This window comes from Mus musculus, chromosome 2 (assembly GCF_000001635.26).
Source record: "Mus musculus strain C57BL/6J chromosome 2, GRCm38.p6 C57BL/6J".
NCBI classification, from domain to species: domain Eukaryota; kingdom Metazoa; phylum Chordata; class Mammalia; order Rodentia; family Muridae; genus Mus; species Mus musculus.
Window position 1 is genome coordinate 79707028 of NC_000068.7, and position 144179 is coordinate 79851206.

At 39.1% G+C, this 144179-nt stretch overlaps 2 protein-coding genes across 11 annotated transcripts in view; one reads left to right on the top strand and one right to left on the bottom strand.

Annotated features, from left to right (window-relative positions):
- The first annotated feature begins 752 nt into the window (after positions 1 to 752).
- Positions 753 to 111519, top strand: Ppp1r1c (protein phosphatase 1, regulatory inhibitor subunit 1C). 5 transcript variants are annotated; one of them, NR_110979.1, is made up of 5 exons: positions 753 to 1227; positions 2877 to 2932; positions 49427 to 49461; positions 52584 to 52644; positions 108348 to 111519. NR_110979.1 is itself a non-coding variant. In NM_001290743.1 (5 exons), exons 1-5 carry the CDS (start codon positions 1147 to 1149, stop codon positions 108383 to 108385), a joined length of 276 nt encoding a protein of 91 aa, NP_001277672.1. In that variant the 5' UTR covers positions 753 to 1146; the 3' UTR covers positions 108386 to 111519. The 5 variants fall into 4 exon arrangements, 3 of the variants coding, with proteins under 3 accessions (NP_001277672.1, NP_766008.2, NP_001277673.1); NM_001290743.1 differs by having other exon boundaries at positions 2872 to 2932; NM_172420.4 differs by lacking the exon at positions 108348 to 111519 and adding an exon at positions 101275 to 103713 and having other exon boundaries at positions 2872 to 2932.
- A 15906-nt stretch (positions 111520 to 127425) lies between these two features.
- Positions 127426 to 144179, bottom strand: part of Pde1a (phosphodiesterase 1A, calmodulin-dependent) — a 362070-nt gene continuing 345316 nt past the window's right edge. For all 6 annotated transcript variants that reach the window (XM_006498919.3, NM_001355140.1, NM_001355141.1 and 3 more), the window contains 2 exons: positions 131858 to 131974; positions 127426 to 129897 (listed from right to left, as the gene is read on the bottom strand). In XM_006498919.3, coding sequence (XP_006498982.1) covers positions 131901 to 131974 — 74 coding nt within the window. In that variant the 3' untranslated portion in view covers positions 127426 to 129897; positions 131858 to 131900. The remainder of the gene's footprint in view (positions 129898 to 131857; positions 131975 to 144179) is intronic.

Genomic DNA, 144179 nt, shown 5'->3' on the forward strand with positions numbered 1-144179 from the left:
TACTGAAAGCTCGAGCCAGAGCCTCAAGCTTCTGTGACCACATCCACGTGACTGATCCTCTGTCTGGAGATGAACCTTCTTAGGCTTTTCCTCAAATCTTCATTGCCTTTTTGCATAAACCCCATAATCGACACCAAGCCAGAGTGTCAGGCATCACTGCCTTCCCACTCATGTTTTCCACTCATTTCTGGATTCTCCCAAGTTAGAGGATGTAACTGGCTCGATCAGGAACTAAAATAAAGGCCATTGAAACAGCAGTGACTTCCAAGCTCTTTGCTAAATTTAGCTGCTCAATACTTTCCACTCAAATGAAAACCATGAGCTACAATTAGAATGTTAGAACAGAATAGGAGCTCAAAGGTCATCTAATCTTACTCCCCCATTTCTCCGTTGAAAGTGCGAGGACCCAGACAGATGCTGTGATTTGCTGGAGGCCAAAGAGCTTATTAACAGTGGAACTTGAACTGAGATCTCCTCAGCCCTGGGGAAGAACTAAACTATCCAGATCTTGAAGCACAAATATAGCTGATATTATTAGTTGTGGCTTACTGTCAATAGCATTCATCGATGAGGTGGTGGTTGAGCGTGTAACAGCAAAGGTGTCTCTGACTTGTAAGTTACTACAAAGAAATGACATGATTCTATATCCAGCCCCTGCCCCCCACCTCTAAAAACTTCCTGCTTTATGTTCATCAATAATGAATGAGCCATCCCTGTAATGCTCAGAGAGAGCTTACACTGCACTTTCGAGCAGCCGGTTAGTAATGTACAGTAGATAGAGCCTTTCTTTTAAATCCCAGGGCAGCAGGTCCTTCAGGGCTAGCATTGCAATTTCAATTAGCTCCTGAGTGAAAGCTTGGCATGTGTATTAGCAAGCAGGGACACAATTAGCTTATTCCTCCTTTCCGTGTTGTGTTGAGAGGATCCAAAAGATTGGTGGTGGATCGGGCAAGCCAGGCATCACTGGATTTTTAAGAAGGGAGTTGCTCAGACCTCGACATCTTCACTTGCTCACGCTGGAATTACAGAGATTTATTACAAAGCACTGTGTGGCTTGGTGAAGGGTGCCTCTGGAGACACTCCGGATAGCATTTGAGCTTTGTCTGTTTGAGTGCTTCACCGCTCTGTCTTGGTCTCATCATTAGCATGGAGCCCAATAGCCCCAAAAAGATACAATTTGCTGTGCCTTTATTCCAGAGTCAGATTGCCCCAGAGGCAGCAGAGCAGGTAAGGTGGAGAGGGTGGGGAGCTATTCCTGGGTACAGCAAGGGCATGCATTCCTACTAGATGAAAGGTGCTTTACTAAGTACTTTCTACATTTGCCTAAATTTCTGACTTTTACAATGGATGAGAAAGGAGTTTGCTTTTGCACTCGTGTTTGGGGTGAACTGGGGAACAATTGGCTAAAATGTTTAGCAGCACTTAATTTTATAGAAAATTAGATCAATGTATCAGACATTCTGGTCTGGTGCTGGCTTTTGCTTCCTAAAGTAACAGTTTCAACATTTAGAGAATCTTTGTAAACTTTACCAAAAATTAGCAATCTTTTATTTTTTTTATTTACAAAACTAAAAGAAATGTGAAAATTAAAGTACTTAATCCCAGACTAATTTAGTATTATAGGTGTCTGTTTTTAATGTGGTTTTATTGTGTATCCCATACCATATTGTTATGTACTTTGCCCATTATATATGGGACATTGGATATAAAACATACTATTTTAGTTTTTCTTAGATCATTCTTTTATATCTGATATTGGCTTCTAACTGTTCATACTTACTTAGACTCTGGTGCAGTGGGCCCACTTAAAAGGGTTCTGTGGCACAAAAATCAAATAAAATCAAATGTGGTGTACTTCAGGAATAAGCAAAGAAAGCTTATATATAACTAATATAACTATTAATTGCTTAAAACCCAGAAGATCCCCGAATCCTCTTCCAAATAGTTCATACAAGGTTTTAAAGTATTGACTCCGTCAGTCTTCCTTTACAGGATGCTTCCACTGTGGGTCCACCCAGATTCAGGCCAGATAAATATAACCTTGACAGTGTCTATTTACTGAACTGAACATTGTTTTCATCTTGAACATCATTCATACACTTTATTCTTTATTGTATTGATGAATACACTGAGAATTTAATTTAACAAATACATGGAATAAATAAATTTAGGCTATCAGAAGCAAGAAGAGTCTAATCATAATATTTTTCTGTAACTCCTATCAAAAGGGAGTGAATCCATCAAATTGTAGTTTAAACCTAGTGTGTATAGTTTTTCTTCTACACTTTTGAGTAACTCTCTTTTAAATTGCTCTTTGTAATCACTGCCTGAAGGAATTAAAATATACATCCTTACAACATCTGTAATTTTTGTTGATCTGCCAATTTGGTTTAAACATTAAATTAGAAAGTAAAAAGTTAACCATACTAATTGAAATCCAGAAGCTGACACTGCCAATTAAACTACAACCCACGGTAGAAATTTGAGGCTTCAAATTTTGCCTTGTTTAGGGAGAGCAAGAGACCCTGATATCATTGCCAATGTCGTGAGGTTTTGCCACAGACATTTAAGGAGGTTAGCCATCTTTGTATTTTACAGTATATTAATTTCAGTTGCATTTTTATTATACACAACTATTTTTTTCCTTTGGAAGTGTAGCTTTGTGCTCAAAGGAAGTGTTAGTAATGTCTAGCAGTTCTGATAGCTTCCTGTGCTCTAAAATATATAGTGAACATATCCTGTGTTCCTTCTAGAGGTTTGCTCATAGATATTAGGGAAAGAAGAGGGTGGGCAGCTTTGCAAGCTGTAGAGCCAATTAGGGGCAGTGTCTGATTCTCACACTGACATTAGCTGGGCCTTTGCTGTTCACAGATCAGGAAAAGAAGACCTACACCAGCATCCCTTGTGATTCTCAATGAACATAATTCCCCAGGTAAAGAGGCATGATGTCTTTCCTATTGATGAGATGGAGCGGGGCTGTCTAAAGAGGTCCAAAGAGTATGGCATTGATGATAAGTTCCAGATTACGGTTTCAGTTAGCTAAAGGGATAATAAACAAAATCATGAATATATAGTATAAGAATTGCCTCCACCAACAGCCTTCCTTTTCTTCTAGACCAGTGGTTCTCAACCTTTCTAATGCAGCCACATTTTAGTAGAGCTCCTCATGTTGTGGTGACCCCAACCATAAAATTATTTTCATTGCTTTTTCACAACTGGAATTTTGCTTCTCTTATGAATCATAATGTAAATATCTATGTCTTATGATGGTCTTAGGCAACCCCTGTGATCTTGTTTTCTGATCAAAAGGGTGGAGACCCACAGATTGAAAACCATTGTTCTAGAATGACACACTGCTAAGCACATAGTGTGCAATGCTTTATCAGCATTGGTTTCCATGTGTTTCTATGGAATCTTGTTCAGGCCTTATTGATAAAGTTAGTAAAAGTTGCTTAATTAGGTTTTGAGGTTCAAGTTTCAGCCCTGGAGATGATCATGTAATTGCAGAATGTGATTTTATTTATGGTATGGGAAGGGCGACATGCCAGCATTGGCTGCAGCCTTGCTCCTGATGTCATCTCTGAATAATGCAATTGAAAAGGAACCAGATCAATTTTCAGTGCTGCCCATTTGAGAGCCATTCTGAACAGTTGCATCCATTTGTCGAGGTTTTAGTTTCCATTTCCTGTAAAAAGTAAAACTGTATTATTAGTCTCGATAAAGAGCTATGGTCTGTAATAGACAAACATTGTTTACTTACTGAGTGGAGTGATTTTCATCTTACATTTAATGGCAGCCCTGGAAATATAAGTCAACCAGAAGAGGTCATTAAATTTGTAACAACAAATCTCAAGGTTTTTTTTTGTTGTTGTCCATGTGTGTGTGTGTGTGTGTGTGTGTGTGTGTGTGTGTGTGTGTGTGCGTGTGTGTGCACGTGCTCGCGTGCGCATGCATACACATGTATATCTATAAACAAAAGAGGATGAAAAGAGTTTGAATAATGGAAAGATAATATGTCTATTTATAAGTTGTGAATGAGCTATTCTAGGAACGTCAGGAAAAAATAGTCTTGGCCTTTCTGGAATTTTCTTAGTAAGAGAAACAGACAAAAAGAAAGAAAAATTCTCATGCAGAAAAATTCAAGCTCAATGGAGACAAATAAGCTATCTCTGTTGAGAACAAAGCATTGTAATTCAATCCTTAACCTTTAAAGTGCACAGTATCTTAAAATCATATGCTGCCTCCATAAGTACTAACTTATATGGAGCTGAGTCAGAGGTACAAATGATATTTACATGTTTATAGATTACAAATAAGTTTAAGTTTGCAAATACAATATGTGTTTTTAATATATAAATGAGTTCATAGCAATTTTCAATTCATACCTTGCTCATAATAGAAAATGTTTCCATAGCACCCTGGTATTTGCCTTCTGATAGAATACCGAGTGGCTTGACTCATAGGTACCCTTCAAACCATTAGAGATTAACTATTATTAACGTTATTCAAGTGTTGCCATGATCTAAACATAGTAAGGCCATGCCTCTGGTCTTATTGTTCTCATTTGAAACTGCACATGGTAATTGATATGTCTTGAATGCTTAATATGGGCCATTTTACACAAAAGGAAAATGTGAGAGAGGTGAAGTGGCTTTTGTGATGTTATTCCAAAGACAAACTCTCAGGCAGTTCTGACACTGGAGCCCATGTTTTCCCTATAGCCTGACAATATCCTTGAACATTGGTTATCCATGGCACAAAATAGATTCTCAGTTCTTACAAGCAGGCAAACCCAGAGTTTGGGGAAATTTCTCTGAGCTCCTTGAGGAACTATTGATATCCTGGGGAAATAGTTAGTGCTGACCTAGGAAGATTGCTCTTAGGAGGCTTTCCAGCAACTAACTCCCTATCTCTCTTGTTAACCTTGCCCCTCTCTTTGGTTGTGCCACTGGAGAGAAATTATCTGTGAGCGGCATCTTACACAAAGCTGTGTCATCTTGGAGATATTATCTATCTTTATCTTCATCCTTCTTTATTGAAAGATGGCTGTGTATAGTACTGGCATTCGTGTGCATGTGAACCATGTTTAGAACGAGAGATACATTCTGCAGCAAAGCCCTAGAACTAAGACTTTTCCCAGGAAAAATGATGGAACTCAGTATCTGGATTTACCAAGAAACAAAAAAAAAAAAACAAAAAACAAAAAAAAAAAACAAAAAAAAGAAAAAAACAAAAAAAAAGCTTGAAATCAGATTTCCTCAGCCCAATGAATAATGAAAGGACTATAAACTCAATATAAACTTGACTACTGGTTATTAGTCATATAATCCTGGGTAAGGGACACCACCAAGCTTTATTGTGTATCAGACAGATACAATAATGCCCATTCATTTCTATTTAACAGGCTATCTTAATGACCCAATGATTTAACATACATATATTTTAAAACGGCAAAACAAATATTGGGGAATCATTATTCTAGCTTCTAGAATTCAGCCTTTGCATGCCATACGTAAGATTCATTACAAGCCCCAAAAGAGCTTTATGTTCACATCTGCCCTGAGAATTTCTGCCTTATGCAACAATTCTGAGTTACAAACCTGTAACTGAAAGGCACTCCCTACGAGCCCCTACCTTTGCAAAGGGGCAGCCTCTGCTTCCCTCAAAAGCAAGGGACTTAAACAGACAGGGGATGGTGCAGCTTTAAATACTGGGGAGAAAAATCTGAACAATTCTTTTTAATTCACCGAATCAGTCCAGAAATAGTTGGGGATTCATAGAATTATATGTAAAACTAATACTGTTTAAGATACAAATTCCTGCAAATGTTTCTTTATGGTCAATAAGTAAAGCAAAGACAGCTACATTTTTCTTGGTGGTGCACGCCTTTAATCCCAGCACTTGGGAAGATAAAGCAGGCAGATACCTGAGTTCGAAGCCAGCCTGGGCTACAGAGTGAGTTCCAGGACATCCAGTGCTATACAGAGAGACCCTGTCTTGAAAAACCAAAAAAAAATTTTTTTTTCTTTATAGATAGTTAATCAATGAATAGTTTTATGTGGGTGTGGTAGCACATGCCTATAATCCTAGCACGTAGGAGGCTGAGTTACTTTTGCCCCAAGTTCTATCTGTCATGAATTACCTAAGATATACCTGGCCAGCCTGAGTTACAGTGTTTAGAGTGTGAAATGTTGCCTTTAAGACTAGAACAAAACCTTTTTCAGTGTGATATTAGTGAGTTGCAACCATGACTAAATAAAAAACAAAGTTGCTCTTATTATTTACTACTGTAGGCATTAGCACCTAGTGAGTCATGGAGGAGTATTTAAGAGAATAGCCTAGTTTTAGATTTAACGCATATGCATTTCTCATACTGTTGTACTTCAGAATGGAGCAGTTGAACAGGATGTTAGTACACTTGTTAGCATGTTAGTACACTTGTTTCATTTTTCACTAGTTTGACTCTGAAGATAGTCACACAGAGAAGGCAGACACCTGATTGGTCTGTTCCCATGGCAATACACTATGCCCTCAGTTCTTTCCTAACAAATAAGCTAGAATTCCCCCCAGTCCTATGAAACAGGCACATGACTAGTAAGTCTATAGAATCTTCTGACACAGATCAGCAAATCATCTTAACTCAAAATTGCAGAAATACTAAAGGCCAATAGCAATGCTGTGACTCCACTGTAGACAGGAAAGAATCTAAGTACTTGCTTTCCAAAAATAACTCCAAACAGTCAGATGACAGTAACAAAATACCAGGAGCATACGATCTGGGACTCAGCTGTCATCAAAGACAAATGTCACCTTTTCTCTATGTCTTCTCAGACCAGTAACTTGAGCAACTTTTGAAGAAACTGCTTCTCCTTCTGTATTTTCAGTTCCTCTTCTGACCGAGCTTATCAGTTGCTATGAAATTCTATCTTAGAGTGCTGCTATCTGTTCTTACAGGAAATGCAGTTAGCTTTTGCTCTTCTGTAATCTGTAGTCAACTGGTGTGGTCCTTATAGCAGTATCTGGATTCCCGAATAACTCATCTTAATGCAGCAATAAATGACAGAAATGCCTTTTGTAATTTATTCCACCTCACATGTGGATTTTCTCTAACGTTGTTTGTCTTTAAGCAGACATAAGACTACATATTTGGCAATGGGTATGTTACGGTTTCAATGTTAAATGTCCCCAAAAGGCCCAACATACTCAAATCTTGACCATTAGCCTTTGGCGCTGCTGAGATACAATGGAAACATTTAGAAATAGAAACTTCCTGGATGGAAACACGATAAATTGGGTAATGTCCAATTATCAGGCGTAAGTCTACTATGATGTCTTACCCTACCACAGGCCCCAAAGAAGGCTAGGCAATTGCTTTAAAGCCATGGGGGAAAATGAGTGTCTTCTCATGGCAACAAAGAACTGATTAATACACAGAATTAGAACTCCAGAGTTAGGAAAAGAAAACATTTAGAAAATATTGCTCGTCTAATCTCACATTGTTACACAAGGACACAAATCACCTCAGTGGCCTGAGAATGGTTTTGCATTTTGCACCTCAGGCAGAAAAAAATATACATAATTACATTTGATTTTCAGTTTCAAATCTAATTCATTTCAGAGGTTAAAAAAAATAGTTTCTTATGCCAAATTGGGGAAAGATGTTCTCTGGCAATAAATCTTCACTTATTCTCTCCAATAAAAGTTGTTTTTCACCTATTATAAAACAATCCCTTACTGTTACTTTCATCAGCCATCCATTTCCAGAACTGTTAAGCATTTTAGGGAACTCTTTGCAAATTCTCCCCAATCTCTCTGCATTTAGAGCCCAGAGCTCGACACAGTCTTCCAGTAAAAAGCCAGCCCAGGCTTTGTGAATATTAAAGTTTGCGGCATCCTTCCTCTCCCACTTACTGTTAAGCAGGGGCTGTATGGTTACAATTATATTTAATGGGCCTGAGGTCTATTAAACATGATTGAACTATAAGAGGTCTGAAGCGAAGTGAAGATTTACGTAAGTCCCAAAGACTTTAAAAGCTTATTATACATCGAAAACCGTGACTGGAAATACAGTGGAAAGTGATGTGGAAGGGGATTTATTGAATTTACTTCCAAGCCAATTTAGGGGAAAGTTGGCTTTCTCTTTCTTGACTTTTTTACCCCTAAATTATCTTAGAAATAGGAATTAAAAGGAAAGGATATTTATCATGTACCTTGGGGTCCTAGAATCACTCAATGTGAAACTTATGAGCTACAGTAGTAGATTGTGCCAACTCCTTACAGTCTTGATACTAAGTCCGGCAGTCTGAAAGAACCGGGATTCCCATCAATTGGGAATATGTGACTCTGCACAGTGAAAGGAAAGCTGGTGGCATTCTGTATACCCTAGAGGGTGACTTGTAAACAAGACACACATTTTATAACGTTGAAACTCAGCCACCTAATGATATTTTGCAAAGCCCCATGTTTAGAATCTTAGCTAGAACATGTGCTGTCACTCAAACATAAAGGAGCCCCAGAAATTTTGGGTGATTTCTCAGAAGTCCCCTTGTTCAGAACAAATGGGAAGCTTCATAGCATCATCAAGTGAAAGTGGAGATGTGTTTGCTTTGTTAAGAGAGTCACACAAATGAACATTTTAATGGCAATCTTGCTGTTTTTCAAGATGAACGATGGTGTAGTCAAAAGACCACACCATAAATGGAAGCTATGGAGACAGTGAGGATTTTTCTAGGAATTTTACTATCTGAGTAAAATATCATACGGGACTTGGAGATGACAGTGATGTGCAAGAGCCTCCCATCAACTGTGACTAAATAAAAGTCATGCTGGTCCATAGTATACAGGAGAGCTTTCTTTCTAAATTTTCCTATCTCCTTCAGCAATGAGATTTTTATTCTGATCCAGACTCCATGGATTTTTCATAAGTTATTTTGCCTGATTATTATTCACTACAGTGAAAAGCTCAAATCCAATGTTTGAAGTCCACTCAACAGTTATCTGATACTAATTTCTAAGGAATGTCAGAGAAGTCTGTGTTCTCATTCCCTCAGCATTTATTTCTATTCATGTCAAGCCATGTGGAAAGCCTTAACGACAAATGATGTCAGCTGCTTCTAAGGACCATCCACCCTGCAACTGACTGACTTACTTTTTCATAATTATTCAGCCTGTATAACCAAATTATACAGTCAAATGGAATGGTTGCGTCAGAGGCATATTTTAACTCTTAGTTATAGCAATGTGTGTTATAATGTAAGCATTCAAATAAAGTAATATAATATTCAATTTAAAAATAATAAAATGAAAGGGTGAATAATGACATTTTTTACTTTGTCAGAATGATGTTTCTTACTGATTTTTATAATTGGCGAAATATAATAGAATGACCATTGGCTAGACTAGTATCTCTCTCTCTCTGTCTCTGTCTCTGTCTCTCTCTCTCTCTCTCTCTCTCTTTCTCTCTCTCTTTTGGTGTCTGTTTTCAAGTTGCTTCAAGTTGATGGTCAAATCCACCAAAGTATAGAACTAGTGGACCTGTGACAGCAGCAGGGTCTGGGGTGGAGGAGGGGTTGGGATCTCACCGAGCTGGATACTTTACTAAGAGTGCTTACTTTCAAATGTCTCTCTCTCTCTCTCTCTCTCTCTCTCTGTGTGTGTGTGTGTGTGTGTGTGTGTGTGTGTGTGTGTGTGTGCAGGGGTCATTACTCACAAACCAGCTTCCAAGGCATGGGATTTTCCATGTAAATCCACACAGGACTTTTAAAGAGTCCTACCAAGAACCTCCACACACAACTTAACAGGAGAAATTACCAGGGGCTAAGAAGCAAGTATTTTATTTTATTTTTTTATTTTATTTTATATTGTTTTATTTTATTTTATGTTGAGATTTGAGCTGCAGTTTGCTTTGAGAACATAAGATCATTCAAGTCTTTTAAATTAGACAAACCTACAAAGGAAGTTAAAGCAAAACCAGATTTTAGATATAATCATGCTTTCATAAGTCAATCTGAATATCATCTCACATTTTAAGTTGTTGTTGTTGTTGTTGTTGTTGTTGTTGTTGTTGTTGTTACTTCTGAGACACAAATATTCTACAAATACCTTGAGTTCTTGGGAAAGAATTCTTCAAGGGCTCAGAAGGTGACCATGGAAAGTCAGAGGTAGAAGGAAAATCCTGTCCCAAACCATGTGTTCAAGCTGGGAAGACTTCACTGTTAAATTTCAGTTGATGCTTTGTTTCTTCAGACCTTCCCTAACATTCTGGGGATCCCAGCACATTGTGAAATGCTACATCTATATCTACAAGTCTTCTCTGTATCATTTATTAGTTAGAATAAGTTGATACATGGGCAATGGGGGTTGAATAATGCTATTTATAAAATAAAATTGCCAAAGTCTGCATCATTAATGGGCAAAATATTGATAGTCCAATTTTAATATAATAACAATACAGACTTAGCAACATACTAAAAAGAACTACCCTGTGAGATAGAACAGGACATTTGCACTTTTTATTTCCTGTGCTCTCTGGTAGCAATTTTTTATCACTATGAGAAATAATTTTCAGGATCTTAATCTTCAAATATAAATATACATTGCTGAGCTTGTATATGGAAGGGATGGTATATATAAACTGGCTATGCAAAAAGAAAGAATTAAGTCAGTTATAATAAAACCCAGTTTTAAAAACACTACTCTCAGTCATACAGGTGGTTTTGTCTGTCATCTCTACCATATATTTTGAGTGATGGTCTCAAAAGTTGAAGCTCGCCAATTTACTATAGGAGCTACTGAGCACTAGAGATGTGCCTGCCTGTCTCCTATCTCCAAGAATTGTGGTTTTATGTGGGTGCTGGGGTTACAAACTCAGGCTACCAAATATTTACTCTTGGCTGAATCCCCTGTACCTCCATACAAACCCAAGTACAGGTTTGCATGCTCCTGAAACCCCAGCATTGTGAGCCTTGGAGACAGAAGGATCCATAGAGCTTGCTGGCTGACAGTCAAAATCCAAGGTCACATTCACAAATACTGAGATAAGAGGACTCTGTCCCCAAACCAAGGTCAATAATGGTCTGTGTCACAAGGAAACAAATCAGAGCAAGCATGGCTGGGTAGGCCATCTGACATCTTCTTTTTGGCCTATGCACAACATGTACAGGTACTACACTGGATAATCATGCACCACACACACACACACACACACACACACACACACACACACACACACACACAAAGATAGAGAAAAATGTAAAAAGTATATTTAAAATGTTATATTCATTGCATATTTTACTATTTTAGGATTATGTATCTCACTTAGGTGGTTTTCACATTCCCATTTTCCTGATTGGTTAACATAAGAATTATAACTATATATAGAAAGCTTAGGCCTCTGAAAGTGAACTTCCTATATCTATCTATCTACCTATCTACCTATCTATCTATCTATCTATCTATCTATCTATCTATCTATCTATCTATCTTCCTATCTATCTATAATTGGTACATGGTCCTTCTATCAGCTCAGGCTGGCTTCAAACTTGCAAGCCTTCTGTCTCAGACTCTCAAATACTGCTATTGCAATACTATATTACCAAAGCTGACTGCACTGTCTGTCTTTGGAAGCACCTCAGTTCTCATACCAGCAGGACTATAAGTTATTGGTTCTCAACCTATGGGTCATGACCCCTCTGGAGGGTTGAAAGACTCTTTCAGAGAACTTGCTTGAGACCATTGGAAAACACAAATATTTGCATTACAATTCATAATGATAGCGAAATTACACTTACGAAGCAGCAATAAAAACAATCTTCTGGTTGTGGATCACCACAACATGAGGAGCTGGATTAAAATGTGCAGCATTAGGGAGGTTGACAACCACTGTTGCAATGATATCCCTATTCTTGTAACTATGAGGACAACCTTAAAATGATTTGGTTGGTCTCTCCTAATTCTTTCAGTGAATTTTTAACCAACTCTCATCCACAGGTACAACCTCACCTTCTGTTTTTGTTGGTTTTGATCCTGCTTATCAACAACATTCATGGTTCTTAAGTATCTAAGATCACACACTGACACAGTCATTTCCAAACTGGTTGTCTGTGACATTAACTGTGAGATGTGGCATGCTGAGACACATTCTAAACGTAGAACCAGCAAGTATAGATTTGTATCGCGATGTGAATCCTTAGTCTTTTAATTCAACTTCCTTGAAGCACATAGAGTGGTAGCCCTGCCTCTGGCTTTGTTACTGGAATTAATAAGAAACTTCAAAGTAATGCTACAGATCTCAGGTGTGTTCCTTCTTCTCTGCTATGGTTTTGTGAGGCTCTGGAAGGCATAATTAAATAATAGGTGATTGACTGTGGCAACTTAACTTTCATAATTCAGCTGTCAAAGCTCTAATTTATCTTCCATCATGTACCCGTACTAGCTTTTAATTAGCTATGATAAGGCACACAGGAGGAGCTTCTCCTGAAAAGATGACATATTCCATTACCTCCTGCATGCTGTTTTTGTTCTGTCTTTCAAATGAGCCAGTCATTTCTTCCCTAGTCTATAGAACCTTTATTACATAAATTGTTAACAATTATACTAAAGCTGAGACTTGATTTAAAAACAAAAACAGAAACAAAACAGAGGAGGAAAAATAATTCTGTTCAATTATGCTTAATATTGCTGCTTCATTATTTTTCCTCTATTAAGGATGTTGGCAGAATGTAAGAATTATATTCATTTTCCATGTATCAATTCCTACTCAAAATACAGTTCGGCATGTACAGAGACCTCAGATCCAGTAGGGGCAGGCTGGGGAAGGATGTGCTTCATAAGCACAGTAGGGGCTCTCCATCCTCTCACCGTTATCGATTCAGCGCATTACCCACTTGCCCTTGGTGATTAAAGGTTTTCAAGAGCTAATGCCAGAGACCCACTTACCATCTCATTTCAGCAGAAGAAGAACTGCAGGAATGATTGAGCTAAAGTGGTTCATCTTAAATTCTACCACAGGTAATTTCACTTGGTAGTTATCCCAGAGTTCCTGTCTCACTCAGCCAATAAAGGACACTGGAGCCTAGAAATGGCTGAAAATACTTTCAGTCTAGGTCTGCAGTCGCAGCCACTGATTCAAAGCAAATGCCAGCTGTACGCTTTATGTAGACACTTAAGGAATAAGGAACAAGTTAAGAATATATTTTGAAGTCTATTTAGGGCATAAAGGACGAAAGTGCCTCTAAGGTATCAGCAAGGTCATTTAAAAAGAAAAATTCCTAAGTTCAAAGGAGAGTTTAAAGGGCCTCATAGTGGTGCATATTCCTGCTGGTTTTACAGTTTGCCTTAAAGCTTATTGTCTTACCACATATCTCCTCAACAACTCAGAGCAATCTGTCTACACTGGATAGAGGGACAATCATACGGTGAGCTATTGAAGGTCTAATATCAGGAAAGTTAGTGCAATTGAAGTGTAAACAGAAGTGTCTATTCAAGTCATTGCCTTCCCATAGCACCCTCCTTCCATAAACATGCAACATCAAAATGCTGAGGCTTTGTATTTGCTATCCTTTTAGAGTAACTACAAGTAAACTTCTCATTGTACCCTGGCTACATGGGATTCACACAGTGTTTGAAGACTGTACTTATTTATTTCACTGGAAGTTTATTTTGAAGTCAGAGTTTTGTGTTTCTTCTTTGTGAATTTTAAGAAAAAGACCTCTTAAAAGTTAAGAGTGGGGAAATTATTATGTAGTAAGAACTCCATAATCAGATGAAAAGAAAACATAATTTTATTATCTCTAGCTACTGTTCATCTGTTCGATATCTACATATCAAGATATGTTTAAAAAATTATCTTGTCTTAAAACATAGTAAATAGGAAGGCTACAATTTGCCTTTGGATTTTAGTTGACACAGAACAGTAATGACTTGTGCGTATATTGAAAGTCATCCTTTTGACTCATCTACTATTATTTTTACCTTAAGGCTCAGAACAAACCCATTTCTCTAGGAAGGTATATGGATCATACCAACTAGAAACTTTTATAGCTATGTGAATAATATGCTGTTAGACTGGTTAACACGTTCCAATTGACATCTAATTTTTTAATTTAAGTTTTTTGAGAACGTCATTCTTTTTTGTCTGACCATTCTTTTGTGACGGTCAGAAGGAATGGATCATAGAATCAGCCATTAATGTAGGTGGGGAAAAGCAAGTAATTTTAGGAGTTTTTGGGTATATTTCAGGCTTTGGTTGTGCCCTCTCTTGTTCTAAAGCTATAGAATCAAGGTTAGAGGCCCAGAAAGAGGCAAACGCCTAGGAAGATCCTTACCATTGAGGGAGGATAGGAGTCATTAAACCGTATTTGGTTATTGTATAAGGGTTATACCTGCCTTCACTTTTCAAAGTTTCTACAGTGGTGATGTTATAATTGTTAGACTCCCTGCATTTCATATTCATGGGTATCAGTTAAATGGGTCTTGGATGTACATCACACAGAACAATGTTCACATAGTTATTCCATCAAGATGAATGTTAGTGGTAGAGGACCTGTGTGGGGCTTCGTGGCTTTGGTGTGAAGATGCCTTGGGATAAACATTACAGGTGAGGAAACTAGTAGTTTCAAACGCAAGCAGGTTTACGTCATGGGGATTTGGAGATGTCTTGAGTTTTAGTGACAATCAGAAACCAGAATTATATTAGTAATCAAATTAATTTCTCTTGCTGTATTTAAATTATTCACATCAGATCTCAAAGTATTGTCAAGGGATGTTGGAAAATGAATATATAATACACTTTTTAACAAGAATATAGGAGTTAAAGGGCCCAGTGCCCCAATGCCATCAGATAGTAAACAGCCACTATCCTACTGAATAATTATAAACTTTCACTATCCTACTGAATAATTATAAACTTCTTTGTCTTTCTTTTGTCCTTTTCTTTTCTTCTTCTTTTTTTTTTCCTTTTGTTTGGTTTTTCGAGACAGGGTTTCTATGTGTAGTCCTGGCTGTCCTGGAACTCACTTTGTAGACCAGGCTGGCCTCAAACTCAGAAATCTGCCTGCCTCTGCCTCCCAAGTGCTGGGATTAAAGGCGTGCGCCACCACGCCCGGCTTTCCTTTTCTATCTTAACTACCTTGTGTCTGGACAAACGTGAACTGGGTTTTTTTTTTTTTAATTTCTTTGAATTCCAAAATAAACATTTAATCCAGTAATTCTTCTAAAACCATTCCTGCCCTCCTACATAATCTTGATTGCAACTTGGAAGCTAATACTGAAAATCAAACATGTCTATTTCATACCCAAAGCATTTACCATTGCATAACTTTGGCAAGTATTCCATTTGATTGGCTTGCTCGTAAGCCTCTTCTGTAAATAGATCTTAATGACTTTGAGAGAAATTATCTTAGAACGAATCTTGTACTGGGTCTTTCTGGTTCACCCTTTAATACAAGGAAAATAGAAACAACTAATTCTGGCCCCTAGGGATTGTTGGCAAGCATACACATATAGATAGTTTCCTCTAAAAGCTTCCCAGCTGTTGTGCCATCTTCTGAATGAGTCTGATAAGATTGTGTCTCATATATTCCTGATAGGTAGGCAATTATTAACATGCCTATCAATGTGGGCATACTGCTCTTATCTGGCATAGTAAATGACCTCAATGCAGGCATCTGGTCCAGTTCCTTGATTCTAAATTAGTTTGATACTTCTTCCTGTAATTCTTTTCCCATACAGAGTACAACCTGCTTTCAATCAAGAAAATTGTTTCAGGTTTAATTTTTTTTTCTGTGTGGCAACAAGAGTCTGGGATTTCTTTACTGTCTTTAGAATTATAGGTCCCCATTTTGCATCATAAAAAAATCTGAAAAACTTAAGTTTTGAATTCTTTTTTAAAAACCTACTTCCTTAGATAAATTATTTTAATCTGTGGCACAAAGTAACCTGGGGAACATACAATATGATTGCCTACAACAAACCTGTTCTCTAAGGAGCTGAAAATAAGACAATTACAAAATAAAAAACTATTTTCTAAACCTACACATGCATGTACACACACACACACGTAGAAATGAAAAAGTGTGCATAGTTGTGTCATTGGTAGAACTAATGATTTCCTGGACGAGAAAATAGGAAGTGACAATAAGAAAGAAAACTGAGTTAATGTCATATAAACTCTGAGTGCTTGGGAAGGAATGGGTGGGATGGTAGAGTCAGAAGGAACACAATACTTTGCATATTGAGAATAAGAGTTCTCATTCTAACTTCATATTAAATTATTTATAGCATTCCTGGAACTAATGCCTCAATAATGGAGTCACAGGTATTAAAGGTATTAAAACCCAATTTTCTAGATCCTCTTAAGAGTAAGCTCAACATACTTGTTTTTAAAATGGTGTATTTGCCTAATAATTATGACTTGGATAATGTTGGCTTTATATCTATTAGAGGCTCCATGTAATTGCCTGAAACAATTAGAGCTCTTAATCATTAAGGGAACTATATAATCGAGCATATATTATTAGCCAAGCAAGCAAGCTTAGCTACTCCCATGTGCTGAGGTGCTGAGTCACTAATGTGTTGTTGACTTTCTGGGGTCTGGGGTACTTGCTGTCTTGCCTTGCACCACAGATGCCTGAAAGCTCTGTGGAATGGTTGAGTCTGATTGCCTGACCTCAGTTCAATATAGATGCTCTTTTGCAATGCCCAATGCGATCAATTAGTCTTAGTCTTTTTTTTTTTTTGATGAGTTTTACATCGTTTTAATTGTTTGTGTCTTTACTATTAGTGTGTTTGCCCATGATAAGTGTGTGGGGATGAGCATACCTCAGCATACACGTGGAGGTCAGAGGAGATCTTGTGGAGTCAGTAATCTGCATCCACTGTTTGGAAGACTGACCTCTGGCTGCCAGGCTTGGATAACAAGCACCTTTCCTTCCTCCTGTCCCAGTGCTCTCATAGCAAGTGAACTTGAAATGCCTGAATGTACTCCAAGTATCTAATGTGCGTTCTGGAGGGTTGACGATTTCTAAGTCAGAATTAGGAAGCTGCTGCATTTTATACTAATGACATTTGTCATACTCATTTATTATTAGCAACTGTTCATCTCACGACTTCAACAAACCCAGTTTGAGGAAGACATTATTTTGGCTCGTGTTTTGGAAATACAGCCTGGGAAAGCACTGCAACACCTTATCTGCAGTCAGGCAGCAGAAAGCAGGCAATGCTGCTTCCTAGCCAGCTTTTGTTTTTATTTTTATTAGATACTTTCTTTATTTACATTTCAAATGTTATTTCCATTCCTGGTTTCCCCTCTGAGAACCCGCTTTCCCCTACCTCGTACCCCTGCTCATCCACCCACCCACTCCTGCTTCCTGGCCCTCCCATTGCCCTATACTACGTCATAGAACCTTCACAGGACCAAGGGCCTCTCCTCCCCTTAATGACCAACCTAGCCAGCTTTAGAGCTTATACCTTTTATGTAGCATGGGACCTCAGGTCAAACAAGGGTTGGATCTTCCCACCTCAGTTTGCCTAATCTTGATAATTCATCATTGATGTCACCAAAGGTTAACCTCTGCTCATTCACAGAAATGCCAGGGGCCTAAAATCTAGTTTCTATATCTCATGAAATTCACAATCAGTATCAACCTTCGCATCTTATAAATATGTGCTTTTTGTATCATTTGTGTTAGTGACACCATTTTCAGTATTCAAGAATGCCAAGACTCTCCTATTCATTATGTCATAATCTTGTTCTTAGCATATTCTATTTTAATCTTAAAAAATCTAAATATTTAGCAGTAGAGTATAGCACATTTGTAAAACTTAGCCTTTAGAATGGAAAGGATCAGGTTTGATGGCCACTGACCAATTCTGTCACATTAGGCAAGTTTTTCAACCTTTCTCTAGCTTCAGTTGGCTTCCAGATAAGCTATAATTCAGGATATCTATTTCATAGGGTAGTTTTGAACAGGAAAGTAATGAATGAAATGTTTGACAATATGGCCTTGCTGTAGTAGATCTAGTAGTAATAGTAGCAAATACAGTATTAATATTTTTGACATTTTTGAAACAAACAAAAAAATGTTCTTTCTTTTTCTCAGCGATAAACTCCACCAGGCCAGTCACTGTCCTTGGTTATGTTTGATGGGAATTTTATGAATTGAAGGACAAAGTGTCCTCAAAGGGAATTTGGATTAACACCTGTCATTGCTTATGATTTTACTAAACTAAATCTTACAATGTCTCAAGTAAGGCTTTTATAATAAGCGATCAAAGATATATACTTTGATCTCCATTATAACCTGGAAAACCTCCTTAAAATGTTGCATTTAATTTCTTAGACCAAAATGATTTAATAGAAGATACTGCTTTAAAGTCGACCAGATCTACAATAATTGTACAGTGGCAGTGGATTTTTTTTCAATACACAGAACCAAAATAGAAGCCTGCATGACAACGTACCTCAGCAATCTCAGCACTCAGGAGGTTGAGGCAGGAGAATAGTGAGTTTAAGACCAGTGTGGACTACATATAATATGCTATCTTAAAAACAAAACAAACTGAAACAAACAAACAAACAAACAAAGACAACAGCAAAAAAGAAACTTCTATGCTAAAGCTAGTCAGTACATAAGGGCTCTGCATTGTTTCTCAGACTAACAGGTAACATGTTAATTATGAAGGTGATTACAATTGGGAACAAAATCACATGCCACAATAACAACTGAAAACATTTCCTCGTGGCTTTCAGACATCATTTCTGGATGAACCTGAGTTTTGTAATCAACAGCCTTGGGTTTTCAGTCACTTTCTCTCACAATGCAGATGTGTTGAAACATATGTGAAGTTCTGTGTCATTATGAGTGACATACAGAGGTGTGGAAACCCCACCCTCAAAACTCCACCCTACACATAAGCCATTATAGGAATATTTGACATACTACATGGACCAAGAAGCTTAGCATCTTGAGCCAAGATCAAAGTGGAAAGCAGGAGCATTATGGAGTCAGCAATTGAGGGACTTAACATGGCTCCTTTTGGTTTCTAACAACTTTGAGAATGGTACTGTGTTGCTCTTCAAAACAAGTATTGAGATAGGTAGTTCTATGATTAGGTTATTAATTTTCTCATGTTTCTCATAAAGACTGTTTTACCTTTGTTACTTAGTTGTTAAAAGACAACAAGGCATCACTAAAACAACAATAAACTGACTACTGAAAGTCTGGAAATTTGGATTTTATTTTCAAGTCTGCCATAAGCCAGCTATATAAAATATTTTATCACCTTTGGTAGGTACAATTTATTTAAAATATAGTTTGTTTCTTTTTTTTTTTTTACCTGAAGCCAGTGTAGATACTGTTTTTATTTGAATAGTAAGAAAGTTTGGAAGGAGTAATGATATCGGCACATTCATCATCATTATCTGGCAATGCGGTTTCTATTTTTCTTTTCCCTTCTACATAAAAACCAGTTGAGCTGTCATTCTTATGAAGACAATTACATACACATTTGAAAGGGAGACTGACTGGTAGTCTTTCACAGTAGAAAGTTGCCTGCATTACAGCTTCAGTAAGCCACAGACATCATTTGGTCAGACAATGCATCTCCTTTGTCCGTGTTTCTGACAACTCTAGGGATTTAGGTTCCTGGCTTTGGGCTTCAAAGTCATCTGTCCTCATCCAATCAGTAACTACTTACAAGTGGCTAGACATCTGTTTAAATTCTGTGTCACTGTTATAGGCAAGAAACTAAAGAATTAAGTTTGTGGGATTAATAGCCAAATTCCCAGCTTCAGGACTAATGTTTTAATATAACTTTCATCCATTATCCAAAGGTTATGATTCTTTGACATCACAAATACCTGAAGCAGATAGTGTACCCATCCTTAAGGTACATAAGCCATCTTTGAAGTCTTTGCCAAATTCCTGAGAAGCAAACAGGGTTTATAGCTTCCACTAAAGGCAGGCATTCTAACTGGGTCAACCACATCTCTTGCAGTTATTTGTTTGTATATTTTTTTAGTGTTGGTTTAACAACAAATCTATAAACTGATAAGAAAAAATCCATTGGAAACAGGTACATGAATATCTGTTTATATGAATGTGTGTGTGTTCATGAATATATTAATTAGCACTAATGAGTGTACCCTGAAGCTAATTCTGTGGCCCACTGGAAGTTTGCACTTTAATCATCTAACCATTGTTCAATCCTCATGGTAGGAGGAAAGGACCAACTCCTGCAAACTGTCCTCTAAACACATCTGTGCTTTGGCATGCTCATGTATGTTCACACACATGCATATGTGTGTGCGTGCACATGAACACACATAAACGAATGATGTAATAAAATTAAAAATAAACTTGAAATGTATACTGAATTTCCTTTGCTATTGTTTTAATTGGTAAAACAAAGAGCTGACAGGATGGAGCTCACATACACACACACACACACACACACACACACACACACACACACACAGAGTCTCATTCCTTTTTGCACCTGTTCCTCAGAGGGCATAGCACTGCCTTGTACTTTACAATGCTAACATTTCAAAGTATCCAGGATTTAATTGAAAGTACATTTTTACTCTCTCATCATTCAATCAGTTAATGAATAGTGAGTGCTGTACTCCAGGACGCAGTAAGAGACAAAATAAGCAAAGCCTTCGCTTCCTTGGGATATGTGGTATGACAGGAATAAGTAAGAAGAGGTCTATATCAGAAGGGTTTTCTCTCTGTTGAGAAAGTTATATGAGTTTGTCTTCTGTCAATAATAGAGAAGTAAATTAAAATGTGTAGCCCATGCCATCTTCTGCAAAGCAAATCCATTCACATCCATGCATTTAATAGGCACTTGCTACAGAACTCATTATTTTCATAGACATGATCACACTACCAGCCTTTTGTCTGACCTATCGAAGATGCAGAATACCAGTTACAGATTTCTTGAAAGCAGTCAACAAAAAGCAGGAAACAACTATTATTTGTTTTGTACTGCAAAATATTGGGCTATTTGTGTGGCTAAATGGTCATTCTACTAGCTTAATGTCACTAGAGAGCATATATTTATAATTCTAGATGTAGTTTAAGTGTTTGATACCATGTACATTTAGACTAATCAATTGTAGCCATTTACATAAATTTCCTTAGTATTTTATGTTCTTAAATATTTAAACACAATAGGAGACAAAAGGATGCAAACTTGACCCTATTTTATATAGCTCTTGGCTGTAATGGCCTATCTAAACTAAGAAATAACAAAATTATTGACAATATAATTTGTGAGTCTAGTTCTCGGGCTAAAAGAAAGTAGATCTCTAGGGGCTAAAGAATAAGCATATGGACTTATTTAAGGAAACAAGCAGGAAATTGAGAATAGGAGACGTATGAACAGTAGACATATGAAACAATATAGGTACTTACAGTAAGACAGAACATGATTTGTTGCTTACTAGCAATGCTCATAGCCAGTGCTTAAGAGCTCAGAGCCATGAGGATGTTTAAAATTGGTGATGTGCAAAAGGTAGAACTTTATTCCAGCCTTAGCATATGGAAAATCTAGAAGCTAGAACACTGTAAGTTTAGATTGTGTAGGTTGATCACTCCACAGCAGAAGGTTAACACACAGATCAATGAGGCTTCAAGGACATGGGAGGGACCAAGGTAAGTCATTATGATTTGCCCTAAAGAGTAGACATGGGAGGCATCAGCAGAGCTCAAGAACAGTGTGATCAAATGAAGCTCAGTTTTGTAGCATAGTATTTAGGGGGAGAAATAGGGTAAAGATAAGGCCTAAGAAAAATGAAACTACTCAGAAATGAATACTACACATCTAGAGTTGGCATGGTAGAACAATGGACTATAAGTATTATTAACCTGTGCCAGCCATAGAGGCTCACACCTTTTATTCAGCACTTAGGAGTCAGAAGCAGGCAGATCTGTCAGTTTAGGGTGAGCCTGGTTTACAGAGTGAGTCCCAGGACAGCCTGGGCTATTCAGAGAAATCATGTTTCCATCCTCTCCCCCAATAGAATTAGCCTGTGAGACAATAAGCAACTCAAGCTGCAGGTTCCTCTGATTGCTCGAGTCATTGCTTGGATGGATTTGAGCTGAGGACGATGGGGAAGAGGGACACAGATACAAGTGGGTATGATTGAGGAATTTAGACACCTGGTGAAGGGAAAGAATTTTGTAATGAGAAACGTGCTAGTCCTATATATAAATAGAATATTTTAGAGCTGCCTGATGCATTAAACAACTGCACATGGTGTATGCATTGCTGAGATATTATTATGATGATATACTGGGACAAAAGTGCTTATACACAAAAACTCAACTTTAAATAAACAAAAAAGGATAGAGTTTTTAAAATTTGATTTGTCTGTTTTTTTTTGTTTTTTTGTTTTTTTTTTTTTTGAGGCACTGTTCAAGGGTGTAGCTCAGGTTGAATTCAAAATCACAGCCCTCATATCTCTGCCTTACAGGTGGTAGGATTGCAGATTCAAACCACTACAATAGACACTCTTCAAAAAAGTAAAATTTAGAGCCAGGTGTGGTGGTGCACGCCTTTAATCCCAACCCTCAAGATGCAGAGGCAGGCGGATTTCTGAGTTCGAGGCCAGCCTGGTCCACAAAGTGAGTTCCAGGACAGTCAGGGCTATACAGAGAAACCCTGTCTTGGAAAAAAAAAGTAAAATTTGGTATCATTATAGATGCATCCGGAGGTTTCTTTAATCATGCTAGCATCATTTGCAAGGATTCCTATAGTCTTTCCATGTAGTAGTCATTCCTCAGTAGGATGAACACTCTCTGTGAATGGTTGCCTATCCTCAAATATTTCTGGGATCCATTGGATAGAGTATCATGGACCACTTTCTGTTATTCGTACTGCTCCATTGAGTACTGCTCCATAGCCTTACCATTCCATGTACATACATGTGGGCATCAGAGTATACATTTTGATTCCCATATTATCATTGCATAGAATTAAAAGAACAAGGATGATCTTCAGTACGATACATTTGCGGATCTGAGTCTCCAGATGGTCCCCAGGTACTATGCAATTTGACCAAAAATGACTCTTCTCGGTTTAATGCTTTAGAGAAGCCTCAGAATATTCACTGGCAAAGTTATTGATAATATAAGTTATTGATAGTGTAAGTATTGATTGTATAAAAGTAAACATCTAAGTTTTTGGTTGCAGTGTCCTGATGCCTCATGAGAAAGAGTTCAAGTATATTAAGTAATTGGCACACGATATCTAGTGATAGAAAAAAAAAACCAGGCGTAAATCTGGGACTTAAACTTGGATCCACCCACTCACAAGTCCCGTGTTCTTCAGCCAGGAATTTTATAAATGCCACCCAGTTTTTATTAACATACCATTGAAATAAGATTGCATAGGTTTATCAAACCAACAAAACAAATGGGAATCGGGGGAATGAAGCCAAATTTACTGGTTCATTTGGCGATCCTCATTAAAGCAGTGGTTTACGAATCCATTTCTGTGACAGCGGCTGGAGGACATCAGAGATTCTAAAGATGTGAGCTTTCAGGATGCACTTCCCTGAAAACACAAGCAACTAAAACGAGCTTAAACAAGTCAGCTATTTGATAATTAATACTGAAACCTCCTTAGAAATATAATTTCAAGATTAGAGCATAAGATTATAGATAATGTAAGGACAAATTTTCATGCCCAGCATGACAGAGGCATATTTAAAGTACATTATTTCAATGTTTGATTTGGTAAATTGTTTAAAACATTAATACATATTTATAGTGTGACTCTTGGCAGGGAGGTAAACAGAGGATATGTTCTCATTCTCTTATCATTATTGCATAGAATCAGAAGGGAGACGACTCTTAAATAGGAGGAAGTCATTGGATATAATTTCTACAGAAAGTAATTTCTATTAATTTCTATTAGGAAGTAGTGGAGAAATAAAATATGATAAAGACCAGGCAACCCAGACCCCTTTTTTACCTCTTTCTCTGGTGACCACAGGAAGGTTGTTTTTGACCATAATATATCTAAAAGCAATGATGAATGTTTTGAAAAACATCAAGACTAAGGTATAAAATGTTTGTAGTCCCATGAGGCTGCCCTCTCTGAAAACTGCTCTCCACGTGTTCCTGATGCCACAGAAGACACAGCTCTTTACATCCAGCCTCTCTTTTGGTCCCCAAGTCATTTTGCTCTTTCCATTACAAGTTCCTTATCTATACCAATTCTGATACTTCCCCCATGTGCGCCCTTCCTCTGTCTTCCTTTCTTCTTTTCTCATCTTATGACAAGAAACCTTGTGTCCCAACCTTCGCCACCCACTCCCATATGCTACTTGTTTTCATTCTGACCATTTTTGACTCAGTTTGACAAAGGTTGGTCTGACCTTGTTTGTAGATCCTCATTAGTCACTGCAGCCACTTCAATTTGGCCTTCACTAATCTCTAAGGTCACATTATCCAGAGGTACTTGTCCTTGGCCTGCCCTCCTCTGTGTTGTTCACTTGGCCCCTGACAGTTGCCATCTGTTCACTACTTGGTAGTCTGTCTACCTCTGTCATAGAGTATTATCTTCCATTTTTGGTAACTTCTCTCCCTCAGTACTGTTCCCTGATGGCTCTGTTCCTCCTCCCTTAGCCAATGGTGTTTTCTCGGGGTCCAGATTCATTTATTCCATTCACTGTCAGTGTTGTAATTCACACTAGCTACCTCTTTATAGTTGACCATCTATCTGTATTCTGCATCCCTTTACAAAATTAAAAATGATCTCATAATATAATACAAACATCCATGTTTTTATATATTAGACTTACTGTAATTACTTCAGTTATGGATGTGTTTTGCAAACTCTACTACTGAAGCTTATAACTGTGTCATGTCTGTGAACTAAACTCAGGCTTTGACATCTTATGCCTGTCTTAATTTAGTTTGAATTTTCATGCAGGCCACTCCTTTGTACATTATCATATCTATGCCTTTCAGTGGTGCTGTGACATAGGTAGTATACAAATATTTTTAATTTTTACTGAAAAGAAACATGTATTAGTAGAGACCGAATTAAATGCCTTGATGATAGATACCAGAGTGGTAGAGTTTTGGGAGCAATGCTATTACCTTTCTATTCACCATTCTAGAATGTAAATATGTTGCTTTATAATTGCTAGTGAAGATGCAATTGTTGTAGTGGATCAGCAGATTTATAAAATAAGCTTGCTCACTACTTGTCTGTGTCTCACCTTTAAAATATCTCCACCTACCGAGAAACAAATACTTTATGGAACACATTTTTTTATTTAGAGTTTTCTAAGTGGAAATTTGTAATTTAATTGTTTTTAAAACTTCTAAAATGTTTGGGGGGGGGATTTCCTAGTACCACAACTTGAATTCTGTCCAAAAATTTATAAATAAAAGATAATTTTGAAATTAAAAATTTTAAATCAGCCTTTTGAATACATTTATAACATAACCATAATGGAACTATATTTTTATTTTGACAATTTTATGGCAGTGGCAGTACATATTTTGTTCTAATAAAATCAGTATAGTCTCTTAATTTTCTAATTTGTAAAAGTCCAAGTGTCTGTCAGAAATGGCTCAGTGGGAAGCAACAATAGTCCTATAAAGACAAAACAATCAAAATTTTAAAATTGCTTTATAGCAGCTTTGTAGCAGTTAAAGGTATATAGTTTATATTAGAACAAATGTTTTTATGAAGAAACATGACTTGAGGTTATGTCAGGTGTTTTAATTTAGTGTGAATTATATTGTCATATTCAAAGTCTGAAATGGAAAAAGATAAGGTGGTGTGGAATGCATCAACTATAATTCAGGTAGACTCCAGATATGCTGCTCTTCCAGATGTGGTAGTAATGCTCTTTCATGCAGGAGGTGAAGGCATAAGATTTTATAAGGTTTCTACCAAGGGAGGGTAGGAACCTATTGATACAGCCAGAGTCATCAAATTTTGTTCATTGGTTAGGACTGAGGTTGGGGGTTAGGGACTGGGGTTAGGGTTAGGGTTCTCTTGCGATTTTAGAAACTGTAATTAAAAAGATGTTATTTCTCTTTTTTACTCCTCCCAGTAAGCAAGACCAGAGAGATGGAATCTAATAAAGGGAAGGATTTGGGGTAGAGAGAGACCATTAGTAATTTTGGAAGGCCTCACGGGACCAGTTACCCACTCCCACTCAAAACAGAGTGGCCATTATTAGCAGAGTATGACCACTTCAGCCATGAGGATGAATTCCTCAATTCTGTCAGCATGTCCTAGGAGTCTGGGAATTCTCTCTGTCAGAAATAGCAGGCAGAGAAGAAATTATAGCTAACATTCTCAAGTTAAAGAAGACTTAGCCTGAAAGACAAAGCCTGACAGAGCTTGTTAATGAGAAACTTACAGGTGGGTGGTGTTTCTTATATTTTTGGTTGTGAGCCTAACCTTTAACGACTGAGCCATTTCGCCAGCCCTGTGTTTCTTACCCTCTTGTTTGAAACTGGTTTCTTAAGCAATGTTGAACATAACTAGTTAATTGATGCTCTTATTTATATTAAACAAATAACTTAATTAAAGAACTCTTCTCCACAGGCTGCAGAAAACAAATTAAGGAACATATTTTAGTTAAGGCTGTCTTTACACTTAAGCCAATTTACATTTTCAATTAGACTGAGAAGGTATTGGTAGAGCACAGGCTAGCGCCTATGTGAGGTTGGAGGTGGGTGTTATCAGAGGTACAGACAGGAAAGTTCACAATATGGTAAAATAAATTATCCATGCTCAGTTGTTACGGACTTTTTAAAACCAGTGAAACCACTGAGAATATTACATTATAAAAAGTAGCAGCATGGCTGGGCAATGGTGGCGCACGCCTTTAATCCCAGCACTTGGGAGGCAGAGGCAGGTGGATTTCTGAGTTTGAGGCCAGCCTGGCCTACAGAGTGAGTTCCAGGACAGCCAGAGCTATACAGAGAAACCCTGTCTTGAAAAACCAAAAACAAAAACAACAACAACAACACAAAATAACCCCCAAAACAAAAAACAAGCAAGCAAGCAAACAAACAAACAAACGTAGCAGCACAAAAACAATGACTAAAGGTATCCATGTCATGAACTTTGAAAAGTCACACAGAAGAAAATAGGTGATTTTCTTCCAAATCAGATCAGTTCCTCATCCCAATGCCACTTCTACACTGCTAAGGAATACAACACAGTCCTGTAAGCTTTAATTTAAAACACACTCACTGTGAAGAGAATTTCATTAAGAGCAAGTCAATAGATACCCTGAAGGAGAAATGAAATCTTGGAAAGACTGAGTTGTCATTACTGTAACATAGTCTCAGACAAAACTGAGAGACCATTAGAGATCTTCCCAAGCAGGCCCTGGACTCAGTAGGAAGAGCACGTGCATTTTCCTTATGGATAAAATATGCTTCAACATGAGGCATGAGCCTAGTGTAGGGAGTTGATAGTACACTGAAATTCCAGAGGAAAGACCAATTCAAGTTTTGTTTTTTGTTTTTGTTTTTGTTTTTCTCATTCTTCCACTAAATACGTTTGGGTTATGCAGAAGTGGAAAAAAAAACCAAAAAACAAAAAACAACCTGATCTTTTATTGTAACTGGGCAAGAAGATAAATAACTGAGCATGACATGGATATAAAACCCATAGCTTATTCTCTTAAAATATTATATATTTATTATATTAAAATAGAAAAGTCCCATGCCAACTTTGTGCACATGTTACCGAGAAATAAGAATTACAGTGCAGCCTTGCTGAAGACAAATGATGAAGCTGACATGGGAAAAATGTGGTGCATGGAATAGGAGAAACGTACTTTCCAATGTTTAAGGACACAAATACTTAGAACCATGGCATCACAGTCACGTAGATGCATGTGAGATGGGAAGAGCAGTGGGGAAAGACCACAGACAGAATGACAGCACTACAGAACCGAGAGTCTCATTTCCTGCAAAATGAAACAACCCAGGTAAGCTAGAAGTAGAGATGCTGACATAAGAGAAGACTTCAGGAGGATTGGCGCAAATATAAAGGTATAAGACTAAAAAAAACAAAAGTAACTCTACAGGATTACTGACTGACCTGACCCTATTCTCATCAAAAGAGGCAGAGGAGGAAGAGGAGGAGAAAGAGGAGGAGAAAGAGAAGGAAGAGGATGAAGAGGAGAAGGAGGAGAAAGGAAGAAGAGAAGGAAGAGGAGGAAGAGGAGGAGAAAAAGGAGGAGTAGTGGGAAACAAAAGAAAAGAACAAGAAAATAAAAAAAGTTTAAAATCATAAACACAAATATAATAGTGAGAGAAAGGACATGGAATTAGTATAGTATCTAATGATCTAGAAAATGTACATAAAATTATTGTAATTAATTATATTAATTATAGCATTGTAATTACTTAAATTATTATTGCAGGTGTAATAATAACATAAAATGTGTTAGAGTGTTTAACATATTATTTCAATTCAATAATAATTCTCCAGATGCACTACAAAAGCAAGATTCTCCTCACAACAGATAAACTGTAGTAGATCATAAGGGTGATAGATTCATGGAGTTTGTGGTCTGATATTTTATCAATGTTCTTTCCACATATCAAAATACAAGTACCCTTAAGCATGATAGGATTCAGAAGGGAGTTTTTGTGAGGCTTCCTAGAAATTGATGATGAAACCCAGGTAATTTAATTAAAATAGAAGGAAAGTATGAGCAAACCATGATACAAAGATGTTTCATGATCATCTGTTCATTCTTACAACTACATGCCATAAAATAATGTCAATACAGAAATACAGGAACTAAAAATAAGCAAATGCATAAACAAAAAAAAATCAGAATGTGCAGATGTTTGAAAGCAATGTTCTCTGCTAATTTTTATTAGGATCTTAAGTTAATCTTTAAAACACTGTTACCTCTGCTGAAGAAATATTTGAACTTTACCAACTTCTAAAATTTTCCTCATTATTTTTCACCCAGTAAATGAAAAAAACAGAGTATATTTTAATATTTGAAATATTTTAAGTGGTATAAATAACTATTCTGTGGAAAGCAACCAGGACTAGAGCTCTGGTGTGTGAGGTGGCAGATGTCTGAGTGAAGCCCTGATTTAATCCCTAGAACTTTCTATAACAACAATAACATATTCCTCTTTTCTTATATATACATTTATGCAAAGAGGAACACTCAGGTTAGTTTTTACCAGTGGACATCCACACTCTTTCTTTGTTGCAACTGGGAGCTTGTTTATTTTTAACAATCTTAGATTATTCATCTGTGGAATAAAGTCTTTAAGTTGCTCAAGATTCAGATCATAAATATTCACAAGTGAAAATAAATTTAAATCAGATAATATTTACACAGCTTTAGTTATACTCAGAAGGATTCATATGGCTTGAGATTTGAACATGGTTTCAAATATAATTTTAACTAATCCATCAGAACTTTAGTGAAGAAATCCAAAGATTAGTAACACTTACTTAGAAATAATTCTTTTTCTTGTCAAATAATCATATTTTCAGCTTATTGCAACATGAATTCAGTTCCTTCACACACACATACACACACACACACACACACACACACACACACACACACACACACACTGTCCTACAATCAAGATCTGGCGACATGATTTTAGGAGCAACCATGACTAGATTTACCATTTAATTAAATATACAACTTTAATTCTGCTTAAAAAATATTGAATTAAGGAGGCTGTACAACAAGAATCCTGTCGTGCCTTATTTTGTTCATGTTGCATACCATGGCCTACCACAGACTTGGGGAACTGGTGATAACAGTTGACAATTTTTCTTTCCTTACCTGAGGAACTCCTTTGGCTATCAGTTTAAAATGTGAGAGATTCCCCCCTCCCCATTTTCCAAGGACCAGTCTCAGCTTGGAGAGGGGTTCTGAGAGAAGTGATGTCTGGGAGCAGCAAGAACTAAGGACTTGCAGTCAAATCGGGCAGCCTATGCTCTGCTCCACACAGCTTTTCAGCCTGCTATCTCTCTGCTCATCTCTTGCAGATCATAAGCCCACTCTTACTTTACAGATCAATCCAGCCATTTACTCCAGGTTTCCTTTTGATTCTCCTGAATCAGCATCCCACAACCACCAAGCCCCTGAATTCTTAGTTTTGACATTGCAAAATAATTCAAAGATTTGCTTGCCTCTGTGAAATACAGACAATAAGCTAGCTAGGTGGGACCCTGTCCTGAAATTACCATTTCTATCACACCTGGACCTAGTTTCGAGGCTGACCCCGAACTCAAGAATCTGCCTGCATTTGTATCTGTCTGTCTTTACATCTTTCTGAGAAGCTGGTTCATAGTGTAGCTGGCTCATAGTGTAGCTGCCTCTGTTTCTTTAGAACTGCGAAGCTCCTTATAGATTCATATTGCACCTGTATATTGTGCATAGTTGAGAAATTATATATCTCTCAAAAGTCATGATTTTAGAGTCCTTTCCCACAACCTTAAGGGCTGTACTGAAGGTCCCAGCATTTACAAGTTTCCTAAGACAACAGGCATACCTTTGCTGTGTGCTGTCTGTGATTATCATGGACACATTAATGTTAACAGGGAGGACATTCTTTGAAGGAGAAACATAACATATGTATATTATTATACAAACAAACCTTAGCCCACTGCAACCATCAACACTTATGGAGGCCCATGTCCTGACCCTATCCCAGCTGCAGGAACCATGTTATATCCCTTCTAAGACCATGCCAGACCAAAAACCCATTGGCTGAAGGCACATTGCTGATAGCATTTAAATCTTTGGTTTCAATAATGTCACCCTGATAGTAGATAAATATGAATCTTATTCTAAATTGTTCATAGTTCAGCCAAAATGGCAGGGATGCATATCTTTCATCTGAACAAGTCATACCTCAGGAGACAATGGCTTTGAAGTGGAAATTTCTGAATATCTCAGGTGATACAGGCTCATATGGTGAGTCTGCCTCACGTGATGTTTTGTTGAGGCAAGACTCATGAGAGGACACATGATGTTTGGAGAACATATAAATATTACTCAATGGTAAATGATGGTGCATTGCATAGCTAGCTCAGCAACACGTTGTTGGTCTCAAGTCTTAGTCTTTGCTGATCTCATCATTAAGAAAGGCTGCTCCTGGTCAGTCCTGCTGACTCGTTTGGCAAAGGCCTGGTGGTTTCTGCTGGATTGTGCCACACTGCAGCTGATTCGTGTTTGGTATCCTGACACTACTAAACTGGACTGCTAGTATCCTGACAAACAGAGATTAGAATTGCCCCCAAGGATTACTTTTAAACAGGTCCACATCCCCTTGTCCTATTTACCATCTTTTCTTCCCTACCTTTAGACAGTAGGCTAGAAGGGGGGTTGAAGTGTTTGTTAACCCTTATTAAAAGTAGGTTTTTTTAAAAAAATCTAAGCCTACATGGCTTATCACAGCTAAACATCAACAAGTACATTTGTATCATGATCTCGTCTTTGGCTCTTTCCAGCCACTGCTCAAATGTCAATCTCCCAGGGTTCCGCGTAATCACTCTACTTGTTGGGGACAAAAAGACCTTGTACACACAGATAAGCACCAGAGAAGCCAGGAGAGTTAAACACACAGCTCATCTTTTTAGTGGAATAAGGTATGCAGCTGCTCTTTCAGGAATGCCAGGAATGATGGAGTTTTACAACCAGTGATCATTTGCTGTCTAATGAGATATGTTCTGTAGTTTCTCCCAGGATTTACTTATTTCATACCCTGCCTGCTATAAAGCTTGCACGGGAATCAGTGTCTCTACTGATTCTTTTCACAAGTAGCATACCCTCTTTATAGGTAAAGTTATTTCCTGTTATTTTATGCTTCCATTGCTAGAGAAAAATTTAAAATTCCGTGAATAGACAGATCTTTGTCTGTTTTGTTCACCAGTACATCTCAATGGCCTACAAGACTTTATGGCACAATAAGATCCCTACCAAAATGCCTTTGTAAAAGTTAAATAAGTTCATGACTGCTATACTCCATGTCTCTACTTCCTGCAGAGCAGTATGTAGTTAATCTGAATACTGGTTGGGCTCAGAACTTGGATGCCAGCCATGGCTTCTGACTCAAGGGCTTCCTCACCAATTACTCTTAACAGTTGTGCAAAGTGGTGTTCTCTGTGAAAGTGCTGATAATAACAAAGCCAATTATGAGGGTTAGTGTGGCTTGAGAGGATGAATAAAGTACTCATTAAGTGCTGATGTTCTGTCCTTGTTAGCAAGGTTCTGCAGACCGTTTAATTTAAAGCCAAATCTTCACTTGAAATGTCCAGGCATCATATAATCTTCGGCTCTCCAGAAGCAACCTTCTTCAGGATTCAGTCACAAATTCATCACTACCATTTCTTCTTGGGCTACTGCACTTTGACTTTACGTCCAGTTAATATTTTTCTTTTCTCTTTTGTCCTGTCTGTCTGTCTGTCTGTCTGTCTGTCTGTCTGTCTGTCTATCTATCTATCTATCTATCTATCTCTATCTATCAGACTAGCTTGGAAATATCTATGATGCCCAGTCTGTCTTTGGATTCATAAACAGCCTCCTGGATTATAAATGTGAGCTACTGTGCCCAAATGTATTTCACATGCTTTCTAAAATTAATATTCAAGACTGTAGGTCTAGGGTTCATTTTCAGCCCCTGATGCCTCTGTTGTAGTTGACACTTTTGGCTAGGTCACCATTCTTGTACTTCTTGCCTTTCTTGACTTTTGTTTTACCTTTCTTCTCCATGACAGATTTTGCTATGGTAATTTTCCTACCCCATCAGCCTTGTTTTTTGTAGGGCTGGCATCTTAGACTCTTCATTGTTGTTGCTGGTTTTTGTTTTATTTTGAAAAAGGGCCTCTCTCTGTAGTCCTGGCTGTCCTGGAACTCACTATATAGACCAAGCTGGCCCCAAACTCACAGAGATCCACCTGCCTTTGCCTCCCAAGTACTGTGACTAAAGACATGTGCCACTACACCTAGCTTAATCATATGCTCTTAATTCCCTCTCCTTCATTGTGTAGAATTGTCAATCATATATTGATAGCTTCCAAAATAATACCTTGAATTAAAGATATTATCTGATCTTTAAATATGTGTGTTAAAAGTCATCTGGATATTGGCCTGAATTTGAGACATACCCAATTTAACATGAATAACAGCAAATTTATTTTATTTTGCCTCCTCAAGCCTGTTCCTGGTCATGTGGTCTTTAATACCTCACCCAATCCCAATTACTGCTAATTTTACCTTATACACATTTCTCAAATGCAATCTACATAATCTTCACCTCATTGCTCCATTGCTTCTTAACTCAGGTCTCTCTCTCTCTCTCTCTCTCTGTCTCTCTCTCTGTATATATATATATATATATATATATATATATATATATATATATATATTATATATATGTATATATATATACATATTCTACAATTTTATAATAATCATATCTTAATTGTAGTGCCAACCTTTATTCCATTCTACCCTTTCTTTCTACAAAATAATAAAATAATATTTCTAAAGTTCACATCTGATTATATCAATTTGCTACTTATGTCCCTTCAAAATTTACACCCACAGTACAGCAAGAGGTCTGTAAACCATTTCTATGACCCCTTCATAACATAACTGAATTTGTCTCCACATATTTTCTATACCTGGGCACAGCAATCTATTTTGTATGTGTGCCCTGTTCTTCATGCTGTTCTTTCTTCCGGCGAGGAATTTTGACTTTTCAGGGATGCAGTCCTTTCATCTTTGTCTCTTCAGGCTTTCATTTAGGGAAACTTTTGTGACTACAGACTAGGGTAGATATTTTTTGTATGCCTTTGAACCTGTGAACATCCCACAGCACATTTGTTCTCTAATTTATCTATTCAATGAAACATTTTTAAGCATGTGTCTAACAAGGAAACTTTCATCTTAGAGCAGATTTTACAGGATGATACTAGCAGAGTATGGTGGTTTGAATGACAATGACCCTATTGGCTCATATATTTGAATGCTTAGTCCACAGTCCGTAGAACTCTTTGGGAAGGATTAGGAGGTGTGGCCCTGATGAGGGAGGTGTGTCAGTGGGGTTAGGTGTGAGGTTTAAAAATGTCTAGTCATTCCCAGCTACTCTGGCTCTCTCTTTCTCTGCCTCATGATTGTTGTTTCAACTTGTCAGCTCTCAGCTACTGCTCCAGTGCCATGCTTGTTCACCTGCTGCCAGGCTCCCTGCCATGATAATCAGAGACCCTACTACCCTATGGAACCATGAACAGCAATCAAATGCTTTCTTTCTTTTTTTTTCTTTTTTTTTAATTAGATATTTTCTTTATTTACATTTCAAATGCTATCCCGAAAGTTTCATATCCCCTGCCCATCACCTACCTATCCACTCCCACATCTTGGCCCTGGCATTCCCCTGTACTGGGGCATATAAAGTTTGCAAGACCTAGTGGCCTCTCTTCCCAATGATGGCTGACTAGGCCATCTTCGGCTACATTTGCAGCTAGAGACACAAGCTCTGGGGGTACTGGTTAGTTCATATTGTTGTTCCACCTATAGGGTTGCAGACCCCTTTAGCTCCTTAGGTACTTTCTCTAGCTCCTCCATTGGGGGCCCTGTGTTCCATCCAATAGATAACTGTGAGCATCCACTTCTTAGCAGGCACTGGCATAGCCTCACAAGAGACAGCTATATCAGAGTCCTATCAGCAAAATCTTACTGGCATATGCAATAGTGTCTGTGTTTGGTGACTGATTATGGGATGGATCCCCAGGTGGAGTAGTCTCTGGATGGCCCATCCTTTCATCTTAGCTCCAAATGCTTTCTTTTATAAGTTGCCTTATTTGTGACATTTTGGCACAGCAATAGAAAAGTAACTATGATGCAGACGATGAAAAAAACTAACTTATTGTAATTACAATAAATTCTGCAAAGGGTTCACAGTTGCCATTAGAGTATATAACAAGACAGATGTAACCTAGTCTAGAGACCAAAGAGGCCTTATAATTAAATTAACATATAAAGAAGAAAGCAAGGAAGAGAGGAGATTTACACCGAGATGAATCTCAAGGTAGGAAACAGGATGTTGCTTTTGAGGAACTGAAAAACAGCCTTTGAGGGTAGAAAGCAGAAGTGGATCAGACAGTGTTTATCACATCGACTTGACATCATATACTGATAGACTACACTTCTGAGGACAGTGCTGCTCTGGTCTTCAAATGGAGAATTTAAGAAAGTCACACACATTACAATGACAACAAATGTTCAGGATTCAAGTATATCCAGGCACCCAGAAGCAAAGCATAGTATTTTCAAAGTATTCAAAACAGGAAAAGTGTAATTCCCCCACAATTGATAGTTTGTTAATAAAGGAAATGAGATGTTTTTTTTTTGGTTCTATCCTTTCTGATTTGGCCTTAAGTTCCTATTACCAAGACCAGTAGAGTTTGGTACCCAGTCTTGTTTGTGTGGGAAGGGATGGAAGGATTGAGAGAGTATACTATCTACCATGTCCACAACAGTCTGATAGGAATCTGAATTCACTCACCTTTATTCCTTCCCATCTGGCTGGCTTTATAGAGTTTATTATATAAATGAATGCATGCTTGATGACAAGATGGTGATTTCTCTACAAAGTTAGGTCTTACATTTAAGTGCCTAAGTAAAAATTCTTTTTCTCATTTCCACAACCCTAAGTCACTGTTCAACTTAGTTTTCATAGAATAAATATCTAGTTAGTCATACAAGTGCCTTAATATTAAAAAAAATTGCTGTGAGGAATTATGAATATTTTTTTCTGTAAAAACTTTACTTCCTGGCATTCTTACTGCCAATTCTAAATCCCCTAGGGGGAAGAAAGCTTAGTTTGTTTCCAAGCCCAGAATGGTTTCACTGTAGGAATCCATAATATGTTCACTCGTTTTATTATGCCTTTGATCCATTTTCCCAATTTGGGGGTGAGGAAGCAATCACACACAAAGACTGTGATTTTAAAATGGAAAATAATTTTGAATTATAATACATTCTGCAGCTCACAAGTTGTTAACCACACAAGTGAGCAGTAGGACTCCACTGTAAGCATCTTAATATTTTATTCTCCTTTCAATATTTTTCTCCAGATTTGTTAAAATTTGAACTTATTTGTTATTCTCTCATACTTTACCCTCCAACTGCAGTTTCCCCTCCTTCCTTTCTTCCCAGTCCTTCTCCTCTACCTCCCCTCTCCCTGAGATTCACTTCTCTTCTGATTTTCTTCAACAAAGAACAGGCCTCCCAGGGATATCAACCAAACATGGCATAAACAAATTACAATAAGACTAGGCACAAACCTCTTCTTAAGGTTTGATGAGGCAACCCAGGAGGAGGAAAGGGACACAAGAGCAGGCAAAAGAGTCAGAGACAGCTCCTTATCCCACTGTTAGGAGTCCCACAAGAGCACCAAGACACACAACCATAGCATAGATGCAGAGGACCTAGGTCCAATCCATACAGATTCCCTGATTGTTGCTTCAATCTCTGTGAGCCCCTATGAGCCACGCTTATTTGATTCAGTGGACCATGTTGTCCTGGTGTTCTTGACCCCTCTGGTTCCCATATTCCTTCTCCTCTTCCATGAAGTTCTCCAACCTCCACCTAATGTTTGACTCTGGGTCTCTGCATCTGCTCCTATCAGTTGCTGGATGAAGTCTCTCTGATGGCTATTAAGTTAGGTTCTGGTCTACAAGTATAGCAAAATCATTTTGTTGACTTTAGGCTGGGATATCCAGCCTCTGGTTTCTGGTCCTCCAGGGAATGTCAAGCATGGGCTTCCTCTTGTGGTCTGGGTCACAAGCTAGGCCAGTCATTTGTTGGCCACTCCCACAAGCACATCTTTAGTGGTGCCACCTTTACTCAAGCCCATCTTGCAGACAAGACAAACAGGTTGAAGGTTCTGTGGCTGGATTTGTGTGGATTTCCAGTGGAAGCCTTGCCCGGTTACAGAGGGTTTTTGTTTTTTTGGGTTGTTGTTGTTGTTGTTTGGTTGGTTTTGTTTTTGTTTTTGTTTTTAAATTTCAAACTTTAATTCTTGTTGATGATTCAAACCTGGAAAGGTAGATTTAGACAGACTCAGGAGCAAAGTGAAAACTCATCATTCATTTACATAGGCTGAAAACCTAGAAAATAATATGCAAGGGAAGAAGATCAGGTAATTAGTTTAACTGCCTAAGGCTGAATACACAAAGGTGAGAGCTAATCCCAGGGAATGAAAGGAACAGTTGACTGCCCTGGCTGAATGGGAAAGGCCTCTGACTCAGCCTTCCAGGGCAACAACAGAGCCATGCAGACCAATAAGCTGACTAAGCATGTTCTGCACTGTGTTATACCTGTCCTCCATTCTCCCAGGAACTGGATCTCGTTACAGTTGAGCCCATTTTCTGGTCATACCTGGTTAAGTGTGCTAGGTCTATGGTAATTTTGTAGTACGTAGAGTTTAGTTGACAGTGTGTTCTTTTCATGCGATGTGTGGTTTTTTGTCGGTCTTGTTCCATATTTTCCAATTATGGATTTCTGGTGGTCTGAGCCAAGATGTTTTTTTCCTCTACTATTCTTATGCCTTCTGGTCTCCTACTCATCAGGAGCACAGGATGCAATGCTCAGTACCTATGCCCATGTTCAACTGTGCTATTTGGACTAGTTAACAATATCCATTATAAAGGACTTGTAGAACTAGAATAAAAGTATTCATTATTTTAAAATTGGAATATCAGTAGAACTGACCAATTCTTGACAATGGTTTGATGAAATTCAAACATATACTATTCCAGGGCACAGGTCAAATCTGCAGTGCAAGTGATTAGCTTTGAAGTATCTGGAATGATGGCCTGGAAAGAGTGATTGTGTGAAAGTGGTTTATTTGGGGTGTAATCCTAAAAAGCAAGAGAGAGCAAGACAGAGAAGAGAAAGACACTAGCGATTTCATTGGTGTTGAATGAAGGCTTTATTATGCTGAGAGGATATGAGAAGCATACAGGATGTCGTACTGGAGTTATTGAACTGAAGAAATGGAGGGTGGTCATCACATTGACTGGCTTCCTTTTTAAGAGCAGGTGCTTAAAGATCTCGTCTATTGGCTCCAGTCCTCTGTTGGCTACAGATCGTCCTAGGAGAATTCACTCTGCCTGTATGTGGTTCTTTTAGAGGCAGGGTTCTCTCAGAAGAAAGGAAAGATGCATGAGTTTGCCATGAACAAGCGCATGGGTTCTTTTACTTAAATAACAGAATTATAATGCCTGTACCTTGATATGGAATGTATTTAGTTCTCAGTGTCATTGCAAAACAACTCTTATCCCAAAAGCAAAAGGAGATATTTTACTCCTGAGCCAAACACGAGTGATCATGCCTGCTCTTGGAACATGGCTCTTTAAGATTGCCCAAATACCACATTTTAATGTGGAAACAGTTTTATAGTTATAGGGCAGGAAAAAAGTCATAAATAAAGGAATGTTTCAATCTGTGGATCATAACATCAGGTAGATGGGTTACAACACAGCGGGAAATTTCTGCTATAGGTTTCAGATGCTGTGTGATGGCAGCCTTGGCCTTTGCAGTGATAGAAGAGCTAGATTTGTTAATACAGTTCAAAAAGTTCCACATGATGGGGTATTAGGGCCAACAGAGAGAAGCTTAGTGAAGCAGTGAATAGCTATTAGTAAGACTGAAGAAATCTCTACATTATTTTGTTCTGGATCTGCAACATTTGGCTCTACAATTCCAGAATTCTGAGCTTTGTGGAATCTTTAAAATAGGTATGCCTTTTTCTCCTGAGAACCTTAGTTCATACTAGCTTTTAAGATGGGGTGTCACAATGTCAAATGAGGCAAATGACAAGTCACATCAACAATGCTGAGGAACTGGAAAATATGAACTGAAGAAGAAGTAGGGGCATCGACCCTGTTAACTGGAGATAAATCAAAAGGTTGTTTTGTTTTGTTTTCAAATGTTTAATTTTAGCCATTATAAAAATCTGGAGCAGGTTGAAAGGTATAAGTGACAAGAAATAATTTTTTAAAAAATGAAAATAAAAATTTTTATATTTATATTAAGACATTTTCTTTGACCTTAAAAGTGTGTAGGCAACACAGGACAATAGACAAAAATGTGAAAAGAAAATGAGTGTTAAGGACAATGGCCAAGTACCAGAAAAGCAGAACACACTGCTCAGCACTTTTCTTTCAATTTAATATTCATAGAGTTAGACTTGGAGGAATGTGAGATGTGTTTGGTCAACCACTTTATGTTCAGATTCATGTGTGTGGAAGTAAATTTGGTCCATCTGTTCTTAAATTATTTTTCTTGAACCGCTAACATTTTATTTAGCAAGAACTGATTTCCAAGGAGTCTTATGACACCCATGACCTTCTGCCAAGCTTGCTCCAAAGATCCGAAGCATGGCTGTGATGTGCTGAAATGTAAAGTAAGCAGGAAGACAGGCTAAAGCATTTGATTAACATACTACAATGTCTGAGCATTGGTAGGGGCACCCATATTTTTTATCACATACAAGGCCAGGTATGATATATAAATGATCCGTGTAGATGGCAGATGCCACATAGAAGCTTTGAGCATGTACCACATATTCAGAAAGAGAGTGCTGGCCCCAAGCAGATTCAGGTGTACTCTGGGGAATGACTCTCCATGTGGGTCAATAGTGAAGCTGCCAGTCTCCCTGGTGGGTACTCTTGTCCCTTTATGGGCCCAGCTCTTTTTTAGCCTTCCCTTAAACTGTGTGGTTATGCAAGCAGGTTTCCCACCAAGCCCTTTTTTTTCTACCTCTCATCCTTTGTCTTAGCTCTATCTTCTCATTCTGTCTTCCTCTTGGCTTTCAGTCCTGGGCATGGCTGTTTCTGGATTTTCTCCACTTCTATAATCAACAATCACCTCAAACCCAACAATTTTATGAAAACTCAAAATCGGATCCAGATACTGGATGTGATCTTTAAGCTCTGTCTTTTGTTGCTGGTCCCTGTATCCCCACCCATCCAGTCAGTAGGCAAAGCTTGGCGGTTCTTCCTCATAAATGTTTCTCCAGCCTGGTTCAGTGATTCATCACGGGTTCATCACCCATTGCCTGAGTACTGCCATCATATCCTAACTGGATGGCTTCTGCGGGCCAGTGACCATCTACTTCTTATGATAATTTCTTAAAAGAGAATTCTGATCATTGATTTTTTTTCCCTCTGCATCTATCTTCTTTCCTTTCCTTCATCCTCTTTCTCTGTCTCCTTTTGGAGAATCACCAAAAATCTTTTTGGGGTAATCTACCAATATAGCAATATTAACCATTTTCTCATGCTGTACTTTAGGGTTTTTTTTTTTAGAGTCATTTAATCTACACAATTGAAACTTTGTACACTTTGTCCTGCCTCTTCTTCATAAATCTTAAAAGCATCATGCTACCTATGAGGTATCTTTTCTCTGTTTTCATGTGTATATGGAGGGTATGTATGTGTGTGGTCACATACATGTAGGTGTGCATATAGATTCTATTTATGAGTTGTAGCCCCCAAAATTGTTCATCAATTCAAATTTAGAAATAGAGATTAGAAGTTTAACCTGGAAATTCATGACAAGAAATAAAATGTATAATAAATAAAAAGTATTTGTGAATTTGCTTGTATGTTATCTTCTCTAGAAATGGAAAGTGATTACGCTTTATGAAGATCTCAAGGAAGGTTCAGTAAGTCACTGGCAGTGTTGGCAACCTGTTGGGGAAAAGAGGAAGCCTTTCTCTGGCCTAGAAACAGAAATCATTATCCAAATGCACTGTCCCATGTCTCATAGGGAAAGCGGGTGTTTGCCAAGTGCCACCATCTCCATCCCCAATGCTGGCCTGCTCAGTCACTTTCACTCACAGCCAGCCAGTGGACTTCATTTGGGAATTCTGTTAAAAATAAATAGTGCTGTGCTATTTTAAGTAAAAGGCAGATAAAATGGTAATGATTCAAAATGTCTAAAACCACAATTACTCAAATTATGACTATTTGGAAGAAAATATAGCTAAAAATGACACAAAATGCAGTATTGAATGATGTTGAATTCTTATTTATAACTACTCCATTGATTTTTCTACATTTCCCAGAACATCAGACATCAGAGAATTGTCTTTATATTGATATATTACATTAATGTAAAAATCTATATTTTATCATTGATTCTCTCAGTCTATATTTCCAAAGGAAGTTTTTTGTTTGTTTTGTTTTGTTTTGTTTTGTTTTGCGTTTTTTGTGAATTATCATGTTGCAGTTTAAATTGCTACCAACTCAAAGAAAATTATTTTCCTGGAAGAAATGTGGCAAATTCAAACTAATAGTTGCAAAACCAAAACCAACCAACCAAACAAAAACAACAACAACAATAATAATAAATAATAAGGGCCTTAAAGCCCAATGAGATAGAAGATGCAGCAGCCCTTAGGTCCTCCAGTAACTTGAGTGTGGGAGGATATCTAATCCTTAATAAGAGAAGCTAAACTCATAAAAGTCAGGAAGGCTCATGCAAACCTGTTCTGGGGACTTCAGAGACTCCACCTTTTCTGATCTCTGCTCATCTGCTGGAAAGCAGCCACAGAACCTGAGACAGGTGAGCAGGAAGATAATTTGGAGTCATAAGACAACAGTGCTTGAGTGATCTACATCATCTCGAGGGTTTTCTTTGCCGTTTTCTTCTCATTGGTACTGACAGTCTATACAGTACACCTTGGTCTTATTGGGTGGTCCTTAAAATGAGTGATTTTATAGAAGGCTCTGGGGAAATTTGATTTGGTAATGAGATATCTATGATTAAAAATTGGGGGGGGGGGCAAAGCTGGAAGTGGCACTGAAGAGAAAATATGACCGAGTGACTCTTGGCACAGCAGGCTGGAGCTGGGCTTTGCGGTTTATTTTCTCTACATCTCCTTCCCACTGCACATAAATTCACTGCTTTGGTGGTTTCAATTTGTACCCCAGTTGCAAAAAAAAAAAAAAAACCCCAAAAAACCAAAAACGTCTGAGAGCATAGAACATAGAAGAACCCACTGCCTGGTGGCTCAATTCGATGCCCCGAATAACAGGCCTCCAGGAAGGCGGGGCAGGCTTCCAGTCAAAGAGCTAATGACTAAAGCTGGCATTAGGAAGGGAGAGATTTGAGGAAGCTAGTATGAGAGGGGTCACCATAGTTGCCTAAAGAGAGCCCTACTCCACCTAGCCTACTGTGAAGAAGTATCTAGCAGTCAGTTCAGTCCTTTGCATCTTATAATAAATGCAGAGTAGATGTATCCAGGATGCCAAGCATGATTATTCTAAACCACGGTACCAGGACCACAAGGCTGATGACAAACCTAACCACTTCATGTGTGCTCAGCAATGCAACACTGTCCCTATTTGCACTTGGTTGATTCCTATTTAGTACTGGAATCTCACTGTGCTGATCTATCCTGAACTTTCATCCTGAACTTGTAGACGCAAAGCCTTCTGTGGAATCCCTGGTTGTCTCTGTTTTGTATTGTTTAGTCATATGGGTTTAATGGATCATAAGAGCACTAGATGTATTCCTGAGGTCTTTAGAAGGATGTCTCATCTTCAAATGTGTGAAAGGAAATAGAGAATCAGCTAAAGGGCAGCGGTTTAGATTTCTCTGCCATTTTCAGCGATCTGGTGTTAAATTCCTTTAGAGACTGCCAAACATAGCACCAGTCTCCTTGTAATTAAGCCTTTAGGGCACACGTACACATAGACACTCACACAGACACAGACACAGACACACACATATACACACGCATGCACGCACATACACACACACATAGACAAGCATGCATGCACATACACATATAAAACTGTAAGTTGTTTTTTGAAGTGGTACTCATATAAAATAAAACTAATTTTTAGTCATCTTAGCAAAGATCAAAAAATGAGAAGCTAGTGAAAATAGTCAAGGATTTTGGGCATATCCAAGTTTGTTTCTAGCTTGGGTAACTCCACTTCCTAGACAGAAGAATTGGACATAAAACTGAAAGATGTCTTCAGCATTATTACTAGAACTGTGCAAATGAATTTACAGCACACTTTTCTAATCACTAATAATTCAGGAACATATCATCATATTCACAATTCAGAAAGAAATTAGCATATAGAATGAGTGTGAAACATCTTGTGGTCCAGACCATGGATGTGTGAGATCCTCCCCATCGTGTGTGTGTGTGTGTGTGTGTGTGTGTGTGTGTGTGTGTGTGTGTATTGTTTTTCTTAGTTATTCCCTGTCTTATATTGTAAGACTGCCTTTCCCAATGAACCGGGTTAGCTAGGGATCCGCCTATTTCTGCCTCCTTAGTGCTAGGTTACAGACATGCTCTGCTGTGCCCAGCACCCTTGCCTGGGTGCTGAGGATCTGAACTGAACTCAGGTCCTGTTGCTTAGTAACATGCATGTTACACCTGCACCATCTCCTCAATCCTCTCCCATTTCTAGACCAGTGGTTATTAACAGAGGGCTCACAACCCCTTTGGGACCCAGATGATCCTTTCATAGGGGTCACTTATCACATATCCTGCATTTTGGATATTTACATTATGATTCACAACAGTAGCAAAATCAAAATATGAAGTAGTATCAAAATAATTTTATAAATTTATTTTGACCCAAACATAGAATTATATACACAATTATGTATACATATTGTATAGCACATTTATACTATAGAGTGTACATATAACTAAATAGCACATGAGTTTAGGGATCTTCACTGACAAACATAAAAATAATCAGTCAAGAAATTATTATATTCATTCTTTTTAAATCTACATGACTTCTATCATTTACTTCAAGCTTTGTTATTAAAGTATGCAGATTGTACCTTGAAGAATATTCTTGCCTTAGAAGACACTTATACAATGTTACTTAACTATAAATATTACTTGCACACAGGAGCAGGATTACTGACTAGCAGGATAGCTAACTAGAACATCCCCACATCCATTACCATGATGTAAATTTAGACATTCATAACATTTGGGGCTATAAGGGTGTAAGTGTGGTAATCTAGACTGATGACTAATTTATTTCATAAGCTCATGAGATTTGGCATAATTATAAATATTACACATGTTCTTCTATTTTGTGAAAATCTTAAATCATCTACTATAGAATTATAATTTTAATGATACATTTGCTAGAAGTCAATGGTATTAAGTGACTGTGTTTCACAGAAATGTTAGCAATTTAAATAAAAGCTTTAGATTTTATTTCCACTCAGTCTCTCATTTCAGGAATTCATTTTATCATTTTTTAAGGCTCAATTTTAAAGGATTGACTCATGATAGATGATAACACAAGTGGATATCAGTGTAACAGGAAGAAAATAATACTGGAAAAATATGAGTTTTCTTCCTCCTGCTAGGGGAGGAGTGTTTGTCTCTGTTCTCTCTCTCTCTCTCTCTCTCTCTCTCTCTCTCTCTCTCTCTCTCTCTCTCTCTGTGTGTCACTGTCTCTGTCTCACTCTCTGTCTCTCTACCCACCTGTCTCTCTCTGTGTCTCTGTCTCTGTCTTTGTTTTGTCTCTCAGTCTCTGTCTTTGTTTCTGTCTCTCCGTGTCCCTGTCTCTCTCTGTGTCTCTTGCCTTTGTTTCTGTCTCTCTGTCTCTCTGTGCCTCTGTCTCATGTCTTTCTGTCTGTCTCAGTCTGTCTCTGTCTTTTTTCTCTGTCTCTCTCTCTGTCTCTCTCTGTCTCTGTTTTTCTCTGTCTCCCCCACACTGTAGTGTATGTGTATCCCTATCATTGTGAGTTATGCTTAGATAACACAAAGGGAATGCTGTGTCAAGTGACTGTCACTGTTATCTGCTGGTCCTATTATCACACACACACACACACACACACACACATACACACACACTGGTGGTGGTTTTCACGAAGTTCAGCCATATTTTAATGAATTCTGCCTACCTGGGTTATGGTTAGTCATGCTAACTTCTCTCATGCCACCTGATGGTATAATTAATATGGAACCTGACTCCGGTTTAGTGACGTGACATGCCCCTATTTCCAGCAGCATTTCACATCTTGAGGATAGGAAATTAAGTAGCCTATTAGGATTGGCGTATCTATTCCAGTTCCTTAGTAGTCATCCATGGCAGCTTGTCCTTTGCTGCCTGTCTTGTCCTGGATATGTGTGTAGGAGGGATTTTTTTCCCAGTGTAAGTAAAAATTGTGCATTCTTGATACCAGGCTGCAAGTCTTTCTTTCACGCAGGAAGTCACTCTTTGCACAGATACTCTGAAAGTTCCAGCTGCTCTGCCTACTTCTGGATTCCAGAGACACATGGAACCAGTTCCTCACTTATTCCTTTGCGCTTTTGTTTGTTACTTTTAATTTTTCCGGTCCCTAGAGTTGTTTTACCCCCCTCTGACCATGGCTTCATCTTTCTAGTCATTTCTTTTTATGGTTAGCTGGTCACTGCTCTTTCCTTTGAACAGGAAAAGTCTTCAGCACATCATTTTGCAATAAAGGCTCAAGTGACCCTGGTTATCTAAATACATCAGGAGTCTGCACCTTTTGAGTTTAGCCTAAGAAATAGTATATCTCCCCACCAGAGCCTTCTATTTATAAACTAGCTCTGTTCTGCAAGAGATGCCCTGCATAAATCACTCATTTCTTTTTGGTTTTAGTTGGTTCACAAGGCTAATTCTACCAAAGAGTATATTAAATATTACTTTACCATCTTAAATTTTTCATTACATATATGAAAATGTATATAAATTTCATATATATATATATGTATGCATACTTGTACACACACACACACTCCTTGATTTTGATTTCTTTCCAGTCTCAAGAAACTCATAGAGCAAAGTCAAAGATTCTTATATTTCCCCATTCCCTTTTGAATCACTTAGCATGATTATGTTTATGGCATGTGACTACTGAAAGAGCAGAAAATTAAAAGTAAAAACTCTGTAAACTTTCTGGAAAAGTAATAGCTTTAATATGACTTGTGTGTGCGTCTATTTGTTTACGTGTTTCTGTATGTTTCTCTGTGTGTCTGTATATTTATGTGTGTGTCTTTGTTGGTGTGTATCTGGGACTGTATGTGTGTCTCTGTGTGTCTCTATGTCTATTTGTGTGGTGTTTTTGTGTGTGTGTCTGTTTTGGTGTGTGTCTGGGTCTGTATATGTGTCTTTGTGTATCTCTATGTCTATGTGTATGTCTGTGTGTCTATTTGTGTATGTCTGTTTGTGTGTGTATCTGTGTCTGTATGTGTATGTGTCTGTATATGTGTCTGTGTGTGTTTATGAGTGAGTCTGTGTCTATGTGTGTATTTGTGTCATGTGTCTACATGTGTGTCTGCATGAGTGTATGATTACATCAGCCAGAAGGGGACTTTGGATCTCTTAGATAGAGTTACAGGAATTTTTGAGTCACTTGACATGGGTGCTAGGATATAAACTCTGGTCCTCAGAACAGAGCATCACATGCTATTAACTGCAGACAGATCTCTAGCCACCAAATTTTATAGTTTTTAATTATGAATAACCATCTAGAAAGCTTCTCATCAATTACAAATATATTTTGTTCAAGTGTACCCAAAAGTAATGTTATTTTTCTGGTTACTGAGCAAATTTGACAATATTTGAATACGGGGATCTCTTAGGATATTTTATTAGAGATCTAGTATTCCTGAAAATTGCTGAAGTTGGCCATGGGGCTCACAGTTTGTAGCCTAGAAGGGAACATGTGGTCACTATAAATGTCATTATGATGTTACAGAGGGCTGGCAAGACTTGAATGTGCTTTTATGCGTCTCCTTTGTTGGTGACAACTTCCACGGTAAAAATTATTAGGAACATGGTGTTTGTCTTTATTCTCCTTGTAAATGTGTTCTATGAGCAGACACCGTGAGTTTATATAAGGTGTTAGGGGAGCAGGAACGATTATTCGCCCCAATCCAACAGCAACCTAAGAAGGAAAATAAATAAATCATCAGTGAATTTTTAAAAATCTGTAACATGTTTTTGAACATCATTACCTCTGTATGAGTCCCTTTGACTTCAAGCTTACTTAATTTTAATTCTTTATTTTCAAGATGGAGATCTAGGACTGAGGTTTTTTTTCCATCTTTGCTTCTACAAAAAAGTGAATTCTGTCATCATAACAACAAAACCAATGAAAGTCTTATTTAATTATACGATGAATATAGTTGTTACTGGAAAGATATGCTTTTAATCTGTCTTATGAGTAAAAAAATGTTTGAAGTGAATAATTAGAGCTCATTTGGATGTTGAAAGTGTTAGATTAGATACTGGCCTAAGTACTGAAAAGCCCTTGATCCTAAGCCCAGTGTTGATCGATGTGGTCATTTGGCATTAAAATCCACCTCGGTGCTGGCGCTGCTACAGTGGATTACACGCAGATGTCATGAAAATGTGATAGCAAAAGTTTCTACATGGATACATCAAAGCTTTCCAGTGTTGTCATTTGACAAAGGATACATAAATCTACGTGGAAACATATGTACTCATGTCTAGAAAGAAACTTGTTTGCTACCTATAGCCAGCTCTGGGTAGCTGCATGGGACATCCAGAACTATCTGTGTCTGTATTGAATCCATAGATTGCCTTTTGTGAGATGGCAATTTTCGTGGTATTAATCCTACCAATCCATGAACATGGTGAAGCTTTCCATGTTCTGACATTTTCTTTAACATTTTCTTCAATAGCTTCAATGTTTTAATCATACAAGTCTTTCACTTGCTGGGTTATCATTGTCCCAAGATACTTTATATTACTTGAGGCTATTGCAAAAGGTGTTATGTCCCTCATTGCTTTCTCACTTTGTTTGTGATTTGTATATAGGAGGGCTACTGATTTTTCTGGGTTAATTTTGTACTCAACCACTTAAGTTGTTGATATTCTTAGATAAATTCCTCATTCAGCTTTGGACCATTAGAGTACTTACTCTTTTGGTTTGGAGACTAGCATAAAGAATAGGAAAAGATCAATAGGTCAAGAATCCAAAGGAGAATCTAAATAAAGTGAGGAGGAAAGAAAGATTCTCAACCCCAAGCAGACATCTGTGGCGTGGTAGACATGATCACCCCCGCCCTCCATTTCTCTCTGTGAGAAGGCTCTGAACATTCTCATAAGAAAGGTTTGGCAGTTGCTGGCTCTGTATAGATCCCAATGGAAGGGGTGGAAGGGAGGCTGTTGCTCTCTTAGGAGTTATAGAGATTAAGTTAACAGTGAAATCAGGGCTTGCCTCTGACAACTTTGAAGACTCTCGAACAGCAATATCCTAAAGTTGTTGGTAAATACAGGAAATTAGATTAGAACAGAATATGCATGTCTTGACACAGTCACAGCTCCAAGTCATTTCCCTGGTGTTCTGTCTGGATGCTGGAGGCTGGCAGTCTGGGTTGTCAAGTGTAGAGTTTCCCCATGTGATTTCTTGAAACATTTGGGAGAAGAATCTCTCAGGACACAGCTCACCTGACTTCCAGTCCTCCTCAGGCCTACCTCCCAGTTGTTATATAAGCATATGGCAATTGGTTAAAATGCTTCTATATATGTTTTTGAAAATATTAACATGTAGTTATAAAGAAGACAATTACATTTCCTTTTTCTTTTTTTGTTTCAATCAATAACTTTTTAATTGGATATTTTCTTTATCTATATTTTCAAATGTTATCCCCTTTCCTGGTTTTCTCTCTGAAAAACATCCTTCCCCTATCCTCTCCCTCTCCCCCTGCTCACCAACCCACCCAATCCAGCTTCCTGATCCTGGCATTCCTCCACACTGGGGCATAGAGTCTTCATATGACAAAGGGCCTCTGTTCCCATTGATGTCTGACTAGGACATCCTCTTCTACATATGCAGCTTGAGCCATGAGTCCTACCATGTGTGCTCTTTGGTTGGCGGTTTACTCCCTGGGAGCTCTGGGGGTACTGGCTAGTTCATATTGTTGTTCCTTCTATGAGGTTGCAAACCCATTCAGCTCCTTGGGTCCTTTCTCTAGCTCCTTCATTCAGGATCCTATGCCCAGTCCAATGGATGTCTGTGAGCATCCACTTCTGTATTGTGAAGCACTGGCAGAGTCTATCAGAAGAGAGCTATATCAGGCTCCTGCCAGCAATCACTTGTTGGCATCCACAATGGTGTCTAGGTTTAGTGATTGTATATGGGATGGATCCCCAGGTGAGTCAGTCTCTAGGTGGTCATTTTTTCAGTCTCTCCTCCACACTTTGTCTCTGTAATTCCTTCCATGGGTGTTTTGTTCCCCCATTCTAAGATGGATAAAAGTATCCACACTATGGTCTTCCTTCTTCTTGAGTTACATGTGGTTTGTGAATTGTATCTTGGGTATTCCGAGCTGACAATTATATTTCTAATGAATTATATCAACTTCTCTTACAGAAATTGATGAGAAGAGAGTGACTAACACACAAGAAGTAAGTTTCCCTATGTTTTATATACATATGTTAAAACACAACTGTGGTTATAACACAGCGTTGTTTTGTTTTTTCCTCCTTATTCTGAGATCAAACCCAGGGTCTCACACACAGGCACACTCTCCACTGAGCTAAATGCTCAGCCCATCATAGTCTTTGTAATAAAATTCTTTGGCATGAGTCTACATTAGTGTTAACTGTGTGGGTGATAATGTCATAGATAGCATAAATAAATGTCCTAAATAATTCTACAGACAGTACTTAATTTGCTTTTCCCGATTGGGCAGTAAATAAGTATGACGAAAATCCCTGCCTCTCCATTACCTTGCTTCTTGCTGAAATTCCAAACCTTGAAAAATTTCTAAATTAAAACATTGATTTTAGGTAATATATGTAACTGATAGTTTTAATTTCCTGAGTGATCATATGTGAACATGATAAGCAGGTCTAGGCAGCATGGAGATTCAGGAGTAAAGAGATGGAGGTAGTGTCAGGCACATCTTAAAAGGTCTCTAGCTATTTAGAGCCCAAGTCAGCTCTAGTCTTGGTTAGGATTTCCATTATCACCATGTGAGGAAGCAGGGCAGCATCCAGGCAGGCATGGTGCTGGAAAAGCTAAGAGTTCTAGATCTTTTTCTGAAGGCACACAGGAGAAAACTAACATCCTCAGGCAGCTAGGAGAAAACTCATCAAGCCCACACCCACAGTGACACACTTCCTCCAACAAGGCCACACCTACTCCATCAATGTGACACCTCCTAATAGTGCCACTTCCTGGCCCAAGAATATTCAAACCACCACAGGCCCATAGCTGAAGTCCAGGAAAAATGAGTTCCTCTGGAGCCTTGGTAACCAGGACATATGGGTTCACCAAATAACATGTTCAAATGCAAATTCAGTGCCAGGCTGAACCTTGTACAGCTCTCAACTTCTTCATGTGTATATTCAGATAGAAATCAGATAGAAATTAGGAGGCAGGGGAGACTTGGTGACTTGACAGAGCATATAAAATATGAAGAATTATATAAATCCAGTAATGGAGCAAAGAGAGAATGAATGGGCTGTGGTTATAAGCAGTTTTCATGATCATGAGCAAAGCATACGACACCCAAAGAAGAAGTTCTAGAAATTGCAAAATACTCAATAACACTTTGCACAACTTTTAAACAATTTACTGAGAAGGAAAGTGTAAAATGGCTTTGAAAACTAAGCACTTAGGTAAAGTAGGTTTTGTTATGTTTCATCATTATCCTACTAAGAGACAACATAACATCTCTGTGTGTATATGGAAAAAGATACACAAAATCCCAGAAGCAGTGGCTGTTAACCAAGATCAGCCCGACATGACTGAAGCAAGAATGGTGCCTCAGAGCCATCAGTCACTCACGCAGTTAGTGTTAATGCAGATTGGTACAAAGACGAGTGTGTGAGAGCCTGAGCTTCATCCTCAGTGAAAGGGGAAGACAATCATGAGTGCAGCTTGCTCATGTGCTAAGCACGTGACAAATATCTGCTTCAATTTCCTTACTTTTGCTTTTTATAGCTTTATTTTACGTCAGTAAATAATAAATATTATCTAGATGGTGATTTTAAGGACAATTTAGCTTACACAAATGTGCTTCAATTCAACTTAAAATATCAAAAAATAATTTCTACTTTCTTTAAAATTCTACACCTCAGATTCTTTCTTATATGAATGGAAACATAAAACCACCCCTCAAATATGTCTTGTAACTATTTATACTTCATTTTTGCTCAGCAAAGATTACATCGAACACTAGAACTCATTGAACTCTCACTAGAACCTTCCAGCAATCACATTAAAATATGATTTAATATATGTATATTTTTATTTTTCCTTTTGACACAAAGTCCCAAGTAACCCAGGACAAGGTCACTAAATGGTAGTGGCTGGCCATGAACTTTTGACCCTCCTTCTTCCATTTCTCTAGTAGTAGGATTACAGATATACATAGCTATACTCTGCTTTTTGACATGACAGAGGTCAAATGCTAGACAACACTACATTTCTATCCTTTCAATAAAAAAAAAGTTTTTAAAAATTCACTTCTTTAATTGTTAAAAAAAATCACTTGGACTCAATCTGATTGATGAATGAACTATATAAATAAAAGAATAAATTTCCATAATATAGAGATGATTCTACATGATCATAGAATGGTGGTTTTTGACCCTAAAGTATGCTCTTATTTTTAATCATTTTAAAAGTAAAACTTGATCTGGGGTGTTTAGGTGACAATGCTATGTAGCAGTTTTGGTAAGAAAGGACTTAGCTATTGGACAGACAAAAGAGTATCAAACAAACAAAACAACATCACCATTCTGAATAAAATCAGGGTTTAGATTGAACGTGGCAACTTAAGATTGCATTTATAAATGAAGGACTCAAATTTTTCCTTTGGAACCCTCATTAATTGCAAAGGCAGATAAAATAAGTATACACACACACACACACACACACACACACACACACACACATATATATAATGCGTATATATTATGTGTTTATCTCTCTAGTTAGAGATAGATAGATACCACTGGCATATTTTTGAAATATACTTTGTATAAGAACTCATGTATTTTTGCAATTGAATTACTATCCTTTTATTTCCTTAAAACAAACTAATCTGTGGGCAAGCAAGACAGCTCAATAGGTTAAGGCACTTGCCACCAAGTCTGACACCTCTAGTTTGATCTCTGGGGCCTACATTGTAGAAGGAAAGAAGCAACTCTACAAATTCTCCTCTGACCTACACACATGCACCACAAAATGTGTACACCCACAAGTATACACGCACAACAAACAAATAAGTTCAATAAAATTACATACACTGTGAAACTAATGTTAGTAATGAAATTTTTAAAAAATTAAAAATCGTAATATGTGTAAACTTGATGATGAAACATACCCTCTGGTTTATATAGCTTGGTGGTCTATGGTATCACCAAACATGCCCATTACTCATTACAGCTACAGCGCTACTTCCAGACAGGAAGTAGCCTCACAAAGCCCTTTGAGATACAGCTCTTTGTCTACTTCACAGGTCTGACAGCAATGTACTTTTATGCACGTCTAATGCTTTCGATTTCCTTGTCCACAGTCGCAGAATGCATCGCCTAAGCAAAGGAAGCAGAGTGTGTACACACCACCGGCCATGAAAGGTACTGCTAGGTACCACTTCGGGGTGTCATGAGTAATGGGTGTAGGGACTGGCGGGCCATTGGTCTGCTGATTATATGTGCTTGTCTCTGCTTTGCTTCCAGTTAAGGGTGGAGGTCAGGAAGATTTTACCTCTCTGAAGCTTTGTTTCATCATGGAATAAATAGGTACTTGAAGAATTGGTGACTTGGAGAGTCTCAGAATCTTAGAATGGGAAAAAAAATCAATTTTCAAAATAACGACGATTTTTTTTCTTTTACCTTTGTTTATTTTTCTCCTTTGAAAAAATTATCCTCAAATCTCTAATTGTTCTTGTTGATTGGCATGTGATTATTAGTTTGTTTTTTTCCCTTAAGGTAAGCAAAGCAGAAGTGCTTGGTCTGCGTGGAAATGTAATGTCAAGAATCACCTCTCTGCCTTGTGTCAGGAGCAGATCTACTGAACCCAATTGAGCACCAATTTGCTGTACTCCTAACGGCTGCCCAGATCACATCAGAGAATGCTGGCTCAGAGGCTGGCGTCTTCCCAGAACTTCTCCCCAAAATTAGAACTGCCAAGTAACATTTAAGTGTATCAGTATTTCGACAAATACTAGTTCCAAGAAAGGCTTCTTTTCTTTTTCACACAAAAATGTTCCTGACACAAGGCAGTGACTGTTCAGGCCAGTATCTCCCTTCCAGCTTGGCTCCCTGGTTGTTGGCTCAAGGTTCATCACACTGCCCTCCAGCTCTGATTCAGTGTGGAAGAAGCTGGTGGGGAAGCTTAGAGGTCCAGCCCGGGCTAGAGCTTCCACTGTTTATACTCTTTTCGGGGAGATGGGATATAAATGGACCCGTAGCTACTTTCAGTAAACGTCTGTTCTGTGCAGTTATAAAAGGTTGTGCCTGTTTGTAGGAAGAAGGATAAATAATGCATCCATCTGTGTTGTAGTTTATCCCAAGGCAATTATTGAATTCCTAAGTATCACTGTCTAAATATCAGTATAGAGTTTTCAAGATGGTTCTTCATTGTGAGTGCTTTTTATTTTTCAAGACACGTCAGTTTTGGCATGAATAGACAACAATGAAGATGTATGTGAAGTTGCTCAATTATTTCCTCTGTTCTATTTTGGGTTAGCTTAAGCTAAATAAAGTAGTACTGTCCTCATGTCCTCAGAGAATAACTATATTATTTTGAAAGGAAAATCTTAAACTCAAAGGCCTAAGGGGACATGGTGTTCATTATTTTTAGCTCTCAAATATCCCAAGAATGCGGGACTCTAGCATTCAGAGAAGCTGGTTATATTGAAGCATTTTTAGTATAACTTTATACTGCGGAGTCCAGAGATTGTTCTTCAACAACTGCAGTAATGAGTTAAAAAGCCTTAAGGATGTATAGCCATTCCTTCAAGGAGGCATTGGGCATTGATACATATAAGCTAGTAAGGATCTATGTGAGTTTTCAGCTTATGATAAAAGAAAAAGCCAAATTGGTATGATTTTTCTCAGTGTATCTGTTCCTAAGAGCTGGAAATGTGTGTGTGAAAACCAATGTAACCAATGGTAACCTATGGTCTATTGTGAGCACAGAGAGGAGATTTAATTATAGGAAAGATGGCTGAACAAAGGGAGTGTTCTTGAGATGCGAAACACATTAATACAGTTGTGCCCAAATGAAAGTTCTTCAGGCTGCTGTTCCATGTTACAAAGGTGAAGGTAGGGTGGTTTTCTGGGTGTGCAAAGCACCAGCGGAGGAGATCAACATGAGTGAAGAAAAAAATGTGCTCTGAGGCAAAGTGTACAATGGCTTTTTGAAGGAGCCCGTGAAGGAGCGGCTAGATAAACCAAGAAGGCAGAGCCTGTCTTCTCTTTGAGGAGTTACTGGGTAAGGAGACAAGACAGAAAGGGATGATGAACTTCACCCTACTCCTGCCCTACTAACCTACAGAGTTATGTACATTTTTTTCTTTTGAAATTACCATAGTATAGACAGTAGGCTTAAGAAAGGGCATACTGAAATGAATTCCTAGGTATCACTGTCTAAATATCAGTATAGGGTTTTCAGGGGAGGTCAGGGGAGGATTTCCCAGGAAGATGCAAAGAGGAAGACAGGAAGCAGAGCCTAATGTCATATTTCCAGGCACAGAAGGAGGTGTTGGTGACACCCTCAAGATCTCCATTTTGCAACTAACTACTAAATTTCTTCACGTGGATGCTACCAGCCTTTGCAAACTTTATATGTCCTGAACTAAACCTATAAAGCTTTGTTCTGGTTTTCTCCATCTTGGTAAATTGTCTCTAGCTGTTCAGATAAAAATTCTTGCAGAATCCTAATTGGTCTAGAGGGCTTAAGAAAAAAAAAGTTGGGTAGGTCAGGAAGCAGAGTTGGATCTGGAGAGTTGGAAGAGTGGGGAGGAATATGGTTGGTACTCCATTGTGCTGTGTGACGTTACCTCGCTTCTTTCTGGGCACTCTTACTAGTAGGAGAGTCTTCTGCTAAGGCCCCAAAGTATGTATTTATGACCCTTGTTGTTACTGCAGTTCTGCACCTTGCACTTACACCAAAGTTCAGTATTAGACACCTAAATATTTCAAGACTTCTTTCAGGTCATAACCCATCCTGATGTCAAACATAGCTGCCATTTAATTTTTTTCACACACTCTTGCTTTCCTAAGACTCTCCATTGCATCTAAATACATCTTTTAAAATCATCCTCATATTTTGAGTGAAGACAGACCAGAAGACAAAGAGGCAGCTATGCCTGACATTTCCTTCATGCCCCTAAACTTAATCTCTTGTCACAACCTCCATTTTATTAGCTTCTTCTAGCACCCATGTGTGTGTGTTTCGACAAATAATAAGCTGACCATGAATCTAAAATTCCTGAGCCTTGGTCATGTACTGATTTCTATATTCACCAATCATTTCCTACTGTTAATTATGTCTTTTATTTTCTCCAGTAAAATGGAAGTCAACACTGTCACTTCAAGAGGATTTTCTGTCTTTGGAGCCAGGCTGTTAGACTAGCATATCATAGTTTGTATCCTAATTCTATCTGTCATTTTGGTTTCAATTATCTCAGTGGTGAGCCATGCACAGAGAAAATGAATTTAAGTTCAAATTCTTAATCCAGGTCCATTACAAATCTATCAAACAGAACAAACTGCAGACAGAGAAGGCACCCTGGAGCACATGTCTATCTCTGGTTGACATTCATTTTGACTGCCAGTTTAACAATTATCTACCAGACATGACAGGGCTTTATCCCTTCAAACCAGAAGTCCTCGGTCCCTCTTCTCTGACAGGGCGTTGTGCTTTAGATATCCCCTGCTTACCACACTGTGTATAACTATAGGGATCAATCATAATTTTAAGATGTATATTCTTCTTAAAAGTGACAGAAGCTGACATTTTCATTGAAAATGCTTCTTTCCCCTCACCCTGTAGTCTAGTGCTTTACGATCAGGGAAGTAGAAAGTTCTGAAAACTATCATCAAATGCACAGCTGAGGACTGGAGATCCCTGGGCCCTTTCCTGGTGTTGGTTTATGCACTGCTCAGTCTGCAATTTACAGAACAGCCGATTAAATTATTGTTGGATTGCTTGAATCTTGTTTTCAGAAAAGAAAAGTAAATTTGAATCCTGGCTCAGGAAATGGCTGACTCATTTCCACCCGTGGACCCGTGGGGTGTTTGTGTGTGTGTGTGTGTGTGTGTGTGTGTGTGTGTGTGGTCTTCTATTGGAATTTAAATGTATTCTACTGCAAAGAGAGTGCTATTGATTTAAGTGGAAACTTGAACATTAAACAGAGGAGTGGATAGAAAATCCACTTAGTGTGACAGAGCTCATCGGTATTAAATTTCCATGCTAAATGTAAGTAAGTTATATGTTTCATTTACTTCAGAGAAAAACCATTTTCTTCTCATTCTTTCTAATTTCTTATAAAAGATAATTTTAGTTGCTTCAGTGTTCTATGGTTGTTCTTTTCAGCTGGTATATCATGTAGAACTTCAGATGTATAAGGCATTATAGTCTCTAAGGTTTTATTTTTATTTCCCTCAAAAATAGCTGCAATCGTAAATATTTAATCTTCATTTGGCCTCATCTCACAAATGGAGCAATAAATGAAAGTTAAAACAAACAAACAAACAAAAAACAAAACAAACAAACAAAAAAAACCAACAATTCAGTGTAGGAATTGAATGACCTAGTAGAAAGGCTGAAATATTTTTAGGGGGTGGGACCAAAACCATGGCAAGGTGTATGGAGTATTACTGAAGGGAAATCCATCTTCTCTTCAGATGATGTTGCTTGTCATACTGATTTCAGAGAACCCAGCATAGAAGCACATGGATTTTGAATGATAACCATCAGGATTCATAGCTGAGCATCTACACTGCTGAGCCGTGCAACCTTCAGAAAATCAGGGTTAATCTTTTTTTGCCTTCTCTTGTTGATGAAATGGAGATGATCTGCCATGAATTACTAGGGAAACTGAAGCGAAATGAGAAATGAAAATACCTAAAATAGGCATATCATATGTGGGTCCATTTTTAGGAGTTATTTGGGCTCTCAATGGAGAGTGAAGTGCAGCCGTATGCATTTCTGTCGAAGTCTTCAGAGTTCAGCAGGGAGGTGATAGGGAAAGCACAGGCATGGAAGGAAAGGCTGGAAAAAGGATGAAACCCCTGCTGCACGTCTAGCCTTGCCCAGTGCGAAGGAAGTCAGCTCTTAGGGTGCCCAGTCTGACACAGTGAGCTCACACCTTTTGCAAGTGTCTATGCTTTTCAGCTACAGCCAAGTTTAGAAAGGTTTTTTTTTTTTTTTTTTTTTTTTTTTACATTCTGGTTCCCTTTCCAAACAATCTGGTTGTATCTTCACTTGACCCAGTGAAGTGGCTCCTCATAAATGCCATGTCCACCTTTCCCAGGTAAACCAGTAGGGCTATCAGACATAGTAGTATTAAGTTTCCAAAAAGTAAGGTGTAAGAGAGGTGCTGGTTATGGTTAATCTGAGGTACAGATACAAAGATCACCGTAAATATGTCTCGACGGGTTGATGAATATATATATATATATATATATATATATATATATATATATATATATATCCAACAGGCAATGAAGGCAGATTAGCAATTAGCAATGATTATGTTGTTGCTGTGTCTCAGGAGGTTCTCAGAAGGAATCAGACAGCACCACACTCCTCTGCCTTTACTAAGTCCTGCACAGTCACTGGAGGCATAGAAAGAGGGGCAGGGCATCTGAGCTGCTTACTAGGTCTTCTGCACCCAACTGTCTCTTTAGAACACTTCTGACTCTCTGCAGCTTTTCTGTAGGTACTTGTCACATCTGCTGTTCTAAATCTTGGTCATCTCCACCCCCCTATGCTGGTTTAGTTGATTTACTATTCAGGGTGGGGTTCGCTTGTTCAACTCAAGATTTCTAGGTAGCAAGGCACATTCTAAATATACACAAATCTTGCTCCCTTTTTAAAAAAACTATGCTTCTATTTCTAGACTCACTTCCTTCAGTTCTCTTTAATTACTTCCTCTGAGTCTGAAGTTTATCTTCCCTCATATCTTTAAAAATGGTGGGTGGAGTCAGGCTAGGAACTAAGAATGTACCCTTCTCAGAAGTCAAGTGGATCCCCCCCCCCCACTTTATTCTTTCTAAGATCAACACAGAGAGAAAGGCAAACAAACTCAGACTTCTCTTGTTATGTAGCACTGCCTTGGATCCCATGATCAAGGATCACGAGAAGAATTAAACCTCGAAATTGCAACATGGATCAGTAATTTAATCAACCTCATGATGCCACTTAAAGATTTGATAAATCAATATATTCCTACTTAATTGTCCTTATGTGTTTACCTGTGTTAAATTTAGTCTTCTTATGTTTACAGGCCTTTTAAATAAATAACATTCAATTTAAAAAAATGATTTGCTGTCTCAGAGGTGTGTGTGTAGTGGGGAGATGAATTTCTATTTTTAGTTTGGGTGGCCAAATCAAAACCAGTATGTTCAGATCTTTCTCAGATACACAAATGGTTTGTATTTAATTGGGTAAATCTTCGTACCACATTTTTAAAATCACATCTGAGACTCTGCTTTGAGCTCTGCATTCAAGTGCTATGGATGGGAAGGCGAGAAAGATAAATCCCAGCCACGCAGAAGGCTGTGTGCAGAAGCAAGCCACAGTTAAACTGTGTACAGCATGACAAGTCGAGATTTATGCAAACTTCCGGGAGGTGACGGGGACAGATTCGAGTATGACCCAGTGGGCAGGAAGTAAGGCCACTATGGAGTCCCAGACTCTCAGTCATATTTACAAATGCCTTGAAAGTAAAACAGAGGTGGCCATTGAAAATTGGAGCCCATTGTTTTTTATGGAAACATGGGAAGCATTTATGGTTACATTGTCTCAGGCACAGTTAAATCCTGCATAACTTGTCATTGGAATCAAAAGAACAAGTCTTGGCTCTGGTGTTTCAAAGTATTGGTTGTGGCCACTCATCTTGATATATCTGTATAACAGAAGAGCAGTAGCTAAAGACAGAGAACAGAGACAAGAATTAATGGATGTAGCCATCTTTGTGCCTGCCCAGCTATTCTTGATACTAGGAAATGTATAAGTAGTTTCCACTAACAGGCTTATATATACCTCACCATTTTGCAAACGGAGAAATCTTTATGCATTAGAACCCTTTAGGAAAGTTCCAGTTCATATCTGCCTTTCTTCCTAACACTACTTTTTTTTTTTTTACTAGAGCCATTTCCAGCTCAAGTCACACACTAAAAACATACATTATATATTGTAGAACAGTTTTAGAGTCACAGAAAAACTGGGCAGCAAGCAGGTATCATTTCCAGGCACTGTATACCTGTTAATCTCTGCAGTCTATGCTTTATGTATAACATTTCTTGTTATACTCTGTAAACCAGTGTAGATGTTTGCTTTGTACGCATCTTGGGTTGTTTAATGCTCTGGTTCTATTCCTGAAAGTTATTCAACAATTAGGTTACATACAGACCATATTATGTGCAATTATGTGGGGAGCGGGTGTGGCGGCAGTCCCAAAGGCGCCAGGGACTGCAGCTAAGTCATATGACTTGCACCTGACTTCCTCATATAAGACACAAACATCTTGAGTGCTGCGCAGGTGTACCAGGATACAGGTGAATCCAATTTGGTGGAGATTTGCCCCGGCTGCCCTGATTAGCTGAAGCCTCGTGACTGGCGAGGGGGCATGGCCTGCGGTTCGTGGATGAGAGAGAGTATAAAAGGAGTGAGAGGCCCAGGGTTCGGGGGAGATATAAACAGGGGAGATATAAACAAGAGAGATATAAACAAGGGAGATATATGGAGAAAGAAGAAACAGGACTGAATAAATGTGTGCAGAAGGATCCTGTAGCAGCGTCGTTCTTCCTGGCCAGTTGAGCGCGCGCAACACAATTATTATCTCTCTGTAGTTTTTCTTGACTGTGACTTGACAGGTTCTCAGGCTTTTCTTGGTTAGATGACCTTGAAACTTTTTAAAATATTGGTTAACTATTTTTCTAGGTTAACTCCTTATTGGATTTCCCTGGGGAATCTTCTTATTGTTACACTGAGGTAATGGGTGTTGGGAAGAAACCTCATCGAGATAAAGAAACATTGTCATTACCCGATGTCAAGGACACATAGTATCAGCATAGCTCAGCACCTGGCTGAGTCCGGACTCTTAGGATTTAGTTTTTCCCATTTTCAAATTCATCCTGATTGCACCAATAAATAGCCAAAGATCCTTATAATTTAATGGGATTTCAAAATTCATTTAAATTTTATGTGTGTGAGTGCTTTGCACGACAGTGAGTGCATGCATGCAGTATCCTCAGAAGCCAGAAGAGGACACTGGATCTCCGGAACTAGAGTTCCAAGTGTTAAAGTACTGCCATGTGGGTTCTGCGAATGGAACCTTGCTCCTCTGAGCCATCTCTCTAACCCTCTTAATGGGAATCTTTTTTCATATGATCTTTTCATTCTGGTTTCTGCAAATTACTTCGTTTCTTTTAAAGGATGACCTTTGTGTTTATATTAAAATATAAATTTATTTTTAAAACGCAATTGTAATATAAATCTTGCTGTGATAACCATGTTCTCCTCAAACTATGTTTCCAGCTAACCTTGTCTCTCCCCAGGGCAAGTCCTCATCAACTCCCTAGACTGCTGACCACACAGATCTCAGTCCTGTTTAATTCCTCCAGTTATTTCAGAGTAAGGCCCTGGAGTAGACTTTGGTGGGCCCCTTACCTGACTGCCTCTTCAACTGCAACTAATTTCTTTCCTTCCCCTTTCTTCTTCCCACCCCCACTGCAGCAATGCAGAGCTTCGCTTGATTCTTTGGAAATATACACAGCTATTGTTTGACTGTTATGTCTCCGGGCTTTGTCTATAGCCTCATTCTTGTAGAAGGTTTTTCCCCCTTGGTCTGATTCTAAGTCCTTTGAACTATGCCTGGTTAAGATGGTGAGGAATTCCACAGAGGCCTCTGTGTGGTATCTGTAATTCGCATGAGCTAGATGTAGTCTCATCAGGACAGGACCTATGTCAGGTGTGTTCTCTTTCATCTTCCATTCATATTGCAACTGCTTGTGATAAATGCTGAATCAGTGGGTTTGTAATCCAGATTTAAAAATTATAGTAACAGCTTAATTTTGCCCACATTGAAAAAAAAAAACTTTTTTTCTTTCTTTCTTTTTTTTTTTTTTTTTTGCATGTGTTTTATTCATTGACTCAATTACTACCTGACTCAATTACTACCGCATGCTGCAGGCATTTATAAAATGACTTCTGTCTGCCAGGTCACAGATTAGACGCTGGAGCTGAGATGTGCCAAGCGTCATCTCTGTCAACAGAGAAAATGTCAGATGAGAAAGTGAGCCGTGTGGAAGCTAATTATTGGCTGCCTGAGATGTATTTGGATAGCAGCAATTGAAGGCGGAGGAGGAAGTAGCCACCTCTGCCTACAAAGTCCAGGAGAGGCTCCACAGGAGAAAGAGACTTCTGTGCCAGAGGTGGGGCAAGCAAGCTCTTAGGAGAGAGGAGTGGGGGGGGGGGATACCAGGTGGATGATTTGTCAGAACTGGACAGGCAGACTGTGAAGGGCCATCTGTGTTCCAAACACTGTGAGCTGCTGAGGATCTCCTGAGGCCTCTACTCAGGTCTGGGCTGTGTTCAGAGACAGCAGCACATTCTATTAACAATTGTTTACTTAGGATAGGAAATAATGGGTTTCGCTGTAGCATTTTAAACTTGTATACTTTGCTCACATTCCCTACCTTGGCTCCTTCCATTTTTTTTCTGCCCTTGTGAAGATAGCTAGATAATGCATAGGTAGGTAGACAGATTCCATATGGAAGAGAAACTTGTAACATTTGTCAATGTCCTTTCATTTCCTTGTTCCTTCCTCCTATTCCCTTTAGGCCCTGGCTCCGTCCTCCAGCCACATAGCTCCATCTGTGCTTTTATGTTACACACACACACACACACACACACCACCCTATATAGATTCCAAACATGAGAGAAATAACACACTTACAGATAACATGTTCTGTTTCCACCTTCATCATCACCATCATCGCTGAGACAAGGTCTCTTACTAAAACTGAAGCTCATTGAGTTGGCTAGGCGTCCTGGCTAATGAGTTGCAGAGATCTTCCTGTCTATCCTTCCCTAGTGCTGGGATTACAGGAGTACAAAGCTCTCCCTGGGCATTTTATATGTGTGCTGAATTTAGGACCACGTGTTTGCATACCTTGATAGGCTAAGTCATCTCCCCACCTCTTGATTTGACTTTTAAATCTGTTGTGTTACATAGTCTTGAAAATATGGGGCTTTTGGAAAAAGGACATATATATTATATACACTGTTGCTTTTTCCGTGAGACTACTTTCGATGATTATATTTGCCTCAGCTCATCTGCCTGTCCTTAATACTGCTGTTTATGGAAAGATGGCAAACTACTAGAGCCAACCTGGGTTTTGTTTCCTAAATAATGGCTGTGACTTGTGAGAAGTTTAACTACTCATCATGTTATCTTTCAAATAAATTAATGGAAATCCAAGTCAAAATCTGTTATGATATAAAATCTTCATAATAATGAGGGATTGGTTCTTAGTGGGGCAAGTTTAGGATAGGATTACATTCCTTGGAAACACGTGCTGCTCTATAAAACCCGTCTAAACATGTTCCCTCTTAAAACCATAATATTCTCGTCTGAACTTCAAAATCCAGGCTGATCTGAAAGATAATTTTATGGCCAGTGCTGTTAATTTCTTTCTCAGTGACTCTCTTGACTAGAAAGTACGGAGGGCTCTGAGAGCGTGGAATGAATGGTTGCCGTCCTTTTCTTTCTGGATGTAAACCTGTTTCTCAGCCCTCATTCAGTTCTTGAAAGATTATTGGTCTTTACATCCCAAATGTGGTAAGACTGACTGAGCCATTTGTTGTGAAGGGAACAGAAAATGACATCAGTGGGCATCAATATTGCTGTCAATCAAGACAAACAAATCTATTACACTTGAATGCTGCATAGTCCTGGGTGAACGACCAGTGGAAAGCAAGATGCTTCAAATTGTGAGGAAAGCATACAATTGTGATTCTTCCACTAAGAAATAAAATAGCAAGTACTGCAATGTCCAAAGGTTACAGTTGCAGGGAAAATAGTAGGTCACAACACACACACACACACACACACACAATGTAATTGTAAGCATCAAACTTACAATCTGGATTCTACATTGAGCCCCATGTTCTCTAATTAGCAGTAGGGGCTGCACTGTACTAGTTTGCCCTTGGCAGGTAAACCAAGCCTGCCTTTGTACTCCACTCTGGAGTGGCATTGTTCCACCTCATTGCAAAAATCAAGCTTCAATGGTTTCATTGACTTTCAACAAAATATTCCACCGAGATAACAACTCAAAGACAATTAGGCTTTCTATGTAGCAGGAGCCAGAATGTTACAGAGGTCTTTGAGAGCGTGAAATGGTTGTTGTCGTTTTCTTTCTGGGAGTAAAGCTCCTTCTCGGCCCTCATGTACAATTTTTGAAAGATTATTGGTTCTCCCAGACCCTGGCAGTTTAGGGGACAAAGAACAGGACATGAGCAGGGCAGCTGTGAGAGTCGGGGTCTGGTGAGGAAAACCTGGCCAGACTTGCAGAAGCATCCACAATATTTACTATTTACTATATATTTTTAAAGCAAGATATTTGAAATTTCTCTCTCCCTTTCCCCCTCCCCCTCCTCCTTCCCCTCTCTCCTTTCTTCCCTCCCTCTCTCTTCTCTTCTCTTCTCTTCTCTTCTCTTCTCTTTCTTTTTTTTTTTCTTTTGCAGATTTTAAAATGCAATGTGTGGCCCAACTTCCTATAAAAGACAGTTCCAAGGTCCTTGCATTCCTTTTATTAAATGAGATTTTTATTTTCTTTGTGTGTGTGTGCATGTGCAGTGTGTGTGCTTCCCCTCATAGATACTGGGAGCTAAACTGTGGCCCCCTAGAAAAGCAAGACATACTTTGAACTTCCCAGTCATCTTCCAGCCCCTCCTTGAGTTCTGCCTTTCCGGAAGCTTCACAACCCTCTCTTGATCTTCTACAGCAGACACTGGGTTAAGATGTGAAATGAAAGCAAAAGCCACCTACAGTTCTGTTCATACCCTGGTATTCTAAACAGGTTGGGGACATCAGGAACATGGTAAAATCTCACCAAATCTTCCTGCATTTTTCTTTACTTCCTTCACACAGAAGTTTTCCTTAAACACTCTGAAGTTTAAAGGAAGGAGTGGATACATCAAGATCCTTACAAAGAAGTTCATCTGGTTTGCACTGTCAAGGGATTAGTCTTGAAGCCATAGATGGCTTTTCATTGAGAGTGGGGGGATCTTCAGCCAAGTTAAACCACTATTATTGCCACACACAACCACATTGCTAGGTTTTCTTATGAGGTACTCTAGAACGTAGTTAGTATAGCAACAATAACTGCTCTGTGCCATCACATCTGGGGAAAGTATGTCGCCCAGCTTTAAATTCTTGTTACCTATTAGGCCTGTGAAACACCACAGTCTGGGCACCCTGCTTCAAATATGCAAGAGGTTTTCCTTTGAGGCTCATTTAGTGACAAAGAAATTCTGGGTTTTGTCTCAGTTTCTAGCAGTTCTTAGAAAAATAAACATATTTCATGTCTTGAACATTACAACAGGATAGTGGTTACATTTTATTAAAATAGCATTTTTGAATAGACAACAACAACAACAAAATACCCAGCCACAATGTTTTGTAATTTAATTTAAAACATACTTCATTTTTAGATGAATTTAGGTTTCTAATTTATATTATTTGTTATATTGCTATTTGACTTGCAAAGTCTACCTCTGTGGGAATTGGTGTGAATCTTTGGAGAAAGTTTCCAGCATCTCCAAAATTTCTAGAAATCACGGATTTTGATCTAGGATAAAACAGAATAAGAGGTCCCTTCCCCTTCTATTTGTTTACATCATATCCCCCCCTTCTCTTTTGTGCCTCCCTCCCATCTTTCCCCTGTTCTTTTCTTCTTGACTGATTTACATCCTACCAAGACTAGCTTGGCTATAGAGCGAGGTTGCACTTGCTATCCTCCTGTCATGGCTTCCCTAGTGCTGGGGTTTCAGGCACATGCCACCACTCACAGCTTTGAATTTTTCTCTCAAAATCATAATAGTACCTATTAATGCCTTTGATGTTATTGAACACACAATATGTAAAAATCACGGCAAGGAATTGGAAGGAAGGGATCTTGGATCTGTAATTTCCAACACGGATTTTCTTTCATGCTTCGAGTCCTGATGTTTAATAAGGTCACCTCACATCTTCTAGTCCTAACACTATTCCCTTAGGTAATTGCCCCTCTACACAATAAATTAATTAGCACTTGTGAAATATTTCTTTCAAAATATTTCTCTATTGATCTTTCACAATTCTGTGTGCCTGTAGCATCTTGCTTATGATATTTTCTTCAACGTTCCATTTCCTCCCCTGCTATTAGGTAACTCGGGTCTTTAAAAACACACCTGTAAATACTAACATGAAGAGATGTGGGAGAGAGATTCATTTGGCAAATGTTCTTAGCCTATTAGAAAAAGTGGATGTCTATAGATTCCTTTGTACCAATGCTATTCATTCTAAAAAATTGTGAAAACAACAAAAAACCACTTTTCTCTTGGATTTTCTTAAAAGGTGGCAGAGAAAGGGTCCTTTAGTTATGATTTAATTAATCTTCCATAATTACTTGCTATATTAGTTATTTTTTTTTCATTGTTAGGACCAAATACCTTGCAAAAACAACTTAGTGGCTTGTAGTTTCGAGGGTACCATGCACTTCAGCAAGCAAGACCTGGCAGCCGGACTGGTTCTGTCCATGATAGCAGGAACTGGCTGCAGATGGTCTTATTGCTGTGGCACACAGACTGACAGATAGACAGGAAGGAAGGAAGGGAGAGAGGGAGGGAGGGAGGGAGGGAGGGAGGGAGGGAGGGAGGGAGGGAGGGAGGGAGGGAGGGAGGGAGGAAGAAAGGAAGGAAGGACATACTGAACCAAAACCAGGACTGAGCTACAACCTCTAAGCCCACTCCTAGTGTCCGACAGCCAGGTCTCACAAGCCAAAGATTCTGCCACCTTCCAAAGTATCAATACCAGCTGGGAATCAAGTGTTTAAACGTGTAAACCTGTGGGGGGTGCTTCAGATTCAAGCCCTAACATGTGAGCTTTGTTTCCTAGACGTAATGTAAACTTAAGAAAATCTTCTAAGTTGAAGTCAAGCCAGAAATGAAACCTATGTGTGTAAGAACTAGATTAAATTTCATGGCTGCAACAACAACAACAACAACAACAACAACAACAACTGAAGTCAGGCAATGCTTCAAGGTTTAGATAGTGTAGACTTTACATTATACCACTGTGCGTGAGTGTGTGTGCGTGTGTGTGTGTGTGTGTGTGTGTGTGTGTGTGTGTGTACCTATGAACTTAAGAATGTATTTCTCCATCAGGTCTCTGTGTACCTTATTTTCTTATTAGCCTGGGGCTTACTGATGAAACTAGAGTAGCTAGCTAACGAGCTTGTCTCTTCCTCCTCAACACTGGGATTACAGGCATGTACACCACTCCTGGATATTTTTGTGTGTCTTTCAGAATGAAATTCAGATCCTTACGTTTGTGTGGCAATCATTTTATTGGTTGATCCCCCTTTCCAGGCCCAGGCTGCCTGCTTTAGAGTATCAGGACGTTTCAAGTTCTTATGTGACTTTTTAAAAATTAAGATACATGTTCCCAGATCTCAAAGCTGACAGGGAGAAAGCTCTAAAAGTTTTGATTTTAATGAGCATCAGTTTTAATTATCGATAGATTGAATTTAGTTTTAGAAATATTGGAAAAGGAAATATTGCAGAGCCTGTTGTCAACTCTAAAAGTGTACTTTCATTTTACTAGGATGAAGTAATTTTGTTGAATCTTTGGAGGTCTTTGCTTTTTGTATACACATTCCTAGTTTATAGACAGGTATTTTAATCCTTTCTGATCCCTGAGTTTATATATGTATCTATATGTGTGCATATATACTTATTATAAATATATATATATATACACACACACACACACATATATATATATATATATATATATATATATATATATATATATATATATACATATGTGTGTGTTTGTGTGTGTATATTTTCACATAATTGCATAATTACTCATTAACTTGAGCAGATCCCTTGGAGCCTCTCCAGTGTGTGTTCCAGTGTGTGCTGGATGAATACTGTTCCTCTGCACCCTGGTAATTGGCCAACAGATCTCCCGGGAATGTTTTGGTCTCTTATATAAACACTCCAGGAACAAGGGGCCACGACTCTGTGTTTTATTCACTGGCAATGAGACCTGAAGGGTTTTACACAAAGTTCTCATAGCATGTGAAGAACGAAGAGCTTGTGAGGAGAGCGCCCTCTGCTGGTACTTAAGATTTCAGACGTTCTCTTGGAAAGTAGTGCTTAAGAAATCAGAACAAAATGTATTCTTTTCAGCACAAAATGGGCTTACACTAAATGAATAGTCAGCAGAAGGAGTTCTTTAGTTTTGGTGTCCTTATATTGTGAGACACACTCTCTCTGTATCTTTTACCTTCCAACTATTTTGTATGCCGATTGGATATTGCTTTGCTTAGAAACTAAAACCCAAACAGGGTCTAGACATGGTAGGCAGGTTATTTATTTTTATGGTTTTTGTTTGTTTGTTTGTTTGTTTCCTGACTAACCCTAACCAAAGCCAGCTTCACTATCAGCTTCTTACCCTTGAAACTCTCTGGACTGTCACATACTAGGGCATTATTCTCAAGTCTGAAGCTACCTTTATTCTGTACAAAGGAATAGCACACAAACCTGGGATGGTCTTTTTCAAACTAACTAACTTCCTGTTCATTTCTTCTTTAAGACAATGATGGTGGTCTTCACTTGCGAAGGTCACAAAAAGAGAATGGAGTAAGAGAAAATTGAGCCTTGACGGTTCTAATATGTGTAATCTTTAAGCAACATATCCCTCACCAACTCCAACCAAGTTTCTCATTTATTTCTTTAACGAGGAGAAACTAGTTTAAAGGGAGTCATAATGAACTAACAAAATAGTGCAGACCTGGCAAGCAGCATAGGCATGCTAACTGCACTTTCCACCATTCCTGGGAAGACTAGGTTTCACAGAGACTCAGACTGAAAGCTAATTTCCTGCCCAACACTCTGCATGGCCATGCAACACGCTCACCCATAGAAACTCCTTGTAAAAAGTCAGCACGTGACTACTCCCGTTACATAATCAAAATTTATTTATTTTTGGTATAAAGAAAATATCTGGGGAGTGGGGTGTTAGAGACATGACTCGAGAACACTGAAGCCAGGCGGTGGTGTCGCACACCTTTAATCACAGCACTCGGGAGGCAGAGGCAGGCAGACTTCTGAGTTCGAGACCAGCCTGGTCTACAAAGTGAGTTCCAGGACAGCCAGGGCTATACAGAGAAACCCTGTCTCAAAAAACAAAAAACAAAAAACAAAACAAACAAAGAACACTGGTGCTTTTCCATAGGACCTGGGTTTGATTCCCAAGACCCATGGGGCAGTTCACAGCCTTCTGCAACTTCAGTTCTAGGGACTCCAATGCATTCCAGCTTCTGCAGGCGCGGCACACATGTTGTGCACAGATACAAATGCAGATACAACACCCATACACATAAAAATCAATCTTGAAAATTAAAAGATTCAAATTAGAGTAACCCCTACATGCAGAATTTGTCCTTGTAACGTTTCGCCAGCAAAACACACTCGGACAACCAGATCCTTCTACGGCAAAGCTTTATTGCTTACTTCTCAGGAAGACCCCGATCCCGGAAAAAGGAGCTGCTTAGGTACCCCTCCTTGTGACGTGTCAGCTCCTGATTAGCTGCTCACTCATCACCCTACTGCTACGTCCTGAGATGGGCAGTGACTTGGCACGAATTTACCTCAGCACCTGCGCACATTGCTTGTTTACTAGTTAGGCACTGAGGAAGCCAGCGCCATCTTGTAATGGCGATTGCTCACGGCTCTCCACAAGAATTATCAGGCCCCAACCCTTAAATAAAACCATAAAAGAAGATGGATAAACAGTATCTCCCACAGAATTATTCCAAATAGACCCGTGTCTCTGTTAGCTCTCTGTTGCTACTTAGAGAGAAAACGTTGGTTTTGTTATATTAGGTTTTATCAAGATAATACACCGTGGTTTTATTATCGAAGTGGTTTGAACTTGACATTGTATGTGTTTAGAGGGACAAGGTGCCTTGGTGCTCTCTAGTTCCCCAACACGTGTTATGTCACTCTTTATTATCAGGCAATTAAAAGAAATCATAATAGAGACAGTATAGGTAGGGGCTAAGTCTAAAAAGCTAAAGCCGGACAATCTCTGTTTGAGTTCCAGCACCATTTAATTCTCTGACCTTGAGAATGCTGTTGGATGCCCTGTCTGGTTTCACTGCCCTGATATTTATGATTCATCTACAAAAAATGAAAACTTGGTATGAGCTTCCTAGGGTTGCATTGAGAATTGTCACCAACCCAGGACTTAAAAGGCAACTTTTTTTTCCTTATACTTCAGGAGGCTTAAAATCTGAAACCTAGGTGCCCAGGTAGTCCCTGCAGATGATCCCAACCCCTCTGCCGCTGGAATCACATGACATGCATGCTAGGAACTGAACTTGGCTCTCTGGAGAAGCAATATACACTCTTAACTACTGAGCCAGCTCTCCAGACTCTTTGCCGATTTTCTTATTCTGCTTATGACTAATTCCTGATGTTCAGTCTCAGTGTGTGTGTGTGTGTGTGTGTGTGTGTGTGTGTGTGCGCGCGCTTGCTCAATAAACCTGCTTAACATTTGACTGCATCTCAAAGTCTGGCCATCTAAGATTTCATTTTCAATCCATGAAAGAACTGTTGAGTCTTCCAGGTGTTGTGAAGGCTCCCACTGTTCTCCATGTGCCCAGATCCAAATCCTCAACATCGTTTTAATTACTCCTTGTTTGTTGTTACATCCAAGCAAGACTTGATGGCTCCTGCTTGACAGTAATCCACCTGCCTGTCATACCCACTTGATCCTTGAGAAAGTACCCTTAATACAGCTTGTTGTATTCTTAATACTGTTCTAGCTTGGGCCTCCCTCAACAGTGGCCCAGCTGACCAATACACACACACACACACACACACACACACACACACACACTATACACATACCAAACAAGTTTAATATGTCAGGAATATGGATAAATTATATTTCCTTTAATTCAGATAATTTAATATAATTCTCATGATTTGATGAAAAATACTGAATATATTCCACTGGAGAATGGAAGAGGCAAGGGAAGGTCTTCACAATGGCCATAAGAGGTAGCACAAGTGTTCAGTAAGGAGGTGATGTGCAAACTGCATCTACACAGTACTCCTTCAACACGTGGATGACACTTACTACAACATTTTAGGGTCATACTGCACATTGACAAGAGTTCTCTAAAATTCTATTTGGCTTATGGCTTTTGATGGATCATTTTATTTAAACTATATTTCTAGATCCTTGACAAGAGTTCTCTAAAATTCTATTTGGCTTATGGCTTTTGATGGATCATTTTATTTAAACTATATTTCTAGATCCTGTTTAATTTTTAGCAAAACTGTAAGGTTTTAGATCCAGAATTTGGTTTGAAACACTTAAGTGTATGCAGTTGAGGAAAATGAAAGGCACGTGTGTACTTTCTGGTTATGGCTCCCTCTAGTGTTCACATTACAAAACTGGGAAAAAATGGAATGTGAGAATTAATAGTGCATAGTGCTCATTAAGGTGTGGCTGAGTGTATCACACACACACACACACAAATGCAAACACACACGTTGGGTTTTAGGTAAATATGTGTGTGGCCTTCTAATTCTTTTGACAAGAGTGTGCACTCTATCATAGTACAGAGTTACATGATGCAGCTCTGTAAAATGCATAAACCATTTGGATAGCCTCTTGTGAAGTCTGGATGCTGCTATTAGGGACATACTCAGGATATAAAGCATCTATTATGCTTGAGATTCTGGGAGCCTCGATCAGACGGCAGGGATGATGGATGAAGAAGAGCGAGAGAAGATTCATTCTAATATACAACAAACAGTGGTTAGTACCTCTCCCTGGCCCTGGCCCTCTCTTTGTTCCAGGAAATAAAGCTACCTAGTTCTCTATTTATAATATATACTCATGTGTGTGTGTGTGTATTGTAACTAGTAAAACTTCTGGATATCATATGTATATACTTGCATATATTATATATACATATATGTGTATATACATATATATATAATAGCATGAAAAAACTTTCACTTGTATGTCTCATGTACATGATAACATGCTAAACCACACTGAGAATACGGCAAAACTTCATATCCTATATGAAGCCGTACCCATTCATAATGGATACAAATGTCTTTACTTTTTTCTCTCCTTCTGACCAATTCCTTATCCTGCATATTATGTAACTGGTGTCAAGGATGGAGGAGCCATGTGCACCAAAGAGGCAAGTAGATACCAACATGCTCTAACTACATTCAAATGGACACTCTCATAGACCATTCTGAAAACATCTCTCCTTTCCTTGGAGAAATCATCACAGAACTACTGCTCTGACCAGACAGACACCCATACTTACCTCCGAACAGAGTTGGCTATTCCCTTTGCTTGGTTTCCCTCAAGTGCACACAAAAAATTCTTACCTTAGTCAAAAGAATCTGGTAATCAAGTAATGGGTTCTGACTTTATCCATGAAAGGAACAGAAACACACTTCTTTTTTTAAATATTTCATATTAGGTATTTTCTTCATTTACATTTCAAATGCTATCCTAAAAGTCCCCTATACCCCCCCCACTCCCCTACCCACCCACTCCCACTTCTTGGCCCTGGTGTTCCCCTGTACTGGGGCATATAAAGTTTGCAAGACCAAGGGGCCTCTCTTTCCAGTGATGGCTGACTAGGCCATCTTCTGATACATATGCAGCTAGAGACACAAGCTCCGGGAGTACTGGTTAGTTTATATTGTTCCACCTATAGGGTTGCAGACCCCTTTAGCTCCTTGGGTACTTTCTCTAGTTCCTCCATCGGGGGCCCTGTGTTCCATTCAATAGCTGACTGTGAGCATACACTTCTGTGTTTGCCAGGCACTGGCATAGCCTCACAAGAGACAGCTATATCAGGGTCCTATCAGCAAAATCTTGCTGGCGTATACGATGGTGTCTGCGTTTGGAGGCTGATTATGGGATGGATCCCCAGGTGCGGCAGTCTCTAGATGGTCCATCCTTTTGTCTCAGCTCCAAACTTTGTCTCTGTAGCTCCTTCCATGGGTGTTTTGTTCCCAATTCTAAGAAGGGGCAAAGTGACCACACTTTGGTCTTCGTTCTTCTTGAGTTTCATGTAGAAACACACTTCTAAAGCAACAGATGGATGCACACCCGTGAAACAAGGAATATTCAGCATTTAAAACAACAGAACTCTGAGAGGTGAGGAGAGGAGACAGTCACAACAAAGGTCTCACAGCGTTAAAGTAGGTTTCAGAGTGAATCTGACAAAACCACAACTAGTTCACCATCTCGAAAACATACCTGTATATATCTGTCATCAAGTCATCTCTGGAAGTCACCCTGAAGGACAAAAAAAACAGGCTTGCCAAATTTCACCTTGATTTGGTCACAGAGCCTTAGTTATTGCGAAGGTCCCTTTGTAAGCCAAGTTCCATATTCCCTTCCTTTTCTGGCCCAGGAAAGCAAGGATTGAGCCGTTGCTGCATATTTCAATTATTCTAGCAATAGAAATAACATATTAAGGTTGAAAGAGATATTTTTATAAAAACACTGTTAGGCATTGAAGGCCTCAGTAGTATTACCAGAGAATTTCTCTCATCAACAGCAACCTACAGGGAGAAGAGACATTCTGTCCTGTGTAGCTACTGTCCATTCCTCCCTAGGGGACCAAAGGATCACAGCTGGTAATGTCTTATGGAGCAAAGATGAGGCAGCTGAGAAAGTGCAGCGCTCCACTGAGTCTGGTGGCACCCGTGGAAAGCCACAATGCCTGGCTGAATAATGTTAATACACGAAGACTGAATATTCTTATTTGTAAAGACAGTCACAAACATACCTTGAAAAATCCATGTTTCTCTTGGTACAGGCTGAGAGTATTGTTGGATTTGAAGGGACCTCATTTGGGTCTAAGACTCTATTGCAGGGTCGCAGGTATTTTATAACACTAAGATCCCCTGGATTTTGTCATGTTATTAAAATAGAGAAAAAGAAAAATTGTGGAAGAAAAACGTGATGTTCACATTTTTAAATATTCACAGTCTCTTGGTGTGAGACAGAGGGAACGGAATGATTAATAGAGAGTTTTCTTTTCCACGTGGGTTTATTTTTGCAAGATTTCTGTTATGCACATCTGTCCCCCCACACATAAACACACACTGCTTTCCAGGAGAGTAACCAGTTCTAAAGATACTCCCTGTAACGGTAAGACATGGGTAACTGCGATTTTTCCTCCTAAAATGCTCATCAGTATTTTACGCAGCTTTACTCTTCAATTACACCCTGAATTTTTTTTTTAAAGCATTTGGATGCCGAGGATGCTTTCTTCTACAAGATAATTAAATTCTGGTGTGATTCACCTTAGGCAAAGTGGGAGATGCATTGTCTTTCATTGCCTCCAGCTTCTGGCACAGAAACAACCCCTCAAGAATTTGCTGTGTACAATGGTTCCTCTGCCTGCGGCTGCTGTCTACTCCGACTGCAGGGCAGAATCAAGGCCCAGTGTATTGGTGCTTGTACTTTATTTCCAATGAGTACAAGATTCATAACGTGATGCAAGAAAAATATTTATGACAGAGAAAGGACAGAGGAGAAAGCTGAGCACTCGGCATGCCTGTTTGGTCTTTGCCATCACTAGATTTTAGTTTCTGGTCAAATAAAAGTGCAAAAATATTTTTAAATTATACATTCAAAGAATAACTTATTTTCAATTTTGAGTTACGAATGAGACTTAGCTTTTTTGTGTAGTGAGAGCCACTAATAACTTTTTTTTTTTTTTAGAAAATATCAGCTCACAGCTTGTATTTACCTGAATGTCAACAGTTTTCCCTTGATTTGTGACAGCTCTCAACACACTGATTACACAATGTGTTTGCTTTCCACTCTCATGCTTCTATTTGATCTTCACAGTTATTTCATTCTATTGCATCCTATGGTGCTTCCTCTCACGTCTTCCTTCATAAAAATCTCACTTAAATTTTCATTTGTATTTTAAATGCATTTCCCAAATATACATGCATCCATAAGCCCCATTGTATTTACATTTTTATATATTGATATAATTTGAAATTCTTCAGTTTATAATCTTTTTGTATTCACAGTGTGTGAGTGTGTATATGTGTATGTGTGTACATGTGCATGTGTACATGTGTATGTAGTATGTACATGGGAGCACATATGTGAGTGCAGTGACATCCATGTGAAGGTCGAGAACACAGGAAAGAGATATTGTCGTTGAAGTGTGACTTGGTACAACTTTTTGGAAAAAGCCAAAAATATACTATCTGTTGCTTCTCGGTTTTATTTTTAATCTGTTATAAACATAGTGTGGGAGTATTCATTGAATATGATAAAACATTACGTGAAAAAGTCTAACTTTATCACTATTCTTGTCTAATATATGAAAATAGTTTTGTGAAAATAGAGTAAAATATTCACAAAAGTTACTGGTATGAGACATTGTCTTTGAGATAGAAACTGAAGAATTAAAATACTAAATCTTTATAAAGACTTATTGACTATTACATAGACTATATCAACAATCACATATGACATGAGCTCACACAAACATAAATTCACTAATCAACACAGCGCCATGTAAGGTCCCTATGTGACTGAAACAGTTTCTGAATAACAGAGCAATCTTTAGAAGTAAACGTTCCCCCTTTTTTTTTCCTTGCCATGAAAAGAATAATAATGTTCTTCACACAAATTATACTTTTTGAACAAAAACCGTTTTTTAATGTTAATGCACAAACCAAAGAGAGAGATAGTGAATACAGCAGAGGTTAGTAATTGTGGGATCAGCAGCTTCTATGTTTGCCTGAGGCCTATTGAGAAGTGTCTTTCCGTCTTTAATCATACTATTAATGTTTCTCTGATCTTTTCCATACTAAACTGAATTCTGTGGTGATTATTAGTCTTGTTCTTACTGCTGGAGTTGTTGGCATGATTTATTCCTTCCTCTCTCACACGAACCTTCCTTCCTTGACTTCCTCTCTGTGCCACTCAGAGCGAATCCTTCCCATCTCCTCATTGTTTCTTTGTCCACTCTTCTCTCTCTGATCTAGGAATGTTGGTGTGATTCATGGACAAGCCTAGACCCTCGGTCTATGCTATGTTACTAAGAAGCCTCTATTTCAAATTCTTCAGATCATTATATACACATGATGCCAAATATCTCTCACGAAAATTCCACATACCTGTATCAGACTTCCTAGGTATTCTAAGGGAGTTTCTTATGTGCCTAACAGTCATCTTAAATTGAGCTGGTCTATAACAGGCATAATTTTCTCCTCTCTATCAAATCCCCAAACCACACTTCTCATGACGTTTTCTTTCCCTCAGCTAATGACAACTCCATTCTGCCAGCTGAAAAGCCATTGTCTTTTGTAATTCGCTGTCACCCTGACACTTCATATCTAATCATCTAAGGTGCCCCACTGGCCCCCATTCTGACCACTCCCAATCCCTACAGTTTCCACTCATGTTTGAACTGCTGGTATTTTCTCTCAAATCACCCACTGGTGTGTGCTCCTCTGACAAGCCTGTAAGGCCCAGGACCCAGGCACTATTTGCTCTCTCATCTTCTCCCTCACTAGCTCACTCTGCTCGAAGCACAGTAGCCTTTTTTTTTTTGCTGTTTCGTAAAAATGCCAGTTGCCCCTTGCCTTGTATCCTTTGTAATATGTCTCCTCTCTCTCTCTCTCTCTTTTAACTTTCCTCAATATCTAAATGACAACCCCAACCTCCAGGTCTTTTATGCTTTTCTCAGATGCATCTCTTATGGGAGTGTATGGGGGGGAGGCAGTATACCATGTAGCCAAGGATATCTTTGAACTTGCTACATAAATGCAGATGGTCTTAAATTTCTGATTCTGCCTGAATCTCCAACTTCTGGGACTAAGGGCATGTCCCAGCAAAGGGCATGTCCCACCATGGTTTGCTTTATGACACTGGGGCTCAGACTCCACCCCCCTCATGCAGGTTAGGCAAGCAGTCTTCCAGCTTGCCTACATCCTTACTCTGCACTGCCACCATGACCATCATTGCCATCCCTAATTCCAAGTAGACTTCCGAGACCTTTCTCATGATTCCCAGGATACTTTTATCTCTGTAGTATATGTTTTCCTCCAGTGGTAGCTCATGTTAAATAATCATTGTCTAGACTTCCTGCTAAAAACAAATTCAGTAAGTTTAGGGTTTGTTGTTGTTGTTGGTTTTGATTTGCATGTGCTAATACATAGACAAATTCCCTGAACAGAGTAGGTCTTCCAAAGTGTTGGCTGAGGAGATGGCTCAGAGGACAAAATGAATGTTGTATAAGTATTTGGATCTCTACCACCTATGTAAATGCTACATAAATGTAGCCACTTACACATAAACCCATTATAATCCCAAAGGCAGGGCATGCTCAGGGGAAATTGGTTAGCAAGAGTAGCCCAGTTAGCAAGGTGTGGCTTCAATGATAGACCCTGCCTTAGTAAATAAATTGGAGAGCTATTGAGCAAGATGGCTGAAGTAACTCTGGTCTTTCACTGGTATACACATGCAAACCCACACATATGTGAACCTGCATACACTCGCATGTCCACACACATGTAAACCTGCATAAAACATGCATGCCCACACACATGTGAACATGCATACACATGCACACCCACACACATGTAATCATGCATATGCACACATGCCCACACACATGTGAACATGTATATACATGTATACCCACACTCATGTGAATATGCATACACATGCATGCTCATACACAGGTAAACAAGTATACACACACATGCCCACATACAGGTGAATATGCATACACATGCATGCATACATCCACACATCAAAATATCTGTTAAATAGGTGAATGAATTCTGAGTATCTGTAAGTTTCACATCTGTCTAACACTCATAGCGTGCTAAAGGAAAGGGATGGTTAAAATGGGATTAATCTTAAATACCTCTTAGCACACATCCGTAGTTGGACTTACTACATGTTTTTCTTTGTTGGTCAGAATTATAAATGCTTAATTTTGATTTTTGTGTAGCTTTCTAATCTGCTTTGTATAGCTTTTAAAGGCTTTATAAGTTGTGCACAGGTAATAATTGTTAATGAGTTCTTGTGGGATGCATCCATAGCCTAGGAGATATTTTTCATCAAGTGCAGGGAATGATGCTAATTCAATGATCTAATCCAAATGCTGACATCATCCCTAAAGAGCACAGTGGTCCCTCTCCTATCAGATTTCCTTTTAGAAATGAGTATCATTCTGTAGTTTTCAGCCGTTTCCTTTTATGGGATTTCACAGAACCTTTTGCTTTGTAGAATTAAAAGCCTACATACATATTCACTAATAGCAGACAAGTAAGTATTCTGCAGTAGATTATTATAAGTGGGACTTGTAGGTGATTGCTGGCAACTGTTCTCCCTTAAGTTTGCTAGAAGAATAAATAAGAAGGCGTGTGAAACTTTTATAGTAACTTACCATTTCCCGCTCAGAGGCTGAACTGTCGATAAATCTTGATCCTGATGCCTTAAGCACTAAAAACAGCCCCTTAGAAATGTGCTCGGGAAACTTGTAGAGATCTAGTCTTTGTTTAAACTTCCAAAGATAAAATGATTACTAACTGGGCAACCACTCCTACTAATTTTGAGTCTGTTGGTGTTCATTCATAGCAGGCTGATGGCATTTGGAGTTTGTTTGGCCATCAGAGTTCATGGGTAGCAGTCAAAGCAGTGGGAACGGAGACTGCCGTCTAACAGAAGGAAGTCTGTCTCCACAATTAGTGCAGCTAACTCAGGCAGTTTTCTTATCTTTTTATTTCCTTGGCCCTGGGGAAGTTGCACGGGTTCCCGACGCCACTGACCATCTATTTTTCTCTCCTACCTCGTAAGACGTTCTTGCTTCAGACCTGTGTTTGGTTTAATGTAATCAAGACAAGGATAAATAAATTTGCTAATAGGGTCATATGCAGAAAGCCTGATATAAACATGCCGGGCCTGTGTGAATCACATTACTTTTTTTCTCAGTAGACAAAACATGTCTTGTGCAAATTCGTTTATGCTGTCTTAATAAAAAAACCCCAGAGGAGCTAGAGCCCCAGATGCTTTCAGTAGACTCAGTCTCACAAGCTGGAGGAGAAGAACGAATAAACAGCTGGATTTACTTTTATCTGGACAGCAGGGTCAGACTTAAGACTTGCACTGTGCAGTCCACCATTTCTGTCTTGGTTTTTGTAAACGAAATTCTGCGATAGCACTGAAGAAAAAGAAAAAAACCAAGTATGAAAACGAATCTTTCAAAGGCAATTCCAGCTGGAGCCAGAAAGCACTAAAATAGATCCCAGCTGTTTGGATTATCTCAACCCAAGAACAACTAAATCCTGCCACAGAAAGCACTACTGCTAGTAAACCTGAAGTTGTGGGTAGCTACAAAGCAAAGCCCTCACAGACCACCCCACGAAGCAGTAGCTTGGAAAGGCTAGTGAGCAGATCGGATTAACTGTTACTTGTGGGTTTTAGCTGTCCCAACCTCTCCTCCTTGGAATTTCAAACCAATTTAAGCCTGAACACACTTCACCAGATGTGTGTGTTTCCAAGTAAGCAGAAGCCAGTGACTTTCTGGGAAATCTTTACATTTTTCCACCTCTAAGAAAAAACAAACGCCTTGTATATTTTATCAGCATGCTAATCAATTGTAGAAGCGCTCGTTCCTTTATGCATTCTGACGACCAAACACCTGCCAAAAGCAACTTAAGGAAGGAAGGATAAATTTTAGTTTTCAGTCTTAAAGGATGTAGTTGTCACTGGGGGGAGATGGGAGAAAGGAACAAGAGGGCTTACTGCATTGTTTATTTAGTAAGAAAACAGACAGAGATGAAGGCTGGTGATTAGTTGGTACAGTCTCTGTGCGCCCTGTGAACCCATGACGGCTGGTTCTGTGGGTTTTCTTGTGGTGTCCTTGGCCCTCTGGCTCCCATAATCCTTCCTCCGCTCTTCCACCATATTCTCCCAGTCTCGTGCTTGGCTGAGGGTCCGCATCTGACTCCATTAGTTGCTAGGTGAAGCCTCTGATGACGGTTGGTCTAGGCACCAGTCTGTGAGTATAGCAGATTATCCCCCAGGTCTCGGGGCTATCTAGCCTCAGGGTCTGGCCCTCCAGAAAATGTCGGGGTGGACTCCCTCTCATGGCAGTGGGTCTCAACGGTTGGCTGCGTCCACAATTTCTGTACCCCCTTTACTCCAGGACGTCTTGTAGGCAGGAGAAATTATAGGTCAGGGGTTTTGTATCTCGGTTGATGTCCCAATCCCTCCACTGGAAGTCTTGCCTGGTTACAGGAGATGGCCAGTTCAGGCTTCACATCCCCCAGGCTGGGAGTCATAGCTAGGGTCGCTCTCACAGATTCCTGGTCATTTCCGTTGCACTAAGCTTCTAGCTCGTCCCAACAGTTTCTTGATTTCTCCCTTCCCTTTATGTCTAGGACCCAAACCCATTCACCTGTGCTCCCTAGTTCAGGATTCAGGGTTGGTGCTCCATGTTCATTCAGACTCCACTGGAAACACTTACACAGGCATAGCCTAAAGCTTACCTCTGGAATGAGCCTAAATCTCATGAAATAGAAATCAAGATCAACTTCCACAATGGGTGTTTCCTCTCATACTTAGATTTTCCACGTTTGCTTTCTGGAGCCAAAGTCCAATTTGCATTAAACGGCATAAAGCAAATTCTATGTAAACTTAAAAAAATAAGAAGAGAAAAATGGTAGAGACACACAGGACTCTTTCCTTTACTGTTGATAATCGTCACCACCTTGTTAATTAACCTGTAGTGTTCTGTCTTAGTCACCCATTTCATTATTAATGAAATGAATAACACTGCATATTAATCTCTGAAAATGAGGTTTAGTGATCTTATTCTCTGGGTACAAAAATCTTCTATGTTTTACTCTGTTCTAGGAATATCTCTCAACACAGCAATTTATATTCATTTAAATATATTACACTTTAAATGGTTTTAATGTATTCTGTTTTCATATTCACATATTCATAAATTATATATTTGAAACTAGTTTTCATTTGAAAGCCTAGCCAAAGGCAACTCATTTCCAATATAAATACTCTCTTAAGGAGCTATGGATTAGCTTTTCATAGGATACGTGCTGCTCATTTAATTAGAGCATTCTTTTCCATGTAGACTTAACAAATCCATCCTATAAAATGAGTTGGTATGAAAATGGATGCTATTTATGAGTGGGTAGAAGTTTGGAGCCCAAATTTATTTTGCCACCTAATATGTCAAATTCATGTTAAACAATTCTCTCAAGCTATAAAATTGGAAAGAGAAAGAGAACGAGCTATGTAGTTCAATATTCTCTTTTAAAATAAGACTGAGAGAAGTTAATTGGTAAAGAATGTTTTCCCAACCTTAAACAATAGTAAGTTGGATGACATTTTCTTTTTATAGCCGATGGAGACCAGATGAGGTTTCTTTTTGTTGTAACTCTCTGAGCCGAACATTTGAGCTGCTGATGACCAGATAAACTTGGTTTCCTTAAATACTGTGCTTAATATTTATGCTGACTCCTATTTGAAAAGTTAGTCAGGAAATCTAAATAAAACATTCCAGATACAATCTTCCAGCGATGACACTGTAATCTTAATTTCCCTAAAAATAAATTTAGACACCAGGCCAGTTTTTCAAAGTTGAATATTTTCAAGTGATAGCTAATGTTTCACCAGACATCTTATACTTCCATCTAAAATCCCAAAATCAAAAACCTCCATTACTATATATATATATATATATACAGTCTTCCCAGACAGATGAAGAGACAAAACATTATTTAAAATATAAACACTTTCATATTTCAAAGTGAAAATAGACCTCCTGTTTCCTAGGGCTAAACAACACCAAGATTAAATGGGTGTGAATTAATATGTAATTTCCAACATGTTGAATTTATAGTTTCTATACTGGTAAAGGGCACATTTCCAACTTCAGAGACATGATGATTTGCACTGAGAAGATTCCTTTAGTCAGGAAATGCATAGGTAAATCAGGAAAAAGGTGTAAAGTTGACTAACATAGGGGGTTGATATGGTGTTGCTAGATATTCAAATGCTAAATACTAGCCTCCAAGGTCTGGGCCTCCCATGAGAAAATCTGCATCTATACCAAGTGATGCTATGTCAAACTTGCCTCCCTCCAAATTATCCCTGATTGCTTAATAAGGGTGCATATAGGCTGGGCTGGGCAGAAGAGAGCAGATGGAAAAAAAGGTTCCAGAAAACAACTGAGGTAGGCACCATGAGAAGAGCCAGAAAGGAAGAAGGAAGGAAATTGCCATGGGGTAGTTGGATCGTGAGTGCTTGGCCCTGAGGACTGGCCTGACAGAGGCGGAACATAATAAGTAATATCTTGGGGATAAGCTTATTATACATCTAAAGGTTTCTGTGTTTTTAATTTGGGAACAGTATGGTCTGAAGTGGAGTTAAAAAAAAACATAGTTATTTAAAGGCAATTAGGGGATGTAGCAACCTCCAGAACAATATTAACCACAACAAACTAATAAGTCATTAAATGTCATGGAGAGAGCACCAGGGAAAGTGTACCTTTAGAAGATCAGAGCAATTGTACCTTCAAGAAGGGATGAGTGCTAAATGTTCACAAGGAGCAAGGCATAACAGAGGAAAAGAAAGGGCTTTAGTGATGGTGGGGGTGGAATGGGGGTGGGGCTACAATGGAGCAGATGGCAGGGTTAGAAGAGATGTGAAGGTGCAGCTAGTGATGGCAGCTCTTATTTTTTTGTGTGTGGGGCAAACTTGGTAGCAAGAGGAATACACAGCCTTCAAGGAAGTTTTCTGAGCTTTTGTTTGCTTCTTTGCTTGTGATTAAGCTAGAAGTTTCTTGAGAATATTTCACAAATGGAGGAAGAATAGGATAGGATAGGATAGGATAGGATAGGATAGAATAGAATAGAATAGAATAGAATAGAATAGACTAGAATAGAATAGAATAGAATAGAACACAATAGAACTGAACTGAGTTCTAGGTAGAATACAAAGGCAAATTCCTGTGATGAGAATTGGGGAGGGGAGTGGACATCTTACAGATGCCTGTCCCATTCTGGCTACCCCTGACTCTACTCTCCTTTCTCTGGTTTGATGCCTAGATGACAGGGTTGCATAGCTTGTGACTGTGCAAGACTGTTTCCTTTCTCTTCTTCTAAATATCTACTCTCATTCTTCTCCGCATCCTCTCACCTTCCAGAATTGTTACTTACCTCTTAGATGTCAGTGTCCACCAAGACTGGGGAATCTAGAAGGAAAAGATAATCACGTTTTATTCATTCATAATTTTCAAACCCCTAGCATGTGGCATATTGCAAATATTTGTTGAATTGGAAAGATATGTTAGCTAAGTCTTTAATATCTTTGCATGCGTGGTTGAGGGTCTAATAGTTTCTAGACAAGCACTGTACCATTAGACTGTATTCCAGCCTGCTAAAGGGCTTCATTTTTATACAAAACAGAGATAGTTAAGATGCAACAAAGAGTGATCAATGTGATACTCCAAATATTCTGAAAGTTACATATTCAAAATCAAAATCAAAGGTTAGATGTAGAAAGATACAGCTTCAGTTAAGGAGTGTCATGGTTTATTTACAATATGAAACATTTTATATCTATAGAGCTGTCATTATTAACACTAGAATTAGCCCAAAATTATAGTCTCAACTTGGAAAGTATAATGTGAGATTCTTATGAAATACTTGACTCACATAATGTATACCCCCAATATTTGAGTTGCAGGCCTCCCAAACACCACCCACGCAGTTTCACCTAAAAGGAAAGGGTCTTTACTGCAAAGTTCCCACCACTTATTGTTGTAAACTCAAACCTGAGCTGACAGCTGCCTTTCATATTTCAGTACTGTATTCTCTACTCCACTGTTTCACCCACTTATGATTCTTGCTTGGCCATGTTAGCTGGTAGTGTACACCACTCAGGATGCAATGGTACTAAGCTTATAAGTAAACTGTGTACCTGTTCAGGAATAGAGGAGAATAAATAGCATTTTCCCCTTACCCACCACAATGATCTCAGCTGACACTCCTGTAACAAGAGGAATGCAGAATAAACTCATTAACAAAAAGTATTCTGTGACCCAGAAGACTTAAGGAAAGAGGAGCCAAAGGTCCAGGGAAAGAGGTTTTAAATAAAGTCTACAGAAAAAAAAAAAGACATTTGTGGGTGTGCTGTGATTGTAATAAACCAACAGGAACTTACCAGTCTTTATTTGTTCAGATTCCATTTGGTCTCCAGGTCCAGGACAGTAACCTTTGGGAAGGAAAGTCTTATGACCTACTGCTAGGTAAACTGACTTATCTTTATAATTAGGTGTGGCTTTATACAAAATCCCATTTTTCTGTCTTCAATGGTGTCATCTCTTTTCCTAAATAGTTCAAGGGGCATCCAGCATACATATTTCAATTCTCTTTACCTGACCCTGCTTCCTCTAGATGAAAACATGGAAGTTACTTTGTCATCTTCCCTACAGTGACTGAGGCTGCCTTATAGGTCTCTTTCTTTCTTTTATCCTGTCCTCAGTTTCCACATGTGTGGCCATTTTTTTAACACAAAGTTCGTTGTATTAGAATCATATACACAGATTAATTTGAAATTTCAGTGTCTCAACCGTCAGTCCTTTTAGGTTCACTAACCAGCAAAGTCCATGAAATGCTTGCACAAAAGAGATTGGACTCCTGAAGATATGTTCCACTCTGAGGAAGATATGCTATTGCTAGTTTTGTAAAACACAATTTATGCAAGGGGAATTTTTAAACACTATGAATGCAATGGGAAGGGTTGCAATTTAGTTCCTGTCACAAATAGACATTTCTTAAATACTTCTCATTTCTCAGAAGAAAACACTTTTAACTTACTATACTCTAACTAATGAATTTCTCATGTTGATTGGAGGTTTAAAGAGCTTTTTTTTTTTTTGAAAGGAGTTTGCATTTAGAATCATTCAAAAGCTAACTCTCTTTGGAGTGCAATATTAAGCAACCACCCTTGGGGAGTGCACTCATTTCTGCATAGGTACACTCATTATGTAACATTCTGTGTTCTGATGTCAAGCATAGAAAACATAATGATATGAATCCCTCATACAAAGAACAAGCAACTTACCCTGCTCTACCACACATATTGGTTCTAAGTGCATTGATGGGGCAATAAAAGATGCTCTATTACTAGGACTTAGAGGGGCTGGCTTTACTTTTCTCTTGGAAAGAGTGAGGACTGGAGAGATTATTTCTGTTTCTATATATCCTATCCACTGTAACTTGAAACTTATTTGGCCATAGAAAGTAGGCCAGTTGGTTTGGGCTTGAAATGATCTGTTGGTTCTACATTCCTGGATCCCAATGTGTTGAAGGGGCGCTGTGGCTTTCCCCAAAATCACCACCACAAGCTCAGCTTATGTTTCTTTCTCCTTTTTTCTCTTCATATTTTGGGCTGAATTTCTGGCACTAGTGCAGAGGAGCAATGCAGAATTTACCGACAAGGTCATATTACAAATTGAGATTTGGTATTACATGCTCCTGAGCAAATTCTTAAAGCCCCTGAGACATCTTCCATTTCAAGGTCACTTGTGTCCCAGTGACCGAATAATAAGCTTCCTTCCTCTTTCCTCCTCTAAGACATTGTTCTGTGTCTGCTCACTCCGTCCCTTCCCTCCTCTTGGGAAAAGCATGCCTTTCTTAACATGCATAATACTGCTTAATGTTGTGTTACCATACAGAGTATTCTAGTATTTTTCTCCTAATACCAGATCCCAGTTGCTGGAGAGTCCCCAGAGCTTCATTATGCAAATGATCAAAATGACTGGCTCCTTGAGAAAAATATAATAGCAGTTGTGGGTCTTTTTTTTTTTTTATGTAAGCTTTGCATTGTAGTTAATGACATTAAAACAACCCCTATATTGTATTATCTATACTTGTGGACATGCAAATCGATTTCCATACATCATGTATATTTGGGGGGGGGGGACGACACAGCTACTTCTTAGAGTTTACCAAAGAATGGAAACAGGAAGCAGAGATTCTCATCACCTTTGGAGTTTTTCAAATATGATAGATGTGGCTTCTTCCAGTAATGTGTGATGTGTAATGAAAAGGTACAAGCTGTTTTGTCCTGACACACGCTATTGGGACATTGTTATTTGCATTGAAAGTATTCACTTAAAAATAAAGATCTAAAAGTAACAGTGATTACACTAACTTCCCCAAAATAACTTTGTAGGAGAAAAGTTTGATTTTCATAGTCAGTTCATAAACATGTGTACTTTGTCTTCCCATGATCCTTGGTGACCATATTGTCTAGGGGGAAAAACTCAGAATAAGGAACATTTGCAATTGTGTAATAATCTTGGGGGAGAAATAATTCAAGAGATGTTGGAATTCCTGAGACCATTTCCAATATTTATGGGAAAATAATTCTGAGTATTTGAAATTAGCACTATCCTAGAAAATGTCTATTTTATCCCTAAGTGGTAACCAATCTGCAAATAAAGAATATGTGGCCATCTAACTATGATTAAAGACAGTGAGAAGTGTTAAGTTCCTGAACCATTTATGCCTGTCAAGGCCTTTCTTGGCACCTGACCTAACACTCCTGTTATCTGAACCTTTCTTCTGAGGTATGAGAAAGGAGTTCATATTCTTCAGGAAAGAAAAGTTGCCAAATGGTTCATTAATCATGATATAGAGCAGAGGGAATGGATAAGATCAGTTAAAAATAGCCTGTCACTAGAATGGTATTCTGGCCCGAAGAAAATGGATGGTTCAGCCCCAAGCATTGCATAAGCCAGGCATGGTGGCACATGCCTGTAATATCAATGTTCAGGGTAGAGGCAAGAGGTGAAAAGTTCAAGGTCACCCTCAGCTATATACCAAATTTGATACCAGCCTGGCATGAGACAGTGTCTCAAAAAATAAGGTTCCAACGTTTAATTTGTCAGGAGTCAGTGGAGAAGTGTCAAGTGGAGGATTTCAAAAATAAAATATCCATCTTTTAAATAACTTACCATAGCATTGTCAATATGTATGCTTATTTTATAAGTAAACTTATCCACAGGTAATTTTTTTCTGCTGTATTTATCACTTTATGTGGCTTCAGGTATTAGTGGCGGATCTTGTACTATATCTTCTATGTATGTGAGATGTTATTGCACTAGGTTGGTGCAAAGAAATTTCAGTTTCAGACCATAAATTTTAAATCATTGATGTGCCAGGGTAGGGGGATACTCAGGGGCCCTACACACTCAGAGAAACAGAGGAGAAGAAGGGAAGGAGTGTGGGAGGGGTGGCTGGGAGGCGGGCAGTGAGTGGGTTATAAAGTAAAAAGAAAATTAAATAAAAAAACTAGGTTCAAACATATTTTCATCAATCAAAATAGGAACCATCACAATTGACATGTTTATGCCAATGAGGGATAAATTTATTTATTCCTATATCATGAAATAAGTCCAGTCTGGAGAAACTGTTAGAAAGCACATTCAGCATTCTCCTGGTTCTGAAAGTAGTTTACTTGCAAGAAGTTGTCCTTGATGTCCCAGGGTACAGGGATACCCAGGGGGGTGGGGGACCTCCATCCTCTCAGAGGAAAAAAAGGATGAGGATGGAGGAGGGACTGTGTGAGGAGGAGATCAAGGGGAGGTAGCAGGGATGTAAAGTGAATCAATAAAGAAGAAAGTTGTTCTTGGGCTTGAAAAACGTGTTCATTGGATGTAAAGTTCGGTTTATTACAGTGAACAAGGCAAAACTTCTTAACCCAATCCATTCAACTTTTGAAGTATCGATTCCAAGCCAATGGGTCAGGTGGTGTTTTGGAGAGCTGGGCTCTTTCTGCTTTCCAATGCCAGATGCTGGTGCTCCAGTTTTGGGTGCATCATATTGACCTTCTGAACATCCTTCCTAGGTGCTTTCAAGAGGACTCAGAAAACTGTGGTAAATCAAATCAACAACAATGACCATGACATGCCTACCCCACCCCACAACACCCCATCCACACTTTGGTATAAGCTTGGCTTTGTAGCTTCTCCTTCATCCAGTCACTGAGAGGCTCCTCACTGGTTCTCATATACGGTCAACTATTTGTGGCATGTCACAATCTGATTGAGAAACTGTTTGTTTCATCGACTTAAGAGAGGACACGAATCCAAAATAATAATTTGTGAAAATTCAGTCAATCCATGAATGGATATTTTGTTTGTTTGTTTGTTTGTTTGTTTTTGTTTTGTTTTTATTTTGGTTGGTTGTTTTTTTACCTTTCAAATTTGCTTCAGATACCAAATGAACCATTCTTATTGAGTTCTTTGGTAACTTTTCAGGTAGCCGTTAAGAGGATAAGCTTTGATAATTGCCTGCCATTGCCAATGTCCAATGGGTAGCCATCACTTTCCTTACCCTCAAAGCTCTCATCCCCTTCACAATACTTACTGGATCACTATGTGAACTAAGGGGTATAGGGGAAAGAGTGGGGAGGGAGGATAGTCCACGTCCAGCCAGAGTTCTTTCTGTGTTCTGGGCAGGCAGACATGGAAGGGCTGCCAGATGCTTTCCAATTGGCTCCGGGTGGGCATCTAAGCCACTGACCCCACTCTATGGGGGTGGACAAGGGGCATCCCCCAGTACAAGGGGCCCTGGGGCGACACCCTTGGCCTTGGGGTTATGAGAGAGAGGGCAGAGGGAGAGAGGTTTCCATGCAAGTGAGAGTCCTATGTCTGGTCCTTGACTTGAGCACAGGAAGGCCTTCCATTGTGAGATTAGAAATGGCTCATTAGGAGAAAGCCTAACCCATTGTCCAAGTGCAGCGGGCCTTGATGAACAGAGACTGTCTATGGTTTTAGAGCTTTATTGTAAAAAGGCAGGGGGAAAGAGAGAAGGTAGAAGAGAGAGAGAGAAAGACCAGCCATGGCCAAGAGCAGAGAAGGGTGAAAGAGAAAGAAAGAGGAAAGGCTAGAGAGTAAGAGAGTGAGAGGAGAGCATGAGGAGAGAGAGTAAGAGAGTGAGGAGAGGATGAGGAGAGATGAGGAGAGAGTAAGAGAGTGAGGTGAGGCTAAGCAGCCCCTCTTATGGTAGGATGTTATCTTTACTGTTGCTAGGTAACTGGGAGGAGTCTAGCCTGAAGGTCAGAAGCTTGGGACATTGTTTACATGACTACTAGCCATGCTTCTCCTGTGGGGGTTGTGGGGGATGGTAACTTCGACAGGAGCCTTGAGTCTAGGAGACATGAGGGAATGCCTACCATGCCTTGTAGGTGAATTATCACCACTCCGGGGTTCAGACCTCAGCTCAACTGGATACCAGACTGTGTATAGCCCAATGCCCCACAGACTACCACCACACTGTACACTGTTCACCAGCTACTGGGCCAAACAAGTGGTCGATGTTGGAAGTTGTCTCAACTGCTTTATGACCTATTTTTATTCAAATAAGAAAATCGTTGAAATTTGTTTTTTAACAGAATCTCCATAGTAGAAAATAAATATAAAAAAGTCATTAGCAAAAAAGTGAGAAATGCACAATAAGCGATGCCTACATAGACGCATTTGTTAAGAATTAATTCCAATATCAAACAAGTTTCAATAACACCAAAACCATCATTATTTTTGCCCAAGCTGATACTTTACTTTTTGTCACGAGTTAAAGGTTTACATGCAACTTGTTGGATATTTCTGAGATAAAATGCAACAATTTCTTTCTCTGTTTTTTAATCATATCATAAAGTTTTATTCAAAGTTGAAGATAAAGAAGAAACATAAAATATTCCATAGGCTAGAGGGATATTTTAGCTGGTAAACAGTTTACTACATAAGAATGAAGACCTGAATTCAGGTAAATTTAAAAAGAAAATGGTTGATTATAATGGCACGTGGTTATCATCCCAGTTCTGGAGATGCAGACATGTGGGTTCCTGGGGCTTGGAGGCAAGGCAGCAAAAAACAAATAAGAGACCTCCAGGCCAAGTGAGAGACTTGTCTCAAAGTCAAGGTAAATGCCTCCTCGGGTATGATGGAGAAGTTGCCCTGTGACTTTCCTTGTAGACACAGACACAGACACAGACACAGACACAGACACAGACACAGACACAGACACAGACACACACACACACACACACACACACACACACACACACACACACACACTCACTCACAGAGAGAGAGAGAGAGAGAGAGAGAAAGAGAGAGAGAGAGAAAGAAAGAGAGAGAGAGAAAGAAACAGAGAGAGAAAGAAAGAGAGAGAGACACACACATAGAGACACCCACACAGACACACAGAGAGAGAGAGAGAGAAAGAGAAAGAGAGACAGACACACACAGACACAGACACACATACACACAGAGACAGACAGAGACAGACACACACACACACAGAGACACAGACACAGAGAGAGAGAGAGAGAGAGAGAGAGAGAGAGAGAGAGAGAGAGAGAGTGAGAGAGAGTATGTGTGAGGCAGAGAAAGAGTGAGAATGTGTGTGTGTGTGAGAGAGAGAATGTACGTGTTTGTGTGTGTGAGTGTGTGTGTGTGTCTGTGTCTCTCTGTGCGTGTGTCTCTGTCTCTCTCTTTCTCTCTCTCTCTCTCTCTCTCTCTCTCTCTCTCACACACACACACACACACACACACACACTGTCTTCCCTTGTCCCTTTCCACATCAAAAGGAGTCTCTAATGAAGATAGAAACTAAGGAAAAAGGATTTGTCCGGATGTTTTGGGTTTCACATGTCAAATGCCTAACAAAATTAGTTTAGGCCAAAGTGAAATGTATTGAAAATTAGAAATTAGGTTTTTTTTATGTTATTAAAAGAAATCAAATTGGAGGAAAAGGAGGCAGCTGAGCCTCAGCAAACCAAGTCAAAGCCTGCCTCTCTCTCTCTCTCTTGCCTTTGCTTTGCCAGTTTTATCTTCATCACTAGTCCTTGGCTGTCTCCTTAAATCAAAAACAAATGGCACCTTCCCCTTATCACTCAAATAGTGTGTCATGGTGAACTGCTTCAGCAAGGTCACGGGGAAAGACAATAACTCACCCAATGGCTACCTCATTCAGACAGGCAGAAGATGTTGATACACCTGTTGGTGAGCCACTGGGGATTGACTCTGCATGTTTAGCAAGCACTCTAGTGACTTCATTACATCCCCAATTCCTCACAGCCTCCTATGGGATGGTGACGAGCCTTTAGCTGCAGTGCTTAGGAGGTAGGAGCAGGAGATCAAAGTTCCAAGTTATCATCACGGTGTAGCAAAATAAGAATCAATTTCCAAATTAAGGCAAATAAATTGGGTTCATAATAGGTCTGAGGGATTATTTACAATGACCAGGATCATTGGGCATGATAACTGACAAGCTTGTTTGAAGAGAACTCTCCTCTGACTGGGGTTTCAGTGAGATTCTGCCTGGGCTTTGAAAAAGCACCAATATTCTCAAAACAGTATGAGATTTTCCTAAAACACTTTTCTTTGTGTGATGATAAACCTTTATCAACAGTGCAACCTATTTATAGTGAAAGTAATATAGAAGTACTTTGCAATTCAAAAGTTTATATTTTAAAACTACAAGTTTACTAGTATAATTCTTGTGAGGTTGGGGAATGGTTCTAATTTTGTTATTAGAAAAACCCCTGCTGTGTATGTCAGTCCATACCTATCATTCAGCAGTTGAGAAGTTCAAGAGTTCAGATCATCATTTTCTACATAGAGAGTTGGAGACCAGCCTGGGCTACATGAGACTGTGTCAAAAGATCTAAACGAATGAATGAATAATAAAAAGTCAATCCCAAAGAAATGATACCAGTATTGGAAAAGCAAGTAAATGGGACATGTGAACACTTTCTTTCTAGTTACTACCATTAAGTAACAGAAAATTATCTTTTAAGCAGAGACTATATCAATTTTTACCTCCATATGATCAATGTAAATTGATTTCTTATATTCCTTATAGAACTTGAGTAATAAATGTTTCTCTGTATCAGATGTACTTACATCTTACAAAAGAAAAAAAATAAAGACACTAGTCATGGAGCTGGTTAGAAATCTGTCTGAAAGGCAGGGGAACACGGTTTCATGTATGGAACAGACCAAGGTAGGGCAGCAAACCACAGAGGGAAATGGGTCAGGGAGCCGAGCGGTGAGAACAGTGACGTTCTGTTATTGAGGGGAACAGCCAGAGAGCAAGTCTGCCTGGGAACAACTATGCATCTGGCAGGAGAGAAGGGTCAACCAAGCAGCTGCCTGACCTGTGTATGCGCAGGTCAAACAGAGGACAGAAGGCAGAACAATCTGCTCATTCAGGAGTTGTCTGGGGGTCAGCAGGCTGGGGAACGAGAGATCCATTGAGTTGAGGCAGCCACAGAGTGAGAAGGAAAATAGCCTTGGGATACAGAGAGAACTGGGAAGATATTGAGACGAATTCACCAGGGTTCACTTTCCAATGAAAGAGTTTTAAGTAGTGGAAGAATTGTGGATGTGATGAGAACACTTACATACATTTACATCATTTCCCTGGAAAAAGCCATATATTATATGAGATTAATTGTGTTTAGTGATCAAAGCAATAATAAATACAGAGACTGCGTTCTCTCTCTCTCTCTTTCTCTCTCTCCTCCCCCTCTCTTTTTTTCAATTTTTTATTAGATATTTTCTTCATTTACATTTCAAATGCTATCCCGAAAGTCCCCTATACCCTTCCCCCACCCTGCTCTCCTACCTACCTACTCCCACTTCTTGGCCCTGGCGTTCCCCTGCACTGGGGCATATAAAGTTTGCAAGACCAAGGGGCCTCTCTTCCCAATGTGAGCAGACTAGGCCATCTTTTGATACATATGCAGCTAGAGACGCAAGCTCTGGGGGTACTGTTTAGTTCATATTGTTGTTCCACCTATCGGGTTGCAGACCCCTTTAGTTCCTTGGGTACTTTCTCTAGCTCTTCCATTGGGGACCCTGTGATCCATCCAATAGATGACTATGAGCATGTATTTGCCAGGCACTGGCATAGCCTCACAAGAGATGGCTATATCAGGGTCCTTTCAGCAAAATCTTGCTGGCATGTGTAATAGTGTCTGCATTTGGTGGCTGGTTATGGGATGGATCCCTGGGTGGGGCAGTCTCTGGATGGTCCATCCTTTCGTCTCAGCTCCAAACTTTGTCTCTGTAGCTCCTTCCATGGGTATTTAGTTCCCCATTCTAAGGAGGAATGAAGTATCCATGTGATGGTCTTTGTTTTTCTGATTTTCTTGTGTTTTGCAAATTGTATCTTGGGTATTCTAAGTTTCTGGGCTAATATCCATTTATCAGCGAGTGCTCCCTCTCTTTTTGAAAGATTCCTTGTCACTAGTAGAAGTCCAGAAAAACTTTGGATTCGTGGTGTAAGATCATGTGTCAGCCTAAGAAGAATAAGCTAAATACAGACTGAATTATCCATCATTTTCTATATGTTAAAAATTATTACTTGCACAAGATTGAATTGATTGGAAAGAAGTTTACCCACTGCGGGGGGGGGGGGGCGCACTGCATTTAAATCTATCCATACTTAAAATATGAAAGAGTTTCAATGATAGTAAAGTTAAAAACCAGTCATTTCATCAGTTAAAGCACTTTGGATGTGAATGGGCCTCAGCCCTTTGTCTAGACTCTATTGATGAGCTGGTGAATAAGCTTGCATTGGTTCTGATTCCATTGTACTAACATTCTGAGGGAGGGAGTATGTTCCACAGGTTCCCAAACAAGGACATATGATAGACAGAAACAGATGCTGGGGGAGAGAGTGGTGTAGGAGGTATGTAGGTCCTTGAGGTCATAACTAAGCACTAGGGAAACCAGGAATATTAAATACACAGGGTTGTCTCTTCAAAGGGAGATGTGTATAACCTGTTTTCTGCTTAGAAAGTGGCAGTGAATGCAATTAATGATTTAATTAATTGACCCAGTGAACTTTGCTGAGACCACCCTGGATCCTTCCCCTTCTTGAGCTTATTTGTCAATCTATCAATCTATAGAAACTATGTTTATGGAAGATGTAACTTGTACTTTACAAAGAGTTTTGATGTAGTCATTCATGTCTTCAGCTTTGTTGTATACAAAGGATTGAATTATAACCAGGATTTCTTTTTCACCAAATTGTGCTGTACTTAAATATGTTGAAAATAAACTACTGGGGGGTCTGACTCTCAAAGTCTGAAGCAACACTGGCTACTGAGTCCTGTTGAACCAAACTACCTTCTTGCCTCCTGCAGACCATTTCTCTGCTGACTGTGGTAATCTGAAAGACCCCCATGCTTTAGATGAAATGTTAGGGAGGTCAGTCATTACTTTAATGAGATGAAGGAACACACCTTAGAGGTTCCTCAAAGGAAAGAGAATTCAGAGGGGTGACACAGGATTACAGGACTGGAGAAGATTTATGTGTGAAATGTCAAAGGGTCTTACCAATTTTGTGGAGGTGGGGAGATGTGTCAGGAGACAGAGCCAAATTATAAAGATTCTTCAAGTTTCTGATAAATATGACTCTAAGTCTCAAAATAGTGAGAATTCATCAAAAGTTTTCACCAACACGAATTATCTTTTCATACTACAATAATATAGAACAAAAATGATAATTGGAGCAATTTTCAAAAATTAACAAACACATGGAAATTAAATTACTTTAAAACAACCTATGGATCCAAGTGGAAATTAAAACTAAATCTAACTGTATGTTGAAGAAAATAAAATTGGAAACATATATACTAAACTGTTGAAATTCAGAAATATAATTATAAAAGGGAAGTTTATAAACATAAAAGCCTACTTTAAGGAAAAGAAAAGTTCAAATAGATAGACCAACTTCACACCTCAAACGACTAGAAAAATAAAAAAACAAACTAAATCCAAAGCAAGCAAAACAAAGAAAACAATATAGATCAAAGCAGAAACAAATGCAATTGAGACTCTACACATAGCAGTCAAGATCCAAAGAATAAAGTGTTGGGTTTTGAGATGATAAATCAACAAATCTTTATATTACCTCAGATTTAAAACAATAGGACTCACACAGATAAAATTATAAATGGAAAAGGAGATGTTACCAATGGTACTGTTGAAATACACCAGATAAAAAAATAGAAGAGTTATGTCAACAGATTGTATAATCAAGAAAAGAAGAATACATATCTAGAAATCCATACCTTGCCAAGGCTGAATTGTAAAAAGATGGAAGATAAGGTGAAAGTCAAAAGACTGAGTTAGGAACAAATAGCCTCACACTAATGAGAAACCTTCATGCAAGGCTAAAGCTCTGTGCTCACAAGGAAATTCCGAGTTACCCACACAAGAAAGAGACTCTCAAACCTTTGCCTCACAGCACACGATTCTTTTCCAATTTAATTTTATGTTTTACTATTCATATTACCTCCCATTCACTGCCCTCTCTCGGTCATCACTTCCCACAATCCTTCCCTTACCCACTCCCTTCCCTTTCTCTGAGCAGGTGGGCCCTCCTGGGTATCCCCCACCCCTGTTCTGGCATTTCAACTCTCTGTAAGGCTACATACTCCCTCTCCCATTGAGGCCAGACAAGGAAGCCCAGCTAGAACACATCCCACAGACAGGCAATAGCTTTTGGGGGTAGCCCCCACTCCAGTTGTTTGGAACCCATATGAAGAACAAACTGCACATCTGCTACATATGTGTGGGATGGCCTAGGCTTAGCCTGTGTTTATTCTTTGGTTGGTGGTACAGACTCTGAAAGCCCTAAGGATCTAAGTTAGTTGACTCTGTTGGTCTTCCTGTGGAGTACCTAAGCCCTACGGAAACACAATTTTTTCTCTCATTTTTTAATAAGAGACCCCAGGCTCCATCCATGTTTGGCTGTGAGTGTCTGTATCTGAGTCAGTTGTTGGGTGGAAGCTCTCAGAGGAAAACATGCTCCTATCTGCAAGCATCACTAATAGTGTCAGGAATTGGTCCTTTTTGGTGATTGCCCATGGCAGGTTTGGCCAATTATTGGTTCCATTCCCTTAGTTTCTGCTCCATCTCCTCAACTGGCATTTCTTGTAGACAGTATAAATTTTGAGTTGAAAGATTTGTGGGTGGGTTAGCCTCTCTAATGGGTCTCCTGTCTGGCTACAGGAGGTAGCCTCTTCAGGTTCCATATTCCTAATGTTGTGAGTCACAGCTTTACCTAGTCCAATGGCTTTGGTAAAGAAAAAGGTAAAATATGCATAAATATATACATATGTTTTTATCCCTCTATGACATGGAAAACCATATTCTACATATACTCTGCAAAGAAGTGATGGAGAGTTCAGTGAAATAGCCGTACATTGCCCTGATGTTTGCAGTGCTGAGTGCTCATTGTACTAGAGTGGAGGCTGACTATGTTGCCTTCATTGTATTAGAGCAGGGGTTGATTATGTCTCCCACACCAGGTTTACTTCAAATAAAGTATGATGGTACAGATTTATGCTGAGTCTAAGGCTCCTTTTTATTGGAACAATATCAGCATGTCAATTGATCTCTGTGACTTCAGTATATTAATATATTGCTGCTCATTATAAGTGAATGGTAAGAGTATTAAACAAAATGCAGTATATATGAAAACATTTTAGGAAACGCAAAACACATGTCAAATCCAAGAGATGAAAGGCCTTTGCTGAGAGGCTGCTCTGAGTGCCCCATTAGAGGTTAAATAGACTCTATCTAACATTGCATTTTAAATATGCTGCACCATTAGTAAGTGGCCTTGTTAAGACCACAGAAATCATTCCTTTGTACGTGGCATGGTTTCAGAAAACTAAGGCTTGCTCAATATATTTTGCAAATGGTGTTTGTACAAACACTAGGCTTGCTATTAACCAGCTTATTACTCTATACATGGCTGTCTCAATTACTATTCCTCAAGTTGGAGCATGGTGTTGCTCATCAGCATGGCTTATTCTACTCATCTATAGTAATTTTCCACTAAATTAAATCATCACCCCAAGCCCACATCCTATCTGATCTCTAATTTTGCATAGTTCTCAAAGGGGGCTTATTCTATTAAATCAAACTGCTTAGTTCTGTCTCTGAAGATGAATTGAGCACATTTTTCACGTCTAGAGTCCAGTCCAGAGTTTTGGATACAACAGAGAGAAAGATTCTTCTATTTTTATAACTGGATCACTATTTGTAACCTGGTTATGTTTAAAGAGTGCCTACAAGTTAGGTTAAATTCAACACTTTTTTCTTTTGACAACAGATTCCACTAAAATCAAGTTTATGGGAAAGGATACATTGAAATCTACTTTACACAGTTGTTTGATGATGGAAATAGCATTTTGAACTTGAGTTAGTGTGTTTTCTTCATGGTTCTAAATTTGTAAAAGTTAATTGATAGTACAATAACAGACAAAGAGCCCCCTCCAGTAGGAGCAAAGGGCTAAAGTTTGTGCCCTAGTTCATCCAATGTTTTCTTGGTGAAACTATCTAGGAGATTTCACTGCTTCTTTAGACCAGAGGGATTTGACTGGTTGGCATTCATATGTATAATCAGAGACCCTGTCAAGATCTGTTGAAACCTATGGTGCTTTTTTCTTGAAAAGGCATAATATAATTTTTAAAATTAGACATTTAAATGAAGCTGTGTGCTCCAAAACATACTTACAGATTCCCTAGAGGAATTTAGAATAATTGCTAAGACCTAAAAGAATGTGCTTTTACCAAAACCAAACCAAACCAAACCAAACCAAACCAAACCAAACCAAACCAACATAACACCAGCAACAACAAAAAATAACCAACCAACCAAACAAACAAACAAAAAGACCCAAAACTAACACCCTTTAATTTCATATTTACCCAATGCACTTGTGATTTTATTTTTTAAATGTGTGTGCAAGCTAAGCATGATGGCTCAAACCTGCAATCCTGGCATTATTCAGGAGGCCATGGTAGAATATTCCCATGACTTCAGATTTCACTTGGGCTACATAATGAGGCCAGACTACATACAGTGTAAGACCCTTGCTCAAAAACCAAAATCAAAACAAACAAAATCACAGATATATCTTGCTAAACAAACAAGATTTGGGAGCTAACTTCCCTATATTGAACATACCTCATGGTCATACCCACTCCTTAACTCATGGTCAGCCCTTGACCCTATTTCATCCTATAGGTGCTATATAGATTTGATTTGATTTTCCTCCAGTATTTTAGAAATTTAGAGTCTTTGTTATCATCTCTTGATTTTCTGGATCCTGAACTTTCTGTTTCTGTGTATAGATTCTATGAGAGAGTTCTTCTGATATATCCAGTCTGCAGGCGGGAGACCAAGGCTCTTTCCTAAACTGTGGACTCTGTCATTGGGAACACCCCTATAAAGCCACATTCTCTGATCCCGGTAACACATGCTCCTATAGTCCTGGGATTTGAACTCTGGACCTTCGGAAGAGCAGTCGGGTGCTCTTACCTGCTGAGCCATCTCACCAGCCCCAACTCCTATAGTCCTATAGTGCCATGTGGAAATGAGTCATCTAACTAGTCAGCCAAAATGGCCCCATAATTTTTTTTGAGACATCATCATGCTGTGTGTCCTTAGCTAGCCTAGAATTCATTATTTAGACCAAAAAGAGCATAAACTAGGTCAGTTCTCCTGTCTCTGCCTATCAAACAACCTGCTTTATAGAGGTAACAGGGATCACACGCACATGTGCGCTGTCTGTGGGCACTGGCTCTTTGTTTCTATTTTGATACAGTCTACTCAGTTTGCCTTCAACTCTATTTTCTTCATATTTCCACAGATGCATGCTATAGAGCCTCCTGTTAGGTATGAGCCCTTTTCTGTGTGTTCATGTCACTATGGGAAAGGCACCTCTGTTGTGCTTTCTGAGGTTCTTTGTCTCCTGCTTGTGTGCAGGCATGACTGAGTCTACACTAACCAAAATGTGAGCCATAATAGCCCGGGTACAGGGGAAGAGCCTTCCTCATGTAACCTGTCAGCATCAATGCCTCCTGAATAGTTTATGCTCTATCTGTGTGGTTGTGCAAATATTGAATGAGTACTTAAAGAATATTGAAACACAAATCATGCATGAAAGCTGTGTGGAAAAAGATATTATGAGATATCCACTAGCAGACTGTACATTTTAACTTCAACATCACTGGGCCTATAACCAAATGAATATTGCTGATGGGTAACAGGAGAATAGTGGTTCGAAGGGGTTTCAAGACAGAAATTAATCAACTATACATCCTTCAACTGAGAGAAGGCATTAAGGCAAACTGCAGAAACAAAAGATATTTCTGGAATGTATTCCACAGACACTCTCTGTGGTGACATGTACCCAGCTCTGCCTCCTCAAAGCTTTTCTCGAGGGAGCATTTCGTTTCAAAGTGGGTTTATTTCAGAAAAAGTATGTCCCATATACACTTATGGTCATTGTTGTTATAAAAAGCAAATACAGTGCAAATCAGGATAAGCAGACAGACCTGTACTCAAAGGTGGGAGTGACTGGCTAGTGGTTAGGTATGTTGGCATCTTGCTTTCTATAGCTTTCTCATTTACCCATATTAATATCAATTAGGTCACTAATATGCATTTAAATTATCAAACACAGTTTCATTACCTTGTAGATGAATGGAACAAGTGCTGGAGTCATTTGTACTTTACCAAATTTAGGGAGCAAGGGTCAACCTCTGCTCAGGAAACTGAGTGTGGGGTGGTGGTAGCACCCGAAAGCCAACACCCAACAACTTGAAAGGGACCTTGAGAGCCTCTGCACCAGGTTCACACCTCGGCATCTCAGAAAAGTTAAAATTCAGCTGCCATACCTTGACAATGGAACTCTGCGGTCTATATAGCCAGCACACACAGAAGGGAGTGTTAGAACTCTCCTGAGCACCACCCAACCTTGCAGTTCAGAGCAGACCACTCATGTTTTCAAAATCTCAGCGCCACTGGTAGAGATCTTTCCATCACAGACTTCTAAGGCTTTAAGCTCTGTGCAAAACTCCAGCAGAGTGCCTGGTTGACCGCAGTGAATTTACTCTCAGCAGTTAGAACTCTATCCATGTAGCTTAGTGTAGCGAGGTAATTTTCAGTTTCTAATAATAATTTTCTCTCTACAGTCCCATGTTAATAGGAATTGCGAGTGTTCTGTATATGCACATTAAAATAGTAAATATCATTATACCTGATCATTGGTCATGTTTTTTGCAAGATAACACCTCCAGTCCAGATATTTCTTGCCAAATTGTACACTGAGCCTGGCGGCAGCAGTGCACAAGAGTTCACATACATACCTCTTGAGTCTTGGTTTTACATAAAACATGAGTCATATCTCGCTTTTAATTTTCAGTTTTAACTAGAATAGTCCTCATAATTCTTAAAAATGTTCAGAAAACAATTGTCAAAAACATAAAAATGTATGAAAACTGTCACATGTGCAGATATCAGCTTGTCTTAACAGATTATAGTCAAGAGGACTTGAAGACAATTCTGCTGATTAAATGTGGATGTAGTGGTGATCTTGATTTGTGATAAAAAAAAAAAGAAATCTGAAGATAAATTATCGTGAAATGGGCACGGCATGTACTAAAATGTTTCTTCGTTAATTCAGTCAATCAGTTAGATTAAGTGTTAATGAACAGGTCAGCATCCAGCCTGTTGTTCCAAAGTGAGTTACATAGTCTCTGCCATCAATGAACTTTGTCTAATGAAAAAAGTATAAACAAAATTCTATAAGGTAATTGATGCAGAAAGGATTAAGTGTAGCAGGTGGATCTGAGGGACAGCTTCCTAACTCCATGTGGGGAGTTGTGCTCTCCTTCAGGAGAGAAGAGCTGTCATCTGATGGGTGAGTGGAAGAGAGTAAGAGTGTGAGAAGGAGGAGGAGGAGGAGGAGGAGGAGGAGGAGGAGGAGGAGGAGGAGGAGGAGGAGGAGAATGGTTTTTGGCTTTGAGAACAGGAGGAGAAAAGCTTAGAAGCTTAAGTGAGCAAGGAGTGGTCAGAGGGTAGTTAGAGCAGACATTACTTAGAAAGGTGGAAAGAAAATCCAGTGAGAAATGAGGCTCAACAGGCAGGGAGAGGCCAGATCATCCAAGCAAAGGAAATTAGCAAAGCTATGTGTCCAGGCTCTTCCACTCCGCAGCCTAGTTATTGAAGAATTTTGAACAAAAGGGTCCCATAATCCAGTAGGTATGATATGAATTTTAAAAAAGGCTAAGAATATTGTGGTTGTTTCCTTTTTGTTTATACATTACAAAAATGGCAAACATCCCTGTGGTATTGACTTTGTAAGACCCTCCTTGTAATTGAATTCAGTGACAGCAAAAGCATTATTTTCATTGAATGATTCCTGAATGATACATCAGAATTATAATAACAGGGCCTTCATAGACTGTGATATAATCCTTGAAGGAGAAGATGAAGTTATGAAAGACACTCTGTCTCTAATGGAAATTTGTCTGGGTGTCCTCAGTGAATGAGATGGTTTATGTAGGACACATCGTTGAGATTCTTGGAGAAACACACACACACAGACACACACACACACACAGACACACACACACAGACACACACACACACACATACACACACACACACATACACACACACACACACACGGAAAAGTTTTCCACTCCACATTTTTATTAGCTCTTTCAGCAAAGCAGTGGATAGATGTGCTAGAAATAAAATTCATTTGCATTTTGCACAATTTTTTATAATTTCAGGCGTTAAGCATCTGAAAGACCAGAATGGATCAGCGTTCCCGGAAGAAGAAGAAAGTGCAAGTGAAAGAGAAGAGAAGTGGAACCATTAATTACCCATCGGTAGCAAGAGGGCTTCTTGGAAATAACTGGACTGTGTACTCTTCTGAATATCCATTGGTACTCCAAAGCTCCGCCTCCAGCATCCTCTTCTGTCTCACCCCCCACCCCCACAGCAGTGTGATCCCCATGGAAGCCCCCTTGACTGAACTGTGAAACCGAGTGCAGATTGCTGTGTACCACTTGCAGTAAAGAATAGGCACTTACTTTACCCCAACTTTTCTTTTCAACTCATCACACCTAGGAATCTGCTGCCACATGAATGTTCTCACTTTGATACTGCCAAAGCTTAAGTCCTCCTGGCCTACGACATAATTTACATTCTAAGGTCAAATGTAGAGAGCATTACAAAATAAATAGCAAATGTGTGTGGGACGAGTGTGAGTGGGGATTAATGGAAGACGGGCATCTGCGGAGGCTCCTAAGTAATAACCGCACTTAGCAAGCTTCTGTGCCCTACATCAGACCCCAGTTTACCTCAAGGAGACAGTGATAGGCAGACATCTGTTGTCTGGCTTCAAAACACCACATCAGATGTTACATGATTTCCATCCAGCAGTTACTTAAAGAAACAAATGTCCCTTTATTTTCTAAGCCATTCAATGTTGGCTTCTCAGCATCATCTAGTTATTGGAAAGGAAATGTTAAATTTGTAAGTAAACATAGCCATTCTCTTCTGCCTTTTCTTTATTATTATTTTTTAACTATTTAAAACGAAGCCATCTATATTGTATCACTTTTGTTTGTCTGGGTTTTTCATTGTTTCTTTCTGTTTTATTGGTGCTAGAGAATGAACCCAGGGCTTTGTATATGCAAATATTCCTCAGTCTTATTGCAGTTTAATATATCCTGACTGTTTTATTCTTCTTCTCTGTGATAGAATAAAAAGAAATATCTCAAAAACTCAGCCATAGACTCACCCATTAATTCGACAACTACTTTTTGTGGAGTTAAAAAAAAATCGCTGTTATTTGGAGATTAGTATTACAACATTCCATCTTTCCCTTTCTCAGTAAACCTTTCTACCCCTCAGCCCTTTTCAAAGTTGTCGCCTCTCTTTTCATTAACTGTTGTAACATACATATCAAAAATGATTTTAAATGTTTTTTCCTAGGAAATTACTCTTTTGGAAGCCATAAAGATAAAGGAAAGCTTATTTTCTCTCTGGAGATAGGGCTACAGCAAGGTTTTGTATGACAATGGGTATTTGTCAGTATGACTTTAACTTAGATTTCTGGCCATTGGGTAATTTTAATTATTCATGATATAGGAATGCACAATTTAGTGGAGATAGATAGTTTTGTTTCTACACTGTTGGTTTTAATGAGATTCAAATATTTCATAGATGTAAAGAAATATCCATCCAAAGCCATTAAAGCAAGGGGTTGGTGATAGGTCAGTGGGTAAGAACGCCTGTCACCAACTGATAGGTTAGTAGATCCCTGAAACCCACAGGCAGGAGGAGAGAATCAATTGTTTCTTACTTCATGAGATGTATTGTATGCCTCTCACTTTTACTACACACCTTAGAATGTGGGACACACACACACACACACACACACACACACACACACACTAAATAATCATAAAAAATCCACTAAGAGAAAATTAAGAAGGGAAGGAAAAATTAAAATGTGAAATTTACTATAAAATCTTAAAGTGCAAATCCAAAAGAATAAGATTTTTTTTTAATTTAAAATTTTATAATGTAGCAAATAAGAGTTTATGTGAAATTATTAACAAATGCAGTAGAAATGAGTTTCACTCAGTGAGAAGCATCCCAAGACTGGATGTTATTGCCCAGTGTCTATCCTGTCCTCTATCTGTCTTCCTCTTCCTCCTCTTTTTCCTCCTTGTTTCCTCTTTCTCTCTTTTCTCTATGTTGTCCTTGATAAATCAATAAACCATTAGAGTCTATTGCCACCTGCCGTGACTATTTTTCTTCCCAAATTCTTCTCTACTGTGAACATCATTAAGGTTCATATTTCTTGTAAATGTGTTTGAGTTTTTTGTTTCAAAACATTCCTGACACCCTTTGAGAGTGTTTGAGACTCCCTGGGGTGCAAACAAAATAATAGTCACCTTTTCCCTTTCCTTGAATATACACTTTTATAAGTGCACCCCTCCCCCACCTTAGGTAAACAGGAAGGATCCAAAGCTCCCCCTGATATCATATTATCATTTTAGGACATGTGCAGCCTGACTTTTGAGCTGCTTTCTTTTCCTCTCTGTTGTTAATGGTATCAAACCATGAGATGCATGTTTTCCTGGGGGAATGTTGTTTCTTCTGTTCCTTGGTCCACTCTCAAAACAAATCAATTACAGTTTAAAGTTTTTCTTGGGAAATGTGTGTCATTCTTGCATAATTGAAGGAGACTGGAGCTGAGATAGTGGGCTCTCAATTTCCTTTTCACACAGTTACAGTCTACATTGAAAGCCTGTTCCCACAAGGAGACAGTATGGCTTTAGTTTGGTTGAACAGGCAAAGAAACTGACTGACGCAGACCCCTTCAAATTCTGTATTTGCCAAACCTCATTCATAAGATGTTATGATGGTTAATAGACAGGCTTTGAGTCACCCCATCTACGATTCAAATTCAACCTCTATCAAGTCTTAGTCTCAGTTTTCCAAATCTCCATTTGCAAAATAAGTTTATTCAATTTGAACCTTCATTGTTTTTGAGACTTATATGATGAGCTATGAAATGCTTAGATTAGCCAAGTGGGCACTGCTACCATGGCTAGAAAAGATTCTGAAAACGTATGTGAAAATTTCACCTACTGTGTGAATTTACCTACTGTGTGATCCTCACCTACTGTGTGATCCTCACCTACTGTATGAACTCACCTACTGTGTGATCCTCACCTATTGTATGAACTCACCTACTGCGTGATCCTCACCTACTAGTCTTTTGGGGCCTGCACACAGGGCCTGCACAGGTCTGCACCAGTCCTCTGTATATGTATTATAGCTACTAGTCTTTTGGACTGTGGGTTCTAGAGATCAGCTCTCACTCACTCTCTAGCAACTCTGCCCCTGTATCAACTCATCAATGAAACTAGCATCGCCGTGCTAGACTGGCTAGCCTATGTGCCCCTGCATGGTCCCGTTTCTTCTTTACTGAAGACTCTAGCATCCCTCTATCTCCTCTTCTATGCCAGCCCTCATGCATCAGGAAACCACCTCCCAGACAATTTCTTCTCTTAGGTCAAATATCATCATTTCCCCCCAAACTTTCCTCCCCACCCTTACCACTCACTTTGGGATCCTTGGTTGTTTGTGCTGGACGGAGAAAAGAGTAAAGCTTACAGATTATATTTTGTCTCTCATACAGAAAAAAAAAGTGAAGAAATGAATGTCAGCTAAGACAGAGTATTCACTGTTGGATGATGTGAATTCATAACATCCTAACAGTGGTCTGAGTTAAGGAGCTGTACTCCAAAACAGAATTCTAAACTCATTCCTATGCTTAAACAAAGTTTCCATCATTTCCCTTTGAACTTCCAATATTTCCTACATTTAAAGAAAAATAGTTTTAGAATAGCCATGATCAAGTTATGTTTATTTTATGTATAGGACCAGAGTATGTATAAATGTTCATATCTATAAGTTTTGTAGTGATTATTGTTTAGGGTTGGAACAATTTAAAGTGAAAGTATATTTCAAGTCAATGTAAAACATATTCAGTGACTGTAGTAGTACCCCAAATCACAAATATAATATACAATTCAGTGAACTTCAAGATTGATTTGTTTGGATATCGTTGTAACAAACAACTTGAGTGTATTTCAATGTCCATTGACTTGCAATATAGACTTATTAAGTCATAAACAAGTCATCACCACTTCATGTGCATCTCATCTGTATCTAAGAGGAAAGGTCAAGTGGAAAATGGATAATATGAAAGGCAGTCTGTGTGTATGAAAGTGTTTGTGCCATTATGCAATTCAGAGTAAAGAGGATGCAGGAAGAAAGACTCCTTTTTCATTCTGTAAGTCACAGCTTCCAGGGGAAACATTCCTCGGAGTCATCAATTTGTTGATTAATAAATATGTTGTTAAAATATGAAAACTCTTAAAAATTAAACGATTGTATTTCAGAAAGTCATGCAATCTAAGGAAATAAATATAAGCAAAGGAGAATCTAAATGGGAGACCTCCATTAAGTCCCTCCCCTCAGAGCTCAGGGAATGCTTAGGAAGAGGAGGAGAAAGATTGTAAGAGTCAGAGAGGATGGAGGACACCAGGAGAACATGACCGTCTGAGTTAACTAAGCAAGGCTCATATGAACTCAGAGACTGGAGCAGCACACACAGGGCCTGCATGGATCTGCACCAGTCCTCTGTTTATATATTATAGCTTTTAGCCTGGTGTTTTTGTTTTGGAACTTGTGAGAGTGAAAATGAGTGGATTTCTGATTCATTTGCCTGTTCTCAGGCTGTTTTCATTCTATCAGGTTGCTATATCCAAAAGCGATATGATGGATTTTGCTTTATCTTATGTTTTATTTGGTCATCTTTGGTTTTTATCTCTTAGAGGCCTGTTTTTTTCTAATAGGAGACAGAAAAGGAGTATCTATAAGGAAGGGGAGAAGAGAGGATAAGGAACCAGAAGGAGTGGAGGGAAATCTATAACTGGATATATTTATTATATGAAAAGTACTTTTTTTTAGTAAAAGGAAAAAAATTTAAAAAGAACAGACTGAGGGGACATCTCCTTTACAATAGTTTATGAACTCAAAGAATTCCATATCACATATCTTGATTATACTCATCTCCACTCCTTAGCCACCTCCTCTGAGCCCACTTCCTCCCGGCTTTTGTTTAATAAGAGACAATTGTACTCACATCAGCTGCTTGCCAACTCTCTGGCTCTTCCAATCTCCCCACATCCTCTTCTGCTGTTTGGATTAAAGTGACATCAAAAATAATAGAGGTTATTTTGTAAATAACCCCATAACTGGAGAGCTGTGGGTAGAAAGCTTCCTACTGTTCAACAGTAAGCAGACAGAGTGAAATAATCTCCATAAGCAAATAAAGGAAGAGGTTGTCATTCAACAGCACATCTTTTTCCGACGTTCGTTTTGGTACCCAAATATTGATTTAGTCACTTCCCCGTTGCATTTAACTGTCTGGTTTTACATGGGTAACAGATTTGATCTAGAGATATAAAGACAAAATGTATGAAGGAGGATACTTGAAGCCTGAAGAACAAAATAGAATTAAGATGCCATTGGATTTATCTTCATTTTGAGTTTTACTCTGCTAATAAGACTGCGTTTTCTCCCCTTTTATGACTATTAATATTGATAAACTAATCTGAGGGGGGTGAGTGTTGTGGTCTCTAAGAGCCTGTGACACTACTGGAATATCCGAGTCCTCAAGACTATCAGAACAGTAGTAGGAGGTGTTCAGCATGTGGTTTGGGGGAACAGGTGTTAACTTACAAAGGCAGAAGGACCAGAAGGCTAAGAAGAAGAAAAGGGAAAAAGGAAACCAAACGTCAGAATGCTTGGACACCATACGAACTTGCCTTTGTTTTCCAGAGGTGACACCACTGGGAAGCTTTGAGTTAGGGAACATCACTGAGAGACTGGAGAGATGGCTCAGAAGTTAAGAGCACTGGCTGCTCTTCCAGAGGATCTGGGTTCAATATTCAGCAACCACATGGCAGTTCACAACTGTCTGTAACGCCACAGGGGATCTGAAACCCACACATTGACATATATTGCAAGCAAAATACCAGTGTACATAGAGAATGAAAATAAAGAAAACGTCACTGAGTTCTGGTTTACAACCTTTCTATAAAAGATGGGTAAAAAAGATGAAGCCTGGAACTTTCTCATGTATATATGTGTGTGTGTATGTGTATGTGTGTATGTGTGTATATGTATATGTATATGCACACATGTACACACATGTATATATATGTATATATACATATGTATGTATATATATAATCTCACTTAAGAAATTTGAAAAATATTTCAGGAATAAAAGCTTTGGGGGGCAAATAACAGAAAAATCAGCACATAGTGGTACCCAAAATGGTCTATTCCAAGCAGTGGAAGGCTCAGGTTGGCGGCAGTACAGTGAGGGGCTGTCATTTCCCTAACATTCTTGTGTTGTGACTAAAGTGTAGGACATGAAGAGAGGGAGGCCACAGAAGGGAGATCTTCAACTACTGTCCAGTGGCCACAACAGTGTCACAAGGCCATGCTTGGTAAGAATGAGTTTCAGAAAATAAATGGTCTTAATTGGATGTTGTACTCCAGCCCAACGACATTAGGGTTCTCATGGTATAAGTGCTCCTTGGTCTTGGTGAAAAGCCAGGAGTATCTGGTTCTCAACAAATAGAACTTAGGGACTTGCCTTATCCCTGGGGCATGGAAGAACTAGCTACTTGTGAGCACTGAGGAGTTGGAAACATTAATAATCACCAGATCTTCGCATAATATGCATAATTTTTGCATAAATATGCATAAGTGAGGGAATGTTTAGTCTAGATCCACAGCTGGATAAAACAGTCTAGATAGTCTTAATCACTACACACTGCTTGCACTACATACTGCTTGGTGTGGTTTTAAAACTACATTTTGTCAACAAGTGGCCAAAATTCTAGTTCATTTTTCAATATATATATATATACAAAATGTTTCTGACATTCTCCACATTTATTACTTGGTGAGGATATAGGTAATAATAATATTGCTTAGTTCTTTAAATACATTGGTGTGTATTGAAGTTGTTGAGACAGTCCATAAATATACCAATTAATATGCTAATAACATTATTTCAGGTAATGACACATTAGAGGACATACAGGCAAGAGTCTTCTCTTTCACTGTATATTGCAACATTAGGCCAGCAGCACCTTGCCCACTGTGGAACACCTTATGACTGGGAGATGAGCAGATGACCATGCACGGGTCCTTCTGACCCTGAGTTATACCTTTCTCACATCTAATTCTCTTACAGGAGCAAGCAACCAAGAAGAAAAGAAGAGATGGGAGTAGCGAAAAGGCAACTGCATAGGGGAAGATGAATCAGAAGAGAAAAGGGATTGTCTTGTGTGACTAGACCACAGTCAACAGAATAAAACTAAGTCATGAGTCAAAGATGTATACACACATATAGCATGCAATGACATAAGTACTGTAACTGAGTATTTTGCCTTTGAAAACTTGGTCTTACAAAATGGCTCTAAAGTGTAATCTGTTTTTGTCTGCTTGGTTTTGTTCCTTTTTGTTTTTGTTTTTTTTTTCGTTTACTTGGAGCTTCTTCTGAGAGAACTTTTTAGCCATAAGTCACTAACTGGATAATTTACTCCACCTAGCATGTGAACTATTGTTATAAAGAATTGCATACCAGGTTTTTTCTTTTACAGAGATTTATGCGATGTGGTATTAAATTCTCTGGAGTGTGTCCACTGTGTTCTGGGGTATTTTCATTTTCTCCTCCAGGTGCAAAACACAAGTTGATAACAACCAGAAGCTGGCTTGTCAGTACTGTCCTCCTGCCTGGACTTGGAAGAGAGCTACACAACTGCACATGGCCCCAGCACCCCCAGCCCTCCTCTCAAACTCTTGACAGCCGACTGGACTGCCTTCTAAAGTGCTCTTGATATGTCCTACATAACATGGACATGCTTTTCAGAAATGGTTTATTATTATTTGTGCTGACCTATTTGTCAAGCTCTTTTCTGTGGTTTTATTTCCCTCTATAACTAGAAGGAAGAATTGGAATTGAGATAAATCTTAACTGAATTATTTTTAAGTTTTCTCCTTGTGAAACCTGAGACGTCTCTCCTATAATGGGGAGGCTTTCAAACACATTTCCCTTGTTTCTGTTTCAAATTCCACTGTGTTTATTTATCCTCTTGTTGCTTTTTCAAATTCCATTTGTCTTGATTCTGTTGAGCTCCAGAGATCTTTTAGAAGTTTACATGATTAATCACTTGAGGCTGTTACAGTGAAAAAGGATAGCATTGTACTTCTTGTAAATATAGCTATTAAACTCTGCTGGTTAATATTTGTTTGATTCTTACAATTAATAAGGTGGCTTCCCTTATATTTTTTTGGTTAGTAATCCCATTAAATGTGTAGATTCACTTTATAGATACAAAGACTTAACTCCACAGAAAAGAAGTGGCCTGGAGTGACTTTGTAACTTGACAAGCCTTTCTATTAGCTTATGATCCATGAGAGAAACTGTCAGAGTTGTAAGCTCAGAAAAGGCCTCTTCTGTGGGAACCATGGGCTCTCAAGGTTTCTGCAATGGCCTAGAGAACAACTCACAAAGAAATCTCTGGAGTTTTAGGCAGAAAACACAAGATAGTTTTTGTCATGTGGCTGGGTGGGAAGAATAAACAATTTTTTAATTCTTTGGATTTGATTTTGATTTGATTTGTGCAATATCCAACAAGTGGAACAACCTCTTACAACAAGCTGCACAGTTAGTAGATCTTCCTCCTCTTTTACCCCCTTGTCCTTCTCCTCTTCCTTCTCTCCTTCTCTTACCCTCCTCCTCCTCCTCTTCTTCTTCCTCCTCCTCTTCTTCCTCTTCATTGGTTTTTAAGTAGGGGGGTCTCACTATGTAACCGTGGCTGGCCTGGAACTCACTATGGAGATAACGCTAGCCTTGATTGTTGAGGTTCACCTGCCTCTCCAGTGGAGTGCTGAAGTCAGAGGAATGCTCCACCACTCCTTGTTTAATGTTTCACTTAAAAATACTTTCTATTGTAAGAGGCCTGGAGAGATGGATCACTGGGTAAGAGTGCTTGCTCTGCATGCATGAGAACCTGAGTTCAAATCCCAGCATGCAGGCCAATGCCAAGGATGGTTGTATGTATCTACAACCCCAGCCCTGGGGAAAAGAGACAAGTGGAGTCTCAAAGTTGGTTAGCCTTCTAGTAAATGGTGACCTTCTGGTTAAGTGAAAGACTCAGTCTCAAGGTTGAAAGCAACAGAGAAAAACACCTGAGATCTTGTTCTGACCTCTGCATGTACGTCCATGGACACTCCTACACACACACACACACACACACACACACACACACACACGTTCTTCCAAACCCACACACATTTCAAGGTTTATTTTTTAAAATAAACTTGACTATCTCGAAAGGAGAGTATTGCTAAGTTTGTGCCAATAGGCGGTAAGAATCACAAATTATAAATTACAAAATAAACAGGAGGCTCATTTTAAATATTTATTATTACTTCTCTCTTACTCTGCCCAGGACTTGGGAAGTAATAATTTTCAATTACTGCTCCTAGACTCTCTTTTTCAAAATACTATTTCTCGAAAGTACCAAAGGTATGGCTTTCTGTACTTGAATCAAAGCAACAAGACAATGAGAACATTAATCACACAAGTAGCTGGCAGATAGCTGAAGAGTCCTTCAATCATTTCAAAGAGTTGTCTTTTCTTCCTCTCTTTATTGTTTCAAGAAACATCTTCCAAGGCATCACAAGAAAGGCAGGTTTCTCATTACAGTGGTCCTGCAGTGTGGGCTCTGTGGATAGGATTCCCTAACCACACTAATTACGTTACCATATGTTGCTCTCTGCTTCCTTCTTTTGCTCTAATGGGACATAGATTTCTTAGTTTAAATTTGTTGCTTGGTTATTGCATTTTTCAAGTGATTGAAACACTTATGCAGCCTTTCATTTGATTTTGAGAATATACTGTCTAAAAACTTGACATGAAGGCCAATGAGATTGAATAAGAATTGTCTGTCCTACTAAACTCACGTTTGTATATCAGCTTAAGCTTGCTTGTTATAATTAAAGTTTACATTGGAAATAAATGATAAGTAAATTAATTTTTAAATGGTATTTGTTGAATGGACAGGAAAAATAAAAAATAGACATTGATATTAAATTACCCCAAACTATATCTGTATAAATAATTGATATAATATTTCAAAGAAAATATAGTCATAGAAGTCACTTTCTTTGTTTACATAATATGAAATTTAACTGTGTGTCTATTGAGAAATAGGAATGTGTCTATGTATTAGATTCATGCATTTAAATATACATACAAGTACAGGTTTTACAACAATAGAGGAAAAAATAAAATCTTTTTAAAGAAAGAAAAGAAACAACCTGCTTTCTGTTAAATAAAGAACAGTTCATTATTTACTAAAAAATACTTCCCAGTCATTTCCAATCTCCTGCGTTTTAGAAGCCCAGAAAGAATGGGGTGAGTGAGCCGAGGAGCGGCAAGGCTAGCCTCTTCCCTCTGCGCATGCTCATCCCTTGACACATGCTGCCTTTTGGTAGATTTCTTCCTACTACCCCAGGTTATCCCACATGAGGGTGTCTACTGCTCCCTGACTGTTTCTAACAGTACTTTCTTTTGGGTGTGTTTAAAGATTATCACCAGAGCATTGACTCTCTCAGCTTCGAAACTGTGTCTAACTCGTGAAGTTTTACACTATTTTTTGCTTTATATTTATATCTATCTCTTTAATGGTTGCCTATCTCTACTTATTTATTAGTACATGTACATCAGCCTGAATCACGCTCTCAGACCATCCATATAATTTTGGTCTGTATCAATTTTGTCTTTTTTTCCTGCTCAAACCTGACTGATTGATAACCCAGTCTTTATTGTGGAATTGCTGGCTTACGCTTTGTGTGGAGCAACCTCCCCATCACGTGGGCCTTTAGAATATTGCTACAGAGTTGAAGCCGTGCTATGTTATTGAAATTACAGACATCAATTTACTTTATGGGAAATGGGTACAGCCTCTGGAAAATTCTTTCTTTTATAAATCATATCCTAAGTGTCACATTATGTTCTCAGCACCTTACATTTAATCATTTCAATAGCCCTAAGTGATAAATATGCCTAGTGTCTCGATTATAAAAATAAGAAGAAAAAGCTCAGACAAGACCACAAAGCTGGTAAATGATAAGACCATGAAGCCTGGGGCCACATTTCAGTGCTAGGTGAAGAATTTCCTGCCTCCGGTCTTCTATACAAAACTCAATAAAGATAATATCATCTGAATAAATATCAATCAATAATAATCTCCTTTTACTCTAGGCCAGCAGTGTTTCAAGCACTCTTTAGATCCTTAAAATATTCATTATTATTTTACCATTTAATCAATGTCTTTATGATTAGAGGTTAGAAAATGTCAATGTTAATTGCTAGCAACCACCAATGACTGAGAATTAAACTCATTTTGGTTCAAAATCCAATAGGCTCCCATACTTAATCACCAAGGTTACAAGAAACCACCTAAGAAATGTGAGCTTAGCTCCTGAGCAGTTGTTATAAGATCCTCTGTGATTACTAAACATGTACAGACGTGATCCCCTGGGGTAGACAGGGGCATGGCGAAGCCACAATGCTTCTCCTGTATAATTCATGTTTGTTTTTAGTAAGCTATTAAGAATTAAAAATTAATGCACTCCCCAGCTGTCTGCCTTGAGAAAAACAAGAATGTCTAGGGATTCTGCAGATCTGTAGGACTTCTCAACCGGGTCTCATTTTGACTGAATTAAATAAGGAGGTAATCTAGAAATTGCCTCAATCATATATCAATCAGGAAAAATAAGAATAAAGGCCTCCACCCATTTTTGTTTATGTAAGTATTCAATAATTCTCACCAAATACCAATAGTGCTCAACACTTTCTTACCTTCAAATCCAGCAGCAAGAGGTGATAATGAGAATAACTTTGTTCCAGAGGTGCTTCTCTATAGATCCTTGAAGGAAGGAGTGGGGCAGACAGGTTAAGATGGCACAGAGAACAGTAAGACAATGCAAGGGAGACATTGCATACAAAGGCCAGAGACCCACAGCAGCAAATCCTGTAAAAGAAGGTATCACCAGAAACGCAGGCTCCACGGAGACAGTGAGGGTGCTACATATGACATGGATAGACAAGGGGTGCTCAAAGTGAGTCTGTAGCCCAAGTGATGTCATCGTCATCTTGAATGGATAACTTTCGAAGAGTACATGCTTGTGTGCTTGTCGATGGAGGGTGGGATACAAAGTTGCTAAAGAGGTTCTTGTGTAATGCATGCTGAATGGAGCCCCGGGGGCTAAGTTATTCCTCTGCTTGCCTGTCTCTCAGGGCACAGGGTATTTGTTCTGAAAAAGCCCTACCATGCTTCCTGGGCCCAATCTGGCATATGGCCAGCCTCACCTCATGATAAGAATGGACTTAACTTTGTAATTAATTAGAAAGAAGAGAGGAAGTGTATGGAGTGACAAAGAAGATGGGGAGTTTGCAGGAAGAAGAGGAAAAGAGAAGAGACATGGGAAGAGATAGCATGATGATGCTGGCACTACCAAGCCTAAAATGTTTACATATAGGGAAATCTGCTCACCTTTGATATAGAAAAGAAACTTTTTTATGAAGAAGAACAAGGGGTTCAGTGGACCAAAGTACAGATCCCAGCATTCACCTAGTAATTCTGTGTGCCAGGAATTCCTGGAACTCTAAGACTGAGGGATCTAATGCTCACTCTGGCCTTCATGAACAAAAGCATGTATGTATATGCACATGAGCATACTCCCCATATAGATAGATGGATAGATAGATAGATAGATAGATAGATAGATAGATAGATGATTGATAATAGACAGATAGGTAGATAGATGAGATATAAAAATATAAAAAAGGAAAAGGAACAGTAGAGAGATTTAATTATAATTAACTGGGTGGAATTTTTCCTAAGACTGGGGGAGAAGTAAAATATTTTCACAAATGAGGTCTAAAGACCTAAGCAATGGAAAGCTCTTCAGATGATGAGAAGAAATGGAGCTTTTGATCTTCACAATGGGAGCATTTAACTTGAAAGTGATCCATTCTGTGGTTTCTCAACAACTAAAGAAATCAGATGGCACAGTCACTTCAGTCATTTTGGGGGGGGGCTCCATTTTATGTAGCTTTTACGTGCTGTTGGGAATTGAACCCCATATCTCAAGCATGTTTGAGTGCATGCTGCTGGATGAACTATGCTCACAGCCATGATTTGATTTGAGAGACCAGGAAAATCATGAAGGCTTTGATTCAGAAAACCAAATCCTAAGCCTGGGTCTTCCAATATGGAAGACACTTGAACACAGTTTTATCTTTCTTTTTTCCCCCCATTTATAAATGGGTATTACAATACTAGTTATCTCTTATACTTTCTTTCAGAATTAAGAAAGTTATCCACTCCCCTTGTCCCTCATCATCTGAGGTACTTGGGAGAGCTGGCCCATGGGTCATGAGAGTGGGAAAGCAGAACCTGACTAGAGAGAGCAGCACACACACACACACACACACACACATCCAACCCCACACCTTTCCTTGGGCAGCACAATAGAGCTGTCTCTTGTGGTGGGGCTTGGGTGAGATGATTGGAGAATGTGAGAGCCAGAGAGCTGGCCCAGCTCCTATGCTAGCTGCAGTACTTTGGAGAGTGGGTCCCACATCTTGACTGGGCAGTACAGTAGAGTTGACTCTGGTGGTGTGGATGCAGGTGAGCTGTCTTTGAGGGCCTAAGAACAGGAAAGCTGCAGGATATCTTGTAGTCTGAAGCATTGGGTGAGCTAGCCAGGGAGTGCTGGAGAGCTCACTCTTGTGGTGCTGGAGAGATTAAGGGATGCCAACTCAGCTACCAGTCAGATCTAGGGCTTTGAGTTGTCCCGCCACAACATCTACCTCATCTACCAACTCTTATAGAGTAGGTAAGGGCTGGTCCTACAGATCCATACATGCAGGATGGAACCCTGTCCTGAAATCACCATTTCTACCACATCTGGCCCTAACCTTGCTCTGTCTCAGGCTAACCCTGAACTTGGGAATCTGACTGCTTTTGTAATCATAAACAACAACAAAAACTTAGTTGGGTAGGATCTCATGTGATCACCACTCCTTAAATCTCTTTTATCTCCTTCCTTAGTATCTTTCTGACAAGTTGGCTCACAGCACAGTTGCTTAAGTCTATTTAGATTTGTGAAGCCTCTCATAACTGTTATTGCATCCTTATATTTTGTGTAGTTGAGAAATTATGTAGTTTTGAACTCATGGTTTTAGAGTTATTAATCCCTGTGGGGACTTAAGGGCTGCCCGACATTAACCACACTTGTGGCTCCGGGACTCAGGCTGTCTCTGATTATCATGGAATCATTAATGTTAACAGGGAGGGCATTCCTTGTAGGAATGTGAAAATATTCACATTATTACACAAACAAGCCTTATGTTCACAGCAGCCATCAACACTCATGGAGGCCCATGACTGCTGGCCCTGTCCAAGGGACAGGAACCGTGTTATTCTGTCCTTACCAAGACCGTGCCAGACCCAGCAGATTCCACAACGAAATGATTTTAGTGCATTGTTTTGTTATTTATTTACTTACTCATTTTTTTTAGGTTTTATTTTCTTTGTGGGGAGGGAAAGGTTACCAGGGAAGAGGGCAGATATGGACAGACAGGGAGCTGAATGGAGTTGGAGTGCATGATGTGAAATTCACAAAGAATCAATAAAAAGTTAAAAAATAATAAGTTGTTAAATAGAAGGCATAAAGAACTTTTCAGATCTGTGCATATCCTCACGCATAGAAAGTATTATGTGTTCAAATACTACTCTAAATGAATACATTTTAGCTAATTCACTTAGTGCTGAATCAATAGATTCTACATCCGGTTCTACCTGGGGATAAAGGTATAAAGACAACCGTCTTCAACCTGCCAGGGAAGACATTACCTAAATCCACGTATTTAAGTCTTACCACAATGCTAAGTGAAAAATCCTGGGGGTATTCAGGAAAGTTGAATTCAACTTCAATGAGTTAGGACATCGTATTTGCAAGATTTATTAGACTACAAGAGAAGAAAGGAACAAGAAATAAACCTCCTTTTTCATAGAGTGTTTAGTCTACCTCGGAAGCAATGTGACAAGGTCTGGTTTGATGAATGCTCTGTATAATAAAAAATGGAACTGGTTTAAAAGCAAGAGACTACGTGTACATTGATTTTTATTTAAAAAAAAAAAAAAAGCTTTCTTGAAATAGGATGTCCTTTCATACATTTAAGTCTTCCAAAAGGGAAAGTGTGATTCAATTATTTGAAGGAGGAGATAGAAAACATAGTTTGTAAGTTGTGTGTGTGTGTGTGTTTGATGCATGTGTGTGTGGAGGGTTGTGTGCACATACATGCACATATGTATAGAAGCCAAGTTTAACATTGTCTGTCACCTTGCTTACTTGAGACAGGATTTTTCCTTGGCCTGACAGACTAAACTGGATGGTTAGTGAGCCCAAGGGGTCTGTCTCTCTTAATTTAGCAACCTGGGATGATAAGTTCAAGCTACCATGAATAACTCACTTTCTTTACCTGGGTTCTAGGGATTGAATTCAAGATACTCATGCTTGCTATGCAAGCACTTTACAAACCGAGCCATCTCCCCAGTCTAAGTTGTGAAATTTTAAGTCTCTAATATTTTTTCTGATGTCATTAAGCTCCATACAGTCATTCAAACACAGATATACTACACATGCATACACTACAGTAAAATTCATCACACACAGTGCACAGATTGTTATTTCAAAAAAAACTTTTTTTGAAAATAACAATGCTACCACTGGGAAGGCACCAGTGGACAGGCCAGCCTGTTCTCAGTCTGGCAGACTCTCTGACTCAGAGCTCTGAAATCTCTCCACGTGGCTCACTAAGTTCCCATGGTGGGCTTTTGCCACACACACCCCATGCTTACAAATTCCCGTGGCTGGCTGGGGTGTTCTGCAAGTGTACCTTTCTATGGAACTCAGTTGAGTCATCACATGAAGGAATACACCACAAAATCTTAGTTTAGAATCTATAGGTAACACAATTGCTGGGTGCAGAAACTAGCATCCTGATTTTGTAAGCTATTTAATTTATAAATCCTTCAGTGGTGCATCCCAGTGATCTTCCACCTAAACCTGGGGCCTCTCACTATGTACATTGTGTCTTCATACTTTCTCCTGTCCAAAAGGAAGTATCTTCCTCCTGCCTCCCCTCTTCCTCTCTCTGACCTGGAAGTCCTGCCTACTCACCTAGTGATTGGTTACTTGAAATCTTTATTCATTAGGAGAAGGTTCTGCCACAAACTCTATCTTAACTGACTTAAAATGTGTGCAGTACTTACTGTTGGGGTCTAGGAATTGCCTCACAAACCACATGAAACTTGGTCAGACTTGGAGAGTTTATTGAGCATATACTCCAGGTCCATGGCACACGTTCAGGAACTGAACCATGATCCTGAGTTACAATCCTACAGGAGTTTTAAGGCCAAAACCCACAAACATCTATGTCAAGTTATTTCCTCAATCAGGATTTAGGGATAGGGTATTTCCTTAGGAACATGCTTTTGTTATACATTTATCCTGCTCCCATTGACTGGGGTATTCAGGTGTAGCAGCAGACTTCCCTTGCCTAATATTCATTTCCTAACTTGTCTACCAGGATGGGACTTGTCCAAAATTCATGTCTTAACTTGCCAACCCCAGGATGTCAGTTCCCAGAGAAGTCTTGGGAACTTAAACTTTACCAGCTACTACTCAAAAATGGAAGTCTTATTTCAAATACTTTCCTATACTGAGGTAAGTGTCTTTCTTATATTGGGGTCCATCCCAGGTGTTGGGGTCCAACCAAGGAGCAGCTTATACCATAAAAGCTTATACACAGGTGCTGGAAATGTTGTTGGGTGCTTGATTTGGGTCCAAGTTTATTGTGGGTAACTATATAAAACAGTTCTATTGACTTTTATTGTGATTAGTTTCCAAGGGCACAGAACATAACAGAATAACAATCTTGGCATTAGAAAGTTCCCTAATAACAAATGAGAAAGTTTCCCCATTATGGCAGGCTAGCCAAGTAACTGTTACCTAGGCCTTAATATTTTACCTAGGCCTTAATAGATATGATAAAAGTAATTACTAGGATATGATATCTCTGGTATAGTTTAATGTCTTCAGGATGAGCACATTAAGAAACTGTAGATAACTTATTTCTGCATCTTATAACAGTTTACAAATAACTCATTTCCAAACAAATTTAAGGGGAAAAAATCCCACAAAATTTCTGTCATCTTCCAGAGTCAAAGATGTTGAAAATGAAACCAGAGAAGTAATTTTCTTTTCCTCTCAGGTGGAGATCCTTCGTGTACTCTCTAATGACAAATGCTATCCACAAAAAGCTACCTTCTTTTGGAAAAGGAGATTCTAATTCCCTGTGTTAACAAACTGCTACTGGCTATAAAGCTTTATAATATTGCATTGCCCTCATGCTATACAATCCTCTGTGGCGGATGTGGACATCAATCTTGTGAGGGAAAAGGCAGAATGGAGAGCAAGGTGCCACACACTCCTGAGACTCCTCAAAGCGTCCTGATGTGCCACACATAGCATTTGATCTAAGATGGCTCTTGGCACACCAGTGAAACAGCAAAAAGGGACTGGGGCCAGGGTAGTGGCTACTTCCCCAAACTTCACTGAAGCCCTGACAGGGAAAGGTACTCTCCCCACTCTTTCTGAGTTACCTCATTAATCAGAGCTTTCATTGGAACATGGTGACAGTGCGGCGAGGTACAATCAACCAAGGATTTAGGGTCTTGGGATTGGCTCAAATAGTGTATGTAAGCTTATGAGCAGGGCAATAAACTCAGATCTACACCCGGATACTGGTCTCTGGGGTCAGATTTCCCAGAATTTATCATGTGACACTATTGCCTCTCACTCCCACTCCTCGGTCTCATTCCCACATACCTTAGCTTTATTTATTTCAAGATGCATTAGTAATTTAGTGGCTGTTAATAGTTGCTTTTAAGGAGTTAAAAGAAATGTATCTTTGGTTTTTCTCCAAAATTTTGAAATTCAAATTAACCATACATGGAATAACCTCAATTTTGTCCCTCCTTCCAGACTTGGCTCTCCTAACCTTTGGAGCATCTGAATTCCAAATGGACCAGAATGGTGCTGAGCAATGAGCTCTGACAGACAGAAGTGCCCAGAACAGAGATCTTGCCACAGTTAAGGGCTTTTTGTGTTTAGCTCTGCTTTGAGGAAAATTGAATGCTATGGATTTTGTATTCAGTTAGAGGAATTTAAAAGTTTTCCAGAACTTTCCAAGATGGAAATCCAAAGTGGAAACGCATATCCCAAACCAAGAGACAAATGCAGCCTTGCTCAATTATAGTGGGACACATGCTCAATACTCAGAAAACAGAAAATTTTACTCTTGTAGGAACAAGGTAGGTTGTCATTATGTAGAAGACATTGCCCAAATGAGCACAATTACTCAAACCATGTAGAGATAATTGGTTTTCCTAGATAAACCAAAGAATTATTTGTTTATTAAGGACTCCCTTAGTATTACCTAACTCTAATCTTTCCATAATTCCATATCCTGGTAATGTAATCCTTACTATATCACAGACTAAGGTTTGTCACCCACAATCCTGTACTCTTTGAACTATTTGCCTGATTCAACAGCTCCCCTTCCTTCCAAAATTCAACCTAAGTTCTGTGCTTTATATCTTTATTTATTCTGTATTTCATATTTCTAGCTCAAATCATTTGCCTGTCCTGAAGACAGCCCCCTGCCTTTTCATCCTGATGCTTAACTCACTTTCATTCTTCTATGCATTCACTCTTCAAATGTATTTTCTATTCATCTGTATGTTCCAAGGTTGCCTAGAAAACCTAGCAGACAAAAATGAAACACACTTGAGACTAGTAGCTTTGCAATATATGTGTACCTTGTGAAAGGTAATATTGGTCATTGTATACTCACTAATGCTAATATAGGGTGCGATAGACCAATGGCAACTCAGTAAGTCATAATTAGTTTTGTGAATTTCTTTTTATTTCCAGATTTTTAAGAGTTTTGTTTATTTTTATTTTATGTATATATGTGTTTGCACTTATGCATGCATACCACTTGCTAGTCTTTTGCTTACTTGCAAAATCCAGAAGAAAACATTGGATTCTGTGGGGCAGAAGTTATACATTATTGTGAACTACTCATGTGGGTGCTGAAAACTGACCTCAAATCATTTGCAAGAGCAGTATGCACTTAAGCAGCTGAGCCTTCTTTCTAGAATGGCCACACAAACTTATTCCAAAGTTCTCTCTGGTTCTCCTTAATTACTCATACAAGGAATCACATCTGCATATATACAACTTTGAAGGAAACAATATAGCTTTAGGTTCATGACATGTGTTTATGAAAATGAGGGCACATACAAGAGCCACAGCACTTACTAAATACCTCTAGTGTAATGAAAGCCTCATATTTAAGTGCTTACTAGACAGATTTACCTAGGTACTTTGAAAATCACGTGTGATATCCTCTTATTGAGCAAAGGTTTCCTCTCTCCTGTGAACAACAAAGCAACTCAGGTATTGGAATATAAGGCTGAATGGATCGCTATTAACATAGCATCTGCTATTAGGCACTGAAAACCTTGTCCTCTTAGAGCATTAGTTTTAGAAATAAATGTCTGAAAATGTGACAAATATAGAGATGGCAAGTAGACCCTTGTCTGCTGATTTTGAGTCAGACTTCTTTAGACATCAGACCTTGGCTCTTCCACTTCTTAGATTCATGACTACACAAATTATTTTATATTTTTTGTGGATTGTAGATGTTAACTATCCTTCTTAAGGAGTAGTTATAGTAAATAGAAAGAATGGGAAAGTAGGATAGCAGAGCAAAAGACCTTAAGAAATAACAGTGTCTCTTAATCACCCTTCTTGTTTCTTTAAGTCTTGAGTGGTAAGTGATACTGCATATTTTTTCTTAACAAATAAACAGACAAATAAACATATTGTCAGCACAAGACAGAGCTCAATATTGTCGTCCAGGCATGGAGAGTTTGTGAAACCTACAAACTAAGGCCAAACAGAAGCCCAGGAAAGACACTTAAAGAACAAAATCAACATGCAGCTTATAAACTGTAGTGGGTTCTTGGCAGTTGTTTTCAAAGGTTATATTTGATTTTTAATTATGTGAATAAGTGTGTACCCATGAGTAGTGTATGCACATAAGTGGAAGTACCTCAAAGGCCAGAAGAGGGTATATCTGATCCACTGGAGCTGGAGTTAGAAGTAATTTCGAGTTGCCTGGTGTGAGTGCTAGGAACTGAACTCAGGTCCCCTATAAGTGCCATATAACTTCTTCATCCCTGAGCCATCCAAGCTTTGGTTCAAAAAGTATGGGTTTGAAGATGAAATATTTCTGAAGGATTATCCATGACACAGGAAATGGAAAAGAAATGGACTTTGTCAGTGTATCATCTGCAGTAAAATGTGAATGTATTGAAAAGGGAGGATAAAAAGCTTGGCTAAAGCTTTGAACACATTCTATGATTTTATAAAAAAAAAAAATAAATAAAATCCAGATGCTTACAAAGAATAAAGAAAACAAGAAGTCGAAAGAGAAAGAAGAGTAGAAGCGAAAGGATCAACTGAGTCAATATTTTGGGCTTTGTAAGAGTGGTCAGTATACAGAAATAGAGCATTTATTTGTCAGATATGCTCGTAACATTTAAAAAAATTACTTATCTTTATTTTTATATCCTGATTGCAGTTCCCCTCTCTCCTTTCCTCTCCTCTCCTTTTCTCTCCTCTCCTCTCAGCACCCCACTCCCCTCTGCCGACTCCCATCTCCATTTCTCTTCAGAAAAAGGTTGTCCTCTCATAGATATCAACTGAATATGACAGATCAAGTTTCAGTAAGACTAAGCACCTCCCCTCATTGGGATACAACTCACAGACCATATGAAACCCAAGAAGAAGGAAGACCAAAGTATGGATTCTTCAGTCCTATTCAGAAGGGGGAAGAAAATAATCTCGGGAGACAGAAGGAGGGAGGGATCTCAGAGGGAGGGATGAGGGAGAGGGAAAAGGGGGGCAAGATCAGATTTAGGAGGAGACAGGGAGAAATACAGAGGGTCAAGAATTTGAATGGATATTTGTAACAGTGGGGGAGGGGAAACTGGGGTAGTCACTAGAAAATTCCAGATGCCAGAGACCTAAGAGGTTCCCAGGACCCAATAGGGATGACATTAGCCAAAATACCCAACAAAGAGGAAATAGAACCTGTAGAGACCAAATCCAGTGGACAGGCATGGCCCCTATGGGTGGATGGGGCCATCCACCCATCTCAAAAATATTAATGCAGAATTGCTCCAATCAAAAAGAAATGCAGGGACAATGAGTGGAGCAGAAACTGAAGGAAAGGCCATCCAGAGACTGCCCCCACCTAGGGATCCATCTGTTCTGCAAACACCAAACCCAGACAATATTGCTGATGCCAAGAAGTATTTGTTGATAGAAGCCTGGCATAGCTGTCCCCTGAGAGGGTCTGCCAGAGCCTGACCAATACAGATTCAGTCAGATACAGCCAAAGATTGGATTGAGCATGCAGACCCCTATGGAGGAGTTAGGGGGAGGACTGAAGGAATTGAAGGGGTTTGCAACCCCATGAAAAGAACAGTAATATCAACCAACTAGACCCCTCAAAGCTGCCAGGGACTAAACAACCAACCAAAGAGTATACATGGATGGACCCATGGCTCCAGTTGCTTAAGTAGCTGTCTTGTCCTGACAACAGGAGGGGAGCCCCGTGGTCATATGGAGGCTCGATGACCCAGGGTAGGGGAATGCTTGGGCATTGAGGCAGGAGGGTGGGTAGTTGAGCACCCTCAGAGAGGCAGGGATAGATGGAGGGTGGAGGAGTTAGGGGATATGTAGAGGGGAAACTGGTAAGGTAGATAACCTTCCCATGTAAATAAATAATCAATTTAAAAAAGAAAAAATAAATAAAGTAGGAAGAGGCAAATCAGTTAGATTAAAAGGATCCCAAAAGCCAGCAACAAAGTCAAAGACAGCCCTTGCCCTACTGTTAGACTTCCCACAAGATGACCAAGCTATACCACTGTAACATTATGTGCACTTGCAACATATTGATCTTGAACACTCCATTTCCTAGAGTCCTCTGTTCTTGAGAAAAACCTATAAACCTCCAACTCGACCTGAATTTACTCTTTCTCTTCTTGGGCATGCTGTTTGATGTTTGCTCCTTGCCAGAAATCCTTAAAGACTTTTCTATGGCCCATCTCCTCCCTAGTCTTTTATACATATCACCATAGGTGGGAATGTTTCCAGATCTAGATCTAGATAAAGACCAACTGGCTCAAATTGCCTAGGATGATATTTAGAGTACTCGCAATGATGATGGCCATCCTGAAGACATAGGTCAACATAAGCACAGTAACAGTCTGGTAATTGTGATACTGATAGATGCTTTGAGTGACAGGACAGATCTGTCCATGACAGTGATAGCATGCCAGACAGCCACAGCATGGTGGACAACCCAGGGCTCAGAGTGTACTTGACAGAGATGCCTAGAAAAAAAAAATCAAGGAAATAAAAAAAAAGCAAAGGAAATTTCATGCAATGGAGCATTAAAATACAAGTTAGAACATGACTGAGAAGAAAGAGAGCTAGAAATAGATCTAGAAGAGATCTAGAACTGAGGAGAAATAGACCAGTGGATAAGGATGAATCTGAAACAGAAGATCAGTCAAGCTCAGGCTTATGAAAAGGCTTATAATTCTTTTGTTTTCTTTTAATTTAGTTTTATTTGTAATTCATTTTTTATACTCTGTACTGGCTGGTTTTGGGTGTCAACTTGACACAGGCTGGAGTTATCACAGAGAAAGGAGCTTCAGTTGGGGAGATGCCTCCATGAGATCCAGCTGTAAGGCATTTTCTCGATTAGTGATCAAGGGGGAAAAGCCCCTTGTGCATGGGGCCATCTCTGGGCTGGTAGTCTTGGGCTCTATAAGAGAGCAGGCTGAGCAAGCCAGGAGAAGCAAGCCAGTAAAGAACATTCCTCCATGGCCCCTGCATCAGCTCCTGCTTTCTGATCTGCTTGAGTTCCAGTCCTGTATCCTTTGGTGATGAACAGCAGTATGGAAATGTAAGCTGAATAAACCCTTTCCTCCCCAACTTGCTTCTTGGTCATGATGTTTGTGTAGGAATAGAAACCCTGACTAAGACACACTCCATATTCCATTCCCCACCCCTCTCACCCACCCTCCAACTGTTCTACATACCATATCTCCTCCCCACCCCACCCCATCTACACATTGATGCCCCCACTCCCCACCCGATCTGACCTCTAAACTCCCTGGGGCCTCCAGTGTCTTGAGGGCTAGGTGCTTCATCTCTGACCAAACATAGACCTGGAAGTCCTCTACTGTATGTGTGTTGGGGACCTCATATCAGCTTGTGTATGCTGTCTGTTTGGTGGTACAGTGTTTGAAAGATCTCGGGGGTTCATATTAACCAAGACTGTTGGTCCTCCTACAGAATCACCCTTCTCAGCTTCTTTCAGCCTTCCCAAACTCAACAACAGGTGTCAGCTGCTTCTCCCCATTGGTTGGGTGCAAATAACTGCATCTGACTCTTTCAGCTGCTTGTTGGGTCCCTCGGAGGGCAGTCCTGATAGATGCCTTGAAAATGCTTATAACTCTGATAACTTATCTGATGCTTCTCACAGGAGCAGGTTTCCTCATCTTCTCCCTCCTTCTCAATGAAAGTGCTTTTCATAGCAGCAACAATGTCACAGATCAGTCCCTGTTCTACCTTTATGGTCTCCTAATCTACCTACTAGCCTTCCTCCTGGGCATCTCCGGTGTCTCCTCCATTTCTGAGAACACCTGGGATGTTGGGATTCTGAGTGCCTTTACTCTTATTTTAAACTATAGTACTTCTCCCAGACTTACCTTGCTAGCCTTGACTCCCTGTCTACCACCATCTGTGCCTCCTGGGACTCCTTCTTGGGCAACCCCACTAAGGCCACATCCTCTGAGATTTCCAGTTATCTTTTCACCTCATCCTTAGAAAGATAACTCACTTTTGATGGCTTCTCTTAGATACTGGGACCTACCACAGTCATTCTTTCCCTTCAGATCTCTTGCTGAAATGAGAGGTGTAAGTGCCCCCAACCAGTTGATTCAATGGCCTTAGGTGGATAGTACAAGTGCAGCCACTATTGAGGGAATACCACAAAAACCATCAGTACCAAGCCACAGATGGCTAACCCCAAGGCAAAGAGAGATAACTTAGTTTCTGCCTACCCCATAGAAAGTGCTAATAGAGAATACCAGATCCACTACTAACTCTAGGGTACATGTATTGTTCTGCTGTGCCCCATGGCAAAGTGCTCCTCACCCAGTATATACTAAGGATGTTGTATTTGATTTTTTTTTTTTGTAAAATATGTGGAGGGGCTACTGGACCAGTTTTGATTCCAGATCAGGCTTCTGCCAAACCATGGTTCATGGAACCAAAAAAGGGGCTTTATTGAGCTTAGATCAATGGTCCACAACCTGTGAGTGGCAACCTTGTTGAGGGTCAAAGGATCATTTCACAAGGGACAACTAAGACTATCAGAAAACACAGGTATTTACATTATTATTCACAAGCATAGCAAATTTACAGCTATAAAGTAGCAATGAAAATAATCTTTTGGTTAGGGGTTGCCACAACATGAGGAAGTCTATTAAAGGGTCTCAGCATCAGGAAGGTTGAGAATCTCTGGCTTAGATGAGAGCCTTAGTCCTCTCAGGGTACTTTTAAATTTCAGGGCAAGGCATAGCCTAGAGCTCAGCTCTATGGGGAACTTACTGCACAGTCAGGGTATGTCATTTTGAAGAGAATGCTATCAAAGTGCTGTGAACATCCACTACCTCCTTGGCCACCTTTTCATCTTCTTTTCGTTTCTCTCCTTCTGTGGTTGGTTAGAGATGTGCCATCAAGGAGCTCCTGTGCATGGTAAGCATCAAGGAGAGATTTCTTAAGAACCATCTCATTTAACCTTATCTTTTGTGTTGGACTGACTTTTAGTACTTTCTTCTAAACATTTATCTGATTTTTCTTACTGTGCAGTGAGTAACAAGGTCAATTCCTTGAGTAAAACTATTTTTCATTCACCTAAACTTTGGATGTTTTATGGAAAAAGCAAACAACAACAAAACACTCTATTAAATTTAAAAAGAGAGAAAGTAGCATAATGCAGGAATACAGAAAATAAAAGACATTTGATCTTCAATTATCTGAGATTAAAAAAAAACATGTTCATCTGAGATATAAAGAGAACTGTCCAATTTCAGAAAAATTGATTAAAATGTCTCAAATAGAATATAGATTAGCATATATAAAATTTGCACATTAAGTATTTATAATTCTTCCACAGAAGTGCTACTGTGATGCATGGTATTATTACTGTCCTTTCAACTGTAAAATATTGCCTCAGACCTGTCCTAAATGGTGAAGCAGCAGTCATACTGACAGTCTCCTTTTTCCACTTTGCTCTTTTTCACATGGCTTTCTACTACTCTGTGCTTCCAGTCTGCTCCACATAGATGTAGTGGGAAGAATAGGTCTCTGGGGTCCACAGACATCCAGAACTAAATTGGTGGTATCTGCTACTGGACTGCATGGCTTTGGACAAGAATGGTTCTTGAGACGTGCCTTTCTTGAGTGTATCAATACTACTGCTGGATTACTGTTAAAATAAAAATAAAGTTTGCTAATAAATTATGTGGAAGTTACACATGGAAGACAGGCAAGACTTTTATTTTCTGGTCAACTCATTTTTGTCACTTTGTATCATTTTTTTGTCAACTCATGTCCATATTTTTGTTTGTTTTTCTCTCCTTTACATCACCTAGAGCAGAACTAGTCACCTTTGTATGTGGCATTCCGAGTATTATGTATACACTACAGTGAGAATGGCTAATCTATAAAACTTTACCTTCCTAGGGGGAAAAAAAAAAACCTCATTTCCATGTTTGCACGTAAGCCATTCTTTTAGCCAGGCTCTTGAATCTCATGATAAAATGATCAAGGATCATTTGCTTTATAGGAAAAATAAATCATGTTCTGAACAAGCTCAGATCGGTTTTTCATTTGGTTTACTCCCAGTTCCTCCAGATTTCCCCAAGCTGTCAACATTCTACTAAAAGAAATCAAACTGAAGACTAAATGGGTCAGGATAATTTCCATCGAATATGATTTATTCAGCAATCATATATAGTAGGAAATACAGAGAGTCGCAGCATAATAAAAACACAAGAATCATAGGTTGTCATGTTAAAAAGTAAAGTTCTGGCTAAATGAAAAGGCAGATGAACTCGCAAGTATATGGTGGGTCACTGTGAGTACAAATGCAAAGCATGTGCAGCAGCCTTTGGAGAGAGATAGTCCCGCCTCATGGTGTGGCCTTTCACACCATTATCTGTATATTTGGAGGCTCATGTGATCTCCAGTGTGACCCCTACTTATTATCTTCCAGTAGGAGCTGTCCTGTGGAGAGAGGAAGGAAGGAGTGTGGAAGGCCAAAGGCAAAATATCAGACACATTGGGCATCGTGGAGACAGGAAGAAAAGGGAGGGAGGTGAGGAGTAGCGTGCATGGTCCAGGCAGTGTGATGGCTCTGAAGCAGTGTGCCTCCCCAGCTACCCCTGCAAGTCGGTTGGTCACAGTGCTCTGTAAGTCACATAGCCTGGACAATTAGGCTAGCAGACATACACTGATCAATGTGCATATTCTTTAATTTACATTAACCAAGCATAGAGATCAAAGGAACAAAATAGATGTATTGTCTACGCCATGAGAGGAGCAGAGCTTCATTTTATTCTTCTCTCCTTAGATTCTAGCTTTACTGAAAGACAACTGGCTCAATTAGGAACAATAGTAATTAGACTTCTTAGACTCTCAGATTTTACTTTGAAAGCAGAATGTTTTCTAGATAGTAAATATCTCATTTTTAAAAAGAAGATTTGAAAAGCAGTAGTTACAGTTTCTCCATAAATAGAAATAAAATGTCCATTTTAAAGGACAAAGGCTACTAACATACACATTTCTATTAATCTCAACACATTATTATAGATCAATCTTTACTGTTGATATTTAAAATATCCATCACATTATAATGGCTATAATACAATTCAATTATTTAACAAGATCTAGACAATAATAACACTAGTAATCTAATTCATAGAACATTTAAAAGCATTTTATACAGTCTACTCACAATATATCTTAAATACAATAAATGCATACTAAATATGCATAGAGAATATGGCTTACACATTAAAGTAGATCTAAATTGTGAGTTATAAAGACCTCACAACTTAGGCTTAAAAGCTTCTTGTCATGTCCCTCTCTGAAATATTGCTTAGCCTTGAGGAACCTGGGGGGAAACACAGGTGCGAGAAGCAACTCATTAGGATGGGTGAACCTTTCTGCACATCACCTAATTGACAGTAACTGTTCATTCCATCTAATTGTCACCTTTCACGAAGTTCGCAATCCCTGAACTGTATGTACAGTGAAAATACTACAACATCTAATTGGGCTTGACCATTCCTGTTAGCTACTTCACACATGCTCAGGCAAAACATGACCAAGAAGCAGGGCCTCTGAGGGTTGCAGTTCATTTCTCTTCAGTAAAATTAAAAAGTCACATCACATAACAGTTTTAGCTGTACAGAAAAGTATGTGTTTCCATATACACCTCTGAGCACGAGTGCACACATCTACAACATACACACACACAGACACACAGACACACAGACACAAACACACACACACACACACACACACACACACACACACACACACATCTTATGCCTCAGCCTGTAATATATCTTTATATTCTAGTGGTAACAACATCCCAGAAGGAAAATTCTGTCTTCTCTTTGAGTGCCCTTCTCCTGCAATGGCTGATGTTCCTTGTTACATTGGCCCTACAGCAAACTGCGACCTATAATATAACCACACACACATGGGTGATACACTAGTGCCTTAAAACTCAGTGGATGGCTGCAGGATGGTCGATGACTTCAGGAGAAGATGGCACTGTAGTTTCCCAGCTGGAGGCCCATAGAGGCGTTCATCCAATCACTGTGCGGCAGGTCTTACGGTCAGCTGTTGCTGGCGCTTCTGAAGACAGATCTGATTCTCATTCTGTTCCCATGCATTTAAAACAAGACAGTCTTACCAGATCAGCATTGCAAGAAAACAGGGTTTTCATCATTTTGTTTTGCCTTTCTTTTACTCTTTTTTTGTTTGTTTGTTTGTTTTTCTTCTTGTTGTCCTTGCTTGTTGACAATTGTGTTGTTGCGTCACTCTGGAGTAACACAGTGCAAGTTGTATATTGAAATCCATTCCATCTTCTATACAAGTTAAAAATGATGAAAACTTGAAAGCATCCAGCTTTCAGCCTTAAAAGATTTCTCTGGCTAAGATGACCAAATCATGGAAGGAAAACCATGGCAAAAACAGTGGCCAGGATCCTAATGATAACTCGTGGGAACTTTGTGGCTCAGTTACTAGACTGAAATTTATGCTTTTCTTCCTTACAGAGGAGTCCACTAAAATGGACTGAGCCAAACATTTTATTTTATTTTTTTAGAAAATCAAGGTCTTTGTGTGTTTTTCATGCTGCTTTCATTTTCCTGAAATAAAAATCAAATGAAAATGAGATCAGAGAAGGGATGGGAAGGTGGGTTGGGTAGATGTTAGTTAGAAGATAGAACATTTCAGTTAGATCACAAAAATAAACTCAAGAGATAAATTCAGAAGATATTGTAAGTAATGATGTATTGTGTTCTGGAAACTTTCTGAGAGTACCTTTTCACCTATCCAACAAAAAGTGATAAATGTGGGAGGGCATACACTTAGTATTTAGTTCAATTTAACCATTCCACGAAGATGACAGGCTTCAAAACATGTCACACGTGAAAATTACAAGTTTGGGTAACTAAAAATAAATAAGGAAAAATAAAGAATATTATTTAGCTACATAAGGGTCAGCTACTGAATGGTTTTTTTTACATAGGACTTATACACTCTGCCAGAAATAAGAGATTGGTAGTGAATAGCAATTGCTTTCTAGCTCTGTTTTAAATGTCTCTGTTTTGCACAGTTTTTAGTTCCAGTACACTTTTTTTTCATACATTGAACAGTCATTTTAGTAAACACACTGGTGACTTGTATTCCCTATATACATGTTGGGTAAATAGTCATAAATATTTATAAAATGTTGACCCAAACTATTTTCTATCCTTTTTGTGGTGATATATAATAAACATTGGGTTGCAAGTGTCCTAAAGGGAGGAATATTGCTTAATTATGCATATTCATATTCAAATTCACGTTAAGTGACCAGGATCACTAGAGTTAATAAATATACAATCTGTGTGGAAAGTATGGAAGTCCTTATAATGGTTGCTAGCAATTAAATACATAAATGGGCATGAGATGCTGAAAAGCCACTTGGTGATTTGCCTTATTTTCAACCTTCATGTATTAAACAGGAATTATAGCCACCATGGGATACCTCGTGTAACATATCTAAGATGCTCACAAGTGAGTCTTTGCACAAATACTGAACAATTGCCTTAAATGCCAAATCACATTTAACTCTTTCAAACCAGCATCTCAAGCGTCTGGCATGGCTCCCTCACCACTTTCCTGTGCCCCTGCTACTAAAGCAACATAATATTCCTTACAGCACTTGCTATTTGTTTGATATGCATTTTTTAATATTTTAGACATGTATACTACATACTCCATCCTCTCTAGTTGTATGTTCATCCTGTTTCCTTCCAAGACAGTGGTTCTGTTTGAATAGACACTAATATTAATATATCCACTCATTAAAACTTCATAATATATAGAAATAGTCTTCGTGTTTCTACAGCATTATTTCTAGGGTTATCAATCTAGCAGATGGAAAGCAAGTCACAGAAGCCATTTTTAAAAGCAAGACTATTTTCATCCACAGACTTATAGCAAACATGATATTTATGTTATTAATGGTTCCTTATGCGCCATAGAAAAAGTAATTCTAAGTCTTCTCCCACTGTAAGAATTTCTTCTGGAATCTTTTTCATAAACCATATAAAATATAGCTTATTGTGCTTAAAGTATTAAAATTGTAATCTCAGGAAATAAAATGTACTTGATGAAAAAAGTACATTAAAAATATTTAATATTTAAATGGAGTCCTTTGTCTCTGAATGTGTTATACAAATAATTCACTTTAGAAATTAGGTTTCTGATATGTTTCTTATGTGTCTTGGTCTTCATGTGTGTACCGAATAACTGAAACTGGGGTTATCCCAAAAGCTGTTTGCCTGCACATGGGATTCTAGTTGGGCTGCCTTGTCTGGCCTCAATGGAAGAGGAAGCACATAGCATCTCAGAGACTTGAAGTGCCAGGGCAGGGACGGGAGGGGCAGGGATTTTCCCAGGGGGGTCCCACACCCACTCAGAGGAGAAATGGAAGGGAGATGGGAGAAGGATTGTGGGAAGGGGGGACCAGGAGGAGGGCAGTGAGCAGGATGTAAAGTAAGTAGAAAATAAAATTAAATAATAAAAAATTTAGGTTTCTTGTCTCAAAGGTTACATTACCTGTTGTGTTTAAAACAACTGAACTCTTAAAGTTTGTTCACACCTATGGACGTGTGTCAGCATGCTTTTCTTCAGTATTTCCTAACTCTTCTGAGTTCTTATGAAGATCAAGTTCACCTAAAAACATCAAATAACAAATAGGTAAGACAAAATTGGCCTTTGGTGGACAGGGGTGCACTAACATTCCCAGGAGGGAGCGGTTTGTAAAGTGCAGAAGACCGGATTTGATAATGGATTTTGTAGTAGTGCGTGTCTCCAAAGATGGAGTATTTTTCTTTCAGCCAGGGGGTTTGCAGAGTACAACAACACATCTTCGCATGATTGTTTAACCTTTGAAGTTGCAGCTTAGTCTGGAAACACGGAGACAAAATATACGAGAGAAGCATTTACTACATCACACTCAGGACTGCGTGATTATCCTGGATGTTTCTTTTACTGAAAGCAAGTTTAAACAAATCCTAATGACCAATGTCTTTAACCATTTACTGATTGGCTGCTGCTATGAATTTAAAACAATTAGAATGAGTATGAGAGACTGGTAATGTTTCAGATAAAATAATCTGCCAAAACAAATTAATAGAATTTATAGTCTTAGAGCTTTATATAAACCCTGAAGATAAGGAAAGCATTAGTGTGGAAACTATTCCAATACTGCCCAAAACGTTGAGGAGAACTGATTAAAAATTGAATAAAGTTTCAGATAAACATAAAAGGAGACCCGAATGCCTCCTGGATCAGTACCAGAGCCACACAGTTTTTACTCACAAGACTGGGCAGGTATGTAGACTATGTATCTTGTGAGCAGATGGGAGGCGTGTCCAGGTACTTCACATTAAGTACCATAGCTGGGGGTTTCACCCCAGCCTGCTGACAGAACAAGAACGTCCGACTGTTTTAGCACCTCCCAGAAACTTGCTGTTACATTTTCAGACCTTGCTCCACTCAAATAAGTCACATGCAGCCCTCAGGAGGCATTTGTTCCCACAATGCACTTGGAAGATCTCAAGCCTATACAGTCTTTTCCCTATTGGCTCACATAATTTTTCACTCTCTCAGCTAGGATTATATTCCATTTCCAAAGTGCCTTGAGATATAAGCCCTCTCTTCCCAGGGAGACTCGTTTCGATTGATTTGGAGTAAGGAGTAATTCTACCTCTCCAATATTGGGATCTCTTCACTGGAATTTTTTTCATACACGCTTTTCTATTTTCAGTAACTTAATATTTCATTTATTTGAACTAAAAGGTTTATAACAGGTTTCTGAAACTTCTTCGACATTGTTCCTCACAGCTTGGATTATTCTTTGATATTTATCATCTTGGAGCCTTGGTTTAAACTTCAAACTTGATACTCTGTTATTTAAGACCAGATCAGAAAATAACAAAACACACTTTACTAGACAAGAACCAATGACAGAGATAAAAATAGCCTGACTTAAAAGAAAGTAACATACATTTCTCATTTAGAGAGAATGTTTTACAATGGGTAAAGGACACTAAAGTCTACTTAATCAAATAATATTATTCCTAGTGAAGTTTTATTAATAAAGAAAAATGGAAGATAAATTAAATACTTAAATAAAAAATTAAATCTCAAAATTATGTACATATTACATCTGAGAGAAATTCTGTAAGTTCAATTAGAAAAGCAGTATTAGGGCCAGGTCCATAATTTTGCAATGCCAAAAGAGTAGTCCTTCTTCTAAATTCAGAGGTCCTGGTGTTTTCAAGTATACACACACACACACACACACACACACACACACACACACACACACACTCGCGCGCGCGCGCGCGCGCACACCCACACGCAAGCGCACACATTGCCAAGTGATTACATAGAAGCTGGTTATTCACAAAATTAAAGACCTCATATATCAAAATCAGATTATTTTAAGTTCACCTTTAGATGCAGAAGCCTTTGTAATTAACTTGGGTATGTCACAAGTAAGTCACTCTCAGGCACATAATTCTGACATCATCTTTTCAGGAAGGAGGAAACAGCTAGGAATATTCATCACATCAAAGATAATTTTAGGTAACTTTCCCAACTGAAGTGTAGTTTATGTAAATGATCTTGAAACCGACCCATGGAATGTAAGCTTTACTCTCTTCTAATAAGATCCAGCCCATCCTTTCAGTCTGATCAAAGGTATGCTCTTTTCAAAATAAAATTTATAAATAAGATACATAATATCAGAAAGAATTCCAGGTAAACTGCAATACAATATCATCATAGTAAAGAAATCTACTGAAACACAGTGGTACTGCAAGCACCTCTTCGGAAATTGTGTGAATGACAAGAACTAACTACAGGTTTATCTTATATATGATTTTGAAGTAATAATGGCATCAAATTAAACTTCAGTATTGTTCACTAAATATATTATGAAAATATGTATGATTCCTAGCTATGACAAAAATGCCACTAACATTTACATGCAGTGTAGCCTACAAATGATGTGCATGATAATAAAGTTAAAAGCCAGGAAAAACAATCTTCCATGAGATTCATGCACATGGCTCTAGGTTAAAGTAATTTCTCTGTAGAGTTACCCCAAATGGGTAGATAAAATGATTTTCCAGGAGTTATAGCTTATTAAACGAACATCCCAGTGCATTGTTGACATCAGAGATGTTCTTAAACAATTCAGGCAATTGTCACTGCTGTTGGTTACCACCAGAACTAGATTGGAAGATCTTATTAATGAAATGGCACACAGTTCTGTTGTAGGATCAGAAAAACAAACTGTAACTGAGATCATAGCTCCTTTTTTTAAAAAAATTATTACGTATTTTCCTCAATGACATTTCCAATGCTATCCCAAAAGTCCCCCATACCCCCCCCCACTTCCCTACCCACCCATTCTCATTTTTTTGGCCCCGGCATTCCCCTGTACTAGGGCATATAAAGTTTGTGTGTCCAATGGGCCTCTCTTTCCAGTGATGGCCAACTAGGCCATCTTTTGATACATATGTAGCTAGAGTCAAGAGCTCCAGGGTACTGGTTAGTTCATAATGTTGTTGCACCTACAGGGTTGCAGATCTCTTTAGCTCCTTGGATACTTTCTCTAGCTCCTCCATTGGGGGCCCTGTGATCCATCCAATAGCTGACTGTGAGCATCCACTTACGTGTTTGCTAGGCAAATGCCTAGTCTCACAAGAGACAGCTATATCTGGGTCCTTTCAGCAAAATCTTGCTAGTGTATGGAGTGGTGTCAGTGTTTGGAAGCTGATTATGGGGTGGATCCCTAGATAAGGCAGTCTCTAGATAGTCCATCCTTTTGTCACAGCTCCAATCTTTGTCTCTGTAACTCCTTCCATGGGTGTTTTGTTCCCAATTCTAAGAAGGGGCACAGTGTTCACACTTTGGTCTTCATTCTTCTAGAGTTTCATGCATTTGGCAAATTGTATCTTATATCTTGGGTATACTAAATTTTGGGCTAGTATCCACTTATCAGTGAGTACATAACATGTGAGTTCCTTTGTGATTGGGTTACCTCGCTCAGGATGATGCCCTCCAGGTCCACCCATTTGCCTAGGAATTTCATAAATTCATTCTTTTTAATAGCTGAGTAGTACTTCATTGTGTAAATGTACCACATTTTCTGTATCCATTCCTCTGTTGAGGGGCATCTGGGTTCTTTCCAGCTTCTGGCTATTATAAATAAGGCTGCTATGAACATAGTGGAGCATGTGTCCTTCATACCGGTTGGGACATCTTCTGGATATATGCCCAGAAGAGGTATTGCTGGATCCTCCGGTAGTACTATGTCCAATTTTCTAAGGAACCGCCAGACTGATTTCCAGAGTGGCTGTACAAGCTTGCAATCCCACCAACAGTGGAGGAGTGTTCCTCTTTCTCCACATCCTTGCCAGCATCTGCTGTCACCTGAGTTTTTGATCTTAGCCATTCTGACTGGTGTGAGGTGGAATCTCAGGGTTGTTTTGATTTGCATTTCCCTGATAATTAAGGATGTTGAACATTTTTTCAGGTGCTTCTCTGCCATTCGGTATTCCTCGGGTGAGAATTCTTTGTTCAGTTCTGAGCCCCATTTTTTAATGGGGTTATTTGATTTTCTGGAGTCCACCCTCTCCAGTTCTTTATATATATTGGATATTAGTCCCCTATCTGATTTAGGATAGGAAAAGATCCTTTCCCAATCTGTTGGTGGTCTTTTTGTCTTATTGACAGTATCTTTTGCCTTGCAGAAGCATTGCAGTTTCATGAGGTCCCATTTGTCGATTCTCCATCTTACAGCACAAGCCATTGCTGTTCTATTCAGGAATTTTCCCCCTATGCCCATATCTTCGAGGCTTTTCACCATTTTCTCCTCTATAAGTTTCAGTGTCTCTGGTTTTATGTGAAGTTCCTTGATACACTTAGATTTGACCTTAGTACAAGGGAATAGGAATGGATTGATTCGCATTCTTCTACATGATAACAACCAGTTGTGCCAGCACCATTTGTTGAAAATGCTGTCTCTCTTCCACTGGATGGTTTTAGCTCCCTTGTCGAAGATCAAGTGGCCATAGGTGTGTGGGTTCATTTCTGGGTCTTCAATTCTATTCCATTGGTCTACTTGTCTGTCAGTATAGCAGTACCGTGCAGTTTTTATCACAATTGCTCTGTAGTAAAGCTTTAGGTCAGGTATGGTGATTCCACCAGAGGTTCTTTTATCCTTGAGAAGAGTTTTTGCTATCCTAGGTTTTTTGTTATTCCAGATGAATTTGCAGATTGCTCTTTCTAATTCGTTGAAGAATTGAGTTGGAATTTGATGGGGATTGCATTGAATCTGTAGGTTGCTTTTGGCAAGATAGCCATTTTTACAATGTTGATCCTGCCAATCCATGAGCATGGGAGATCTTTCCATCTTCTGAGATCTTCTTTAATTTCTTTCTTCAGAGACTTGAAGTTTTTATCATACAGATCTTTCACTTCCTTAGTTAGAGTCACGCCAAGATATTTTATATTATTTGTGACTATTGAGAAGGGTGTTTTTTTCCCTAATTTCTTTCTCAGCCTGTTTATTCTTTGTGTAGAGAAAGGCCATTGACTTGTTTGAGTTAATTTTATATCCTGCTACTTCATAGAAGCTGTTTATCAGTTTTAGGAGTTCTCTGGTGGAATTTTTAGGGTCACTGATATATACTATCATATCATCTGCAAAAAGTGATATTTTGACTTCCTCTTTTCCAATTTGTATCCCCTTGATCTCCTTTTGTTGTCGAATTGCTCTGGCTAAGACTTCAAGAACAATATTGAATAGGTATGGAGAGAGTGGACAGCCTTGTCTAGTCCCTGATTTTAGTGGGATTGCTTCCAGCTTCTTACCATTTACTTTGATGTTGGCTACTGGTTTGCTGTAGATTGCTTTTATCATGGTTAGGTATGGGCCTTGAATTCCTGATCTTTCCAAGACTTTTATCATGAATGGGTGTTGGATCTTGTTGAATGCTTTTTCCGCATCTAACAAGATGATCATGTGGTTTTTGTCTTTGAGTTTGTTTATATAATGGATTACATTGATGGATTTCCGTATATTAAACCATCCCTGCATCCCTGGAATAAAACCTACTTGTTCAGGATGGATGATTGCTTTAATGTGTTCTTGGATTCGGTTAGCGAGAATTTTATTGAGGATTTTTGCATCTATATTCATAAGGGAAATTGGTCTGAAGTTCTCTATCTTTGTTGGATCTTTCTGTGGTTTAGGTATCAGAGTAATTGTGGCTTCATAGAATGAGTTGGGTAGAGTTCCATCTACTTCTATTTTGTGGAATAGTTCATGCAGAACTGGAATTAGCTCTTCTTTGAAGGTTTGGTAGAACTCTGCACTAAAACCATCTGGTCCTGGGCTTTTTTTGGCTGGGAGACTATTAATGACTGCTTCTATTTCTTTAGGGGATATGGGACTGTTTAGATCGTTAACTTGATCCTGATTTAACTTTGGTACCTGGTATCTGTCTAGAAATTTGTCCATTTCATCCAGGTTTTCCAGTTTTGTTGAGTAGAGCCTTTTGTAGAAGGATCTGATGGTGTTTTGGATTTCTTCAGGATCTGTTGTTATGGCTCCCTTTTCGTTTCTGATTTTGTTAATTAGGATGTTTTCGCTGTGCCCTCTAGTGAGTCTAGCTAAGGGTTTATCTATCTTGTTGATTTTCTCAAAGAACCAACTCCTTGTTTGGTTAATTCTTTGAATAGTTCTTCTTGTTTCCACTTGGTTGATTTCACCCCGGAGTTTGATTATTTCCTGCCGTCTACTCCTCTTGGGTGAATTTTCTTCCTTCTTTTCTAGAGCTTTTAGATGTGTTGTCAAGCTGCTAGTGTGTGTTCTTTCTAGTTTCTTTTTGGAGGCACTCAGAGCTATGAGTTTCCCTCTTAGAAATGCTTTCATTGTGTCCCATAGGTTGGGGTATGTTGTATCTTCATTTTCATTAAACTCTAAAAAGTCTTTAATTTCTTTCTTTATTCCTTCCTTGACCAAGGTGTCATTGAGAAGAGTGTTGTTCAGTTTCCACGTGAATGTTGGCTTTCCAATATTTATGTTGTTATTGAAGATCAGCCTTAGTCCATGGTGGTCTGATAGGATGCATGGGACGATTTCAATATTTTTGTATCTGTTGAGGCCTGTTTTGTTTCCAATTATATGGTCAATTTTGGAGAAGGTCCCGTGAGGTGCTGAGAAGAAGGTAAATCCTTTTGTTTTAGGATAAAATGTTCTGTAGATATCTGTTAAGTCCATTTGTTTCATAACTTCTGTTAGGTTCACTGTGTCCCTGTTTAGTTTCTGTTTCCACGATCTGTCCATTGATGAAAGTGGTGTGTTGAAGTCTCCCACTATTATTGTGTGAGGTGCAATGTGTGATTTCAGTTTTACTAAAGTGTCTTTAATGAATGTAGCTGTCCTTGCATTTGGAGCAAAGATATTCAGAATTGAGAGTTCTTCTTGGAGGATTTTACCTTTCATGAGTATGAAGTGTCCCTCCTTGCCTTTTTTGATAACTTTGGGTTGGAAGTCAATTTTATCCGATATTAGAATGGCTACTCCAGCTTGTTTCTTCAGACCATTTGCTTGGAAAATTGTTTTCTAGCCTTTCACTCTGAGGTAGTGTCTGTCTTTTTCCCTGAGATGGGTTTCCTGTAAGCAGCAGAATGTTGGGTCCTGTTTGTGTAGCCAGGCTGTTAGTCTATGTCTTTTTATTGGGAAATTGAGTCCATTGATATTAAGAGATACTAAGGAAAAGTAAATGTTGCTTCCTTTTATTTTTGTTGTTAGAGTTGGCATTCTGTTCTTGTGGCTGTCTTCTTTTTGGTTTGTTGAGGGATTACTTTCTTGCTTTTTCTAGGGCGTGATTTCCGTCCTTGTATTGTTTTTTTTTTCTGTTATTATCCTTTGAAGGGCTGGATTCGTGGAAAGATAATGTGTAAATTTTGTTTTGTCGTGGAATACTTTGGTTTCTCCATCTATGATAATTGAGAGTTTGGCTGGGTATAGTAGCCTGCAGGGGCTGGCATTTGTGTTGTCTTAGTGTCTGTATAACATCTGTCCAGGTTCTTCTGGCTTTCATTGTCTCTGGTGAAAAGTCTGGTGTAATTCTGATAGGTTTGCCTTTATATGTTACTTGACCTTTCTCCCTTACAGCTTTTAATATTCTATCTTTATTTAGTGCATTTGTTGTTCTGATTATTATGTGTCGGGAGGAATTTCTTTTCTGGTCCAGTCTATTTGGAGTTCTGTAGGCTTTCTGTATGTTCATGGGCATTTCTTTCTTTAGGTTTGGGAAGTTTTCTTCTATAATTTTGTTGAATATATTTGCTGGCCCTTTAAGTTGAAAATCTTCATTCTCATCAACTCCTATTATCCGTAGGTTTTGTCTTCTCATTGTGTCCTGTATTTCCTGGATGTTTTGAGTTAGGATCCTCCTGCATTTTGTATTTTCTTTGATTGTTGTGCCAATGTTCTCTACGGAATCTTCTGCACCTGAGATTCTCTCTTCTATCTCTTGTATTCTGTTGCTGATGCTCGCATCTATGGTTCCAGCTTTCTTTCCTAGGGTTTCTATCTCCAGCGTTGACTCACTTTGGGTTTTCTTTATTGTGTCTACTTCCCTTTTTAGGTCTAGTATGGTTTTGTTCATTTCCATCACCTGTTTGGATGTCTTTTCCTGTTTTTCTATAAGGACTCTACCTGTTTGGTTGTGTTTTTCTGTTTTTCTTTAAGGACTTGTAACTCTTTAGCAGTGTTCTCCTGTATTTCTTTAAGTGAGTTATTAAAGTCCTTCTTGATGTCCTCTACCATCATCATGAGATATGCTTTTAAATCAGGGTCTAGCTTTTCGGTTGTGTTGGGGTGCCCAGGACTAGGTGGGGTGGGAGTGCTGCATTCTGATGATGGTGAGTAGTCTTGATTTCTGTTAGTAGGATTCTTATGTTTGCCTTTCGCCATCTGGTATTCTCTGGAGCTGTGCAGGATACACTTGGCGGGGGTCTGGAACCAAGATGTCTGTGCAGGGTACACTTGGCAGGGTCCCGGAACTAAGATGTCTGCTGCCAATGCTCAGGCAAAGTGCTCCCGCGCTGGGCAGGTCCCTATCCTCTGGCCTGGAAAATGGTCACCTGCCTGTGCAGGATACACTCTGTGGGATCCCGGAACCAAGATGTCTGCTGCTGATGCTCAGGCAAAGTGGTGCTCCCGTGCTGGGCCGATCCCAATCCTCAGAATTCTTAAGATCCCATGGCTGGTGTTGTGGGTATCTGGAGGTAGTCAGCCGACTGTGTGCCCTAGCTACCCCGGTGCTGCTAGGACCGTAAGGGGCTTGTGCCCCTACTCAGACCGGGTTTTTGCTTCCCTGACTAATGCAGTCTCAAGTCCCGCGCGATTGGATTGGAGCAGATGCTGTGTTCCACTCACCAGAAGTCTTAGGATCGCTTGGCGGGTGTTGTAGGTAGCTGGCGGTTGTCAGCCGATTCTGTGCCCTAGCTACCCCGGTGCTGCTCAGACCGGAAGGGCATAGCTCCTTTTTAATAGACAATGTTCATAGTTTTAAAAGACTCTGCACAGGCTGATGGTAAAAGACATTCATCAATACTCGTATTCATCTGTAGATCTCGTGTGCCACACTGCCAATTGCCAGATAAGGTGTCCTAACTGAGTGTGGCAAGTTATTATTGGGGCAACCAATCATTTTATGATTGTAGATAAGGCCCACTTCACAGAATTGAATTCGTGTCTGATACTAGTGATGGGATTTAGTGAAATAAGTAGATTCTGGAGGGCCCAGTGTAGTTACTATAGTCACTTCTTGATATATTCACAGTATGGTATCATTATTGGAAGACAGTAAAAATCAGAGAAGGTATCTACTTGGAGAAAGTAGATCACTGGCCATTCCCCAGAAAGATGTGCATTCTCCCAGCTTCCTGTCTTTCCTTCCTGTTAGGCATGAGATGATTAGATTGCTAGATACTCCTACTACCATATATTATTATTACCTCAGCCCGAATTAACGTTCTAGCACTCCTTGGACTAATATTGCTAAAATAAAGAGTTAATACATTTTTTGGTTTTATAGAAAAATATATAGATATAGACAAGAGATGACAGAGATATGGAGATATAAAGATCTCTCTCTCTCTCTCTCTCTCTCTCTCTCTCTGTGTGTGTGTGTGTGTGTGTGTGTGTGTGTGTAAAACACTGACTGGCAAAGAAAATTGGTATCAGAGAAGGGGGTCCAGGGCTTTGACATCCAGGGCTTCCTAATATTGTAAGTTGGGAGACTTTAGCACTGATTTGTAAGGGTGAGTTTAGAACAGTGCAAAACTATGAGCTAGAAAATATGCACTTGTAGGCAGAGCACCTAAACCAGAGATTCGATGAGAAAATGCCAACTTAAAGACTATTTGTGGTGAGTGTTCAGATGAATGAATATTCCATGGTGAATTGTGCAAGAGAACCTTTCCTTGTGCTACGCTGTGAAGATCTTGTCTACAGTCTGGTCATGCCTAGATATTTTTCATGATATTAACTCTAAAAGAAAGAGGAAATCTCAATGCATTTAGCCCCATAGTTTAAATATTGCTAGCTGCTTTTCGCCACATTACAATGAAAGTTGGAAACAAAAAGTAAATCTGAAGCATTAGAAAACTTGAAAATTCTCAGAAAATAAAGAAGTTGAAAGTTGAGATCAGCCAGGCAGTGGTAGCACATGCCTTTAATCCCAGAACTAGGGAGGCAAAGGCAGGCAGATTTCTGAGCTCCAGGCTAGCCTGGTCTACAGAGTGAGATCCAGGACAGCCAGGGCTACACAGAGAAACCCTGTCTTGAAAAACCAAAATGATAGTAGTAGTAACAATGATGATGGTGATGGTGACAATGATAATGATGTGGAGATCAAGGAAGATGTGGTTGCTAAAGAGATACTAAAACTATAAAGAAGCCAAAAATCTTGAGACGTAGCTGTGCGGTAAAGTGTGGAACTAATATATTCAAGGCCCTAAGTCCAATCCTCAAAATTAAGAGAAAAGAAGAATTTGAGAAAAAGAAGGAGGAAAAGGACGAATAGCAATAACTAATAATAATAATAACAATAACAATAACAATAATCCACCAACTCCAAATATTTTGTACTGAGGCAATAAAATAGGAATGATATATATACAGGGTTTCTCTATGTAGCCCTGGCTGTCCTGGAGCTCACTTTGTAGACCAGGCTGGTCTCGAACTCAGAAATCCACTTGCCTCTGCCTCCCGAGTGCTGGGATTAAAGGCGTGCGCCACCACGCCTGGTTCAGGAATGATATCCTGAGGATACCTTGACCAAGTTCAAAGTTTTAAGAGTTTGAACTTAATTAAAAGATTAATTGAACAATATAGAGTGTTCTTCTAGCATAGGGTGACCTAGTTTTAAGCAACCCTACTATTATAGTAGCAACCCCCTTGACCATAACCAGATGAATTTAGGAGCTTTGCCCAGAATGGGAGACTCCCCTTTTCAGCGGGACATCTTTGTCTCTGCCTCTTTCAGGAGAGTGTCTTTACCTGGAGAGTGTCGCTGAACACAAGTGGCTGGCTTTGTCTAAATTGTGAACTTGTGCACAGCTCTCTGCAAGTGTGCATAACTCTGTACACACATATACACTCACACAGGCACACACACACACACACACAGGGAGAGAGAGACAGAGAGAGAGAGAGAGAGAGAGAGAGAGAGAGAGAGAGAGAGAGAGAGAGAGAGAGAGAGAGATCCCACTCTGACTTTTTGCCTGCATGGTTATTCAGTGCTATATTAGACCTAATCAGTCCTTTCTGCTTGCTCGATGCTAAGACCAATTAGCCCTTTCCATCCTCATACCAAAAAAGCCCCTATTTACCCTATCCCTGAAACAATTTAGACTTGTCTTGCTGCAGCTGTCTCCACAGGTCATTTTTCTGTACACGACCATCTGAACCCTGTTTTCTGCCTATGTTCCTTTGTCTCCTCAGGCTGGTGACCAACAGCCTCCCAGGAGAAAGGGGGACCACCACCTCGGGAAATGTTTCCCCTGGCTCTTCACTTGAGTACACAGAAACTTCTGCAGACATGGTCCATGGGATCCTAGGCACTACTTGAGCTGACAGCAAATCTCTGCATTGCTCATATGATGCTCAGCGGACACACAGAATAAAGGGGTGTAGGAACTATGCTGATCATGAGGGTTTAGCAAGTACAAACCATCTGGGGCACGGTTGAAGTCCTTGTATTCTAGCCTTTAAAGCATAATATCAAAAGCTGTGAGAATGAAGATGGACATGCTTTGACGTCTCTGTGAGGTTAAAGATGTCTAGAACACGGAGCATATGCTGTGGAAAGTTTTAGGCCAAGAAGGTCAGTAGTCCCAAAGAGAGGCCATATTACCAAGAGTACAAGAAGGGCTTTATTTGCTAACACATGATGTCTAGTTGGGGCATTGTCTCTGTGTTACATGGGGGGAGGGTTTCATACATGTTCATATATGAATTTTTCCATCTGGCTTCTTCAGAAGTGTCTTAGTGTTAGTTGTCCCTCCTCCATGTCCTCCTGTACCCATCACTGCATTTGATACTTTCTGTTTCATATTCCTCTTTTTTTATATTACTGTGTTCTATTTCCCTCCTTGAAAAGATTCTCCATGTCCCCTTATTAGTTTCCTAACCTCTGTGTGTATTTCAAGTGCTAACATCCTTGTATGAGGGAAAGTGTGTGATGGCTGTCTTTCTGGGTTTGGTTAACTTTGCTTACATTGATTGTTTCCAGTTCTATCCATTTACTTGCGAGTTTCACACTTTCATTTTTCTTCACAG

Bases quoted from the DNA above. Each gene is read 5' to 3' on its own strand.
- Ppp1r1c (NM_172420.4), top strand. From the start codon at position 1,147: ATGGAGCCCAATAGCCCCAAAAAGATACAATTTGCTGTGCCTTTATTC. The intron at 1,228-2,871 runs GTAAGGTGGAGA...TGCTGTTCACAG, and splicing joins CCCCAGAGGCAGCAGAGCAG to ATCAGGAAAAGAAGACCTAC. The intron at 2,933-49,426 runs GTAAAGAGGCAT...CTTCTCTTACAG, and splicing joins CAATGAACATAATTCCCCAG to AAATTGATGAGAAGAGAGTG.